This window comes from Bos grunniens, chromosome X (genome assembly GCF_055505025.1).
Source record: "Bos grunniens cultivar Pamir isolate PY7600 chromosome X, Bosgru_T2T1.0, whole genome shotgun sequence".
NCBI classification, from domain to species: domain Eukaryota; kingdom Metazoa; phylum Chordata; class Mammalia; order Artiodactyla; family Bovidae; genus Bos; species Bos grunniens.
Window position 1 is genome coordinate 55,429,908 of NC_141194.1, and position 134,355 is coordinate 55,564,262.

The following is a 134,355-nucleotide window of genomic DNA, read 5'->3' on the forward strand; positions in this document are numbered from 1 at the left end:
GAAGTAGAAACACAGAGAGGTCAGGCAATGTGCCTAAGACCACAGAGCTCCTAAAGGGAAGCACAGAGAGGTAATGTAACTTGTCTAAGATCACACAGTTTATATGTGGAAGCACAGAGAGAATGGAAGCGTGCCTTAAATGACAGCTCAGAAGTGGAAGCACAGAGAGGTTAGGGAAGTTGCCTAAGATCTTCCAGCTCCTAGGTGGAAAAACAGAGAGGTTCTTCAAGTTGGCTATGATCACACAGAGCAGAAGTGGAAGCATATGGAGGTCAAGCAAATGTCCTAAGATTACCCAGCTCAAAATTGGAAGCACAGCAAGGTCAGGCAACTTGTCTAAGATCACACAACTCACATATGGAAGCACAGAGGTTGGGCACCCTGTCTAAGATCAGACAGTGCAGATGTGGAAACGTATAGAGCTCAGGCAAGTTGAATAAGATTGGAAGCAGAGACAGCTTAGGCAACTTGCCTAAGATCACTCAGCTCAGAAGCAGAAGCACAAAAAGTTAAACAGCTTGCCTAAGATTGCACAACTCAGACGTGTAAGCACAGAGAAGTCAGGCAACTTGCCTAAGATCATACAGCTCAGAAATGGAAGCGCAGAGAGCTTAGGCGAATTGCCTAATGTCACACAGGTAAGAAGTGAAGCAAGGAGAGGTCAGGCAATTTCCCTAATATCACAGAGCTCAGAAGTGGCAGCAGAGAGGGTTTAGGCAACTTGCCTAAGCTCACACAGCTCAGCAGTGGCAGCAGAGAGAGATCCGGATACTTGCCTAAGATCACACAGCTCAAATGTGGAACTCTGAGAGGTTTGACAACTTGCCTATGATGACAGAGCTCAGAAGTGAAAGGACAGAGAGGGTAGGCAAATTGCCTAAGATTCCACAGCTCAAATGTAGAACAAGAGAGAGGTCCTACCAATTGCCTATGATCACACAGATCAGAAGTGGAAGCACAGAGAGGTCAGGCAACATGCCCAAGATCACACAGCTGCCAAATAGAAGCACAGAGAGGTCAGGTAGGTTGCCTAACACACAACTCCCAGGTGGGAGCACAGAGAGGACAGGCAACTTGTCTAATATCACACATCTCAAAGTGGAAGCAAAAAGAGGTCAGGAAACTTGCCTAAGTTCACACAGCTTAAATATGGAAGCACAGAGTGCTATCAGTTGCCTAAGATGACCTCAGAAGTGGAAGCACAGAGAGGTCAGGCAACTTGCCTAATATAACACAAGTGAGAAGTGGAAGCACAGAGAGGTCAGGCAACTTGCCTAAGATCACACAGCTCAAAAGTGGAAGCATAGGGAGGTTAGGCAATTTGCCTAAGATCACACAGGTCAGAAGTGGAAGCACAGAAGTCAGGAACTTACCTAAGAACACACAGCATAGATATGGAAAAACTGAGTGGTCAGCATCTTGTCTAAGATGAAACAGATCAGGTTGAAAACTTGCCTCAGATGACAGAGCTCAGAAGTGGAAGCACAGAGAGGTTAAGCAAGTTGCCTAAGTTCACACAGCTCCTAAGTGGAAAAACAGGTTCTTCAAGTTGTCTATGATCACGCAGATCAGAAGTGGAAGCACAGAGAGGTCAGGCAACTTGTGTAAGATCACACAGTTCATAAATGGAAGCACAGACAGGTCAGGTAACATGCCTAAGATCACACAACTCAGAGGTGGAAGTATGGAGAGATTAGGCATCTTGCATAGTATCAAACAGCTAAGACTTGGAAGCACAGGGTGTTTAGTCATCTTGGCTAATACCACACTGCTCAGAAGTGGAAGCACAGAGAGGTTAGGCAACTTGCCTAAGATCACACAGCTCTCAAGTAGAGGCACAGATAGGTCAGACAACTTGCTGATGATCACACAGATTATAAGTGGAAGCATCTAGATGTCTGGGAACTTGCCAAAAATCACTCAGGTCAGATGTGGAAGCACAGAGATGTTCAGCAACTTGCCTAAGATGACAGAGCTCAGAAGTGGAAGCACAGAGAGGTTAGGCAAGTTCCCTAAGATTGCACAGCTCAAATGTGGAAAAAGGGAGAGGTCCTACAAATTACCTATGATCACACAGATCAGAAGTGGAAGAATAGAGAGGTCTGGCAACTTGCCTATGATCACATCACTCAGAAGTGAAAGCACAGAGAGTTCAGGCAACTTTCCTAAGTTCACACAGGTCAGAGGTGGTAGCCCAGAGAAGTTAGGCAACTTGCATAAGATCACACAGCTCAGATATGGAACCACAGAGAGGTTAGGCAACTGCCTAAGATGACAGAGCTCAGAAGTAGAAGCATAGGTTAGGCAACTTTCCTAAGATGACAGAGCTCAGAAGTGGAAGCACAGAGAGGTAAGGCAAGTTGCCTAAGATCACACAGCTCACATATGGAACACAGAGATGTTATGCAATTTGCCTATGTTGACAGAGCTGAGAAGTGGAAGCACAGAGAGGTTAAGCAAGTTGCCTAAGAACACACAGCTCCTAGGTGGAAAAACAGACAGTTCTGCAACTTGGCTATGATCACAGAGAGCAGAAGTGGAAGCACAGAGATCAGGCAAACGTCCTAAGATCACCCAGCTCAAAAGTGGAAGCACAGCAAGGTCAGGCAACTTGTCTAAGGTCACACAGCTCATGTATGGAAGCGCAGAGACATTGGGCAACTTGTCTAACATCACACAATACAGATGTGGAAGCACACAGAGCTCAGGCAAGTTGAATAAGATCACACAGTTCAGAATTAGAAGCAGTGACAGCTTAGGCCACTTGCCTAAGGTCACTCAGCTCAGAGGTGGAAGCACAGAGAGGTTAGACAACTTGCCTAATGTCACACAGGTAAGAAGTGAAGCAAGGAGAGATCAGGCAGCTTGCCTAAGATCACAAAGCTCAGAAGTGGAAGCAAAGAGGGTTTAGGCAACTTGCCTGAACTCACACAGCTCAGAAGTGGCAGCAGAGAGAGGTCTGGAGTCTTGCCTAAGATCACACAGCCCAAATGTGGAAGCTCAGTGAGGTTTTTTCCACTTGCTTAAGATGACAGAGCTCTTAAGGACGTGAGAGAGAAGGTTCCATTTGTGTCCATGAATGGAAGGACAGAGAGGTTAGGCAAGGTGCCTAAGATCGCATAGCTCAAATGTGCAAGAAGAAAGAGTTCCTGCAAATTGCCTATGATCACACAGATCAGAAGTGGAAGCATAGCGAGGTCAGGCAACATGCCTAAGATCACACAACTCCTAGGTAGAAGCACAGAGAGATCAGACAACTTCCACAGGATCACACAGCTCAGAAGTGGAAGAGCATGGAGGTCAGGCAACTTGGCTAATATCATCCACTCAGAAGTGGAAGCACATAGAAGTAGGCAAGTGTACTAAGATCAAAAAGCTCAAAAGGAGGCACAGAGAGATCAGGCAAGTTGGGTATGATCACACAGGTCAGAAGTGGAAACACAGAGAGGACAGGCAACTTGTCTAATATCACACAGCTCAAAATGGAAGCAAAAAGAGGTCAGAAAACTTGCCTAAAACCACACAGCTTTTAAGTGGAAGCACAGAGAACTTAGGCAACTTGCCTAAGATTACACAGCTCAGATGTGGAAAAACAGAGAGATCAGCAAACTTGCTTAAGATCACACAGCTCACATGTGGAAGTACAGAGAGTCAGACAATTTGTATCAGATAACACAGCTCACATATGGAAGCACAGAGAGGACATGCAACTTGCTTAAAATCACACAGCTCAGCAGTGGCAGCACAGAAAGGTCAGGCAACTTGCTAAGGTCACAGAACTCAGAAGTGGAAGCACAGAGAGTTAAGCTATTGCCTTAACACTCACAGCTCACAAGTGGAAGAAAGGACTGGTTAGGCAACTTGCCTGATGTCACACAGCTCAGATGTGGAAGAACAGACAGGTTATGCAACCAGCCTAAGATCACATAGCTCAAAAGTGGAAGCACAGAGAGATTGGCAACTTGCCTAACATCACACAGATCTAGTGAAAGGACATAGATTTCAAGAAACTTGCCTGAGATTACACAGCTCAGAATGGAAACAGTGAGCTCAGGCAAGTTGCCTAAGATCACACAACTCTGAAGTGGAAGCACCCAGAGGTCAGCCAACTTGCCTAAGATCACACAGCTCAAATATAGAAACACAGAGAAGTCAGTCAACTTGTAAGATCACACAGCTCAGAGTGGAAGCACAGAGAAGTCAGGGAAGTTGCCTTGCATCACACAGCTCAAAAATGGAAGCACAGAGAGGTCAGAAGGCCTGCCTAAGATCACACAGCTCTTAAGTGGAAGAAGAGAAGGGTCAGACAAATTGCCTAAGATGACACAGTTCAGAAGTGGAAGCACAGAGAGGTCAGTTAACTTACCTAAGATCACACAGCTCAAATGTAGAAGCACAGAGAGGTCAGGCCACTTGCCTGACATCACACAGCTCAGAAGTGGAAGCACAGAGAGGTTAGGCAACTTGCTTAAGTTCGTACAGCTCATATACGGAAGCACAGAGGGGTTAGAGAACTTGCCTAATTTCATACAGCTCATATATGGAAGCACAGAGAGATTAGAAAAGTTGCCCTACATGGATGCAGTCTCAGAAATGAGAGTGTGATCTTTGTTCATTTTCAAGGCAAACCATTCAATATGACAGTAATCCACATCTATGCCCCAACCGCTAATGCCGAAGAAGCTGAAGTTGAATGATATGATGACCTACAAGACCCTCTAGAACTAACACCAAAAAAGATGTCCTTTTCATCATAGTGGACTGGAATGCAAAACCAGGAAGTCAAGAGATACCTGAGTAACAGGCAAGGCTGGCCTTGGAGTACAAAATGAAGCAGGGCAAAGGCTAATAGAGTTTTGCCAAGAGAATGCACTGGTCATAGCAAACATCATCTTCCAACAACACAAGAGATGACTCTACATATGGACATTACCAGATGGTCAATGCTGAAATCAGATTGATTATATTCTTTGCAGCCAAAGATGGAGATGCTCTATACGGTCAGCAGAAATAAGACCAGAAGCTGACTGTGGCTTAGATCATGAAGTCCTTATTGCCAAATTCAGACATAAATTGAAGAACATAGGGAAAACCACTAGATTATTCAGGTATGACCTAAATCAAATCCCTTATGATTATACAGTGGAAGTGACAAATAGATTCAAGGGATTATTCTGATAGACAGAGTGCCTGGAGAACTATGGACGGAGGTTCATGACATTGTATAGGAGGCAGTGATCAAGACCATCCCCAAGAAAAAGAAATTCAAAAAGGCAAAATGGTTTTCTGAGAAGGCCTTATGAATAACTGGGAAAAGAAGAGAAGTGAAAGGCAAAGGAGAAAAGGAAAGATATACCCATTTGAATGCAGAGTTCCAAAGAATAGCAAGAAGAGATAAGAAAGCCTTCCTCACTGATCAATGCAAAGAAATAGAGGGAAACAACGGAATGGGAAAGACTAGAGATCTCAAGAAAACTAGAGATACCAAGGGAACATTTCATGCAAAGATGGGCACAATAAAGGACAGAAATTGTATGGACCTAACAGAAGCAGAGGATATTAAGAAGAGTTGGCAAGAATACACAGAAGAACTGTACAAAAAAGATCCTCATGATCCAGATAAACACGATGGTGTGATCACTCACCTAGAGCCAGACATTGTCAAATGTGAAGTCAAGTGGATCCTAGGTAGCATCACTACAAAAAGTTAGTGGAGGAGACAGAATTTCAGTTGAGCTATTTCAAATCCTAAAAGATGATACTGTGAAAGTGCTGCACTCAATATTTTAGCAAATTTGCAAAACTCAGCAGTGGCCACAGGATTGGAAAAGGTCAGTTTTCACTTCAATATTGCCCAAAGAAAGGCAATGTCAAATGATATTCAAACTACCACACAGTTGCACTCATCTCACACACTAGTAAAGTAATGTTCGAAATTCTCCAAGCCACGCTTCAACAATACGTGAACCGTGAACTTCCAGATGTTCAAGCTGGTTTTAGAAAAGGCAGAGGAACCAGAGATCAAATTGCCGACATCCGCTGGATCATTGAAAAAGTAAGAGAGTTCTAGAAAAACATGGAAGAAAGAGCAATCAGGCAATGTGACTAAAATAACAAAGCTCCTAAGTGGATCACAGAAAGGTTAGGCAACTTGTCAAAGATCACCAACTCATAAGCAGAAGAACAGAGAAGTCAGGCAACTTGAATAACATCACACAGCTCCTAAGTGGAAGCACAGAGAGGTCAGAAAACTTGTCTAAGATCATACAGCTCTGATACTAAATCACAGAGGTGTTACTCAACTTGACTAAGATCAGAGAGCTCAGAAGCAGAGACACAGAGAGGTTAGCCCACTTGCCCACAATCACACAGCTCAGACGTGGAAGCACAGGAAGGTCAAGCAACATGCCTAAGATCAGATAGCTCAGACATGGAAGCACAGAGAGATCAGGTCACTTGCCTAAGATGACACAACTCAGAGGTGGAAGCACAGAGAGAATAGGCAACTTCTGTAATATCACAGAGCTTAAAAGTGGAAGCACGGAAACGTCAGGAAACTTGGGTCTGATCACACAGCTCTTAATTGGAAGCACAGAGATGACAGGCAACTTGCTTAAGATCACAGACCTCAAGAATGGAAGCACAGAGAGGTTAAGCAACTTGCCTAAGATGACAGAGCTCAGAAATGGAAGCACAGAGAGGTTAGGCAACTTGCCTTAGATCACTCAGCTCTTATGTGGAAAAACAGAGAGGTCCTGCAACTTGCCTATGATCACACGGATCATTAGTGGAAGCTCAGAGTGGTCAGGCAACTTGTCTAAAATCATATAGCTCAGTAGTGGAAGCACAGACAGCATATGTAACTTCACTAGATCACAGAGCTCAGAGGTGGAAGTCCAGAGAGGTTAGGAAACTTGCCTAAAATGATACAGATTAAGTAGAAGGATAGAGAGCTTAAACAACTTGCCTAAGATCACACAGCTCAGAAGTGGAAGCACAGTGAGCTTTGACAAGATGCCTAAGATCACACAGCTCAGATGTAGAAAAAAAGACACATGCTGAAAGTTGCCTGTGATCAAAGAGATCAGAAGTGGAAGCACAGAGAGCTCAGGCAACATGCCTAAGATCACACAGCTCAGAGGGGAAGCACAGAGAGGTTAGGCAACTTGCTTAAGATCACATAGCTCATAAGTGGAAGAAAGAGAAGTCAGGCAACTTGACTAAAATAACAAAGTTCAGAAGTGGAAGCAAAGAGAGGTCACACAACTTGCCTATGAGCACACAGCTCAATGTGGAAGCATAGGGAAGTCAGGCAATGTGCCTAAGAGCATACAGTTCAGAAGTCGAAGCACAGAGAGGTCAGGCAACTGGCCTAAGATCACACAGCTTAGACGTGAAAAAACTGAGAGGTCTGGCAACTTGCCTAAGTTAGAACAGATCAGAATTGGAAGCGCAGAGATATCAGGCAATGTGCCTAAGACCACACAGCTCCTACATGGGAGCACAGAGAGGTCAGGCAACTAGTCTATAATCACACTGCTCAAATGTTGAATCCCAGAGAAGTTGGAAACTTGCCTAAGATGACTGAGCTCAGAAGTGGAAGCACAGAGAGGTTAGGCAAGTTTGCCTATTCACACACAGCTCTTAGGTGGAAAAACAGAGTTTCTGCAACTTACCTATGATCACATAGATTGGAATTGGAAGCACAGAGAAGTCAGGCAACTTGCATATGATCACACCAAGCTAAGATATGAAAGCACAGAGATGTTACTCCACTTGACTAAGATCACAGAGCTCAGAAGTGGAAACACAGAGAGGTTAGACAACTTGCCTAAGATAACACAGCTCCTAAGTGGAAGCACAGAGAGGTCAGGCAAGTTGCCTTAAATCAGATAGCTCAGACGTGGAAGCACAGAGAGACAGGTCACGTGCCTAAGCTGATACAGCTCAGAGGGGAAGCACAGAGAGGTTAGGTAAGTTGCCTAAGATCACACACCTCAGATACGGAAGCTCAGGGAGGTTAGCTAATTAGCCTAGGATCACAGAGCTCCTTAGTGGAAGCACAGAGAGGTCAGGCAACTTGTCTACAATCACAGAGCTCTCATATAGAAGCCCAGAGAACTTGAAAACTTGCCTAAGATTACTGAGCTCAGAAGTGGAGGCACAGGGAGATTAGGCAAGTTTGCCAATGATCACACAGCTCCTAGGTGGAAAAACAGAGTTTCTGCAACTTACCTATGATCACATAGATCAAAAGTAGAAGCACAGAGAATTCATGCAACTTGCATACAATCACAACAAGCTAAGATATGAAAGCACAGAGATGTTACTCCTCTTGACTAAGATCACAGAGCTCAGAAGTTTAAAGACAGAGAGCTTAGACAACTTGCGTACGATCACATAACTCCTAAGTGGAAGCACAGAGAGGTCAGGCAACTTGCCTGAGATCACACAGCGCAAATGTGGAAGCATAGGGAAGTCAGGCAATGTGCCTAAAAGCACACAATTCAGAAGTGGAAGCACAGAGAGGTCAGGCACCTGGCCTAAGATGACACAGCATAGAGGTGGAAAAACTGAGAGGTCTGGCAACTTGCCTACGATTGAACTGATCAGAGTTTGAAGCACAGAGATATCAGGCAATGTGCCTAAGACCACACAGCTCCTAAATGGGAGCACAGAGAGGTCAGGCAACTAGTCTACAATCACACAGCTCTCATGCTGATGCCCAGAGAAGGTGTAAATTTGCCTAAGATTACTGAGCTCAGAAGTGGAAGCACAGGGAGGTTAGGCAAGTTTGCCTATGATCACACAGCTCCTACATGGAAAAATAGAGTTTCTACAACTTACCTATGATCACATAGATTGGAATTGGAATCACAGAGTAGGTAGGCTACTTGCATAAGATCACACTAAGCTAAGATATGGAAGTACAGAGATGTTATTCCACTTGACTAAGATCACAGAGCTCAGCAGTGGAAACACACAGTGGTGAGACTACTTCCCTAAGATCACACAGCTTAAACATGAAAGCACAGAGTTGTCAGTTCAGTTCAGTTCAGTCGCTCAGTCGTTTCTGAATCTTTGAGACTCCGTGAATCGCAGCACGCCAGGCCTCCCTGTCCATCACCAACTCCCAGTGTTCACTCAGACTCACGTCCATTGAATCAGTGATGCCATCCAGCCATCTCATCCTCTGTCGTCCCCTTTTCCTCCTGCCCCCAATCCCTCCCAGCATGAGAGTCTTTTCCAATGAGTCAACTCTTTGTATGAGGTGGCCAAAGTACTGGAGTTTCAGCTTTAGCATCATTCCTTCCAAAGAAATCCCAGGGCTGATCGCCTTCAGAATGGACTGGTTGCATCTCCTTGCAGTCCAAGGGACTCTCAAGAGTCTTCTCAACATCACAGTTCAAAAGCATCAATTCTTTTTCACTCAGCTTTCTTCACAGTCCAACTCTCACACCATACATGACCACTGGAAAAACCACAGCCTTCACTAGATGGATCTTTGTTGGCTAAGTAATGTCTCTGCTTTTGAATATTCTATCTAGGTTGGTCATAACTTTTCTTCCAAGAAGTAAGCGTCTCTTAATTTCATGGCTGCAGTCACCATCTGCAGCGATTTTGGAGCCCCCAAAATAAAGTCTTACACTGTTTCCACTGTTTCTCCATCTATTTCCCATGAAGTGATGGGACCAGATGCCATGATCTTCGTTTTCTGAATACTGAGCTTTAAGCCAACTTTTTCACTCTCCACTTTCACTTTCACCAAGAGGCTTTTTAGTTCCTTTTCACTTTCTTCCATAAGGGTGGTGTCATCTGCATATCTGAGGTTATTGATATTTCTCCCGGAAATCTTGATTCCAGCTTGTGCTTCATCCAGCCCAGCGTTTCTCATGATATACTCTGCATATAAGTTAAATAAGCAGGGTGACAATATACAGCCTTGACATACTCCTTTTCCTATTTGGAACCAGTCTGTTGTTCCATGTCCAGTTCTAACTGCTGCTTCCTGACCTGCATACAAATTTCTCAAGAGGCAGGTCAGGTAGTTTGGTATTCCCATCTCTTTCAGAATTCCCCACAGTTTATTGTGATGCACACAGTCAAAGGCTTTGGCATAGTCAATAAAGCAGAAATAGATGTTTTTCTGGAACTCTCTTGCTTTTTTCATGATCCATCAGATGTTGGCAATTTGATCTCTAGTTCCTCTGCCTTTTCTAAAACCAGCTTCAACATCTGGAAGTTTATGGTTCACGTATTGCTGAAGCATGGCTTGGAGAATTTTGAGCATTACTTTACTAGCGTGTGAGATGAGTGCAATTATGTGGTAGTTTGAGCATTCTTTGGCATTGCCTTTCTTTGGGATTGGAATGAAAACACCTTTTCCAGTCCCGTGGCCACTGCTGAGTTTTCCAAATTTGCTGGCATATTGAGTGCAGCACTTTCACAGCATCATCTTCAGGATTTGAAATAGCTCAACTGGAATTCCATCACCTCCATTAGCTTTGTTCATAGTGATGCTTTCTAAGACCCACTTGACTTCACATTCCAGGATGTCTGGCTCTAGGTCAGTGTTCACACCATCGTGATTATCTTGGTCATGAAGATGTTTTTTGTACAGTTCTTCTGTGTATTCTTGCCACCTTTCTTAATATCTTCTGCTTCTGTTAGGTCCATACCATTTCTGTCCTTTATCGAGCCCATCTTTGCATGAAATGTTCCCTTGGTATCTCTAATTTTCTTGAAGAGATCTCTAGTCTTTCCTATTCTGTTGTTTACCTCTATTTCTTTGCATTGATCACTCAGGAAGGCTTTCTTATCTCTTCTTGCTATTCTTTGGAACTCTGCATTCAGATGCTTATATCTTTCCTTTTCTCCTTTGCTTTTGGCTTCTCTTCTTTTCACAGCTATTTGTAAGGCCTCCTCAGACAGCCATTTTGCTTTTTTGCATTTCTTTTCCAACGGGATGGTCTTGATCCCTGTCTCCTGTACAGTGTCATGAACCTCCGTCCATAGTTCATTAAGCACTCTATCTCTCAGATCTAGTCCCTTAAATCTATTTCTCACTTCCACTGTATAATTATAGGGGATTTTACTTAGGTCATACCTGAATGGTCTTGTGGTTTTCCCTACTGTCTTCAATTTACATCTGAATTTGGCAGTAAGGAGTTCATGATCTGAGCCACAGTCAGCTCCTAGTCTTGTTTTTGCTAACTGTATAGAGCTTCTCCATCTTTGGCTGCAAAGAATATAATCAATCTGATTTCGGTGTTGACCATCTGGTGATGTCCATGTGTAGAGTCTTCTCTTGTGTTGTTGGAAGTGGGTATTTGCTATGACCACTGCATTTTCTTGGCAAAACTATTAGCCTTTGCCCTGCTTCATTCCGTATTCCAAGGCCAAATTTGCCTGTTATTCCAGGTGTTTCTTGACTTGCTACTTTTGCATTCCAGTCCCCTATAATGAAAAGGACGTCTTTTTTGGGTGTTAGTTGTAAAAGGTCTTGTAGGTCTTCATAGAACCGTTCAACTTCAGCTTCTTCAGCGTTACTGGTTGGGGCATAGACTTGGATTACTGTGATATTGAATGGTTTGCCTTGGAAACGAACAGAGATCATTCTGTCATTTTTGAGATTGCATCCAAGTACTGCATTTCGGACTCTTTTGTTGACCATGATGGCTACCCCATTTCTTCTAAGGGATTCCTGCCTGCAGTAGTAGATATAATGGTCATCTGAGTTAAATTCACCCATTCCAGTCCATTTTAGTTCACTGATTCCTAGAATGTCGACGTTCACTCTTGCCATCTCCTGTTTGACCACTTCCAATTTGCCTTGATTCATGGACTTGACATTCCAGGTTCCTATGCAATATTGCTCTTTACAGCATTGGCCCTTGCTTCTATCACCAGTCACATCCACAACTGGGTATTGATTTTGCTTTGGCTCCATCCCTTCATTCTTTCTGGAGTTATTTCTCCACTGATCTCCAGTAGCATATTAGCCACCTACTGACCTGGGGAGTTCCTCTTTCAGTATCCTATCGTTTTTCCTTTTCCTACTGTTCATGGGGTTCTCAACGCAAGAATACTGAAGTGGTTTGCCATTCCCTTCTCCAGTGGACCACTTTCTGTCAGATCTCTCCATCATGACCTGCCCATCTTGGGTCCCACAGGCATGGCTTAGTTTCATTGAGTTAGACAAGGCTGTGGTCCTAGTGTGATTAGATTGACTAGTTTTATGTTATTATGGTTTCAGTGTGTCTGCCCTCTGATGCCCTCTTGCAACACCTACCGTCTTACTTGGGTTTCTCTTACCTTGGACGTGGGGTATCTCTTCACAGCTGCTCCAGCAAAGCGCAGAAGCTGATCCTTACCTTGGACGAGGGGTGTCTCCTCACCACCGCCCCTCCTGACGTTGAATGTGGAATAGCTCCTCTAGGCTCTCCTGCGCCTGCACAGCGACCACTCCTTGGATGTGGGGTTGCTCCTTCTGGTGGCCGACCCCGGCCTCCGGAGTTGGGTAGCTCCTCCCGGCTGCCACCCTGGCCTCCAACAGAGGGTGGCTCCTTTCGGCTGTGCTACATGCACCATCGCAGCTGCCTGTGCTACGTGTGCCATCCCATCCCCCAAACTGAGATATGGAAGCACAGAGAGGTTAGGGAATCAGCCTAAGATCACACAGCTCCTAAGTGGAAGCACAGAGAGGTTAGGCAACTTGCTTAAGATCACACAGCTCATAAGTGGAAGAAAGCAAAGTCAGGCAAATTGACTAAAATAACAAAGCTCAGAAGTGGAAGCAAAGAGAAGTCAGACAACTTGCCTAAGATCACACAGCTCAAATGTGGAAGCATAGGGAAGTCAGGCAATGTGCTTAAGAGCATACAGTATAGAAGTGGAAGCACAGAGAGGTCAGGCAGCTGGCCTAAGATGACACAGCATAGAGGTGGAAAAACTGAGAGGTCTGGCAACTTGCCTAAGATTGAACTGATCAGAAGTGGAAGCACAGAGATATCAGGCAATGTGCCTAAGACCAGACAACTCCAAAATGGGAGCACAGAGAGGTCACTTGTTTACAATCACACAGCTCTCATGTGGAAGCCCAGAGAGTTGTAAACTTGCCTAAGATGACTGAAGTGGAAGTGGAAGCACAGAGAGGTTAGGCAAGTTTGCCTATGATCACAAAACTCCTAGGTGGAAAAACAGAATTTCTGCAAATTACCTATGATCACATAGATCAGAAGTGGAAGCACAGAGAGGTCAGGCAACTTGCATAAGATCACACCAAGCTAAGATATGAAAGCACAGACATGTTACTCTACTTGACTAAGATCACAGAGCTCACAAGTGGAAACAGAGAGTCCAGACAACTTGCCTAAGATCACACAGCTCCTAAGTGGATTCACAGAGAGGTCAGGCAACATGCCTAAGGTCAAATAGGTCAGACATGGAAGCACACAGAGAGCAGGTCACTTGCCTAAGATGACACAGCTCAGAGGGGAAGCACAGAGAGGTTAGCAAGTTGCCTAAGATCACATGCTTCAGACATGGAAACTCAGGGAGGTTAGCTAATTAGCCTAGGATCACAGAGCTCCTTAGTGGAAGCACAGAGAGGTTAGGCAACTTGCTTAAGATCACACAGCATGTAAGTGGAAGAAGGAGAGGTCAGGCAACTTGATTATACAACTTACCTATGATCACATAGATCGGAAATGGAAGCACAGAGAAGTCACGCAACTTGCATAATATCACACTAACCTAAGATATGAAAGTACACGCATGTTAGCCCACTTGACTAAGATCACAGAGCTCAGCTGTGGAAACACACAGAGCTTAGACAACTTGCCTAAGATCACACAGCTTAAACATGAAAGCACAGAGTTGTCAGGCCACTTGCCTAATCACCAAGGTGAGATATGGAAGCACAGAGAGGTTAGGGAATCAGCCTAAAATCACACAGCTCCTAAGTGGAAGCACAGAGAGGTTAGGCAACTTGCTTAAGATCACACAGCTCATAAGTGAAAGAAGGAGAGGTCAGGCAACTTGATTAAAATAACAAAGCTCAGAAGTCAAAGCAAAGAGAGGTCAGACAACTTGCCTAAGATCACACAGCTCAAATGTGGAAGCATAGGGAAGTCAGGCAATGTGCCTTAGAGCATACAGTTTAGAAGTGGAAGCACAGAGAGGTCAGGCAGATGGCCTAAGATATCACAGCATAGAGGTGGTAAAACTAGAGGTGTGGCAACTTGCCTAAGATGGAACAGATCAGAATTGGAAGCACAGAGATATCAGGCAATGTGCCTAAGACCACACAGCTCCTAAATGGCAGCACAGAGAGGTCAGGCAGCTTGTCCACAATCACACAGCTCTTATGTTGAACCCTAGAGAAGTTGGAAACCTGCCTAAGATGACTGAGCTCAGAAGTGGAGTACAGAGAGGTCAGGCAAGTTTGCCTACGATCACACAACTCATAGGTGGAAAAACAGAGTTTCTGCAACTTAACTATGATCACATAGATCCGAAGTGTAAGCACAGAGAAATCAGGCAACTTGCAGAAGATCATGCTAAGCTAATATATGAAAGTACAGAGATGTTCTCCCACTTGACTAATATCACAGAGCACAGAAGTGGAAATACACAGAGCTTAGACTACTTGACTAAGATCACACAGCTTAAACAATAAAGCACAGAGCTGTCAGGCCACTTGCCTAATCACCAAGCTGAGATATGGGAGAACAGAGAGGTTAGGGAATCAGCCTAAGATCACACAGCTCCTAAGTGGAAGCACAGAGAGGTTAGGCAACTTGCTTAAAATCACGCAGCTCCTAAGTGGAAGAAGGAGAGGTCAGGCAACTTGACTAAAATAACAAAGCTCAGAAGTGGAAGCAAAGAGAGGTCAGACAACTTGCCTAAGATCACACAGCTCAAATGTGGAAGCATAGGGAAGTCAGGCAATGTGCCTAAGAGAACACAGTTCAGAAGTGGAAGCACAGAGAGGTCAGGCATCTGGCCTAAGATGACACAGCATAGAGGTGGAAAAACTGAGAGGTCTGAGAACTTGCATACAATTGAACAGATCAGAATTGGAAGCACAGAGATATCAGGAAATGTACCTAAGACCACACAGCTCCTAAACGGGAGCACAGAGAGGTCAGCCAACTTGTCTACAGTCACACAGCTCTCATGTGGAAGCACAGAGAAGTTGGAAACTTGCCTAAATTGACTGAGCTGAGAAGTAGAAACACAGAGAGGTTAGGCAAGTTTGCCTATGTTCACACAATTCCTAGGCAGAAAAACAGAGTTTGTGCAACTTATCTATGATCACATATATCGGAAGTGGAAGCAAATAGAAGTCAGGCAACTTGCACAAGATCACACTAAGCTAAGATTGAAAGTACAGAGATGTTAGTCCACTTGACTAAGATCACAGAGCTCAGCTGTGGAAACACACAGAGCTTAGACAACTTGCTTAAGATCACACAGCTCATAAGTGGAAGAAGGAGAGGTCAGGCAACTTGATTAAAATAACAAAGCACAGAAGTGGAATCAAGGAGAAGTCAGACAACTTGCCTAAAATCACACAGCTCAAATGTGGAAGCATAGGGAAGTCAGGCAATGTGCCTAAGACCACACAGTTTAGAAGTGGAAGCACACACACAAAAAAAAAAAGAAGTGGAAGCACAGCGAGGTCAGGCAGCTGGCCTAAGATCACACATCATAGAGGTGGTAAAACTAGAGGTGTGGCAACTTGCCTAAGATGGAACAGATCAGAATTGGAATCACAGAGATATCAGGCAATGTGCCTAAGACCACACAGCTCCTGAATGGGAGCACAGAGAGGTCAGGCAGCTTGTCTACAATAACACAGCTCTCATGTTGAACCCCAGGGAGTTGGAAACTTGCCTAAGATGACTGAGCTCAGAAGTGGAGCACAGAGAGGTCAGGCAAGTTTGCCTACGATCACACAACTCCTAGGTGGAAAAACAGAGTTTCTACAACTTACCTATGATCACATAGATCGGAAGTGGAAGCACAGAGAAGTCAGGCAACTTACATAATATCACACTAACCTAAGAAATGAAAGTACACACATGTTAGCCCACTTGACTAAGATCACAGAGCTCAGCTGTGGAAACACACAGAGCTTAGACAACTTGCCTAAGATCACACAGCTTAAACATGAAAGCACAGAGTTGTCAGGCAACTTGCCTAATCACCAAGGTGAGATATGGAAGCTCAGAGAGGTTAAGGAATCAGCCTAAGATCACACAGCTCCTAAGTGGAAGCACAGAGAGGTTAGGCCACTTGCTTAAGATTACACAGCTCATAGTGGAGGAAAGAGAAGCAAGGCAACTTGACTAAAATAACTAAGCTCAGAAGTGAAAGCAAAAAGAGGTCAGAAAATTTGCCGAAGATCACACAGCTCAAATGTGGAAGCATAGGGAAGTCAGGCAACGTGCCTAAGACAACACAGCTCCTAAATGGGAGTACAGAGAGCACAGGCAACTTGTCCACAATCACACAGCTCTCATGTTGAACCCCAGAGAAGTTGGAAACTTGCCTAAGATCACACAGCTTAAACATGAAAGCACAGAGTTGTCAGGCCACTTGCCTAATCACCAAGCTGAGATATGGAAGCACAGAGAGGTTAGGGAATCAGCCTAAAATTACACAGCTCCTAAGTGGAAGCACAGAGAGGTTAGGCAACTTGCTTAAGATCACACAGCTCATAAGTGGAAGCATAGGAAAGTCAGGCAATGTGCCTAAGACCACACAGTTTAGAAGTGGAAGCACAGCGAGGTCAGGCAGCTGGTCTAAGATTACACATCATAGAGGTGGTAAAACTAGAGGTGTGGCAACTTGCCTAAGATGGAACAGATCAGAATTGGAAGCACAGAGATATCAGGCAATGTGCCTAAGACCACACAGCTCCTAAATGGCAGCACAGAGAGGTCAGGCAGCTTGTCCACAATCACACAGCTCTCATGTTGAACCCTAGAGGAGCTGGAAACCTTCCTAAGATGACTGAGCTCAGAAGTGGAGCACAGAGAGGTCAGGGTTGTTTGCCTATGATCACACAACTCCTAGGTGGAAAATCAGAGTTTCTGCAACTTACCTATGATCACATAGATCGGAAGTGGAAGCAGAGGGAAGTCAGGCAACTTACATAATATCACACTAACCTAAGAAATGAAAGTACACACATGTTAGCCCACTTAACTAAGATCACAGAGCTTAGCTGTGGAAACACACAGAGCTTAGACAACTTGCCTAAGATCACACAGCTTAAACAGGAAAGCACAGAGTTTTCAGGCAACTTGTCTAATCACCAAGCTGAGATAAGGAAGCACAGAGAGGTTAGGGAATCAGCCTAAGATCACACAGCTCTTGGTGGAAGCACAGAGAGGTTAGGCCACTTGCCAAAGATCACCAACTCATAAGCAGAAGAACAGAGAGGTCAGGCAACTTGAATAACATCACACAGCTCCTAAGTGGAAGCACAGAGAGGTCAGACAAGTTGCCTAAGATCATACAGCTCTAATATGAAAGCACAGAGGTGTTACTCAACTTGAGTAAGATCAGAGAGCTCAGAAGCAGAGCCACAGAGAGGTTAGCCAACTGGCCTACGATCACACAGCTCAGACGTGGAAGCACAGGGAGGTCAAGCAAAATGCCTAAAATCAGATAGCTCAGACATGAAGCACAGAGAGATCAGGTCACTTGCCTAAGATGACACAACTCAGAGGTGGAAGCACAGAGAGAATAGGCAACTTCTGTAATATCACAGAGCTTAAAAGTGGAAGCACAGAAACATCAGGGAACTTGGGTCTGATCATACAGCTCTTAATTGGAAGCATAGAGACAACAGGCAACTTGCTTAAGATCACAGACCTCAAGAATGGAAGCACAGAGAGGTTAAGCAACTTGCCTAAGATGACAGAGCTCAGAAATGGAAGCACAGAGAGGTTAGGCAACTTGCCTTAGATCACTCAGCTCTTATGTGGAAAAACAGAGAGGTCCTGCAACTTGCCTATGATCACACGGATCATTAGTGGAAGCTCAGAGTGGTCAGGCAACTTGTCTAAAATCATATAGCTCAGTAGTGGAAGCATAGAGACATGAGACAACAGCTCATAAGTGGAAGCACAGAGTACTTAGCAAGTTGCCTAAGATCACACAGCTCAGAAGTGAAAGCACAGAGAGGTCAGGCAACTTTCATAAGATCACACAGCATAGATGTGGAAACACCGAGGCATCAGGTAACTTGCCTAAGATCACAGACCTCAGAAGTGGAAGCACAGAGTGTTTTAACAACTTGCCTAAGATCACTCATCTCTTCAGTGGAAGCGCAGAAAGGTCAGGCAACTTGCCTAAGATCAAACAGCTCATAAGTGGAAGCCCAGAGAGGTCAGGCACTTTGCTTAAGATCACACAAGCAGATGTGGAAGCACAGAGAGGTTAGAATGCTTTTCTACGATGGGTGCAATCAAACAAATGACAGAATGATCTCTGTTGTTTTCTAGGCAAACCATTCAATATGACAGTAATCCGCATCTATGCCCCAACAATAAGGCCAAAGAATCTGAAGTTGAACAGTTCTGTGATGACCCACAAGACCTTCTAGAACTAACACCAAAAAAGATGTCCTTTTCATCATAGGGAACTGGAGTACAAAATTAGGAAGTCAAGAAATACCTTGAGTAACAGGCAAGTTTGGCCTTGGAGTACAAAATGAAGCAGGGCAAAGGCTAACAGAGTTTTGCCAAGAGAACGCACTGGTCATAGCAAACACCCTCTTCCAACAACACAAGAGATGACTCTACAGATGGACATCACCAGATGGTCAATAGAGAAATCAGATTGATTATATTCTTTGCATCCGAAGATGGAGAAGCTCTATACAGGCAGCAGAAACAAGACTGGGAGCTGACTATGGCTCAGGTCATGAACTCCATGCTTCCAAATTTAGACATAAATTGAAGAAAGTAGGGAAAACCACTAGACCATTCAGGTATGACCTAAATCAAATCCCATATGATTATACAGTGGAAGTGAGAAATAGATTCAAGGGATTAGATCTGATAGACAGAGTGCCTGAAAAACTATGGATGGAAGTTCGTGACATTGTACAAGAGGCAATGATCAAGACAATCCCCAAGAAAAAGAAGTGCAAAAAGGCAAAATGATTGTCTGAGGAGGGCTTACAAATAGCTTAGGAAAGAAGAGAAGTGAAAGGCAAAAGAGAAAAGGAAAGAAATACCCATCTGAATGCAGAGTTCTAAAGAATAGCAAGGAGAGATAAGAAAGCCTTCCTCACTGATCAATGCAAAGAAAAAGAGGAAAACAATTGCATGGGAAAGACTAGACATCTCTTCAAGAAAATTAGAGATACGAAGGGAACATTTCATGGAAAGATGGGCTCAATAAAGGACAGAAACGGTATGGACCTAACAGAAGCAGAGGATGTTAAGAAGAGGTGGAAAGAATACACAGAAGAACTATACAAAAAAAGATCTCAATCACCCAGATAACTCACCTCTGAGCCAGATCCCTGTGATCTCTGTGATCACTCACCGAGAGCCAGACATCATGGAATGTGAAGTCAAGTGGGACTTAGGACACATCACTATGAACAAAGCTAGTGGAAGTGATGAAATTCCAGTTGAGCTATTTCAAATCCTGAAAGATGATGCTGTGAAAGTGCTGCACTCAATATGCCAGCAAATTTAGAAAACTCAGCAGTGGCCACAGGACTGGAAAACGTCAGTTTTCATTTCAATCCCGAAGAAAGGCAATGCCAAAGAAAGTTCAAACTACTGAACAATTGCACTCATCTCACATGCTAGCAAAGTAATGCTCAAAATTTTTCAAGCTAGGCTTCAAAAGTGCATGAACCAAGGACTTCCAGATGTTCAAGCTGGATTTACAAAAGGCAGAGGAACCAGACATAGCTGTGACTCCTGCATGTGGGCTAAGTGTCTTCAGTCGTGTCAGACTCTTTGCGACCCTATGGACTGTAGCCTGCCTGGCTCCTTTGTCCATGGGGATTCTCCAGGCAACAATACTGGAGTGCCATTTACTTCTCCAGGGGATCTTCCTGATCCAGGGATCGAAACCCTGTCTCTTAAGTCTCCTGCAATGGCAGGCGGGTTCTTTACCACTAGCACCACCTGGGAAGCCCCAGAAGTGAAAGGGATAATCCACCAGGCTCCTCTGTCCATGGAATCCTACAGACAAGAATACTGGAGTGGGTTACCATTCACTTCTCCAGAGGATCTTATGATCCAGGGATCAAACCTGGGTCTACCTGGGTCACAGGCTTATTCTTTACCTTCTGAGCTACCAGGGATGTCCCTTCCAAATGGACTCTGCCCTTTCAGGCCTTTTAGCCCTGCAGGTTCCCAGCCCTCAGTAGCCTCTAGACCCCCCATCTTCAGACCCTGCCCTCCCCTGCTATTTAAGTTCTCACCCCTTTGAATGCCTCAATTGCCCGGACATCCCACCCTCCTCTCCCAACCTAAGGACCTATCTCATGGTCTCCGTGTCTGGAAGGCTGTTGGAGCCATGTGGCCATGGGATGGTTCATGGTGAAGTCCAGGGCCTTGTGCTCTGGCTCCTAGGGCTGCTGGCTGGGCCAGGCGGGACCAGTACTGGATTTGGTAGCAGAGGACTGAGCTTAGAACTGAGGCTCGGGGCTTCGGCTGAGTTGTAGAAAGGTACTGCGTGGTGGTGCGGGCCTCGTGGAAACCGAGCATCTGCTCTGTCACCTGGCTCCTAGTTGGGGCTGGAGCTTCCGGTGTCGTTCAGGTCTCCGGAGCTGGAGGGGGTTGAGGCCTGGGCAAGTCCTCAGATCCCGCCCCCTGACCTGACCGTCTGCTTCTCTTCGCAAAATAAGGGAATGTGGAATCGGACCGCGGGTGGTTTCTACCAAGAGGGACTGCAGAAATCCAGAGAAGGCAAGGGTGAAACAGATGGAGTGAGAGAAACAGGAATTGAGGGACATACACCTAGCGACACAGAGACATTAATGAAGACATAGAGATGGAGGCAGAAAGAGATATACAAGAAGGTGTGTGAGGGTCAGAAATGCAGTGGGAAGACCCTTAGGATCAAATGGAGTCCAAGGTGGCAGAGAAACCGAGGTGGGAGTGTAGAGTTCTGAGCTGGGTTGAGGGGCTGAACCAACAGAGGGCTGTCAGGCCAGGCCTCCCCAGGCCACCTGCCCACTTACACTGTAGCTAAGCAGCCTCGGAGAGGCAGAGAGGTGCCCTAACTGCATCCTCTTTCTTCCTCTCTCTCATTTCTAATTTAATCCCATCTGTTTCCAATGGGGATCACAGTGGCTCGCCCACAGGTTCTTCCTTCCTATCTTCCTCCCTGCCTGAGACCCATTTCTGCCTCTATCTGTCTTGATCCGTCTCTCAGCCCTCATTTCTCTGCTTTGATTTCTGTGGTTGGTGGCTCTCACCCTCCCTGAGTCCTGGGGTTTGCCATCCCTCTGTCTGCTTGTGGTGGGAAAGGGAAAGCTTTGATGGATGGAGTTAGAGATGTGGACATAATCAGGGAAGAACCATGGGGTTCAGCCCTGACAGTGGAGTAGGGGAATCCCTCTGTCCACTTCCTCAGGCAGAGACCCTGAGAGGCTAGGGAAAGAGAGATGGGCAAATCAAAGACAGACAGCAAAGAAAAGATAGGGAGAGGCGCATAGATACCAAGCGAAAGAGAAGCCCAGTTTACAGAGCCATTGAAGGAGAGATGGAGATGCAGAGAAGGAGAGTCCAAGAAAGAGAAGAAACAAAAGTAGTACATGTTAAAAAAAAGAAGGAAAAGAGGAAGTGAAAGTGAGGAGATAGAGATTGGTAGAGACAGCTGCTGCTGCTGCTAAGTCGCTTCAGTCGTGTCTGACTCTGTGCGACCCCATAGATGGCAGCCCACCAGACTCCCCCATCCCTGGGATTCTCCAGGCAAGGACACTGGAGTGGGTTGCCATTTCCTTCTCCAATGCATGAAAGTGAAAAGTGAAAGTGAAGTCACTCAGTCGTGTCCGACCCTCAGCGACCCCATGGACTGCAGCCTACCAGGCTCCTCTGTCCATGGGATTTTCCAGGCAAGAGTACTGGAGTGGGGTGCCATTGCCTTCTCTGGGGAGAGACAGAGACAGCAGGAAAAAAAAAAGAGAGAAACTGAGGGGCAGAGAAAGTCAGAACAAGACAGAGAAGTGGAATAAGAACCTAGAGAGTGAGAGAAAAGGAAGACGGGAGAATTGGGTGCACCCTTACCCAGAGTCTGGGAGTTGCTTGGTCTGAGTATTCTCATTTCCTCTGTTCTTTTAGTGGCCATTGGAAAATGTGGCCTGGATGGGCAGGACAGCCCTACAAGCTCTACCCACACTGGTCCCAGGGCCCAGAGGTGGGTGGGAGAGCTGCTTTCCCCAGGGATACACCTTCCGAGATCTGTGCTCCGATGTTGGAACCTGGGGACCATCTCAAGAAGCCCATTTAGGGCCAATTTAGGGAGCTGACTAATGGGCTCCATTTCCAGGTGAACTGCAGTGTCATCGGATTACCTACAAGTCTGTAGAGGAGGAAGGATGTGCCAGTGATCACTTCAGTGGTGACAATGGAGCCTTCCTTTCCTTACCCCCATTATGCATATGAGGAAACTGAAAGTACAGAAAAAGTAAAGCAACTTGCCGAGCTTATACAGCCTGAAAGTGGCAAAAAGAAAGTGAAAGTGAAAGTCACTCAGTCGTGTCCAACTCTTTGTGACCCTATGGACTATACAGTCCATGGAGTTTTCCAGGCAGAATACTAGAGTGGGTAGCCTTTCCCTTCTCCAGGGGATCTTCCCACCGCTGGGATTTATAGTCTTCTTTAGAAGGTGTAGAGTTTCAGAGAGGTCATTTGCAACACAATTTCCAGGACAACTCCTTATCTGGCATAATTACTGGTGTCATTTGAAGGTTTTCACAGGCCATAGCAACAATTTCTGAACACCCTCTGTTATAATAATAATTTCAAGGACAGCCTTATCTCAATGGAGATTAAGTTGTCAACAATCCTGGGCATTCTCAAAGGGCTGTGCTTTGGTACGGGGATTCAAGACAAAGTTTCCCAACTGAGCACCTCACCATATCACATGTTGCGAACTGTTTCTATGATGCAGAATGGAAGCTCTTCCTTCACAGCCAAAGGACAGGAGAGCATCTCCATTCCTTCTTAGATTCCTTTAGTTAATTATAAAGGTAATTCTCAGGCTGGTCTCTGGGAGTTTGCTCAGTGAGCATTAGAAAGAAAAAACAAGACTTCCCTGGCAGGCCAGTGCTTAAGACCGTGCTTCCCTGGCAGAGAGCGCGGGTTCGATATTCCTGGTTGGGGAACTAAGATCCCTCATGCAGTGAGGTGTGGCAAAACAAAACAAAACAAAACAAAACGAAGAAAGGATAAACAAGACCATGAAGCTGAATTTTTATTGCAAAATACAAAGGATAGGGCCAAAGAGGAGTTTTTAAATTTTTCAGTGAAATAATAAACAAAAGGAAACTTTGTGTTTCCTAATACAAAAGGAAATTTCCATTCTGATGTGCCACACCAAACCCTATTAGTAATTTCAGCCCACACCCCTCATTTCCCACAGGTTGTAGTCTGAATCTCTGGGTGCTTAGAGAGTACATGGGGAGAGTGGGCTGTCCTTGGAGGGAAAGTCTTCACACAGGCATCTTCTGAGATGTGCCAGATCCTGAGGTCCTCAGCTGTTGATCCATGCCTGATGCTCTTGCCTTATCCCTCAAATTGGCTCTCAGGCTCCTCCAGATCTAAATCTCCTGAATAAATCTGTGTCCCCCTCCCAGGCAATAGGAAATATTAATTGCTCTTTCCAGCCTTAATGGGAGCTTGATGACTTTGTGAGCCCCACCTGCTAGAATAACATACAGACATGTCTACCCCAAAAGGTAGCTTCAAAACACAGTAATTGACAAAAGATTAACAAACAATCCAATAGAAATAGAAAAGCAAGCAAGCAAAGGATGTAGAAAAACATTTTACAAAAGAGGAAACCCAAGTAGCCAATAACATATGAACATATGCTCATGGTAAATCAGAGAGCTGTGTCTTAAAATAGCAAAATATTATTTCATCACTCAAACAGGCAAAAAAAAAAAAAAAAAAAAAAAACACCCTTAAAATCCAAGAGTACTATGTGTTCCTAAAGATTTCTGGAAACAATGGGTCTCATTCATAGTTCATAGGAATGTAATGGGTACACCAATCATTTTGGAAAGCTATTTGACAGTATCTACTAGAGCTGCATATATCTACTTGTGCTGTATCTACTTGTGCTGCCATTTCTAGGTGTACACCTAAAAGAAATGTGCACAAATGTTAGCCAAAGACATGTACAAGAATATAGCAGCTTTGGATTTGTCTGGTGGTACAATGGTGACTGCAGCCATGAAATTAAAAGACGCTTGCTTACTCCTTGGAAGGAAAGTTATGACCAACCTAGATAGCATATTCAAAAGCAGAGACATTACTTTGCCAACAATGGTCTGTCTAGTCAAGGCTATGGTTTTTCCTGTGGTCATGTATGGATGTGAGAGTTGGACTGTGAAGAAGGCTGAGCACCGAAGAATTGATGCTTTTGAACTGTGGTGTTGGAGAAGACTCTTGAGATTCCCTTGGACTGCAAGGAGATCCAACCAGTCCATTCTGAAGGCTATCAGCCCTGGGATTTCTTTGGAAGGAATGATGTTAAAGCTGAAACTCCAGTACTTTGGCCACCTCATGCGAAGAGTTGACTCATTGGAAAAGACTCTGATGCTGGGAGGGATTGGGGGCAGGAGGAGAAGGGGACGACAGAGGATGAGATGGCTGCATGGCATCACTGACTCGATGGACGTGAATCTGAGTGAACTCCGGGAGTTGGTGATGGACAGGGAGGCCTGGCGTGCTGCGATTCATGGGGTCGCAAAGAATCGGACACGACTGAGCGACTGAACTGAACTGAACTGACAATGGATAAGAATCCACCTGCCAATGGAGGAGACACAATTTGGATCCCTGGTCCAGGAGGATTCCACATGCCTCAGAACAACTAAACCCATGCACTGCAACTACCGAGCCCGTGCTCTAGAGCTCGTGAGCCTGAACTACTGAGCCTGCAAGCTCCAACTACTGAAGCCTGTGCACCTATAGCCTGTGCTCCACAAGGAGAGAAGCCACCACACTGAGAAGCTGGTGCACTGCAGTAAAGAATAGCCCCACTTGCTGCAACTAGAGAAAGCCTGAGCACAGCCAAAAATGAATAAAATAAATTTTAAAAATTATTTTAAGTGTCTGTCAAGGAAGGCTATTTAATTTCATAGTAGGTCTTGCTTCTGGTCAACTAGCTCACTTCTCCTATTAGGTGTAAAGCTTTTTAGGTGATTCTCTTGAATTTTCTAATAACATCAGTGGGCTTCAACCAAAGACCATCAGAACTTACCAATAGTTAAAGTTGGGTTTATTAGCTCATCACACTGAGGGAGACTACACATCACAGAGAACCATGGGGCATTTCAGTTAAGGGAGTTAGAAAAGTCATTACAAGATTTGAGTGTGTGTTAGATATGTTTGTGTTGACTTTTGTGATGTGACAAGGGCTGCTTAGTGGCATTTAAGACTGGACAGGCTCCGTCGGCCAAAAGTGCCACAGGCAGTTACCAAAAACAAGATGATGATCATTCGTCCTTGTAATAGACCCTGGACATAGTATCCTAGATGACCCAACCTGGGCCATGGAAAAATGTCTTATGGCCCAGCTGGTCTCTTGTAGACAGCCCAGTGCCTTTTTTCTTTTACCCTCATCAGAAATTGTTCTATTGACCTATAGTATTTATATAAAGTGCAGCAGAAGCTGTCCACCTCTGCAATCGTCAGTTTCCAAAGAATTCCTAAAAATCCTCCGTTTGAAGCCTATTAATAAGGTCTTTTCCACTGCGACTCAAGGGAAGTTTCCCTTTGATCATGCAGACTTTGTTGAGGTGGATATTTTGAAAATGCAGCTTGAACCTTTCATGGAGACATCTAGAGGTATCACATGAGTCTTTAGTAGTATGGAGTCACACTGGCCTGTAAGAGGATAGGATTTGAGGCGAAATGACAAAACAGAGTGGGGCAGTCTGTTATTAACACAGAAGTAGCTAACTAGAGGTGGTCCCCAGAGGGGTTAGAGCTCATTGCCATTAAGACTAATGGTAATACTTTAGTCCTCGGAAGTTTGAGGGTTAGGGTTAGAAGTTTGTTGATTTTACTTTCCAAATTCCATTAGGTCTCTCCACTTTTTCTGAAGATTATATGTGATAATGGCTATAGAGTTTCCAGGGAAGTTAAAACTTCCTGCAGGAGACCTGGGTTCAATACCTGGGTTGGGAATATCCCCTGGAAAAGGAAAAGGTTACCCACTCCAGTATTCTGGCCTAGAGAATTCCACGGACTGCATAGTCCATGGGGTTGCAAAGAGTCAGACATGACTGAGTGACTTTCACTTTCACTACTTTTATGTTGTGTGTTTTTTTCTCCGGTTGACACCTGAGATCACCATAAGAGTGGAGGTTAGCAAAAATGCTTCATAATAGCCTTGACACTGGACCAACATTGATGGGGTAAACTTCAGGGTTTTTCTAACACAACATTGTAAAGCAACTAAACTGCAATTAAGTTATATTTTAAAAAACTTTATGGAGTTTTAAAATACGTTATTTAGGTGTAATGCCTGTCCCTGCTACTGAAGAGATAAGTTGAGCTGGAATTACAAAGGCAATCTATTTCCCTATCCTTACAGCAAAAAGTCTCTGGCCAGTAGGGAAAGTGCAGTTTACCTGGAAAATAAACTACAACCAGATCTTGCTCATAGCCCTTTGTATGTGTGCTAAGTCAGTTAAGTCATGTCTGTCTCTTTGCGACCCTATGGACTGTAGCCCACCAGGCTCCTCTGTCGATGGGATTCTCAAGGCAAGAAAACTGGAGTGGGTTGCCATGCCCTCCTGCAGGGGATCTTCCTGATCCAGTGTCTCTTACATCTCCTGCATTGGCAGGTGGGTCCTTTACCACTAGTGCCACCAAAAGGGCCTCGGGCTGTTGGTTCCTATCCACACCTTACATTTTCGGTCTTTAAGAGCTTAATGCTTGTTAAGAGCTGTGACGTTCAAGGGAAACATCTCAGCAAGACCCTCAAGTTTACCCCATCAATGTTGGTCCAGTGTCAAGGCTATTATGAAGCATTTTTGCTAACCTCCACTCTTATGGTGATCTCAGGTGTCAACCGGAGAAAAAAACACACAACATAAAAGTAGTGAAAGTGAAAGTCACTCAGTCATGTCCGACTCTTTGCAACCCCATGGACTATGCAGTCCGTGGAATTCTCTAGGCCAGAATACTGGAGTGGGTAACCTTTTCCTTTTCCAGGGGATATTCCCAACCCAGGTATTGAACCCAGGTCTCCTGCAGTGAGTTGAGTTTTATTCAGTGACTTAGAGAACTGGGAACTGTTTCAAAGAGGCAGGTGGTGGGGAGCCAGTAAATGTATAAATTTTTTGGCTGGAAAATACATGTAGTCACACACGCACCTTGGTAAAAGATTGCTGCTAATCACACACACACACAACCCCACCATATCTTAGTTAAGTGTTTTAGTGCTTATCTATGGGAAGATGCAAGAATCTGGTGTCATTGAAATTCTTCCCTAGATATGCATCTTAGTTATCTAGGGGCCCATATATATACAAAACAAAGAATGTTTTCCCCCTGAACCCCTTTCAGGGTGTACTTGTAAGTCAGTGACTGCTGCTGCTGCTGCTGCTAAGTGGCTTCAGTCACGTCCGACTCTGTGACCCCATAGACGGCAGCCCACTAGGCTCCTCTGTCCCTGGGATTCTCCAGGCAAGAACACTGGAGTGGGTTGCTATTTCCTTCTCCAGTGCATGAAAGTGAAAAGTGAAAGTGAAGTCACTCAGTCGTGCCCAACTCTTAGCGACCCCATGGGCTGCAGCCTACCAGGCTCCTCCAGCCATGGGATTTTCCAGGCAAGAGTACTGGAGTGGAGTGCCATTGCCTTCTCCATCAGTGACTGCAGTGGCTAATTATTTGAGCCTTGTAAAATTTGAATTGTGGGCTACATTCTTTATTTACACAAGTAATGGAAAGCTATATAGAAATTCCTTCATTTGTTGTCCATTTTGAGAAGGGTTGTGTAGTGTAAGGGTTGTGTAGTGAATATGAAATTATCACTGTGAAAGGCTAGTTACATTTCCCTATGAAAGGAGAGGGGAAGAATTTTGTCTGCAGGAAAATGCAGTTTGACATAATATGCTCCACAGCTGATTTAAACAATAACTCAGGCCCTTGAAAATTTTATCATAGCATGCTATTAAAAAGTCAGCACTTCTTGGGGGATTCCCTGGTGGTCCAGTGGTTAATACTCTGAGCTCCCAATGGAGGGAGCATGGGTTTGATCCCTGGTTGGGAAACTAAGATCCCACATGCTGTGTGTCCAATAAATAAAATAAAACACTTTTTTAAAAAGTCAGCACTTCTTAATCCTCAAATACAGAAATGAAGAGGGTGTTTCCTTTGTTAAATAAAATGATCTCTCTCCTTTAGGTAGATAAAACAAGCAAGCTCTTTATGTGATTTCTGGCCTTTTTTCCTAAGGAATCTCTCAAATTGATGATCTTGTGCATAACAAAATTTCTCAAGGTGGCTACTTCAATCTCAAAATTTTCCTGGTGAAACTATGCTACTTAGAGAGATAAACATATGTGTTGACATTACAGTGAGAAAACATGAAGGAAGCAAGTGCTTGGCCTGAAAGAGGCACAGTTTCAGACTGAGAACATTTCCTGAGAAATGCAGTGTTCCATAAAGGTGGTGGTTGTGTGACTTGATGTCTCCAGATTTTGGCCAAAACCCAATCATCACTGATCATGGACCAGGAATAAATACCCTCCTGATTCTGGGCGGATGAAACTAAACAAAGCAATTCCCAGGGACACAAAGACAAGACTGAGGAAAGTTCACATAAGGTAGTTTTTTTCCCCAATTTATTTTTAGTGGTAAATACACATTACATGAAATTTACCTCAACCATTTTTAAACGTACAGTTTGGTGGTATTAAATGCATTCATAGGAATGTCCCTGGTGGGTCAGTGGTTAAGAATCTGCCTTCTAATGCCAGGGATGTGGGTTCAATCCCTGATCATGGGACTAGGATCCCATAGGCCACAGGGCAACTAAGCCTACACACTACAACTACTGAGCCTGAGTGCCTAAACTAGAGAGCCTGCAAGCCACAACTAAGACCCAATACAGCCAAACATAAATAAATAATTTTAAAAAATACATTCAGGACTTGCCAGGTGGCCCAGTGGTTAAGAATCCACCTGCCAGGAACAAGACATGGGTGCCCACTCTCACCACTACTCTTCAATATAGTTTTGGAAGTTTTAGCCACAGCAATCAGAGAAGAAAAATAAAAGGAATCCAGATTGGAAAAGAAGTAAAATTCTCACTATTTGCAGATGACCTGATCCTCTACAGAGTAAAGCCTAAAGACTCCACCAGAAAATTACTAAAGCTAATCAATGAATATAGTAAAGTTGCAGGATATAAAATTAACACAGAGAAATCCCTTGCATTCCTATACACTTACAATGAGAAAACAGAAAGAGAAATTAAGGAAACAATTCCATTCACCATTACAACAAAAAGAATAAAATACTTAGGAATAAATCTATCTAAAGAAACAAAAGACCTATATATAGAAAACTATAAAACACTGGTGAAAGAAATCAAAGAGGACACAAATAGATGGAGAAAGATACCATGTTCATGGATTGGAAGAATCAATATAGTGAAAATGAATATACTACCCAAGGCAATCTATAGAGTCAATACAATCCCTATCAAGCTACCAACGGTATTTTTCACAGAACTAGAATAAATAATTTCACAATTTGTATGGAAATACAAAAAAACTCAAATAGCCAAAACAATCTTAAGAAAGAAGAATGGAACTGGAGGAATCAACCTGCCTGACTATACTACAAAGCTGCAGTCATCAAAACAGTATGGTACTGGTGCAAAGACAGAACTATAGATCAATGGAACAAAATAGAAAACCCAGAGATAAATCCACACACCTATGGACACCTTATCTTTGACAAAGGAGGCAAGAATATACAATGGAGAAAAGACAATCTCTTTAACAAGTGGTGCTGGGAAAACTGGTCAACCACTTGTAAAAGAATGAAATTAGAACACTTTCTAACACCACACACAAAAATAAACTCAAAATGGATTAAAGATCTAAACATAAGACCAGAAACTATAAAACTCCTAGAGGACAACATAGGCAAAACACTCCCCAACATAAATCACAGGAGGATCCTCTATGACCCACCTCCCACAGTAATGGAAATAAAAGCAAAAATAAACAAATGAGACCTAATTAAACTTAAAAGCTTTTGCACAACGAGGAAACCATAAGCAAGGTGAAAAGACAGCTTTCAGAATGGGAGGAAATAATAGCAAACGAAGCAACTGACAAATAATTAATCTCAAAAATATACAAACAACTCCTGCAGCTCAATTCCAGAAAAATAAATGACCCAATCAAAAAATGGGCCAAATAACTAAACAGACAATTCTCCAAAGAAGACATACAGATGGCTAACAAACACATGAAAAGATGCTCAACATCACCCATTATCAGAGAAATGCAAATCAAAACCACAATGAGGTACCATTTCACACCAGTCAGAATGGCTGCTACCCAAAAATCTACAAGCAATAAATGCTGGACAGGGTTGTAGAGAAAAGGGAACCCTCTTACCCTGTTGGTGGGAATGCAAACTAGTACAGCCACTACGGAGAACAGTGTGGAGATTCCTTAAAAAACTGGAAATAGAACTGCCATATGCCCCAGCAATCCCACTGCTGGGCATACACACCAAGGAAACCAGAATTGAAAGAGACACGTGTACCCCAATGTTCATCGCAACACTGTTTACAATAGCTAGGACATGGAAGCAACCTAGATGTCCATCGGCAGATGAATGGATAAGGAAGTTTTGGTACATATACACAATAGAATATTACTCAGCTATTAAAAAGGATACATTTGAATCAGTTCTAATGAAGTGGATGAAACTGGAGCCTATGATACAGAGTGAAGTAAGTCAGAAAGAAAAACACCAATACAGTATATTAACACATATATATGGAATTTAGAAAGATGTTAATGATGACCCTATATGCGAGACAACAAAAGAGACACAGATGTAAAGAACAGACTTTTGACTCTGTGGGAAAAGGCAAGGGTGGGATGATTTGAGAGAATAGCATTGAAACATGCATATTAACATATGTGGAATAGATCGCCAGTCCAGGTTTGATGCATGAGACGGGGTGCTCAGGGCTGGTGCACTGGGATGACCCTGAAGGGTGGGATGGGGAGGGACATGGGACAGGGGTTCAGGATGGGGAACACATGTACACCCATGGCTGATTCATGTCAATGTATGGCAAAAACCACTACAATATTGTAAATTAATTAGCCTCCAATTAAATAATTTATTTAAAAAATTGATTTCCCTGATGTTTCATGAGATTTGAGCCTTGGTTAATGTTACGTCCAGTTTCATTGAATGAATACTTTCTCACTCCAAAAATAAAAAAGAATCCACCTGCCAAGCAAAGCACACAGTTTCGATCCCTGATTCCACACGCTGAAGGGTAGCTAAACCTGAATACCCTTGGGACTATGCTCCACAACAAGAGAAGCCACCACAATGAGAAGCCCATGAACTGCAACTAGAGAGTAGACCCAGCTCACTACAACTAGAGGAAGTCCACGAGAAGTAACAAAGACCCAGCACAACCCAAAATAAAATAAATAAATAAAATACATTCACAATGTTGTTCAACTATCACCACCATCTATCTTCCTAACTCTTTTCCTCTTATGATACTGATATTCTGTACTCCTTAAACAGTAACTCCCCATTCCCCTCTCCCCACCAGTTCCTGGCACCCACCATTCTACTTTGTCTCTATGAATTTTACTACCTCATGTAAGTGGAATCATATAGTATTTGTTTGTAACTGGCTTATAGCAGTTTGTATAACAACCTCAAGGATCATCTATGTCTTAGCATGAATCAGAATTTTTAAAGCTGAGTAATATTCTATCTTATGTATGTACCACATTTTCTTATTCATTCATCCACTGTTGGATACTTAGTTATTGTGAATAACACTGCCATGAACAGAAGTGTATAAACAGTTCTTCAAGACAATGCTTTGACATGAGGTTTTCTCATGGTGATTGTATTGCTGATCCTGTTCACAGCACCAATTGTCTTGGTGTATCTCAGTGTGCACACTGTTTGCTGAACCCATTGTAGGCAAGGTGTGAGCTAAGAGGCTGAAAGCAAATGTGAGGAGCCTAGGAACTGCAGACACATTTATTCTCTCCTGGCTGGTGCAGCAGCCGTATAGCAGCAGACACAACACAACACAACATAAGTGCACACAGTCCTTCAGGGCTTTTCCAGGTGAGTCTTATACAGGCATACCACACAAAGTAGCCCATGACCAAGTGAGTACCTCATGGTGCATATGTGCAGTGCTGTACATGATCTCAGCAGTTACATAATCATTGTTTACAAACTTGGGGCGAGAGATCCTGACCATGCCATCTTGGCTAACTTGCTCTTTACCTGCAGGGAAAGCAGCTTTGTCCAAAAGACACTGGTCTGAGAAGACCTTTTGACTTCTTCAGCCCCTAGCATCAGCTCGAGAATAGAGTATCACAAATAAGCTCATTTTCTCCCTATAGACTTTTCCTTCTATTGCAAAATAACACTCAACTGTGTCACTAAATATAACACTCATACTAAACAAGTGGATGGACTATAGGAACAGGTGGTAGAAAGCTGAAAAACAACATTATTATCAAGTACTTATCTGATCAGAGAACCAAAGTCCTGGGGAAACTTCTCCCTCCCTAGGAAAACAAAGAAATCCAATGCAGAAAGGCCTAGTTGAAATGTCTTTCAATTCACTGTGAACTTACTCCCAGGTACTGGTAAGGAGGTATGACTCAATTAGAAGAAAGGCACAAATGGTTACAGATATACGCACTGCTATTGAGTTGAAGGTTACAGGCCTAGACGCTGAGGATCTCAGCTGAATTGCAAGGAAGCCTCCATTTGTGTAAATACCTATCAGTTAAAGACCATCAAGGAACACAGCAATAGTTATACCAAGTTGGTTTTATTGGCTAGTTGCAAATTGGCTACACATCATGCATAACCATAGACTACCTGAAAAAGGGGTATTAGAAATAGAATTTCCCTGGTGGTCCAGTGGTTAAGACTCCATGCCCCCACTGCAGGGGGCATGGGTTCGATCCTTGGTTGGGGAACTAATATGCCACATGCCCTGTGTCTGGCCAAAAAAAAAGAAAAAGAAAGTTATTGGATCTGAGATCATATGTGGTTTTATAGTTTTCTGTCTATAAATCTTGCACTTATTCTCAAGAGTTTTTATTCTTTTTGATGTTATGGCAGATGGATTTTTTTTTTTTCTTGGCCACACTGTACAGCGTGTGAGATTTTAGTTCCCTGACCCAAGATGGAACCTGTGTCCCCTGCAGTGAAAGCATAGAATCTTAACCACTGGCCTGCCAGGGAAGTCCTGGAATTATTTATTTAATTTCATTTTTGTATTGTTCATAGTATTGTACATTGTTCAATGTATGGAAATACAATTGAATTTTGTGATATTGACCTTGTATTCTGAAATCTTGCTGGTCTCATTTATTAGGTCTAATGGGTTTTTTTTAAGTCTAATGGTTTTCTTGTGAATTAAGATTATCCATGTACAAGATCATGTCATTTGAAAACAGAAATAATTTCACTTCTGCCTTTCCAATACGAATGCCTTTTATTTCTCTTTCTTGCCTAATTGCCCTGGCTAGCACCTTCAGCACAATGTTAAAAAGAAGTGGTAGAGGGAAAATCCTTGTCTTGTTCCTGATCCTTGGGGGAAAAGCTTTCAGTCCTTCACCATTAATTATGATGTTAGGTTCTTTGGAGCATTCTCTGCCAGGTGGATGGAGAAGGCAATGGCAGCTCATTCCAGTACTCTTGCCTGGAAAATCCCATGGACGGAGGAGCCTGATAGGCTGCCGTCTATGGGGTCGCACAGAGTTGGACACGACTGAAGCGACTCAGCAGCAGCAGCTGCCAGGTCGAGGGGTATGTGGATGGATTGGCTGTCTAATGGGGTTGGAAGCCCCTTTTCCATCCTGGATGGGTGGCATCAACCACCTTCAGGGAAGGGGAACCTGGTTCTAGTTGTCTTTCCTTCTTTCTTTTTTTTTTAAAAAATCTATTTAATTTTAAAGTTTATTTTTAGTTGATTTTTGCACAACAAAGTTTAAGCTTCTCAACCTCTTCCCCTGTCCAGGGCTGCAGACCCTGAATGGCCTGGATCTGCAGTCCTCATCTCATTCTCACATCCCTCCTTCCTTTTCCTCCAGGGTCTGTCCATTTGTTACTGTATTTTGCTGGGGATTGGCACCAAGGTGGCATGAGACGCCACTTGTGTAGAACTTTGCTGAATAAAGATCAGTTTCTTGTGACCAAAAAATGTGATGTTAGCTGTGGATAAATTTTTTATTCCTTTATCAAGTTGAGGAAGTTTCTTCTACTCCTAGGTTGTTAGTGATATGTTGACTTACGATGTGAAGGGGTGTTGAACTTTGTCAAATGCTTTTCCTGCTTCTGTTGAGATGATCATGTGGTTCTTGTACTTTATTTTATTGTTATGGTCTATTACATTAATTGATTTCACATGTCAAGCAACCTTATATTCCTGGGATAAATCCCACTTTGTCATAGTGTGTTTGTTGTTGTTCACTCACTAATTCATGTCTGACTCTTTGCGACCCCATGGACTGCAGCACACCAGGCTTCCCTGTCCTTCACTATCTCTCGGAATTTGCTCAAACTCATGTCCATTGAGTCGGTGATGCTATCCAACCATCTCATCCTCTATCGTTCCTTTCTCCTCCTGCACTCAATCTTTTCTAGCACCTGGGTCTTTTCCAGTGAGTCAGCTCTTTGCATCAGGTGGCCAAAGTATTGGAGCTTCAGCTTCAGCATCAATCCTTCCAATGAATATTCAGGACTGATTTCCTTTAGGATTGACTGGTTTGATCTCCTTGGTGTCCAAGGGATTCTCAAGAGTCTTTTCTAGTTGTATACTCCTTTTTATATGTGATTGGCTTTAGTCTGCTAGAATTTTGAAGAGGATTTTTGAGTCTACATTAATAAGAGATATTCATCTGTATTTGCATAGTGTCGACTTTATCTGGTTTTGCTTTTGGCCTCATTAGAATGAGTTGAAGAATGTTCTTTTCAATTTCGGGGAAGAGTTTGTGAAGAATTGTTAGTAATTTTCCTTTAAATGCTTGGTAGAATTCGCCAGTGAAGTCATCTTGATCTGGGCATCTCTGTGGGAAGTTTTCAAATTATTGATTAATAATTAACTTAAATTATTGTTCATTAATTTCAATAACATACAGAGACTTTGCTCTGGGCTTCCCTTATGGCTCAGCTGGTAAAGAATCTGCCTGCAATGTGGGAGACCTGGGTTCGATCCCTGGGTTGGGAAGATCACCTGGAGAAGGGAAAGGCTACCCACTCCAGTATTCTGGCCTGGAGAATTCCATGGATTGTACAGTCCATGGGGGTCTCAAAGAGTCAGACATGACTGAGCAACTTTCACTTCACTTCACTTTGCTCTAGTATAGCTCTGTTCCTTCTCTCCTCATTTGCCCTATTATCATTAAGCAAATTACATCTTTATATATTATAAGTCCATCAAGAGTTTTATAATTATTGCTCTATGTAGTTGTCTTCTAAATCAAATTAACAGAAGAAAAGAGTTACAAAATATATACTTTTACTGTCTTATATTCAGATCAGATCAGATCAGTCGCTCAGTCGTGATTAGGTCGGTGCAAAAGTAATTGCTGTTTTGTAATGTTGAAATTTCATGTTTGATATTGGAATACATTCTTAAATAAATGTGGTTACATCATACATCATTTTAATGTACATTTCTCACTTTATGTTTTTTGCTAATGACTTATTACTTGCTGCTTATTTTATATTTATTTTAGACTATAGAAGTGATGTTAGACAAAAAGCAAATTTGAGCAATTTTTTAATTTGAGTTCAAAATGGGTCATGAAGCAGTGGAGACAACTGACAACATCAATAATGCATTTGACTCAGGAACTGCTAATGAACATACAGTGCAGTGGTTCAAGAAGTTTTGCAAATTAGAGTCTTGAAGATGAGGAGTGTAGTGGCCGGCCATTGGTAGTTGACAATGACCAACTGAGAGCATTGATCCTCTTACAACTACATGAGAAGTTGCTGAAGAACTTGTCGACCATTCTATGGTTGTTCAGCCTTTGAAGCAAATTAGAAAAGTGAAAAAGCTTGATATGTGGGTGCCTCCCCACTGTGCATGTGTGCTCTGCCACTTTAGTTGTGTCTGACTCTTTGTGACCCTATGGACAGTAGCCCGCCAGGCTCCTCTGTCCATAGGTTTCTCCAGGCAAGAATACTGAAATGGGTTGCCATGCCTTCCTCCAGGGAATCTTCCTATTTTGGACCCGAGTCACCTGAGTCTCCTGCATTGAAAGCGATTCTTTATTCCCTGAGCCACCTGGGAAGCCTGCCTCATAGCTGACTGCAAATAAAAAAACATTGTTTTGAAGTGTCATCTTCTCTTATTCTGTGCAATGACAATGAACCATTTCTTGATCAGCTTGTGATGTGCGACAAATAGTGTATTTTATATGACCACTGGTGATGACCAGCTCAGTGGTTGCACAGAGAAGAAGCTCCAAAGCAATTCCCAAAGCCAAACTTGCACCAAAAAAAGGTCATGGTCACTGGTGATCTGCTGCTGGTCTGATTCATTACAGCTTTCTGAACCCCAGAAAAACCATTACATCTGAGAAATAATGCTCAGCAAATTAATGAGATGCACTGAAAACTGTGACACCTGCAACCGGCTTTGGTCAACAGAGAAGGCCCAATTCTTCTCCATGACAACGCCTGATGGCACGTTGCATAACCAACACTTCAAAAGTTGAACGAATTGGGCTATGGAGTTTTGCTTCATCCACTTCATTCACCTGACCTTTTGCCAACTGGCTACCACTTCCTCAAGCATCAGGACAACTTTTTGCAGGAAAAATGCTTTCTAAGAGTATGTCAAATCTTGAAACAAGGATTTTTATGCTACAAGAATGTGTGTGTTAGTAACTCAGTCATTGCTGACTCTTTTCGACCCCACGGACTGTAGCGTGCCAGGCTTTTATGTCCTTGGGATTCTCCAGGCAAGAATACTGGAGTGGATTGCCATTCCCTTCTCCAGAGGATCTTCCTGACCCAGGGATCAAACCCTGGTCTCCTGCATCCTAGGATATTCTTTACCATTTGAGCTACAGGGAAGTCTGCTACAAGAATAAGCAAACTTACTTCTCACTGGCAAAGATGTGTTGATTGTAATGGTTCCTATTTTGATTAATACAGATGTGATTGAGCCTAGTTATATGGTGGGCTGCAGTCCATGGGATCGCTAAGAGTCGGACACGACTGAGTGACTTCACTTTCACTTTTCACTTTCATGCATTGGAGAAGGAAATGGCAACCCACTCCAGTGTTCTTGCCTGGAGAATCCCAGGTACAGGGGAGCCTGGTGGTGAAAGTTTGTTGTTGAATGAAAAGACGCCAGGATTTTTGGCCTCTGGAGGAGAAGAATTCAATCCAGGGCCAGAGACGAGGCTTGATCACTCAGACCTTTTGTGTAGTAAAGTTTTATTAAAATATGAAGGAGATAGAGAAAGCTTCTGACATAGGCATCAGAAGGGGGCAGAAAGAGTACCCCTCTGTTAGTCTTCAGCTGGATGTTATATAGTCACTAACAGTCTGTTAATGAAAGAAAGGAATGTCTTAAAACTCAGAATGCCACCAGGCCCCTCACCCATAAGATGCATTTTGGGATAATCTTGGCACCAAAATGTTCATCCCGGGCCATAAAACGATTGACTTGAATCTTGTAGAAGGGCAGATTACCATACAAATAGTTTCATTTACATAGATTTGGGGAACAATGTCTGAGTATAACGTACTGGTTCTGAGCCAGTAGGTTCAGATAACAAGTAGGTTCTGAGCCATTAGGCAGAACCAACTTGAAGACAGAGTTTGGGGTGAATGCATAGTACATTAACATAGCTTAAGACAAACATTTCCATAAGAAAAATGCATTGGTTATCTCAAGGTTTGAGAATAGTTAACTTCAGGTGAAACCAGGTGTCATTATGGCAACACAGTATTTTAAGAGATACCTCCTTTTAAATTTGTAAAGAGAAGAAAAAAATATCACTAGTTTGTTTCCTCCTGCTGCTTAAGAGAGATAAATATGTCTGACACTTGCAGGCTATTGTCTCCGTTTGGAGACCCCTGGCCTTCCTGCCTGTTACCCTCTCATTCCCCCCTTTTCTTTTAGGAGAATTATGTTGTCTAGGGAAAAGGGGCATCGTTTTTGTTCCATAACTGCTTCAGAGCTGACAAAGGGCATTGTCCCTAAATTGGTGAGACAACATATTCTCTTAATCCTCATATTGAGGATATCTGATCCAGGGGCCCCAAATAGTAGTTGGAGGAAGCTGCAGCAGTAGCAGGAGTTTGAGCAACCATTTGTAACTTAAAAGCTTTCATGCGACTAGAAACAAATCCAGTTACACAGTTCCAGGTGCAAGGCAAAATAGTCATTAAAACAACTTAAAATCAAAATTAAAAGTCACGTTATGTCCATAAAGTGCAATGTGTTGCACCAGTCCATTTTACGGTTGTTAGATGTCATCAGGTGAAGAAGAGGCATCACATATGATTGTTGTAGAAGGTATTCACAGACTTGGAGAAAGTCTTTTCCTTGAAGTGGAGATGTCCACCACGGGAAGCCTTCTACTGATGAAGAGGGGAGCACTCTGCAGACCCAGCAGTTAGACCCATTGTGGAATGCAGCACAGGAGGGAGCCCAGGACAGGAAGGCACTGTCTTGAGGATCAAACGGCAGACTCAGGATTTTTAGAGTCAGCAGAAGTAAGCTCAGATAGATTATCAGGCCCATCTGAAAAGTACAAAGTCAGAGCATAGAAAGTAAAGACTTAAAATGAAGTCACTTGGTTCTGGTCAGGGTGCCACCTCTTAACTCGAGTATGATGTACCCACGGATCAATTCCTGGCACTTTGACAGATGTGGGAGAAGAAAGAATAACCTGGTAAGGGCCTTCCCAGAGGGGCTCGAGGGATGGGCCCCCAGATCCCAATGTTTTTATGAGGACCTCTGTTCCTGGCTCAAATAGAGGCTTGCTTGACTCAGAGGCTGGATCAGGAGTCGTCTCCCAGAGTTCTGTTAATGCCTGTTGAAAAGTGGGCTGCCATCTATGGGGTCGCACAGAGTCGGACACGACTGAAGTGACGCAGCAGCAGCAGCAGCAGCAGCAGCATAATGACTTAAAATTCACGATCTGAAACCACAATTACTTTTGTACCAACCTAATATTTACCTCTGAAGTTACCTTTAGCAAGTTTCTTTGTTTCTTCATGTGAATTTGAGTTATTAATTTGGTGTCCTTTTTTGCCATGTGTCATGCAGGATCTTGGGCTTCCCTTGTGGCTCAGCTGGTAAAGAATCTGCCTGCAATGTGGGAAACCTGGGTTCGATCGCTGGGTTGGGAAGATCCCCTGGAAAAGGGAAAAGGCTATCCACTCCAGTATTCTGGCCTGGAGAATTCTGGCCTCTCGCACTCAGACATGACTCAGCAACTGTCACTTTCACTTTCACATGCAGGATCTTAGTTCCCCTACAAGGGATCAAACCCAAACCCCACTGCATTGAAAGTGTGAATCTTAACCACTGGACAGCTAGGGAAGTCCTAGACCTGTTCTTATTTTTGAGTGTAGTATTAGCAATATATAAGAAGTTTCCATATTCCTTTGATTACTTTTGTTTCCTCTCATTTTTCCCCCTATTCCATTTGTTCTTACTCTTTCTGTTTTGTCCCATTGGTTATTCTTAAATTAATTAACTCAATGCTTTATACATACTTATCGAACTCCTATTATACTATAGGTTTGGGGATGCAGTGGTGAAGAGATTGAAGACTGTCCCCGTGAAACTTACACTGTAATTGGGGAGATAGTATATAAAGCATTATAGAGGAAATATGATGAAAGAAATTGATAAGTGCTACAGTGGAAAATAAAGCAGACCTAGACACAGAGAATGAGGTAGAAAGATCAAGGAAGGCCTCTGTGAAGGGGTGATACCCAAAGAGACCAGGATGAAACAAAGGAACAAGCCACATGCAAAATGAATAGCAAATGCAGAGACACTGAGGTTGGGAACATGCTCGGCATGTATGAAGAACAGAAAGGAGACCAGTGCAGGTACAGAGAAAATGAGGGGGACAGTGGTAGGATGGGAGGTCAGAGAGGTAACATGGGCAAGATCTCACAGGACCTCATGGACCATAGGCTTTATGTGGGTACATGGACTTCAGCTTTTATTCTGATGGGAGCTGGGAAGGAATGCTGAGTACATAGGAACATTAATTAGAATAGGGTCCCTCTGGCTGCTATGAGGAAAAGAAACTATCAGGGGGCAAGGAAAGAAGCAGGGAGACTGGTGAGGTGGCTACTGCAAGGGTCCAAATGACACATGGTAGTGCTGGCAGTGGAGGCGAAGAGAAGGGGTTGGATTATGGATCTATTTTAAAGGATTTGCTCATAGACTGGATGTGGAGGTGAGAAAAAGAGAGGTATCAAGGGTGTTTTATGGTTTTTAAAAGAATGAAATAATGCCATTTGCCACAACATGGATTTACCTAGAGATTATCATACTAAGTAAAGTAAGTCAGAGAAAGACAAATATCATATAACATCGTTTATATGTGGAATCTTATAGAAAATGATACAAATGAATTTTTTACAAAACAGAAACAAGCTCAGATCTCAAAATCAAACTTATAATTACCAAAGGGGATATATGGGGGAAGGTGGTAAATTAGGAGATTGGGATTAACATACACAAATTGTGTGTGTGTGTTTTCAGTCGCTCGTTGTATCCAGCTCTTTGGGACCGTATGGACTGTAATCCACCAGGCTCCTCTGTCCATGGCATTCTCCAGGCAAGAATATTGGAGTGGCTTGCTCCTCCAGAGGATCTTCCTGATCCAAGGATCGAACCTGTGTCTCCTGCGTCTCCTGCATTGGCAGATGGGTTATTTTTTGCTGAACCACTGGGGAAGCTCTACATGCACGTGTTACTATATATAAAATAGACAACTAACAAGGACCTTCTGCATAGCACAGGGAACTCTATTCAATATTTCTGAAAGAAAATAGACATATACATTCACTTTGTTGTACACCTGAAACTAATAAAACATTGTAAATCAATTATACTACAATAATTTTTTTTTAAAGGATGCTTTATGGTTTTTGATCTGAGAAGCTGGGTGAATGATGGACCACTTATGGAGATGGGGGAGACTGAGAGAAGAATAGAGTTTTTGTTTTGTTTTTGTCTTTATAGTGGAAGAGCAGGCCTTGGAAGACAGTAAATCAACAGTTGGAGTTTGGGGAAGTTAACATTGAAATGCTTCTTTCTACCCAAGTAGAAATGTTGAGGAGGCTTTTGGAGTTTGAATCCCAAGAAGCCCGGGCTAGAGATATGAATTTGGGAGTAACAGTAAATACAGGCTATTTTTGAAGAATCAGACTGGGACTTCCCTGGTGGTCCAGTGGTTGAGAGTCCACCTTGCAGTGCTGGGGACATGGGTTCCATCCCCTGGTCAGGGAACTAGGATTCCACATGCTTTGAGGCAACTAAGCCCCTACACCACAACTAGAGAGCCCGTGTGCCAACAGCTGAGACCAGATGCAGCCAAATAAATTTTTTAAAATAAAACAAAATAAAAAGAATTAGAGTGACAGAGCTCTGGAGGAGCTCATACTGGCAATCAAGTGCTCCAGCCTGAGGCCACACTGGCTGTTTCCACTCAGTCATGAGGAAGTACAATCATCCCACCTTCCATGGTCCTGAAAGGGAGAAAAAATGAAAATCCTAGCAAACAGCAGGAATGACAACCACAGAGAGCCAATGGACTTGTTTTTATGTTTTTACTTCTGCAAAAGTCTATCCCCATCCGTTGTAATTGGGGGTTGATTCTTAGCTCTCCCCGCCCCCCGCCGCCCACCCCATCACCCTGCATGGCTTGACTCCATCTGCAATCTGTCTCCTAAAGAATGCCTCAGAATAATTGGTCCCCTGATGACTCCCTTGAAAAGCACCACTCAAGGTATTTTGGGGGATTGCTTTGGGGGAATTTGGGGGAAGGAAGGGAGGTAGATGTGTCTGCTCATTAGACCATTTTGCCACACTCTCTCAGAAGGCTTCAAAATACAGCGAATTAAAACATGTCCCGCTGTGCTTCAGGCTCACCAGCCTTACTTCACTTCCTTGAACATGCCATGCTGCTTCTCAGCTTAGATCCTTTTCTTGTGCAATTCCCTCACCTGAAATGCTTTCCCCCTATACCCATCTCCCTGGGTAACTCCTCCTGGATCTTTAGATCTCAGCATAGATACCCTTTCTCAGGGGGAATTTTCCCAGCCCCCTCCCCCACTATGGGTGGTAGACCCTCTTATACTGGGTACTTGACAACTCTGGTGTACAGGCTAAATTTGGTTGAGTACTGCCAGACAATTGCCCAAAATGACTGCTTAAGCCCAGACTCTCACCAACAGTACATGAAGGTCCCTGTATCTCCATAAGACTGCCAAATCATGTGATTCAGTTTTCTAATTTTTTCCAGTGTGATGGATATAAAATAATATTTCATTTTATTGGCTTTTGAGCAGTGAGCAGCTCAAGCAGGAACAAGTCTACAGTGTAGAAGTCATATTGCCTAACATTTTTTCTATTAAAAATGGAAAAATTTGTTCAATTAAAAAAATTGCACTTCTCTAATGATTAGTAAAATTGAGTATGTCTTCACATGCTTGATAACCTCATGGGTTTCCTCTTGTGTGAGCTTTCTATTCCTATCCTTTGCCCATTTTTCTTTGAGGCTCTTGTTTTTTTCTTGCTGTTTCTCAAAGTCACTTTTATATTCTGGATGTTTAATCTCTGGTGATTTCAGCTACAGCAAATAGATATTTGCTGTTTCATCTGTTAACTTTGTGTATAGGGTCTTTTATTAAACAGAAACTGTAAATTTTGATATGTACATCGTCATTAACATTCTTCCTTGTGGTTTGTGCTTTTGAAGTTTTGTTCAGGAAGTCCGTCCCCATCCCTAGGTCACATGGCATATTTTTCTATTAACGTATAGTGTTTTCTTTTACATGAAAATCTTTAACCTGTCCAGAGCTATTGTTTGTATATGGTGTGAGGTAGGACTCCAGCTTATTTTCTTTCAGTTTTCCATACACCATCTTACCTTTCTGGCCTTAGAACACATCCTAATACCTGATAAGTCAAGTCTACTTTTTTATCTTTTTCAGAAATGATTTAGCACTTCACAAATCTTTATTCTTTTTTATAGATATTTATTTATTGAGATATAATCCACATACACGAGATTCATCATTTTAAAGTGTACAATTCAATGGTTTTTAGTATATTCACTAAGTTGGTCACCCATCACCGTTATCTAACACCAGAACATTTTCATCACCTCAAAAAGAAACCCTGTACTTATTTGCAGCCACCCCTGTTCCCTTCTCTTCTCCCCTCAGCCCCTGGCAACTACTAATCAACTATCTCTATGAATTTGCTTATTCTGAGCATTTCACATAAATGGAATCACAAATTATGTGACTTTTTGTGTCTGGCTCCTTTTCACTCTGCATATTTTCAGGTTTCATCCATATTGCAACATGTATCAGTACTTTGTTTCTTTTTATGGATGAGTAATATTCCATTTTATGGATATACCTCATTTTGTCTATCCAGTCATCAGTTGACAGATATTTGAGTTGTTTCTATTTGGGGGCTATTATGAAAAATGCTGCTTTGAACATGCATGTAAAAGTTTTGTGTGGACTCTTTATATACTTTATTGAATAAGATTTATTGATTTTCCTTAAAATGTTCAGCTGGGATTTAAATTAAGGTTATATAGAAATTATATAGTAATTTGGATGTAACTGAAATAGTTATAATATGAAATAGTCTCATCCAAGAGAATGAAACATGTCTTCTTTTATTCAGATTATCTTTTGTGTAACAATATTACCATAAACTTCTCAGCTTAAAACATTAACTAACAGTATCTGTGGGTCAGGAGTCAGGGTATGGTTTAATTGGGTTCTTTGCTTAGGGTCTCACAAAGTTGAAATGAAGGTGTTGACCAGGGCTATAGTCTCATCTGATGCTCGTCTGGGGAAGGATCTGTTTTCAAGCTCACTCAGGTTGTTGGCAGAATTCAGTTCCTTGCAGTCATAGGACAGAAGGCTTCGATTTCTTGCTGGCTGTCAGCTGGGGTCACTCTTAGCTCCTAAAGGCCACCCTCTATTTCTTGCCATGTGAGGTTCTCCAAAGTGGTCAATTGTTTCATGAAAGGGAATGGGAGTTGCCTCACAAGTTGATCATTTCCACCTCATTTTTAACATGATTATCTACATGTAATCACATACATCTGATCACCTTTGGACACACACATACTCAAAGGGAGGGGATTACCCAAGGATGAGAATACAAGGAGACAAGGATCATGGGGGCCATCTTAATTGTGTGTCCATTACATCATCCCTGAGCATATAATCTTCAGGTTCATAAGTGGATGTGTATAAGGATTTTGGGGCTTCCCAGGTGGCTCAAGTGGTAAAGAATCCACCTGCCAATGCAGGAGCCACAGGAGATCCCTGGGTCGGGAAGATCCCCTGGCAACCCACTCCAGTATTCTCCTTTTTCCTCCAACCAGGTTTATTAAACTTAACAAAATTCTATATACAAGGTGACCTAAATATGTTGCTTCAAAACATGATACTTTCCTTAACTAGTATTTTGATAAGTCGATCCACAGAGTGTCAAAATGCAGCCTACTCTAAAATTAATAGAAAAGTGCTCAATACATATTACATGAATGGTCTAATAGTTCTATAAGATAATTAACATAAGGTATGAATGAGTCCCTGTGACAGGCTGCTGGAGAACTGATACGAGTTGTCAGGAGGCCATTTTGTGAACTGCCACTGTGATGCCATCGTGTTTCTGGATCATAATGTTCCCATTATTTGATTCTAGATACACCACAAGAATATCAGTGGGGTCCGAGGTTAGCTTAGCTGCTTGCTGGGCTAGAACAGATATCACCCCAGCATGCTCATCTGACAGGGTTCCGCAGCAACCTAGATTGAGTCCCTGTGAATCTGTGCACAGGATTCCGAAAATGGATGGATTCTTCATTGTGTCCTCCAAGTGCTGCTCTAAGGTAGCCTCCATCCCGCCGCATGTCGCCTCCTTCTTTGCCACGGGTGTGAGGTGCTCCTTGGTCCCCACTCCAGTATTCTCACCGAGCAAGAGTTGGACACGACTGAGCACGCACAGTAGAAGCAGTTAGAATGGATTAGATATACTCACAGCAACACAAATGGATCTTTCTTTTATTCACTTTTGATTTGTGTCACGTTACCACACTTTTTAAATTCCAACCAAAATGAAAATACCTTTTAAAAATCTGGTTATAATAATAATACATATTCATTGAAACTTTTTTTCAGATAACAGAGAAAAATGTAAAGGAGAATGTGACAAAGCATCTGTCATCTCCCCCTGCACCCACAATAACCACTGATATGCCCTTCCTGTTATTTTTCCCCCTATAGATACAGAAATTTTATCAAAGTTTTGTTTTGTTTGCTGTATCATTTTACATGGCTTAAAATCCTTTTGGAACAATTTATGAGTGAAATCGATCTACGTATCTATGGAAGACAAGTAGATAGAGACAACAAAATAAAGACAGAGACAGGAGGAAGGTTGCAGAGATGAAGGGAGAGAAAGAATCAGAGGCAGGAAGAGATAGATGGGAGGGGAAGACAGAGAGACCTATGGGCATATAAGGTCAGAAAGAGAAACAGAGCAATGGAGAGATGAAGATACTGGGAAAGAGACAAGGAAAGGATAGAAAGGAACTTTTATTGAGCTCCTACTAAATGCCATTTTTTAAAAGTTTTTTTTTTTTTAATTGAATATGTTATGACATTACTTTGTTTTATGTTTTGGTTTTCTGCTAGGAGGCATGTAGGATCTTAGCTTCCTGATGAGGGATTGAATCCATTGCTCCCTGCATTGGAAGGTGAAGTCTCAACCACAGGACCACCAGGGAAGTCCTCTAAATACCATTCTTATTAAACCTTCAAAGCCACTCTGGGAGACAGTTACTAGTAACCGCTTTATGCAGGTAAGGGACAGCACCTTAGAATGGTGAACTAATTGAACTCATCACTCTATAAAGGCCATGGTCCATAGGCCATCCGTAACTGTTTATCCAATGAACAAAATCGTATATCTCCTCCCCAAGAAGTGGGGCGGCAGAGGGGACCAGACCCCCATTCCACTCCACTGAGTCATTTTTCCTGCCTGTCTGCTGAGGCGACAGCCAAGTCTGTTGCTCTGGCTACTGGCCTCCGACTGCCATGGCAACCGCCATCAAAGGCTCCAGCTCATCACCTTGCCCCTCGGGCATCTCCTTGGAAACGGGCAGGATGCAGAGGCTGCGGGAGCTAAAGGCTGCGCCTGCGTAGACAGGATGGGATGGGCAGGGAAGGGCAAGATTCCTCAGCGTGCGCAGCCGCAAAGCACCGCAGCGGTGCAGGGTAGCTCAGGCGCTGCGCACTTGCCAGTCAGTCCGCCCGTCCGGAGCCCGGCTCGCTGGGGCAGCATGGCGGGGTCGCCACTGCTCCACGGGCCGCGGGCCGGGGGCGTCGGCCTTTTGGTGCTGCTGCTCTTGGGCTTACTTGGGCCACCCCGCACTCTCTGCGCAAGGCCGGTAAAGGTGCGACCCGGGTCGGGCGCTGGGTGGGGGTGGGGGGAGGATGCTACAGGCGAGGGTCGGTGCCTGGCCACTGGCCCCTTATCCTCGCTGGCCCCAGTTCTCGGGACCTGTGGAGAGATCGGCCGTGGGGGCCTGGGGTCCAGCCTCCAGTCTGCGCCCAGGCCATGCCAGCCTCCGTCTCTTGGGTGTGTGGGTGGCAGTGTCTGGGGGTCGTCTGGCCGCCGCGCCCTGCGCATCCCTCCGCACTAGGCGCTGGGCCTGGCCTCGCCCCGCCCGCCTCCTGTGGCGCTGTCCACGGGCGTAGCACACTGTAAGACGGGGGATGCGGGCCTCGGTCTGTGTCCACAAGATGTGATGACAGGGATATGAGTGTGTGCTGTCTCTGTGTGTTTCTTTTGATGTAAGTGCTTACGAGCATCCATACAAAGGTGCCTTTGTGGGTCCGGGTGTGCATTGTGTGTGAAGCTTCTGTGTGTGAGTTTTCTCAGTGTGACATCGGTGTGTTTGTGATTCCTGTGGTGATGGTGTGACTTATGGGTGTGTCTGTGTTTGGGTGTGTGTCTGTGTGATTGTCTTTTTGTTTGGGAGGGAGTGGTCTTTGCATCCCCTAGGTGCACACCCCATTTCGGTTCTGTTGAACTGAGAGACTAGGATTTTGTATATGTGTTGATGAGACTGTTTCTTTGTGGAGCTGTGTCATTGTGGAGAGAGGAGCCATGATGTTGCTCTCTGTGCGGCATTATGTCTTTAAGGGTGGTGCGTGTTCTTGCATCTAGATGGCTTGGCGATTGTAACTGCATAGCATTGGTTAGTGTGAATGTGTGCAGCCCCCCGAGTGTGGATGTGGCAGTGTTGGGTTGCATATTTGACATCTCAAGGCTTGTCAGTCCAAGTAGTGTGTGTAAGGGCACGATTGACGTGTGTGATTCCCTGGGGGGTCTCAGGGGTGGTGGCCATCAAGGGCATTTGGAGCACATCCTTCTATAATGTAGAGTTAAAGGCTGTCTGCATCAAGGATGGTTTTTTAAAAGTATTCTTTATATATGAGAATATATCTAAAGATATGTATATATACAGTGTAAGAAATAATGATAAAATAATCCCTTTGTGTGCCCATTACTCAGCTTAAATCAAACATGACCAATAGTTAGAAGCCCTTGGGTGCCTCTCACCACAGCAGTCTCTCTCTTCCATAATCATTATCCTGTATTTTCTGTTAACCCTTACTTTTGTTTGTAGCTTATCATCTATGTCTGTATCTCTAAACAATATCTTGTTTAGTTTTTCCTCACAGAGATGGAATCATACTGGGTGTCTGGCTCCTGGTAGTCACTAGGGGTCACTAGGAAGTCATCAGGGTGTCTGGTTGTAACAGGCAGTCTGCAGTGGAATTCTGGAACTTGATTTTTTTTACACATTGTGAGATTCATCCACATTGAAGTATGTGGCTATAATTAATTTATTTTTATTACTGCATAATATTTTACACTATGAGTATATCATGAGTGTATGTGTATATCATGATTTATAGATGCATTTTCAATATGCTAGCAACAACATTTGGGTTGTTTCTAGGTGTTTCTTTTTTCCTTCCTTCACTTTTATGCTGTTATGAATAGTGCTGCTGTAATTTTTCATGAACCCTTGTCCAGTAGTATATGCACAAAAGCTACTCTGGAGTGTAACACCCCGGGAGTGGGGCATATGATATGTGCATCTTTCAAGACGTTGCCAAATTGTTCCTCAGCGCTATTTTGACAGTTGAGTTCCCAGCAGCAATGTATAAAAGCCTCCATTTTTTCTACGTCGACATCAACATTTGACATAGTCAGACTTTAATTTTGGCAGTCTTTTGCACTCCCCCTGCATAGTGTATCTCACTGGTGTTTTAATTTGCATTTTCCTGATTACTAATGAGGTTCACTAGTTTTCATTTGCTTAGTAACTGTTTTTGGTTCCTTTTTTGTGAAATACTTGATCATCAGTTTTGCCCATTTTTATATTAATTTGCTTTTCTCTTACTGCTTTTTAGGAATTTTTGGTATATTGGACATTGTTCCTTTATTGATTATTTGTGTTACAAGCATATTCTCCTACTCTGATTTTACTTTTCATTCTTTTTATGGTGTCTTGGGATAAAAAGAAATTCTTAGCTTGAATGTAGTCAAATTAATTTTTTCCCTTTCCATTGTTCCCAAATTTGGATCACTTATTTTTCCTGCACAATTTACTGAAGTTGTTCCTGTCCCTCATAGCTCTGCAGTGTCCCCTCTGTCATAGCAAGTGTCAGTGTGTGTGCATCTGTTTCCAAGTTCTGTTCAATCCTATTTCTTCCACTGCACTGAATCTGTGGTTTAACTTGCCCATTCAATTTTTAATGTCATTTATTTTTCTAAATGTTCTGTATGTCTCTTTTTCAAACCTTTATGGCCATTTAATGGTCTTTTGTTCCTTTCTCATACTTTTGATATCTTTTATTTCTTTAAACTTACTGAAATTGCTTAAAAACTGCCTGAACTGAACATTAGTCATTGGGTAATTTATTTTACAGATAGACTTGTAATATATGTATACAAAAGATATATAAATGATATATGAACACAGTTTTTCATTCCGACATTATTTATAAGAATAGAAAAAGATTGGAAACATTCCCAATGTTCATCAGTTGGATTGGTTAAATAAACTATTGTACATCCATAGGAGAGGGATTCAAAGCAGAAGAAAGGAAGGATCGAAGAGAGAAAGGATGCTTTTAGGGTAGGATCTAGACATAGATTCCAAAAAACAAGGCATAGAACAGTCTGCTACCTTTTGGGTAAAACAAATGGACAGTAGGAATCTGTAAAATGCAAATATAAGTTCCTATTGTCCACAACATTAATATAGAGAAATACATTGCTGTCATATCTACCATCTCTATTCCTATAAAGAAACCTGGTCTTCAGCAGCCCCGGGCGGGGCAAGGTCTGAGTCACTAGGAAATCGTTCGCGATGGGGGGGGGGGGGGGCGGCGGGGAGTTGAATCTAGGGGTCTTTGGTGGCCTTAAGTGTGACCAGAGATATTTGTGGGTCTCCATTGGCCTTAGGGGTGTCTACTCATATTCGAGGGCCCATGGCACCTTTGGTGGCATCTAGGGATATTTGAGGTCCGCGGAGTCCTGCGGGTTGGGAGTCCCTGGCCGGGCGAATGCTGAAGACCTCCCCGCTCCAACCTGTCTTCCCGCAGGAGCCCCGCAGCCTGGGCGCAGCCTCGCCGCCCTTGGCTGAGGCCAGCGGTCACCGCCGCTTCCGGCGGGCGGCGCCGAGGGGAGAGGCTGCGGGGGCTGTGCAGGAGCTGGCGCGGGCGCTGGCGCACCTGCTGGAGGCCGAACGGCAGGAGCGGGCGCGGGCTGAGGCGCAGGAAGCCGAGGATCAGCAGGCGCGCGTCCTGGCGCAGCTCCGGCGCATCTGGGGCGCACCCCGCACCAGTGACCCAGCCCTGGGCCTGGAGAACGACCCCGACGCGCCCGCCGCGCAGCTCGCCCGCGCCCTGCTCCGCGCCCGCCTGGACCCGGCGGCCCTGGCAGCCCAGCTTGTCCCCGCCCCTGCCCCCGCCGCGGCGCTCAGACTCCGGCCCCCAGTCTACGACGATGGCCCCACGGGCCCCGATGGCGAGGACGCCGGCGACGAGACGCCAGACCTGGACCCCGAGCTGCTGAGGTACCTCCACGAAGGGTGGTCGGGGGGCGGGCGCCATCATCCTGGGAGGAAGGGGGCGAGGAGCGGCGGAGGGCCTTCTTTACAGGGTGGAGGTGCGAACACCTAGGTCCTGGGACCCTAGGTCGGGGCAGAGGTGCCTGGCTGGCTCCCTTCGTCCGAATGGCTGGAGTGGAAGGCAGGGACACCTGTCTCCAGAAAGCGGTTGGACGCCTGAGTAGGAGGAGGCTGCCGGGTCCCGGAGAGGTTAGAGGTACCGGCGGCCTCCAGGTCCTAGGGCCGAGGCGTTGACTCACGGACACCTCCTCACTGCAGGTATTTGTTGGGGCGGATCCTAACGGGAATCGCCGACACCGAAGCCGTCGCTGCCCCGCGTCGCCTCCGCCGCGCCGCCGACCAGGATACTGGCCCTGAGCTACCCCCTGAGGGTGTGCTGGGGGCCCTGCTGCGTGTGAAGCGTCTGGAGACCCCCGCACCCCAAGCGCCGGCGCGCCGCCTCCTGCCCTGAGCACCGCCTGGATCCCGTGTACCCTCCTGTCCAGGACACCCTGCCAGCTCCCGCCAGCCACAGTTGCTGCCCTGGAACCCCAGGATCCCCACCCAACCCCACAATAAATATAATCTGAAGCAGCTGTGTACTTGTTTGTGTGAGTGACAGTGTCTAAGGGGCCTGTGGACTAAGTGGTGATGGCCCTTCTTAGACAAAGGAAGAGGAGCCCCAGCCCTCGGCCCAGCACTTTTAAGACAACCCCCTCCCTGCAGTCTCTGCCTCCTCCCTGGGGAGACCTCCATGTGGGCAATGGCAGTGCCTACCAGATTTTGTGCCCCATTTCTAGGCCTCAGTTGGGAATGGGGAGCCCAGAAATTTTTGAGGGCCACTTTCAGCAGCACCTTCTCAGAGTCCATCCCAAGGACCAAGCTGTTTGTGAGGCAGGTGAATAGAGCTTGGATGGTGCTGGGATGTCCACTTGCACACATGAACTCCCTGACATGGGGAGGGGCTACCTGAGGGAAGAGAAAGGGAATGGGCTGCTGGCCAGGGGTCAGCCCTCCCAATGCTGTCACCTTCTGGCATGGAACTTTCTGGGCTTTCAGATCATTGAGAAAATGTATTCATCAAATTAGGAGGATAGGATGAATTGTTAGCTTGATATGTAATGTTTAAATATCTAATTAGATATTAATAGTATAGAGGCCACTCTTACTGTACTGTTACCCCAGCCCTAAAGATATTGGGAGTCAGTGTGGTGGTAACTGGTGCGCACTGGCTATTCCCTCTGCCCCTAGTTTTCCACAAGATTTTGCTCAAATATCACCTACTAAGGCTTTCCTTGACCTCCATGTCACTCTATTCCTCCACCTGCCTTTACTACATAGCCTCATGTCCTATCTACAAGGGCAGGGGTTTTCAGTGTTTTGCCTCTACATCTTCTGTACCCAAAGCAGGGCCTGGCATATAGGGGTTTTCCCCACGTCTTGAATGGAAGAATTCTCACAACTCAGTAACATTCTCCCCACCCAGTCTCATTCCCACCCACATAACACTTGGCATGGAGGCAGTTTTAAAACCTAAGAACACAATTTATTTAATTTTGCACAGAATCTCTCAACTTGACATAACACAACCAACACTATGTCCCACACTGCCAAAAAGCCCATCACCAAAAGAAAACCTCCCCAGGAGAGAGACACCAACAGTGTTCCACACAGCTACTTGCTGGTAGGCGGGGGCTCATGTGAAGGAACCATCACCCTGGTCTGGGGGAGGGTCCACTTTTCTAGACTTAAGACCTTCAGGCCACAGAGCAGCCACAGTGGCACATGGCTTTCTGGTGCCGGCCTTTATCCCCACCTGGCCCTGTCGTGGCCTCCTTTGCCATGGCTTCCCGGACCCTTTGGATCTCCTGGATGAGTAGGGAAAAGGCCTCTACCACACCCTGGCGTGTCTTGGCTGAGGTCTCTACGAAAGGGGCCCCCCAGCTTTTTGCGAGGGCTGCAGCAGCGGCACGAGCATCTCCAGTAGTGGTCACAAGGTCACATTTGTTGCCCACAAGGACAAGGGGCTGGGTGTGGTGTGGGCCCCAGGTGGCCCGCATCTGCTGCAGCTGGGCTAGAGATGAGGGGTCATCGAGGGCGAAGACACCCAGCACACCATCGCCAATCGCCACACACTGGTCACGCAGGGCCTGATGAGTGGCCTGTCCCGCTGTGTCCAGCACGTTCAGAATGCAGCCTCCGTGGTCTAGGGCCATCTCCTTCCAGTAGGAATCCTGGATGGTGGGGTCGTGGTCTTCCACAAAGCACTGGTTGTTCAGCTGGATGGTCAGTGCACTCTTTCCCACACCACTTGCGCCCACCACCACTGCCTTGTACTCAGGCAGCTTCTTGCCTACACCCTTGGAGGGTGACCCCCAAGCCCTGTGGCTCTGCTCCCGGGATCTAGGGCTCCAGGTGCCCAGGCCCAAATCAAACATGTCAGGCTTTGTTGGCTGTGCCATGGCTCCAAGCGGGCAGCTCAGGGAAGAGATGTGGACAGCAGGCCCTGCAGATGGGAAGAGAAGAAAGACAATAGGGGGGTAGGGGGTTCGGGGATTAGGTGAGACCATTTAGGGACAGGGGGACAGCCAGGTGTCATTGAATCAACATTTATTAAGTGCCTAGTGTGTACCAATCACCTAATATAGTATATACATTATTCATGTTGTCTATTCTCTCTTATTCCCCTTTACAACATAAACTCTGTGAAGGCAGGGTTTTTTAAAACACCTTGATTAACTTATATACCGTAAAGTTAACCTAAAGTGTATAATTGTTTTTTAAATTCATTCACGGAGTTGTGTGACCATCACCGTAATCTAATTTTAGAACATTTCCAGTCACCTGGAAAAGATAGCCCCTGCCCAGTAGCAGTTCCTCTCCATTCTGGAGGGACGGCAGGAATTTCATCAGTTTCGATTTCAGATCATGTCCCTGTTAGACCCCAGCCCAGCACACTGCCAGACACAGTTTGTGGTGAGCAACATTCCTGCCCCCAGGAGTTTATGTTCTAAAAGAAGGAAACACCAAGAGGGAGGGAATATATGAATACCTATGGCTCATCCATGTTGATGTATTGAAGAAACCAACACAATATAGTAATTATCCTCCAATTAAAAATAAATTTTAAAAAGATGATAACAATAAACCAAAGAATTAAGCTAATTATGAAGTCTGTTAATTATAATCATTGGAATTTAGTCTTTATTACTTATTCAACATATAGCTATTGAGAACCTACTGTGTGGCAAGGACAAAGAGGTGGGGGAAAAAAGAGATTAATAAACCCTGGCCCTCCTGAATGTGACTTTCTAGTCAGGAAAACAGACAACAAAGATAAATCAGTAAGAATGCTTCAATAATAGGTGATAAGCAGGGAGAAGGTGCTTAGTTAATGTTAGGCATTTCTATTATAATTTAATTTTCATTCACTAATTCGGGGACCTTCCTGCATGCCAGGCATTGTGATGGGTGTGGAGATGGGAGGTAGGGTTGGGGGCAGGAGGTGTGGGGGTGGTGAAGTGGCTGAGAACAAAATAAAGTCCCAGCCCTTGGGAGGATTCTGGAAGTGAAAAAGAGACAATAAACAAGATAAGCAAGTAAATTACCATGCAGTTAGAAGACACAGCAGGTGCTCAATTAGCGTCCACTATTAATAGAATGTCACCATTAACCCTTTCAATACACATCCCCGATCATGGTTTGGTGTGTGGCCTCAGGATATGCATCATAATGGTTGAGGCCCCAAGTCTCCCCAGAAGCCCCAGGGCAGTGGCAGCTAGGCGGGATGGAGGAATTCTGTGGCATTTGGGATCCCTGCGTCAGAGTTGGGGTAGGGGGGAAGGTCCCAGGAGGAGATCCAGCTGTGGGGCCTCAGCCCTGAGAGGATCCCTGAAAAGAGCTGTGGAATGTGCTCTCCCACCAGGAAGGGGGACCTGATAGAAGACGGAGCTCTGGTGGTCCCCCCACCCCGATTGGGGGCAGAAACAGAGAGATCAGATCATGAGGATGGGCTGAGGAGAGGGGGCCAGCCAGGAGCCAGGGCAGCAATGCAGGCCGTAGGGGACCTGTATGAGAGCAGAGCGGGATTTGGGATGTTCCGAAGGCCTGCCTGACAGGGTTTTTGCTGAGGGTTTGGAGGCAGGGGACGGGGTGCAGGCGGCCGGAGAGGTGGCCGCTGTCACCTGAGACAGGGCCGGGTGCGAGGGGCCTTCGCTCTGGGCGGGGGTCACCGGGGCTGAGGCTGCCATGCAATGAGGAACTGGAACAGCGAGGCTTGGGAGTGAGTGGCGATGACTGACCCGAGGTCACACAGACCATTGCAGGGTGGCGGGGGAATGGGGAAGCAACGGTGCCAACTGCCAGTGTAAGGTGGTCGGGGACCCCTCCCCCAGGCATGAACCGCTGTCGTCTCCCTGACCCAAGGAGGGAGGGGCATGTCCACCCAACGACAGTCCCCTCCATCTCCTTCCAAGGTGGCCTAGGCTCCGCACCACCTGTCAGGCATCCCCTGACTAAAGCCCAGGAGGCTGGCCCGGTGTGGGGCTGGGAGGGGGGGCACACCCGGTTTCACCCCAAAGCCGCGCTCGGCCTGCACCTTCCCGCCCAACTCCCGACTCCCCGCTCCCCGCTTGGGGCCTACGCCCTCACCCAAGTCCATACTCACGGCCTCACAAAGGCGGCTGCAGGTTGCTGGTCTCTGAGGAGAGGAGGCAAACAGGGGAAACTGCCCTCACACCTGACCTCGGCCACACCCCCACAGCCTTAAGTAGAAGGACCGCCCAGATCGGTGTGGGGGCGGGGCGCAGGGGGAGGCCTGGCGCCCCAGCTCACCTCAGTTCCAGGAAGGCCGGTGGCGACCCCAACCGCCGCTCTGACAGAGGAGACGCTCCCTCAGGTCCCAGTGACGGGATGGGGAAGGGGAAGATGGGAGTGCACATGCGCATCAGGCTGCCCTCAGGCCCCTCTGCTGGCGCACCCCTGTCAGCGCTCCTAGGTGAGTGCGCCCTGAGGTATTCTTGAGGTGTGCTGTAAGCGCTGACTACCCTGTGTACCGCTGACTACCCTGTGTACCTCGTGCATCCTGCTGTACCTCTTTACCTTGCCCCCACCTGGGACGTGATTTTGTGTGTTTAGTGTATGGGGCGGTTGTCACATTTTTGACCTGAGTGTCCCGTCTTTGCGAAATGTTTTGTGAGGGCCTCTCTGAGGCCTGGGAGCTTGCGCTGCCTCAAGCAGGCGTTTTGGTAGCATGGGAGAGAGTTGCATCCGGTCCTGAAGGGAGGAGAAAGTTGCAAAGCAGGTGTTATTCTGTAAAGGTCTAAAGAACCTGATTTGAGATAGATATGTGCCAAGCTACATTTCCCAGACTCCCTTGCAGCTATGGCTGTCATGTGACACAATTCTGACCAATGAAGTGTAAGCAAGAGTTGTGGAGGTGGGGCAACCAGAATGCTCCTTTAAAGGGGATGACTGAGCTGACCAGCAGCCCCTTTCCCTATTATCTTTTCTTGATTGGGTGAGGCTCTGATACTCATTCTGGGAGCACGAGGGTGGCCATGAAAACAAGTCCAGGAAACATCAGCCTGGACTCCTTTGAGTAGCCAAAGCAATTCTCATTATGTAGGGGAAATAACCCCCCCGCCCCCAATTATCCTCCAATTCCCCACCCTTGGTCAGTAGTAGATACTCCTTCCCCCAAGAAAGCTACCCATGACCACCACATCTAAGCATGGTAAACCTGGACATTGTTCCCCTCTCCCCACCCCCACAACCAAGACAAAAAGACATATGGGAAGGCTGAGGCCTAATGAGGACACTTTATGATCATTTTTCTCACCTTCCCAGCCCAGGGTGTAGCTGGGACTGGCTGTGAGCCTTCTATTTCTAAGGCAGGTGCTCCTTGTCTCACAGAGTTCACCATTTAATCTCTTATGGAGCCAGTTAAGCTGCTTGCTCTATTGTCAGTTAATTTTGGGGGGGGCACTGGTTGAACAGGGGGTTGACCTGATAGAGACCCATAAAGACCCACACCTTCACTCCTTCATCACTCATCAGTTCTGTTGGCCAGAAGGGTGGGCTTCTTTACCCACTCAAGGTTAAAAGCTTTCTCCAGGTGGTGGTAACAGTTTGTACTTTATTGCATATGCAACCCTGCCATACTTCAGTTGATTCTTCTGCCCTCCAAAGTAGGTTTATATCAGGCCCCTTTGGGGTCACTGAGATGTGCTCCCCTTTCCTTTTGGGGCAGAGTAGATAGAGTCCCTTGAGCAGGCAGTGGGCAGGGAGAGATATACAATCGATGACCACAGTCTTCATATAAGTACGTACACTTAAATCAGCACCCTGTGGGAGTTGGAAAGGGTCTTCAGGATGGGATGAACTAAAGCTGGTCTATCTTGGGACTCTGAAGGTAAAGGAGCACATCCTGGGATTTAGTCTGAATGGGGTATGTCTTCCCCAAACTTGTTCTGGTGGGCGATGTTCTTCACTGCTAGGAGATCCTGAGGAGGAGGCAAGAGAGGGGAGGTAAAGTGAGCACCCCTCTACCTCAGCTAGGAGGCTGCCCCAACTCCAGCCCTCAACCACACTGTCTCTTGGCCTATCACACATGCAGAAGGGTTTCCATTTGTCCCTTACCCAATCACAAAAGGTGTGTGTGTAGGGGAGGGAGTGAGTGAGTATGCACACATTAGAGGGTCTGCCCAGGGCCCACCTTGTGGTGGACATAGGCCTGACAGTGGTAACACCAGGCAGACAGGTCGGCATAGCTGAGTACTAGTGGGTGTCCTGAACCTTCATGGTGCTGGAGCATATGAGCGTTGATGTAACGACCGCAGTAGACCTGAGGTTGGGGAACGAGTGTTGGGTGGAGATTAGACCCATATAGGGTTTGCTCCTGGGTCAACCTCCACCCCACACTCTTCTTCAGCAGCATACCTGATAGCAAGACAGACACACCCAGTTCTCCTGGAGTGTTCCACAGTCCTGACAAGGTTGGGTCACATTCAGCCCTGTCTCAGGTATGGGGCATATTGCCGCCAAATGAGGACACCAAAGCAGTGGTCTCACGGCATAAAACATGACCTGGGGTGGGTAAAACTGAGTAAGCTAGGGACTCTATCTCCCCATTATATGTTCTTATAGCACATACTCCTCGGTTGAGGCACAAATGGGTGTGAGAAGGAAGCCACCGTTCTAGCCTCTCCCTGAGCTCACCTCGTCAGTGTCAGCATGATCTCCAAAGACCTGCACTGGCACTGACTCATTTGTGTCCTGACCTCCAGCTGCCTCTCCTAGTAGTCCTTCCTCTTCTGAGGGCTCCTGTACACATGGAGAGGAAAGATTTATCTAGGAGGCCTGATCCTCATCCCCTTTTCCCCTTACCTGGGTGTGGTGGGCCTTACCTGAGTCGTGCTATCTAGGTCCAGTATTCTGAGGTTTGCCATCAGCTTACTAGGGGATGTCTGGGCTGTGGCTCCTTGCACGGGTAAGGCAGGAGGAATCCTGTTGTTGATGCATGAGGCTGGAGGGTTTTGGATCAGTTCAGCTCCCCCTGTGGCCCCCTCTGAGATGGTCTGGTCCAGTGCAGCTCCTTGTGTGGCTGTGTCTGAGGACTGGCCCTGAGTAAGTTCTACTGGAGCTGTCGCTGACTCAGTCTGATCTGGAGTGGACTCTTTCACAGATGCTTCTGAGGCGGCCTGTCCCATGCCTGCCTCCAGGATGTTCCCTTCCACTGTGGTCGTCACATTGGCTAACCCAGGACTGGCTGGTTGGGATGGCTTCTTGGTGATCAACTTAGAACTGGAGAGTTCCTCTTTGTTTTTGCGCTCTGGAACCATGGGAGGGAGATCCTTGAATGTGGGTGCTATCCTTTCTCTCGCCTCTGATCCCTGCCCTCCCCTGAGCCCCCATTGCCCCCAGTGCCCTGTGCCCACTCACTCATGACCCGCAAACTGCGCCAGTATCTTCGATGGACTTGGATGGTTTTAGTGATAGAAGCCTGGGCTCCAGATAGTGGGGGCCGCAGCCGGGTGAGCAGGGGCAGTGGATCCCCAAGAAGGGAGCGAGTGCAGGCAGCCATGGACTCTGAGATGGACGTCAGGTTATAACCACCCTTTGTTAAGGAAAAGAGGAGGGAAAGGTATGATGGGGTAGTCCTCAGGGAATTCAGGAGACACAATGTCTTGCCTCCCAATCTCCCCTTGGGGCCCTGAAAGTCTGGAGGGTGGGTACTGGGAACAAGTAAGTAGGACCCACATGTGTCAGATGAGCAGTACCTACTGTGTGAGACAGTTGTGAGGGTGATAAACTTGTGATGTAATGTGCAAGATAATATTAACCACAACAACAACAGCACTGATGGCAACAATAGTAAGAACTAATGTTCATCAAGTGCTTGCTATGTGCTAGACCCTACGTTTTTTTGGCCAAGCCTTGCAGCATGTGGGATCTTAGTTCCCTAACCAGGGATTGAACCCCTTCCCTGCAGTGGAAGCACAGAGTCTTAACCGCTGGACCACCAGGGAAGTCCTAGACCCTATTCTAAGCACTGAATCCTCACAGCCACATAGACCGAACTGGTACAGGAACCTGCCTCCACAGTAATGGGAACCCCTGGCCCCACCCACCCAGAAGCCCCTGCCCTGCCCTGGTATAGGAACAACTGATCTTTCTCTCTACATGAACCTCTGTCCTGATCTGGTAAGGGATACCCTGTTTCTCACACTCTATAGGAACCCCAGTCTCTGCTCTTTTTCCAGATAAAGAAACTTTGGCTCCGAGTGATTAGATGACTTGTCTGAGATCCTAACAGATGGTAAGAAGTAGCATTGAGGTTGAAACCCGGGCTACCTGAGGAAAGAGTCCACCACTCTGCCCTGCCACAAGCAGGCCTGGGCACATGGTGGGACATCTTGCTAGTCAATTAATCTTTCTGTGACTTTTTGTCCTCATCTGTAAAGGAGCAATAATAACAGCACAGAAGGTTGCTGAGAGGGTAAAACTAACATATGAACAATGCATAACAATAAGCTACAGCTCTTGTACAAGGCTTATGATGTTCCAGGCACCCCTCCATGATTAGCCAGCCACACCTTACAGACGAGGATACTGAGGTACAAGGGGCAGGGGCACTGAGTAATTTACAAAAGGTCAGTGAACTTCCTTTGTCCTGGGATTTTGTTGGATGCAGCTCAAGCAGAGGTAAAAAGCACCAGGCTTTGGTGCCAGGCTGCTTGGGTCCAAGCCTGGCTCTGCCATTATTAAATGTGTGATCTCTGGCTAGTCACTACAGCTCTCTGTGTTTCGGCTTCCCTGATCTTGAGAGAGGAAAATGATAAGGTCAGCAGACCTTACCTCACAAGACTGCTTTAAGTAAACACATTAGTTACGCATGTTAAGTGCTGAGAGAAGTGTCCTGCACATAGTGAGTACTCAATTAAAGCTGCTCATGCTGGTGTTATTAATGCCCAGTGTATGCTCACAACCCCAGGTGGGGACACCCAAGTCTTCCCGACCATCCTCCGACCATGGGAAGAGGGACTGAGAGAGTTACCTCTAGGATTAGGATGATATGGCCATTGGCCAAGCCCATCAGCTGGTGGGTGAGGTGGGCATAGCCCTCAGGCGACACCTGGCAGCCGCCCAGAGGATCCCCCCGAGCAGCGTCGAAGCCAGCTGAGACCAGCACGAGTTCTGGGTTAAACTGAGGCAGAGAGAGAAGAAACACACTGAGCGTGAAGGAGGGGGCATGGGGACTTAGTAGCTCAGGGAGACCCAGAGACATGGAGACAAGGACAAATGAAAACAGGGTGATGCAAGTCAGAGGGATGGAGACATGGGACCCGGAGCCCAGGAGACACAAGCCCAGAGCCCTGAAAATAGGGAGGGCAGGACATGGAGACATAAGAGAGACTTGGAGACATGGATACATCAGACACAGATTTTGAGACACAAGATACAGAGAGATGCAGATGTGAGAAATGGATGGATGGGAACATGAAGCAGAATTGTAAGCTGTGGAGACTCATGTCAAGAGACAGTGACATGAAACAGAGAGATTATGTTCTCACATACACCCCCAAGGCTGAGACCAAGAGGCAAACGCTCCCCTCCCTGGATCAAACATGGGACACATGTGCACAACACAGGGTTTATACACAGTGCTAAAAAGAGGTACACACATGCTTCCATCATAGAAGATGACAACAAAAGTACCACACACAGAAGATGGTCACATACAGCCACACACAATCAAACAGTCTCATACAGACTGGACTATTCATGGTATTAGTCACACATACACACACATACATAATTTCTCAGAGGGAACAGTAATCCTCAGCTACTCCTGCACCAACACAATTATACACGTCACCACCAAAGGCAAAATAGTCATACATGCTGTTGCACCCACAGGAGATGGACACTTGCACACAGTCACACACATACTATTTCAGAGTTACACAAACATAGATGGTAGTCACAGCCACTGTGCACAGACATACATACACATCTGAACATGCATGTCTGCACAGAGGTCACAAAAATGGCACTCACATTCATCAACCCTCAGAGTAAGTCATGCATACATGATTTGCCACAGACATTCATGGTTTACACATGGAGAAGAGAGTTACCTACAGCCACTCAGTGTCAGGCAAATATATATTAATATATAGACCATAGCAGACACTTGGAGAGATGACTGTCAGAGAGAGAGCAATGTGCAGTGATGCACAATATCATAGCCATCACACAGAGCAATGGTAGTGACAAATAGCTACCCGTAGAGTCTCACACATACTCAAACCCCTCAACACCATGCAGTTCCATAGAGATGGCAGTCACATGGGGCCACCATCACACACAGACCAGCACTAGTGATGGTGTACACATGGGACATGTTCACAACCAGGCACACTTCCAGGCAAGATTACTCTCACACACCCAGAAGTCCTCACAGTTACACACAGAGGGCAGTCACAGACAGATACTGCACAGACATACCCAAAAGCCATCACACAGTCACATCCCTTCACCCAAAGCCATCACTACTGTCACCCACAGGCCCTCTCACAGGATCAGTCACCTGTAAGTTGGACACACGCACACTCACTACCACATACAGAGTCTCATCACGTGCACCCCGAATCATACCTCGTAAGCAACAGGAAGCACCAGACGGTGCCAGGCAGCCAGGTAGTCAGCATCACCCATGCGGGGTCCATTCCAGGCCACATTGACAGTGAATCCTGTGCCTGTAGCTTTACCTATCCGGGTACAGGCACCCTCGTTCCCCATGGGAAAGAAGGTACCATGATCATAGCGGTGCAGGGAAATGTACAGCACACTGTGGGGACAGGGTAGGAAGGGGCGGGGGGACACAGCTGGTTAGCAAGGTGCCCCTGAGGCATGGCCTGCCCATCTCCCTGACCACACTCCAGCCCCTGCCCCAGCCCCTCACCTGGGGTCCTCCTCAAATATGTGCTGAGTTCCATTACCATGATGGATGTCCCAGTCCACGATCAGGATCCTGAGGAGGGGACAGCACCTTAGTTACCTGGCAACACTGGTTCCCTGGGGGAGGGCAGGGGCTATACCCCTGGAGTCTGTGTGCCGGGACATTTACTGCGGGTGGCAGGACCCTGAGTCCCTGGGGAAAGCACTGGCTGGCAGGCTGGTGGGTCCTATCAGAGTCCTAAGGGCTTCACTGTGGGCCAGAGCAAGTGCTCAGGGCCAGATCCTGGGCCCCATGTGGATAAGTGCCATGGGCCTTTTGAAGTAAGCACCAGAGACTGGCCTCTTGGGTTCTGTTAGGATAGTCATCAAGGGCCAGAAATTCTGGGGCAGGGGACCCTGGATTCTGTTTGATAAGCACCTGCATGCCACAATCTGGGGATCCCATTTGGGTCAGGCCCCAAAAGCTAAATCCTCCTTGGTCCTTTTCTCGAAGTGCTGGGCAACTGGACCCTGGAGTGGTTCTGGGTAACTTTGGGGGCTGCATTACAGGGCCTGCTGAGTAAGCACTGGGCAATGGGGGCAGGGAGACTTACCGCAGAGCATGCCCACTGATGGCCTGGGCATGGCGAGCAGCCACAGCCACAGAATTAAAAAAACAGAAACCACAAGCTGCATCCGGCTCTGCATGGTGGCCAGGAGGTCGCACTACAGCAACACCATTTAAAACCTGGGGGAGGGGCAGGAAGCAAAGATTAGACCACCCACCCTCACTGCTTTCCCTCCCCTTTTCTCTCTTCTTCCCTGTCTCTAGTCCCCCTACTACTCCACCAGCTGCTAAGGCCTCCTCCCCACCGCCCTGTAGGCCCCATCCCCCTGGGTGCACTTCCCTGTGAGTAAGGCCTCTGGCAAGCTGGGGCTGTAGTCCCCTTCCACTGCGGACTGCTCCCCAAGTCCCCTTTCCTCAGGCCTGGCCCAACTCTCAGAGCCGCCTCTTTCCTGCCCCCCCCTTGCCCCCAGGACTTCCTTGCCAAGAGCCCAAGGTCCCCTCCCCAAAGCGCAGGCACCTCTCCTGCCAGTACTGCCTCCACCAGGCGACAGGCGGCGCCTGCAGCCAGCTGTGCGCAGGCAAAAGTGCTGGAGCAGATGTAGATGGAGTCATAGTTGGCACCCTCGCGGCGCAGCTCCCGGGTCTTCATCTTCTCCGTGGCCCGTAGACGTTCCAAGTGCTCAGCACTGGAGGTACAGAGGGGGCACTTGAGAAGACAGCCAGGTACTTCTGTTCCCTCCACATCCCTCCCCACCCCGTGTCTTGTAACAGCTCCATGTATCAGAGAGGCAAGCCCAGGCTCCACCCTCTGAGGCCCATCCTACCCTGGCCATGTGGGTCTGACCTGTGGCAGGTGAGCAGCTCAGCATCTGTAGCGGGCCTTGCGGGTAGGGAGTGGCAGCGCTTGGCAAGGCCCAGTTCATCCAGGTGATGCATGATAAAGTGGATCCGCTGGGGCATCTCAGGGTGGTAGCTAGGAGTGGGGCAACAGAGGCAGGGCTTACTACTGAAAGTGGGGGTCCTTCCCCACCTCCCACTTAGCCTGGCTCTCTGACTGCTTACTTATCCCACAAGTTGTGATGGTCCATCATCTGCTGGTCATAGACCAACCCCGTGCGAGCCTGCAGCACTGGCCATATCGGAACGGAGAGCTCAGGGGACTGTGGCAGTCTCTCTTCCTCCTTCTCTTCCACATCATCCTTCTCCACAGTGTCCTTTTCTTCCAGGCTCTCAACTGTAAGGGGAGGCCACATTCACCCTACTCCCTTACGCCACCCCCAACCTAGATCCCTGTAATACTCTGGAACGAGGTTTACCCAAACCTAAAAAGGGGTGGGAGGCCTGAAATCAGGGCCCAGTGAGAGAGGGCCTGACTCCCCCCTCCCCCCAGCAAGGTGGCTTCCGGAAGGTCAGAGTGTGGTCTGAAGAGAAACTTCTCCCACAGCTCATTCCTTACCCAACCCCTGACCCAACACACTCCCTGCCACCTACCTGATCTCACAAGGCTCTCCCAGAAGGGTTCCAGGGCTTCCAGAGTACAGGAGAGTGATGCCTGGGCACTGGTCAAGTGAGGGTGAAATGTGACCAGCAGGCTCCTGAAAGAGCAGTGAGGGGCCTGCTTCTCCCCTCTTCCACCTGGGCTTACCTTGGGCAGGGGGCACCAGGAGACTCTAACACAGGACAAGGGTCACCCAGAAGGGTGTGGAGGGTGGCGCTGACACCTTCAGCCAGAGAGTGGAGATTATAGCCACCCTGGGAGAGGGAGAGCAGGAAAGAGCCAGATTTTTACCAGAGAAGAGTATGAATGACACTGGGGTGGTACTGGCTGCATGTCAAGGCATTTGAAGGGTGATTTCATTTGCTGAGCAAATAGTCTGAGGTGGTTACCACTATTATGATGCACCTCTGACATAAGGGAAGCAGAGGCATAGGGAGGTTGAGGGACTTAGGTGAGGTTGTCCAGCTAGTAAGTGGAAATGCTGGGACAGGAACTTCTGCCAGATTTTAATGTTGTTCTTCTGTCTTCCAGGATCCATGGGCTGAAGTGGAAGTGAGGTACTCACCTCCAGTGAGAGGATCAGCTTGCCTTCTGCCAGACCCATGAGCAGATGGGTGAGCTGGGCGAACCCTGCTGGAGTGGCGGCCATCTCACCCTGGGTGAGGACACGGAGGGTCAGCCTGGCTCCACAGGGCCTCCTTCTGCCCTCCCGCCATCCCTGAGTACCTGCCTTACCTTGGGGTCCCCTTGGAGGGCATCAAATCCAGCAGCTACCAGGACCAGCTGGGGCTGGAACTGAAGGAGGGAGGAATCACATGAGGCCACCTGCTATCATGGTCCATCCCTCAACATCACCTCTGCCCCAGCACACCCCAGAGCCCCAGGACCTCAAATGCGACTGGCAGGAGGACGTGAAGGAAAGCGGCGATGTAGTCAGCATCTTGCATCCCCACCTGCAGACAGGGAGGTATGATGGGGACATGCTGCCATCTGCTCTGAAGGGCAGGAGTGGGTCTCACTTTGGGGGGTGAAGGGTGGGCAGACACTGACCTGGTTCCAAGGCACATTGATGGTGTATCCCTGGCCTTGGCCTAAACCTGTGGTGGACCAATTAGAGGCCTTAAGATGGGGCCAGAACCGACCCTGCTCATAGCGGTGGATGGAGAAATAGAGGACACTGGAGGCAGAGAAAAAAAAAGAGGTGGGGGGTTCAGTCAGTATTCCCCAGAAACCTCCAACCCACAGCTACCACAGTTGACTTAACCACTCATTCATTCTCTCATTAATTTCCCCATGAATTTTTAAATTCATATATTCATTCTTCCATTCAGTTGCCAAATTATTCATCCTCCCATCCATTAATTCTTCCATTTATTTACCCATTACCTCACTCACTCATTCATTTGGTCTCTTACTGTAATTCCTCCCACAGCAAACACTGCTGCCCCTTTCAGTGCCCATACAGTTCTACCTCTGAGACCCCAAGAGCTATTAGGTCTATTCCACCCCCAAGGGCTCCTGACCCCATGGGGGATTCCAGATCATGCCTGCTTACCCACCTGCCTCTGTTACCATGGTAGTGACCACAGAACACTGTGACAATGGAGGCCCATAGGGGCATGTGGCTCTTAGTTAGTGGGCACCAGGTAAGGCTGAAAAGAATGCCAGGCAAGGCTAGGGAGCTTAGTATTTTCACTGAAGGAAGTGGGGAGACTCAGGAGCTATGTGGGGCTGTAGTGGGGCTGGCTGGGGTTCCATGAGGCCAGTGAGGGGGCAATTCCTTCTCTCCAATACCTTACAGGCCACATCTATCACTTCTGTTTTCTAGAGAAACTGAGCACTCAGAGCAGTGAGGAAGACTGACACAGAACAGATACTGAAGTCACAATGGTATATGTTCTGATAGTAAGCCCAGTAGGAGGGCTTGATTCTGACTGAGGCGATCAAAATGAATATCTCTCATCCATCCTTCTATCCATTTGTTCATTCACTTCCTGCCTTGTTCCAAAAATGATTTAAGGCAGCATTTTTTTTTTCTATTTTAGGAAAAGGCAAGAAATAGTGGTAAGCAATGAATCTAGGCAAACTTAACAGTCACATTTTAATAAATGTTGATATTGTAGTTGTGAAATTAAATGCAAACTGGTATAAAAGAATTTCTGAAATCTAAGAAAACTATCTTGGAATTGGGGGATGAAGTCCATGTGAAAACTCTGGTCTTGAGCAGATGAGGGGGTGATTGTTTCACTTTTGACTCTGATAGATAAATATATAGTAGAACATAAAGATTATGATCAGGGAAAGAAAGGAATAAAGAAAAGATATAAAGAAAGTCCAAGTTTATAAAACAAACAGAAGGAGATAAAATAAGTTCAGCTGGGAATTCCCTAATGGTCCAGTGGTTAGGACTCTGTGCTTTCATTGCCAAGGGTCTGGGTTCCATCCCTGGTCAGGGAACTAAGATCCCACAAGCTGATGCATGGCTAAAAATAAGTAAATAAATAAGTTCAATCAACTTCCAGTAAAAGAATGGTAGATTAATAGCACAAGTTTACCTCCTCACTCCCCTACAATCCTTTCAAAAGATAGTAAAGATATTTTAAACAAGAATCAACGCAAGAAAACAGTGGGAGAAAGGATGTCAGACAATTAGAGACTTCAACAAATCCCTGGAAAGTTGTCTGAGGGTCCAGGGCCCCAGTGAGCCCTCTCTCATACTGAACATGTTGGGAGGATACCCAAGACAGTTTGAAGTTTCCCTTCTGGAGAAGTCAAGCACAGATGTAGGTCAATGCACTCAAAATCATTTCTGTCACTGAATGACAAACTCACTAAATTTATTTTTTCCTTTTAACTACTAAGTTTTAGTTTATTAAAGGAATTCTTGTTAATTTTCTCAGGCATTATAATAAGATTTCCTTAATATGATTCGTCATTCTCTGTAATAAATGCCTTGGAGGCAACAGCTGTATTCTTCTGTGGATATATGACTGACTATATGTATAGGTATGAAGAACTATGAATATATTCAGTACATTCTTCCTTATGAATAAGAATGTATAAGCGAAAAATAAATCTATCCGTGACCTTCAATCATCCAGCTTCCTTATCTCTCAACTCCATCAGGAGGATAGTTCTTAAAACATTTTTATGAAGACAAAGAAAATAAGTAAACTAAAGCTTAGTAGAGCATAGACACAGAGAGCAAGAAAGTGTCCTTGGAGATTAAAAGAATTCATAAACACAATTCAACAGAAGGACTGTTGAATTAGAAAGTAAAGTTGAGTAAATCTCCCAGGACACAGAGCAAAAGGAAAAAGAGACAGAAGATATGAGATAAAAAATAAGAGATACAGAGGATCAACCCAGGAAGTCTAACATCTGACTAACAAGAGAGACCAGAGAGGACACAGTAGAAGAAATCATCAACAATCTAACAGAAAACTTCTGAGGATTTAAGAAAGGTGTGAATATTCTGATGTAAAATGTCTACCACTGGTAAGTAGAATCACTGGCGAAGTGAAAATTTAGGGCACCAGGAAGAACCTAAAACCATCCAGAAAGGAAAATATATTGGAAAGGAATGAAATCAGACTGATATCTGAACATGTGCCAGCAGCACTGAATGGTGGAAAATAAACAAAGCAATGTCTGGAGAACCACCACTAGATTAGATAAAGTGCTCCAGGAGCGTAAGAGCCCTTTTACAAGGGAGAAAGTACAATTTATGCAGTCAATTCAATAAAAGCCCAGATAAAACATCCTACAGATATGCTCAGAGAAGTATAAAATTATTTACCAGACTTCACTGTAGAATTGTTCGTAATAGCAAAGACTGGGAAACATTATAAATGTCCTAAGATTAAATGACCAAAGTTACAGCCATACCATGGAACATGGTAGAGCCTTACAAAGAATTGAGATGCTTTTCAGAGGTTCTAACGGAAAGGTGCCCACACCATACTGTTAAAAGCAAGTTGCTGAAGAAAATGTAGTAGTTAGTGGTAGTATGTTAATAATAGTAGTGATAATGATGAATATTTGTACATCTACAGGAAAGATTCAGTTACTTTTGAGGTGATGGGAATTATAGTAGAGTCACTGCTTTAGACATTTTGATATTATTTACTTTCTTTTTGGCTGTGCCATACAGCTTATGGGATCTCAGTTCCCTGACCAGGGACTGAACCCCAGCTGTGGCAGTGAAAGCCCAGAATCCTAACCACTAGGTGACCAGGGAACTAACTCCCTTCAATTTTTTAACAAATAACTGGAAAATAAAGTAATATTTTGAGGTTCACTTCAGCTCCTGGGTAACTTGGTGAATGAGCTCTCCGAGATTTGTGGGCTCAAATCTTGTCTCTTCAACTTCTCTGTATGACCTCTTAACCTGTAAGCCTCAGTTCCCTGATCTGTAAAATGGGGACCCCAATAGCCCCTGCCTCAGAGTGAAATTCTGAGAGAGACAGCAGACACGCGGAGGGCAGCACTGAGCCTGTTCCCAGGACAGGTCCAACCAACAAATATGAATGCCTTCCCTTCCCTCTGGGGCCCCTTCTGGCTGCCTGTAAAGGTAGGGGGTGTTTGGGAGTCTAGCATTTGGGGTAGTACACTAGTATCGCGGCATACCTAGGATCTTGGTCAAAGGCGAACTGTATTCCCTGACCATGGTGCACATCCCAATCCACAATAAGGACCCTGTGAGTGGGAGAGAAGGGGGGCCACTATGTAAGAAGATCAAGGAACACTGGGAAGAAGTGCCCAGACCAGGACACCCCACCTCATATCACCCTCATTACACCCGCCCTGCTGCTTGCTGCTGACCTCTGAATATCATGCTTCTGTTGAGCGTAACGGGCAGCCACGGCCACGTGGTTGAACATGCAATATCCATCCATGAGACTGTGCTGGGCGTGGTGTCCAGGAGGCCTGGGCAGGGCAGGGAAGGCCACAAATTGCTGGTGGTGGGGTTCTCCTCGGCAGAGATGGACTCTTCCTGCTCTCTACTCCTGGACCACCAACTCCCTCAGTGCTGATGCCTGCACAGCTGCCAGGAACTGAGTACTTGGAGCCCTCAGACCCTCACCCCTAGTCTACTCTTCTCTCTTTGAAGGAAATTTGAAAATGCTTATTAAAATGATCAATGCATACACCCTCATACCCAGTCCTGTTCCTGGGGACTTAGTCCACAACCTATATAACAAAAAGGGTGAAATAACATGTTTATAATTGGATGATATTTGCTGCAGCATTTTTTGGAAATAGCAATTGATTGGAGAGAACTAAAACGCCCAGTGGTAGGGGCTGGTTAACTTACTGCATGTTTGTATAATGGTGTTCTACATAGGTCTAGCCTATACACCGTTAAAGAGAAAAGCTTTCCAAGATATAAAAGTGAAAAACGCATGGTACAGGGAATGTGTTGAATGCTACCATAATTTGTGGCTAATAAAGGGGAGGGGGGCTTCCCTCGTAGCTCAGTAGGTAAAGAATCCGCCTGCAATGCAGGAGACTGGGTTTAATTCCTGGATCGGGAAGATCCCCTGGAGAAGGGAATGGCAACCCACTCTAGTATTCTTGCCTAGAGAATCCCATGGACAGAGGAGTCTGGCGGGCTACAGGGCATGGGGTCGTAAGAGTTGGGCACAACCGAGCAACTAAAACCAAAGGGGAGGGAGGAAAAAAGCTACATCTTCTGCATTTCATCACTTCTGGGGTGCCAAGGATGATAAGATGGACTGTCATTTTTTTCACATGCCAACAACAAAGCAGGAAATGATGCCAAAGGAATTCTGAGGCATTACCGTTTCTAAGATGCATCTGAATTTCAAGATGTTACAAATATGAAATAATATACATCTTAGAATCAACAAAATATGGCATTTATCCCACAAATAGGCACAGACTGTTTCCAGGAGGACACATGAGTCATTGGTTACAGTGATTACCTCCAGGAGAGGAAGCAGGGGTCTAGAGATGGGGTGAGGGGTAGGGAGGACTTTCACTTGTACCTGACTGCCAACTTTTTTAACATTTGATTTTGAACCATGTAAATATACTATCCATATCACTACCTTTCACATTTGAGAAAGGAATTTTTTTTAAAATGTAAAAAGCCAAATGCCAGTGGACCCTACCTGATGATGGCCATGCCATTCCGGATCTCAGCCTCCAGGACTGCATCTACCAGCCTGAGGACAGAGCCTGAGGCCAGGCAGGCACAGGTGTATGAGTTCTGGAGAAGACAGTGGGGAGTCAGAGAGGGGAATGAGGGAGAGAGGGATGAGAGTGGCCATGTCCACTCAGCTACTCCCTCCAGAGTGGTATGGATGTGGGAATGGGGAATCCCAGGATGGCCACCACCCTCTGCCCACAGTTCCCATCCATACCGGATGCAGATAAACTGAGTCATAGGTATCTGCTAGGACGTGGAGCTCCTCCTCGTTCATGTACTGGGTCGTTTCCATCAGATCAATATATTCTAGGCTGGGTACGTAGATGGAGGATGGGATGCAGGGGTCCGCCTCCCTCCCTGGCCCTGAACCGGGGCCCCATACCCTCCCCAACTGAGTCCTCCATGCATCAAACCCCTGGACAAATCAGGCCTCCTCACCTGTCAACGTGGGGGATAGCTGGGGTAGAGGACACCTTCCGTGCTCCTTCCCCAGTCTGCCTCATTTCTAGTAATATCCTTTGTCTTCTGCTCTGGCCATAGCAGATCCTACCTCCAGGTCTTTGGCCAGACTGTCCCAGCTGTCTGGACCTTCCTCTCCTCAGCCTTCTTCATTGGACTCATTCTTTTTCTCTTTTCAGCTCTGATACTCCCTCTGACAAGCTAACTTTCCTTGAGACATACCACAACAGGCCTCTTATTCTGGGTTCCTTCAGCCCCGCTGGGGGAACCCTCTGATCATTCCATCCATATATCCATTGTCTGTTTATACATCAGATTATAGTAAGAAAAAGAGCTCACCAGGGACTGATGATATGCCAGGCACCATTCTAAGTACATATCACATCCTCCTTATGTTTACTAGCTCTCAGGTTACAGGCATGACACTGAGATTCAGAGAGGCTCAGTGACTTGCCCAAGTGACATTCCTTCTCAAAGCATTGGCCCAGGGGCAGCCTCCTCCCCATCCCCTACAAGGCTCCTAAACCTTCACCTGTGAACCAACATCAGCTCCTCCTTTTCAGCGAATCGGGCCTGGTGAGACAAGAGAGAGACAAAGGGCTAAGGCTCTGCTCTGGCTGTGCCTGGGTCTCTCCCTCAGCCACTGCCTTCTGCTCAGGATGTTGGCTGGGGGACTCACCTGAAAGGATACGCAGCGGTCCAGGAGGCCCTCCTGGATCAGTTGTTCCTTGATGGCATGGAGCCGCTCTGGGCGTTCCGGGAAGCTGGGTTAACAGAGATACAGACATATGACACTGGTGAGCACCACATCTGCCCCATCTGCCCTTCCATGGCTGCTGATGCGTGAAACTTGGGAGTCACCTCCGGCACCTGGTGGCTCTGTTCTCACAACATATTCAGAGCCTGACCCTCTCCTATCACCTCCACTGCTGCTACCACAACCTCTGGCCTGGGTTATTGAACTCAGCTGGCCTCCTGGCTTCTGCCTTTGCTCCCCCAGCAGTCCTTTCTCTGCACAGCAGCCTGCTGCTGCTAAGTCACTTCAGTCATGTCCGACTCTGTGCGACCCCATAGACGGCAGCCCACCAGGCTCTTCCATCCCTGGGATTCTCCAGGCAAGAACACTGGAGTGGGTTGCCATTTCCTTCTTCAATGCATGAAAGTGAAAACTGAAAGTGAAGTCGCTCAGTCGTATCCGACTCCCAGCGACCCCGTGGACTGCAGCCTACCAGGCTCCCCCGTTCATAGGATTTTCCAGGTGAGAGTACTGGAGTGGGGTGCCATTGCCTTCTCTGGCACAGCAGCCTAGACATTGGTTAAAACTCAAATCAGGTCACGTCCTTCCTCTACTCAAAACCTTCTCCTGGCTCCCATTTCATTCAGGGTAAAAGCCAAAGTCCTCCCCACGCCCCAGAAGTCCTGTGACCACCTGCTTCCATCACCTCTCTGACCCCCATCTCCTACTGCTTGCTTCTACACTGGGCTCCTCCCTATTCCTTAATCAAACCAAGTACGTTTCCACTTGCTTTCCTTCCTGCCCAGGACAACCTTCTCCCAGATGTCTTTCTAGTTCACTCCCTGACCTCCTTCAGATCTCCGCTCAGATAGTGAGGCCTTACCTGATCATCATATTTAAAACTGAAGAGTCCCCGCCACTGCACTTTCTGCTACTCTTCCTCCTGCTTTAGCATTTCTCCATAGCACTTCTCCTTCTAACACACTTTATCCCTTGTTTTTTGTTTGTTTACTGTTTCTCCCTCCCTGGTGGCTCAGACGGTAAAGCATCTGCCTACAATGCGAGAGACCCGAGTTCAATCCCTGGGTCGGGAAGATCTCCTGGAGAAGGAAATGGCAACCCACTCCAGTATTCTTGCCTGGAAAATCCCATGAACAGAGAAGCCTGGTAGGCTACAGTCCATGGGGTCGCAAAGAGTCGGTCACGACTGAGCGACTTCACTTTCTCCTCTACAATGTAATCTCCACAAAGGCAGGAGTTTTGTTTGTTTTGTCTACTGCCTGTCCCTAGTGCCTCAGGAGATAGATATGTATTCCGTAATGAAGCCTTTTGCCATCTTTGTCTTCCACTGGAAGAGGGGCAATAGAAATTAAACTGGTAAACACTTAAGCGTGTTGTTTTTAGTCGCTAAGTCATGTCCGACTCTGCGACTCCATAGACTGTAGCCCACCAGGCTCCTCTGTCCATGGGATTTCCCAGGCAAGAATACTGGAGTGGGTTGCCATTTCATTCTCCACATAAGAATAATAATGGACAAAACAATGACATATCTCAGGTGTGGGGAAAGGGGAGTGGCCAGGCCAGACCTCTCCAAGGGTTTCCTTGAGATCTGAATGTTAACTGGGAGAGGAGGCTGAGATGAGAGAATGCCAGGCATGTTGGAAGAACAGCAAGGGGATCAGTGTGCATGAAGTGAAGCGAAGCAAATGAGGGGTAGGACTGGCTGACGAGGTCATGGAGGCGATATGGAACCAGGTCACATGGAACGCTGAAGGCCAGGATGAAGAATTTAAACTTTACCTTCAGGGAAACAGTCTGTCCTTGAAGGACTTTAAGAGAGAGAACATCATTGTATGTATTCTTTTAGGCTGTTGTATGGAGAACAGGCAGTAGGAGTAAGGGTGGAAGCAAGGAGGCCTCTGCAAGTCTAGGTGAGTCATAATGGTGGTGGCAGTGGAGGCAGCAAGGAGAGGTCAGATTCTGAATACATTTCAAACAGAGCCAGAAGAATTTGCTGATGGATTGCAACATGTGACTGAATGGGAAGTGTTATTCTTCCATTTCAGCACAAAGGTCCCTTCTTCAAGGAAGCCTCCTGAGAACCCTGGTTACTAGTCTAAGATCCTCTAGTAAACACTATTGAAAGCCCTGGTCTTAGGTCCTCCTTCATTAAACACCTCACGTTGCTGATGGCTATTTAGCGACCTGTTCTTCTACTTACCTGTCAGCTCCCTGTCTGTCTTGTCTGACTCATTTGTATCATTTCTGGCACACAGTAGGCACTCAATAAATGTTCGTTGGCTAAATGAAAAGAATCCATTCGAGCCTGATCCCCATCTCCCTAAATCATTTGCTTCCAGTCTCTAGTCTAGAGTAAGAAAGGGTTCATTCTTGCTAATGGGCTCTAAGTGCATATATTTGTATGGTTTGGGTATGGCCTGGAGAAGCCAGCCTCACCTGTCATCCCAGAGGCAGTGGAATTCATTTAGCTGTTCATCGAACACCAAGCCAGTGCCAGACAGTGTCCTGGACTCCAGGTTCAGATTCTGCGAGGAAAAAAATGGGAGACACTAATGGATTGAGGGCCTGAATCAGAAGGAACATTCCACACTGTCCAGGATGGAGAACCTTAGGGTTTTGATTGTCCCAGGAGCCTCTCACCAGCCCTTGTAGCCCCATGATTAGGTCTTGCTCGGCTGTTTGGCTAAGCTTCTTCATTCTGCCTTTCTTCTTTACCTCCGCTAGACTGGGGCTGGAGCGGAGTATGGCACTCTTTTTAACACCTCGCTTCTGCCAAACAGAGAGAAGGGTCAGAGTCCAATGCACAGCCCGCTGCTCCCCCTCCCCCTCATCGCCGGTTGGGGGGCCTCACCGAGGTGATGCTGGAGTCGTGGGTGGGAGAGTGGGGATTGTGCCTACTCCTTCGCTCCTTGGGTGTGGTGGAATCCTGACCGGTGGAGGTCATGGCTGGGGAGACTTCACCCCTGACGCGGTCCTGGGGGGTGGGGTGGAGGTGACGGTGAAGGGGCCCGAACGCCCTGAAGACCCCACATACCAGCCCCTTCCAGACCCCGCCCCCTAGGGTAGTCTCCTTCCCTTATGCTGGCTCTTGCCCACCGCCTTTTAAACTCCGCCTCTCAAGGCGCTCTCCCTCCAACCGGGTGTCCATCCTACCTGGTCCCGCCCATTCCACTAGGCTCCATCCCTTTAATACTATTATTTCTCCTTTCAAAGTCTTGCCCTTTAACAGAGCAGTTAACCCCCAAGCTCAATCCGTTCTCACCGCCCCTTCCGCTCTATCAACCCTTTCATTCCTCAAAGCCTCGCGCAGACCCCACCCCTTCGCAAACCTGCCCCTTCCAGCCAATCTCCCAAGATAATCAGCCACCCTTTCACTCAGCCAGACCCAGCCCCGGCCCCGGCCCCGACTCCACCCTTAACGATCCACTTAACTCCACCCCTTATCGGGCCAGCCCAGCACCTTCCACTTGGCTAGATCCTGACCCTAACGTTTCGACAAGCCCGGCTCCTCAGGGGACTGCCTCTTTCCCTCCAACAGGCCCCACCCCCTACCCAAGTCCAACCCCTAGCGCTTCACCAAGCCCCTTCAGCCAGTTCGAGCCGCCTTCGGCTGGCCCCTCCTCCTTCTCACCCCGCCATTGGCACGGACCAATCCCTTCCGCGCCACTCACCGGGTGCAGCCCCTTTCTCAAACTCCGCCCTTGTCTGGAGCCTCCAAATTCCTGACGACCGCAGGTGCGTGATCCCCCCTTTTACATTGGGCCGAGTCTCTCTATAGACCGCCCCGATTCCGCCCACACAGGGGACCGTGCCGCGCCGCCGCGCCCGTAGTGCGGGCCACACCCGTAGTGCGGGCCACACCTCCCGTGGATTCTCTAACGGCTACTCCTCTTCTCTGCGCGCGACGCTGGCCGTACTGCGCCTGCGTGAGGCGCGTGCCGGAGGCGCGACCAAGCGCCCGGGCTCAAGCCCGACCCTCTCCCAACCACCACAGCTGTCGTCCTATCGGCCATGGCCGCCGTCCCTTATTCCCTGTCCATTTACCTTAGGGCCCCTCCAGACCCGCGCCACCTTACCGTGCGATGACTCAAGAGTGGAAGCAAGCAAACAAGGGCGTTAGGAAGGGGCCCTTTCTCACCTCCCCGTGGCTTCCCGCGCGACGCGCCGTAATGACGTAGCCCAGGCGGGCTGGTGGTTGTGCCTGGAGAGCGTTGGAACCTGGACAAGGCTGGTGGCGGCCAAAATGGGAGTGGTGATGATGATAAATGTGGGGATTTTCTGAGTTCATGTTCACTAAGGTAGTACACAAGAAACATTCACCAAATGTTAGATATTAATATTCTGCCACGAAAATGGTGGAGCGGAATGAGTCTTGGTAGGGGCAAATAATGGTGATAATAGCAAGTATTGTGTGACAGGCATTGTCGTAAGACAAAATACTATGAGGTAGTTCCTTGAGGCTGCTTTGCAGATGAGGAAACTAAGGTTACGTGACTTAAGCATGTGACCTTGGGCAAGTTCCTGAACATCTCTGTGCTTCAGTTTCCTCATCTGGAAAATTGTGATAACGATAATGCCCAGAGACAGAATGGACCTCAGGAGGGGAGTTTTTATTTGGGCGGTGGCCCTCCACAGGGTCACTTCTGCTCCCATGCTGTAATACAAAGTGTGTGCCTAGCAGGTAGGGGAAGTTGCCCCTGTGCACCCCATCCCCAGCTACCTCACATCACGTGTCTAAATGTCAGCCCCACAGTAAGCCGGTTTGTCCTAATCTCCCTGTCTCATTCTTCACCATTTCCTACTGGGCTGTAGGCTGGGGTGGGAGAGATAAGCGGTCTGGGGTTCAACATCACTTACTAACAAACAGATTGACAGCCCCATTGCCCAGTAGCTGGGTCCTCTGACCTTGCAAACCCCGGTTCAAGCCTTCTTGTCCCTTACAGTCTTTTCCTACCTGACCATGTCTTTTGTCCCAGTGGAAGAGGGTTACAGCTTTAAGACCTTTAAACCTCTGCATAGACCAAAGAAAGCATGAAGACAGTGATACACCCTGAGGAACATTTTGAGACTGTTATGCAGGGTAAAAGAGTAGGGAGTCTTGTAAAGGCCAAGGCCCATATTTTTCTGAATAGTAAAAAGAGAGATTTCTCTAGAGCTGACGTTGGCAAACTTTCTCTATAAAGGGCCTGATAACAAATATTTTAGGCTTTGCAGGTCACATATGGCCACTGTGGCATTGTCTTCCTTCCTGTTCTCCTTCCCTCTCTTCCTTCCTTTTCCTTTCTTTTGGTTCCCTTTCTTTCTTTTCCTTCTTCTCTTCGTCCCTTCCCCTCCTTTTCTCTCCTTTATGTTCTTTTTGTCTCTTTAAAAGTGTAAAAACAGGTTGCAGTCTGGCTTTGGCCTGACGGTCACGGTTTGTGGATCCCTGCTGTACAGTGTCAGTCTTCGGTTTCCTTTATCTGGCTGGGATTCTTTTACAGGATGAGTTCCATGTTTACAGGAGGTTCCATGTTTCCTGAAGAGTGGTATTCCTTTTGTGTGAGGTGTGAGGATAGGGATTCATAGAAAAGGTCAGGTTATTTCTGGTGTTCTTGTATTGGGTCAAGCAAATGTTCCTGGACAGAATGGGGATAGGGATTCCTATAGTTTCTGTAGTGGTGTTCTTCTACGGAACTAGGCAGGGGTTTCTATACAGGAAATAACCAGTTGTTTCTAGGGAACTCCAGGCTATGCATTCCCATACAAATTCAGGATGAGGCTCCATAGACTGCATTATGACAGGTTCCTATAAAGAGGTGGTTGTGGTTGTTTAGTTGCAAAGTTGTGTCCAACTCTTGCAGCCCCATGGACTATAGCCCACCAGGCTCCTCTGTCCATGGGATTTCCCAGAAAAGAATACTGGAGTGGCTTGCCATTTCATTCTCCAGGGGATCTTCCCCTGCTGCTGCTGCTGCTTAGTTGCTTCACTCGTGTCTGACTCTGTGTGACCATATGGACTGTAGCCCACCAGGCAACTCTGTCCATGGAATTCTCCAGGCAAGAATACTGAAGTGGGTTGCCATGTCCTCCTCCAGGGGATCTTCCCAACCCAGGGATCGAACCCTGGTTTCCTGCATTCCAGGTGGATTCTTTACTGCTGAGCCACCAGGGAACCCCAGAAAGAGATTGCTGCTGCTGCTAAGTCGCCCCAATCATGTCCGACTCTGTGTGACCCCATAGACGGCAACCCACCAGGTCTCCCATCCCTGGGATTCTCCAGGCAAGAACACTGGAGTGGGTTGTCATTTCCTTTTCCAATGCATGAAAGTGAAAAGTGAAAGTGAAGTTGCTAGTTGTGTCTGACCCTTAGCGACGCCATGGACTACAGCCCACCAGGCTCCTCCATCCATGGGATTTTCCAGGCAAGAGTACTGGAGTGGGGGTGCCACTGCCTTCTCCTCAAAAAGAGATTATGTAGCCCAATTTAGGGTCAGCACAGGTGTTTCTGTAAAGGTTCAGAGCCGTGTTCATACAAATTTAGGATTAGGTGTTCATGTCCAGATTCAGTCTAGATTATTATTAATTGTGCTAAATTATGTTAGCTGCTGTAAAACCCAGAATCTCAGAGGCTTCACAGATGCATGTTTATTTCTTACTCATATAAAATCCATTGCCAATATTTATTACTGGTCATTCATGGACCGAGGCAACTTCCATTTTGCAGCTCTGCTCTCCTCTGAGCCCTTGGAGTCCTCACTATTCAGCTAGTAGATGGGGAAAGAGAGAGTCGAAGATTCTATGAGAGAATTTTATGGAAGAGGTCTGAAAGTGTAGTATGTCAATCTGCCCACATTCCATTGGTCAGAGCTCTGTCACATGCCCATATCTAATTATAAGGGAGGTGGGAAAAGTGGGTGAGCCTAGGAAGAAAAGGAACAGATTTCAGAACCTACACACAGGATTCTATAGACTCCACAGGGCTATGCTGTCCAATGTGGTAGTTCCTAGCCTCACACTGAGCCCATGAAATGTGACTAGTCCAACTTGAGACGTACTGTAAGTGTAGAATACACACTGAGTTTTTGTTTTTTTTTGTTTTTGAATTGGTATAAATAAATATATCAATAATATTTTTGGGGGAGTGAGCTGTGTCATGGGGGATATTAGTTCCCTGCTGCTACTGCTAAGTCACTTTAGTCGTGTCCGACTCTGTGTGATCCCATAGACGGCAGCCCACAGGCTCCCCTGTCCCTGGGATTCTCCAGGCAAGAACACTGGAGTGGGTTGCCATTTCCTTCTCCAATGCATGAAAGTGAAAAGTGAAAGTGAAGTCGCTCAGTTGTGTCCGACCCTCAGTGACCCCCTTGGACTGCAGCCTTCCAGGCTCCTCCGTCCATGGGATTTTCCAGGTGAGAGTACTGGAGTGGGGCGTCATTGCCTTCTCCGATTAATTCCCTGATCAGGGATCAAACCTGAGACCCATAATGTGGAGAAAGAGTTAGTCACTCAGTCGTGCCCGATTCTTTGCCATCCAATGTACTGCAGCCCACCAGGCTCCTCTGTCCGTGGGATATTTCAGGAAAGGATACTGGAGTGGGTTACCATTTCCTTTGCCAGGGGATCATCCTGACCCAGGGATCGAACCTGGGTTTCCTGCGGTGCAGGCACATACTTTACCGACAAAACTATGGGGGAAGGCCCCCTATAGTGGAAGTGTGGAGTTCTAACCACTGGACCGCCAGGGAAGTCCCAGCAGTAACTTTTAAATTGATTAAAATAATTTTATTTATTCCTGACTGTGCTCAGTCTTCATTGCTGTGTGGGCATTCCTCTTATTGTGGAGAGCAGGAGTAACTCTAGTTGTGGTGCTTGGGCTTCTCATTGCAGTGGCTTCTCTTGTTGCAAAGCACAGGCTCTAGGGTGCATGGGCCCAGTAGTTATGGTTCCTGGGCTCTAGAGCACAGGCTTAATGGTTGTGGTGCTCGGGTTCAGTTGCTCCGCAGCATGTGGGATCGTCCTGGATCAGAGATTGAACCCATGTCTCCTGCATTGTCAGGTGGGTTCTTTACCACTGGGCCACCAGGGAAGCCACCATATCGATTACATATTGAAATGAAATACTGTTGGTCCTTGAACAAAATGGATTTCAATTTGTGGGTTCACTTGTATGCAACTTTTTTTTCAATACATATTACTGCTACATGATCTGAGGTTGGTCGAATCTGTGCTTAGTCACTCAGTCTTGTGTGACTCTTTGCGAGTCTACAGATGTGAAACTGCTGATGTGGAGAAACCAAATATAGAGGACTGACTAATAAAGTTATACATGATTTTCACTGCTCGGAGGTGTCAGTGCCTCTCCCCCCTTGTTGTTAAAGTGTCAACTGTACTCAATTATAGTGGGTAAAGTATAAAATCTATCATTTAAATTAACATCACCTGTTTTTCTCTCTTTTTAATGCAGCTGCATGAAAATTTAAAATTACACATGTGACTAGAATTGTATTTCTTTTGGACAGCACTGCTATTAAGAATTCTCTTTAATGTATCAGGACAAGGGTGGAGGTGGAGGTTTCTCCACCTGTAGAGGTTTCTCTCGGAGAAGGCAATGGCACCCCACTCCAGTACTCTTGCCTGGAAAATCCCATGGATGGAGGAGCCTGGTAGGCTGCAGTCCATGGGGTCGCTAAGAGTCAGACACGACTCAGTGACTTCACTTTCACTTTTCACTTTCATGCATTGGAGAAGGAAATGGCAACCCACTCCAGTGTTCTTGCCTGGAGAATCAGAGACGCAGATCGAGACTCTTTTAGGGGTTAGGCCAGGGTTTGTTTGTTTGCTTGCTTGTTTTTCATTTTGTTGGGGGTATAGCCAATTAACAGACAATATTATGATAGTTTCAGGTGAACAGCAAAGGGACTCACCCATACATATACACGTATCCATTCTCCTCCCAACACCCCTCCCATCCAAGTTGCCATATGACACTGAACAGAATTCTCCGTGCTACAGTACGTCCTTGATGGTCATCCATTTTAAATGTAGCAGTGTGCATGGTAAGTCACTTCAGTGTTGTCCGACTGTTTGTGACCAAGTGGACTGTTGCCCACCAGGCTCCACTGTCCATTGGATTTTGCAGGCAAGAATACTGGAGTGACTTGCCATTTTCTACTCCAGGAGGCCAGGGTTCTTGTACAGACTCAGGACAGGTGATCATGGTGATTCAGATTCTGGATTGTTTAACAAGGTCAGAGCAGAAGTTCCTGTGCAGGATAGATGTTTTTATACTGGTTCATTTCTTGGATGTCTCTCAAGTCAGAGGTTCCCTTTGAGTATGAGAGCAGGGTTTTCTGTACCAGCTCAGGACACAAGTTCCTGAAGGACTCAGGGTGGTCCCACACAGCATTAGGACAGGGATCCTGTGCAGAGGTAGGACATAGTCACCTTCACAGATTCAGGTGAGGGTTTCTTCTGTTGGGTCAGGACAGTGGCTCCTGTAAAGGGCAAAAGTGGGGCTTCTGGGACAAGGCCGGGGAAGGGGCTGTTGTAGAGTGTCACAGGGCTTCCTGTGCAGGGTCACGGGGGTGTTTCCATGGGGGAAGGTTAGGAGTTCCTGTAAAGGATCAGGTCAGAGTTTCCTATAAATGAGTCAAGTTAAGGATTTCTGTGGAGAGTCAGGATAAAGGTTTTCTGCTTAAAGTCTGGTTAGAAGTTCCAGGACAGTTATAGTCAAGGCCTCCTGTAAGAGAGTCGTGGCCCTGGTGCAAACATGGGGTGAGGAGGGGAAGCCCTGTACAGTGTCTGGGAGGGGGATCCTGTGCCAAGTGAGACCATAGGTGGCTGCATAGGATGAGATATGGGCTTAAAGTTGAGGGTTAGGACAGGTGTCCCTAACGCAGGGCTTCCTGTGTAAGCTCAAGAATGAAGTTCTTGTTGAGAGTTAGAGCATGAGTTCCTGCATGCTCTGCGTGGTGGGTTGTGAAATCAGGCTTGTTGTGCAGAGTGACGTCAGGAGTTGTTGTCCATCATGGAGGCAAGGGCTTCTAAACTCAGTCTGGATTTTCTGAACTCACTAGATTTTCTAGTGAGTGAGGTATTTTGAAAATGCTACCTGAAGGGCAGGGCTCCAGTACATTGTGAGGACAGAGGTGTCCTGTCCAAGGGCAAGATAGGATTCCTATAAAGAGAGTGAGGCTTGGGAAGAGGGTCAGGACAGGCATTTCTGTTAGGGGTGGTACAGGGACTTTCTTTCAGTGGGAGTTCCAGATTGCCAGCAGGAGTAAGGCAGAGGTTCTTGTGCCATGGGAGGCCAGGGGTTCCTCCAGTGCAAGGTGAGGGCTCGTGTTCCTGTCCAGAGTCAGGCTGGTTTTCCTGTTGATAATTAGAAAAAGGGATTCCCTTAGAGTCCCAGAACTAGGTTTCTGTACTGGGCTTGGGCAGCCATTCTTATACCAGGTGTAGACCCAGATTCCTGAGCAATGTGGGGCCAGGCACATTTCCACACAGGTTCTGAGAGGGGTTTCTGTTCAAGATGAAGACTAGGCCTCCTCTAGGCTGAGAGGGCTGGGGTCCTGTGGGGACAACCAGGCTTTTACAGGGCCAGGGCCCTTGTGGACAGTTCCTGTAAGGAGTGTGTGGACCACCATGATTCTCACATGGGCTAGTGTGGTGACTGCTCTGAAGGGATGCTGCTCTGTTCAGAACAGCTACTCACCCCTGCTGTGTTCAAGATATGTGGGCCCACAGTCCTCACCTTGGGGCTCCAGGGGAGAAGCTGTACAGAGAACCAGACCAATTAAGTGTGAGGTTTTTGGGCTCCAAAATCACTGCAGATGGTGATTGCAGCCATGAAATTAAAAGACGCTTACTTCTTGGAAGGAAAGTTATGACCAACCTAGATAGCATATTCAAAAGCAGAGACATTACTTTGCCAACAAAGGTCCATGTAGTCAAGGCTATGGTTTTTCCAGTAGTCATGTATGGATGTGAGAGTTGGACTGTGAAGAAAGCTAAGCGCCGAAGAATTGATGCTTTTGAACTGTGGTGTTGGAGAAGACTCTTGAGAGTCCCTTGGACTGCAAGGAGGTCCAACCAGTTCATTCTAAAAGAGATCAGTCCTGGGTGTTCTTTGAAAGGACTGATGCTGAAGCTGAAACTCCAGTACTTTGGCCACCTCATGCGAAGAGTTGACTCATTGGAAAAGACTCTGATGCTGGGAGGGATTGGGGGCAGGAGGAGAAGGGGACGACAGAGGATGAGATGGCTGGATGGCATCACCGACTCGATGGACATGAGTTTGAGTGAACTCTGGGAGTTGGTGATGGACAGGGAGGCCTGGCGTGCTGCGATTCATGGGGTGGCAGAGTCGGACATGACTGAGTGAGTGAACTGAACTGAAGACTCACTATGGTGAGGGGTCACCCATCTAAAATCCACTCCTTAAACTCAGTGTGGTCAGGGCGAGTTCTGACCCTAGCTTTTCATTAGTCAAATGAGCATGAATACAGTTTCCTCAGGTTTTTTTTTTTTTCAGGTGTTCATGAACTAAGGCAGCTGAAGTCTCTCAGCTGTTGCTGACCCACAGTGAGCACTCAGTTAAAGGTGCTGCTTGCTGTTAAGAGCTGCTGGAAAGCCTCGGCCAGCTGTGGCGAGCCACTTAACCTGTCTGGTTTAGGATGTCACCTGACTGCTCCTGTGTAAGGGTTTGTTAAATGGAAGTACAGGTTCCACGTTCGGGGAAGCAGTTCACCCTGTTGAGTAGGTAGGTGTGTTGGGGCGGGAGCTAGTACTGTGGGGAGCTCCCCGACCTTCAGGGTCTAAATATCACTCCCAGAGGGCACTTTGTCTTCCTAATCTCCCCCGCTCATTCTCTACCATTTCCCACAGGGCTGCAGGCCTATCTGGGTTGAGAGAGGTAAGAGATAAGTGACAGAAAGGCCCATAGACAGCCTCACAGTCCTCCACTGGCCTTTTGACCTACTTGATGGCTACTATTCCCCCCCCTTCCTCCCTTTCCTGTCCTCAGATGTCTGATGTCCCTTAGAATAGGGTTCCTAGCTTACACCAACTGAAACTGGTGGCTCAGACGGTAAAGAATCTGCCTGCAATGCAGGACAGCCGGGTTCAACCCCTGGGTTGGGAAGATCCCCTGGAGAAAGAAATGGCAACCCACTCCAGTATTCTTTCCTGGAGAATTCCATGGACAGAGGAGCCTGGCGGGCTACAGTCCATGGGGCCGCAAAGAGTCAGACACAGCTGAACAACTAACAAACATTGTCAACCACTCGGAGACACTGGGACATGGGCCACACCACATGATATGCTCACACACATACAGACTTGCACAGAAATACTGTTGTCACCAGACCCTTAAAGACATTCTAAGACTCAGACCCTCACGGTCCCACTGCTGTGCCTCACACACCATCATATAACAGTTCTTGTTCAATGTTCCAAAATGTGTCTGGATCCACTTCTGTGCCCAGTGCACGTGCCGTCGTGCTGTCTCAAAGATCACCCCACTGGTGCACAACCCCACACATTTACTCAGCACATGCTGCCGCTGACACACTTCCACATACTTCACACATTCACCCCTGCCCAGCCTTTCAGGGGAACCTGGAGTCACGCACGTCATGTCACACAGCCTCATCCCTATTGCCTGTTGCACACTGGCTCCCACCATGATGTGTCAGTGCACATGCTATCTCATTCCACCTGGACGCTGTCACACTTGGTTTCACATGTACCATTACAATTGTGAAACCCCATGTGCTATCTCCCATGGTCACACATGGCAGCTCACAGTGTCATGAAATAATCATGGACACAGATACATACACACACCCCAGTCCCACATAGACTCACACCTCCATTTTCAGGACTCTGGTGGTTTTATTTTACGGAAGCTTTGAAGGTCCAGCCCAAGGTTTTTCTGGGTCCCAGGAGGTTGGGTGGGACACACTGCTGGCTAGAAATGGGGAGGGAACACCAGACCCTGCCCTGAGGCCGTGCTCGGTACCCTCATGAGCTGAGTGGGGCCACCACAGTGGTGGTGGTGGTGGGAGGCACAGGGCCTGTGGGGAAGGAGCCTGTGGGTGAGCCCAACAGGGGTCCTGGAAATGGCATGATATGGCTAACAGGCCCTGACAGCACTACGGGCCCCAGGCCTTGGTAGACATGGGCAGTACCAGGTGGGCCCAATGTCAAGCCTGAGGTCACCTCCCCGCAATTCCCGCTACTGCTGCCCCCAGCCACCACCATGAAGCCGCCAGATGGTCCTTCTGCTGCTCCTGTAGCTCCTAGGCTGGATCCCCGTTTCTTTTTCCCTTTCCCAGATGCCTTGCGGTTTCGAGTCTGGATACCATCCTTCCTCATGGTCAGTGGTCGGTTCACCTGCCAAGAGGGAGGCCATGGCTGTTTCCCAGCTCCACATCTTGCTCTATGACTCCTCCAGGGATGACCAATTCACGCCACTTTTAAGAATAGAGAACTTATTCAAGGATTAGGGAATGTGCCCCTGATATGACAAGAATCCTGAAGTTTTCAGGCTGTGCGTTTGGGAAAGCCTCTCAGGTTGATGGGAGCTGCCCCTGGTCTAGGGCAGGGCAGGGGAGTGGAAATTAGCTGATGGCCTAGGGAGGAGGTGACAGGTGGGAATCAGGAGAGAGGGTGGAGGGGTGAGAGGGAATGGGGGGGTGGAGGAAGGGTGAAGGAGAAGGAAGGAAGAAAATAGCTAGTGGATAAAGGAAGGGGGAAGGGTGGAGGGGAAGGAAGGGAAATGGGAGGAAGGAGAGGAGGGAGGCTCCACGAGCCCCGGGTCACCTGGTGTAGTTTGTAGTAGAGGCCGCAGGCGTTGCACACAGGGTCCCCGCTGGCGTTTCTCCGCCACAGTGTCGTGGTGGTTGTCTGGCAGTTGGTACACTGGGTCCCTGCCCTTTTGCTGACAATCTAGGGGAGAGAGCAAGTAAGTATGGACACGCTGCTGGGTGGAGGACCAAAGAGGTGAGGGTCAGGTTGAGGGCAGGGTTTGCTTCAGGACGAGGGCTAGGGTTTCTGTGTGGGTGAGGACAGGGCCTCCCTGCCAGGATAGGCATTTGGGGTGTTTTATAGGGCACTACACAATTTGCATGTAACTTTGGCCATCCACTGAAATCATTATGGGAATTAGAAGTAATCATGATTCCCCCACATTCCAGCCAGTTCAACCAACACATCTGAGGAGGGTCTCAATCAATCCCTAGTGCTTCAAAGTGCCCCAAGGTGATCCCAGTGTGACACAAAGGAAGAAAAGTGCAGGGAGAGAATAGAATTCCTGCTGGCACCTATGTTGTTTGGTCAAGGATAAGAGATACTGTACACAGCTGGTTTCCTGGGTGGATGGGGAAGGAGCGGAACGTGTGGGTTCTTATAGATCATCAGGACTGGGATTTCTGTGAAGGTTGAGAACAGCAGGGATGGGAGGGCTTGGTGTTACCAGGCGCTTCTTGGGCCGGATGAGGGGCCTGTTCTGCCCATTCATCTTGTGATAGAGGCCACAGGCATTGCACAGGTAGTGGCCTGTCCTGTCCCGCCGCCACAATGGTGTCGCCGTTGCTCCACAGTTCACGCATTCTCTGGCCTCTGGTGGAGTAGACAGAGGGGAAGAAGGAGTTAGTCTCAGACCAGCTCTCCCTTGGTCACCCCCACCAACCTCAACCTCCCAGTCCCTTTTTGAGAACCTCACCGCAGGGGGTTAGGGGCAGAGTTCCACGAAGCTTTGGGGAGGAATAAGGTGCTGGATTGAGGGGGCTCCCAGTGGGAGAAAAGTAGGTACTAGAAAAGTCAGGACCCCCGTAGGCACTGCTAGGGACTGGAATTGATGAAGGTGGTGCAGTCCCCAGTGTCAAGAGGTCTGGACTCATCCGCTCCGTCTTTAAGGTCTCCAGGAAGCTGCTTCCCCCTTTCCCATCCAGATCTTCTGAGGCCTGGGGAGAGGAGTCCTCACGGGTGGGGCACACAGTTGAGGCAGGGTAGAGCCCGGTCTTGCCATAGGCCCAGCTAGCATATGGTGAGCCCCCGGGGATCCCCTCCATACAGTTGATCAGTGGGTACACCTGAAAGACTATGGGGGTATGGTAAAGAAAGAGGAAAGAAGAGAAACAATCAGTCTAAATTCATCTTACTTTCAGGGTCTAATGATGCCCAAGAGCCCCAGTATGGTGACCAAGTTTCCGTGCTTTGAACTGGTGACCAGAAGAACTGCTGGCATTTGAGTGACTCCAGTGTTCTGAGCCCTAGTGGTTGCTCTGTCCCCTGACCTCCAACATTTCCAAATGAGCTTTGAGGATGACTTGTTGGGATTTGGAGCCCCATATATTACCTGGCAACTCCAGCCACTGTCTACTTCCATCATTGCTTCCCAGTATGGCTACCCCAAGAGGACAGGTTGGGGAGCAATGGCATTCCCAGTTCTGGACTTGACTAGGAGTCAGCACAGAGATGTGAAGCCTTATCCCATTTTCCAGAATTGACTCTTTGAAGGATTCTGGGTCTCCATGGCAACCTTGACAGCACAGAGCCAGTGCCAAGATAGCCACCCAAAGAAGTTACCTGGGGAGTGTCTGTAGGCCTCCGCATCCCTGTAGTAGGCCAGTGCGGCAGCTGCAGCCGTGGCGGTGCTGGCTGCAGTGGAGGAGGCTGCTGTATCCAAGCCCTCAGACCCGGGGGGAAAGAAGACCCCCGATTCTGGTGGTGAAGATACCAAGGCAGGGTCCATAAACTGGGGTAGGGGCTCAGAGGTCCCCAAGGCCCCGAGGCCAGGGAACTCCATGGGGCCTCTGGGGTTTGACCTGTGAGGACAGGAGGGGTCCTCAGACACAGAACCCCCCCTCCCCTCTCTTCCTCCCTTCTCCCTCCTCCCACTCCATTCCCTCAATCCTCTTACCCCGCTTTTCCACCTCCCTAGTACCCTCCTCTTGCCTCCTCTGTCCACCCTCATCTTCCCTTATCTTCCATTCAGTTCTCTTACTCCCTATCCTGCCCCTTTTCCCTTCTTCCTCTTATCTTTCCTCTCCTCCTTTTCTCTCCTCCACACCCCCCTTTTACTCCTCTTCTGTTTTGTCTCCTCTTCATTTTCTCTCCCCATCTCTTCTTTCTCTTCCTCTCCCCCTCTTCCTTCACTTTCTACTCTTCCTCCGCCTTCCTTCCTCCCTGCTCTCTTTTTCCCTTCTTCCTCTTCCTCTCCCTGTCTGTCTTTTCTCCCTGGTCCCCTATCTCTTTTCTCCTTCTGTCTCTTCCTCCTCTCCCTCCCCTTTTCTTAGCTTTCCCCCCTTCCCCATTCAACAACTGCTTCACTCCTCTTTCCTTCTCCTCCTTTGTCCTCCCCTCCCTTCTTTTGTCTTCATCATTCTCCTTTGCCCCCCTTTCTGCTCATCTCTTTCTCCTTCTCATTTTCTCCTCTCCTCCTCCTCCACTTTCTCTTCTCCCTCTACCTCCACCCCCTCACCCTCCTAGGAGTTTGTAGGTGGGGTGGGCTGAGCTGCAGAACCAGAGTCCCTTGAACTCCTTGGTCATTCCCCAGACCTTGGGGTTCAGCCTCCTGTCTCCCCAACTTCATCCCTATCTGTTGCATCTTGCCTTCTGACTTTCTCAGAAACCCCATGGTTTCCGGCTTGACTCTCCCCTCCTCCACCTCCGTTGGGTGTGCAGACAGAGGGCCCCCTCAGTTCCTCCCTGTTTCATGGGGGGGTCAGTACCCCCACTGCTTATCTCTGCCATCCCCGCCCAACTTTTGAAATCACCCCAAGGCCTGTGGCTTCCTCTGAGGAGGGGGACAGGTGGGAGGTGTTCCCTCAGCCTGTACCGTGCCCTCTGGAGAGGTCTGCCATAGTTCTGCTTTCCAGCTCCTTCAGTCCCCACCATCCTCAGGCCTTAGTTTCCCCGTCTGCTGGATAGAAGGTGGTGACAGGGGTCCTTGCCCCTTTGCTTCTATTCTTCTCTGTGCGTATCTCTTGTCTTCTTGTGTCTCTTTTCCCCTACCCTGCTTCTTGTCAAGTCTGGCTCTCTGTATTTCCCTCCCATTTTCTATGCTCTCTCTGTGCTTTTATAAATGTCTGTTTTTCCTCCTTCCCTTGTCTGTCTTCCCATGTCTCTGATTCTCTTTCCATCTTTATCTCTCTTTTATCTTTCTTTGCTCTCTCTATATTTTTCTGTTTCTCTTTTTCCCTCTCCACTCATCTCTTTGAATGTCTGTATATCTCTCCCGCTCTGTCACTTTCTGCTTGTTTGTCTCTTCCTTCGTGTTTCTCTCTGGGTCCTCTGGCCTAATGTCTTTCTCAGTGTTCCCACACCCCTGATCATACCCTTCTGCACACAACCCCAGTTGAGGAGTCAGGAAACCTACCCCCTTACTTGACTTGCCCTGTGAATCTGAAGGCCTTGGTCTCCCTGTCTGTAGGGTGAAGTGACAGAGATAAAGAAGACCACCTTCCCCTGCCTAAGCGACCCATTGTATTGCCTACGTAGACAGGCTCACAGCTAGGCCCTGGGTTGGGGTTGTGCTGGGAAAGAGACGGGCCTGTCAGTGTACCCACCATCAACCTTCTCTAGGCCCTGGGGCACATTCTGTCTTCTCTGGGGACAGTGTCTTGCCTCCTCATCTCCAACTCCATCTCTTTCCTGTCTGTCTCGCCATGATTCTATCTGTGAGTCTCTCTGCATTTCTGTCTTACTCTCCTTTTCTGCTCCTGAGTCTCTCCCTCTTTCCTGTCTCTCCGTCTCTCTTACTCTTCCTTTGAGTCTCTCTTTTTCTTCTTTCTCTTCATGTCTCTGTATTTTGCTCCTTTTCTCCCTCTCCATCTCTCTTTGTTTTTTTTTTCCTCCTTTTTCTCTGTCTCGATTTGTTTCTTACTCTTTTTGTCTCTGTTAACCACTGTTCTTTTATCCCCTCATTCTGTCCTCACAAGCACCCCCCCAGTCTCCTTCCAACCCCACTGCCCCGTCCCTACACCTTGTACCTTGGCAGGTCCAAGACTGTCCACCCCTCTGTGGCAGGGGCCCAACTCCCCCCCCCCCCCCAGTTATCACTCTCTGGACAGAGATAAAGTTTATCTCGAGGCTGGGGGATATGAAAACTCCTTATCAGCTGCCCCACTAGAGTAAGTGCTGCCCCAACGGGTGGCAGGCAGCTGGCTGGCCCTCAGCTTTCCCTCAGTCCAGCCCCTCACCCCAGGTAACATCCCCACCCCAGCCCTCAAGGGAGGGTCCCTTGGGACTGAAGGGAGTACAGATGGGATCTGGGGGCAGATGAATCTTGGGAGAGTCTGAGATGGAGTTTGAGGATTAGATATGGGGTTAAGGAGTCAGGGGTTTGGGGAACAACTGTGGAGTTTGGGGTAAACAAATGCGAGTTTAAGAAGCAGTGAAAGGTTTGCTTGAAAAGTCACATTTTGGGATCAGAAATAAGTTGGGAAGGCAGAAACAGGGTTGGGGATCAGAAGCAAAGTTTGAGAGAGAGAGAGAAAGTTGAGAAGTTGGAGCTATAGTTTAGGGCTCGGGGTGGATTCTGAGAGTCATGGAAAAGTGTGAGGGTCCAACGGTTTTGCTGGAGCAGAGATGGAGTTATGATAGGCAGGCAGAGGTGTGTCTGATGACTAGAGATGGCTTATGGGAGCACAGGAAGAGTTTGAGAATAGAGATACAATTGGAGTGAATAAAGATTGGGGGCCAGAGAGGGCACCTAGAGGGACAGAGAAATATTGGGAAGCTAAGATGGGGTTTAGAGAAGGCAGACAGGAGGATTCATGTGACAGAACAGATTGAAGGGGTGGACTTGGTGTTTGGAATGATGAAGACATTTTTGAGCATAGGCAAGGAGTTGAGAGAGAGAAATGGTTTTAGGGCATCAGAGAGAAGTTACAGGGAACAAGTATGGGATTTGAGAGGCAGCGATGGGTCAAGAGCATGGAGCTAGGGTTTGGCAATCCAGAGACAGGTTTGGGAGGTTAGAGAGAGAATTGGGGGCAGAGACAGGGGTGTTGTGGAGTAGGCAGGGGCTTCAGAGCAGAAATAGGTGTGTGTGGTGGGGGGCACAAAAGTGAGCCTTTGTGGTGAATTCAGGGACAAGTTTGGGTTAGTGAAAGTCATATTTGGGGCAGAGGTTAGGATTTGGTGGGATGAAAGCATATTTCGGGTCAGAGATGGGAGTATGGTGGGCAGAGTTAAGGGAGCAGGAGAGCATAAATATCTTGGAAGCAGTGGATGGGAGTCAGGGCAGAGAGAATTGGGTTTAGGGGGCAGATTTGGGGTACAGATGGGGGTTAGAAAGATAGAGGTGGTCTGGAAGAGCTGTCAGGGGATTCAGGGGTGGTAGACACTTTGGGGACCAGTGGTGGGTTGGGGAGCCTAGAGCAGGCTTGGGGAGTAGCCTTGAAGTAAGGGGCAGCAGGCCCAGGGTCTGCCTTGCTGGGGGGCTCTTAGGGGGCTGAGACTGACCTGGGCTGGTTGGTGCGGAGGGTTCAGCTGCTTTGGGGATGTGACGAGCTCAATGTGATCCCGGGGGGTGTCCTGGCTGGCCTTGGCCTTTGAGGCTCCCTTCCTCCTTCCCTCCCTCCCTCCCCTCTCCCTCCTCCCTCCTCTCCAGGGAGTGGCTGATGCCCCAGTGGGTGGGGCAGGCCAGGGGAGGGGGCCGGCCCCCTACTGGTGGGGCACCTCTTGGGCAGTGGGGCCTTCTTCCACCCCACCTGCCCACCCTGTAGATTCTTGGACCCTGTTTGACTTGGGCTTCTGTGGGCTTCAGTGTCCAGTCAAACAAAAATGGGCTGAAAGCAATATAAAATGAAAATAGCAGATATGGTGTTATGACCCAGCTGGGCTTTTCAGTGAGTTTTACAAACGTAAAGCCCCTACTGTGTGCTTAGCCAGGTGAGGGCTGGCCCCTTATGTATGTGTCTTCCTGGCCAAAGGGAGAGAAGGGCTGTGACTGTACCCATTTTGCAGGTGACAAGAATGAGGCTCAAAGAGGTTTGGTGGGAATTTGAATCAAGATGTTGGTGGGACATCTTCAGGACCCAGGCCCACCCCGGGGACCAGGCCAAGACTGGCGGGAAGCAGAGGCACATTCACTCAGCGCCCCGCTGGGGCTTACGCCAGCTCTGGCCTGCCCTGGGGCAGCAGATAAGTCTTATCAGATGGAGGCCAGCGTGGCTGTTGGCTCCGCGGTGGTAACAGGCTGTCTTGGGCTGGGGGGGCGCAGAGCTGGGGGGGGCACCCAGGGACGGTGGCCTCAACTTCTTGCCCGCCATGCGGCTTTGGAGGCGGGAAACAGGTGGGACTAGGGGTTGGTTCCTCTGCAGGTCCTTGAGTAGGATAAGGTGGGGGAAAGGAAGGAGGGAGGGATAGAGAAGGGAGAGAGGTAGAGAGATGGGAATGACGAGATGCAGATAAATAGAGAAAGAGACAGAAAGAGACGTAGAGCTGGAAGGAGACAGAGAGGGCACAGAAAGGAAGGAGAGACAGAGGGTGAGGGATGCACAGAGAGGGCCAGAGACAGTGAAGGGCAGACAGAGGCTAAGAGAAAGGGAGACAGGCAGAGACGGACAGAAGGTGCAAGATAAAACCTGAAAGCGACAGAGGCCGAGGACACAGGTGGAGAAGCTGAGAAGGGAGACAAAGATGATACAGAGAAGGGGAGGACAGAGACACAGATTCAGCGACAGAGAGTTTGAGAGGAAGTCATGAGACCCCAGGTAGCAGCCTGGCATATGCCCTGGGTAGGTGGTGCCAGGGTGGGTGGGAGGGGAGGGGGTGTGGACTGATGTGAACCCATGTGGCCTGTGGCCTGAGAGGGACCTCCAGAGAGCCACTGGGCCCCTGTGCCACCTTCTTGTCCTGTTCTCCTTTCCCCAGATAGTAACAACGGTGACAACAACTACTGTCTTGTTGCTGACACAGACCAGTGTCCTATTCTGAGTGCCCCATGTAAAATCACTGAATAAACTTGTAAACAAAGTTGTCCAACTTGGGTCCCTATAGGGGAGGGGTTAAGACTAACCAGCCATGGCCCTGGGACTCCACGGGCCAGGGAGTTCCCTGGTCCACCCATTCTATGGATGAGGTAACCGAGACACACCAAGGGCAGAGGGCAAGGATGAGTAGGCTCTGCTCAGTCACTGGCCTACCCCAGAGGGATTTTATCATCCTCATCTTACCTGTCTGGGCCTCACTGTCCTCATATGCAAAATGGAAGATTTGAGGAGGAAAGGAGGCTATTTATTGAGCTCCTGCTCTGTGCCCGTCTGTGCCAAGCCCTTGTCAGTATCAGAGAGGACAAAGACCACTATCACTCAAGTGATGATTTCAGGACATCCACTCTGGAGCTGGCCCACCCTCATTTATGGGCCACTGACTGGCATGTGGCCTTGGGCAGTTACTGTCGCCTCTAGACTTCAGTTCCTCATCTGAAAAGATGGGGTACTAGTGGCCACTCCACAGGGTGATTAGAGTGACTCAATGAGACTTTATCCATTAAGTGATTTCAACTCATTTGATTCTGAAATCTCAATAAATGTTAAAGTGAAGTCGCTCAGTCGTGTCCGACTCTTTGCAACCCCATGGACTATAGCCTATCAGGCTCCTCAGTCCATGGGATTTTCCAGGCAAGAGTGCTGGAGTGGATTGGCATTTCCTTCTCCAGGGTATCTTCCTGACCCAGGAATCGAACCTGCATCTCCTGCATTGCAGGCAGACGCTTTACCATCTGAGCCACCAGGGAAGATTCTTATTTATTCATTGAGTGCCTACTGTGTGTGAAGGATGGTATTTGGCCCTATTTTATCAGCACTACTTCTAATTCTAGTACTAATGCTAGTAATATGCTGATATCAATACCAGTACTAATTCTAATTACTAACATTCTAATATTGATACTAGCACTAATGCTAATTTTAACAGTAATACTAATAATGCTTATTATTAGCAGTAAGCATTAATAGTAATGGGCTTCCTGGTGGCTCAAATGGTAAAGAATCTGCCTGCAATGCAGGAGACCCAAGTTCGATCCCTGGGTTGGGCAGATCCCCTGGACAAGGAAGTGGCAACCCACTTCAGTATTCTTGCCTGAAGAAGTCCATGGACAGGGGAGCCTACTAGGCTACAGTCCATGGGGTCGCAAAGAATTGGACACGACTGAGCGACTAACATAACATAACATAAATAATAATGTTAATTCTAATCTATATGAGTACTTTATTAATATTCATATGAATTCTAGAACTAATAATTATTATTTATTTTAATTCTATCAGTGACTCCGGTGGCTAATAATAATACTAATTCTGATACTAATATTTTTCCTAGCACTAATATAATAACCACAGTAGCATTATTTGCCAAGCCACCCCAGGCACTGTGCTCAATGCTCTCCATGCATCATATTTATCCTGCTCTCACCAATCCTTGTGGTGTAAGTGCATATAATTGCCCCCATCTTCTGGACTGGGAATAGGTGCAGAGAAATGAAAATGTTCATCCAAGGCTTTGGGTTCTTTCTTGTCTCAGCTCTGACTAATTTGCTGCCGATTCCTGGACAGGCCAACCTCTGAGCCTCAGTTTCTTTGCTTGGAAAATGGGTATAATCATAGAAACCACCTCAAATGTTGTTGAGAGTCCACTCAACACAGGGCCTGCCTGCACATTATAAATGGTAAGCTCTGTAGTAGTAACTCTCCTCACTGTTACTAGAAATAGCAGGTGCAGTGTTGGGGTAAGGTGAGGAAGTCTGCCCTCTTCAGAGGCATGTCTCAGACAAGGGTTTGGCTGCTGGACTCACAGCCCATTTCTTCATAACTGGAGTGGAGAAAGGGTTGAGAACGGAAGTAAAGCATGGGGAGTGGGGGCCTCAGGGCTCTGCCTCCATCAAGAACCAAAACCCTGAGGCTCTGAGGCCAGGCCTCACCCCATTCCCTCCCCCATCCCTGTGGAGGGGGCACAGGCCCAGAAGTCTGTGGTGACAGTTCAGCCAGCAGGGAGGCAGCTGGGAGTGGGCAGATAAGGGAATCGCCAGGGCCAGGCCAGGCTTTGGGGGAGCCCAATGAGGGCGGGGGTGGGGGCAGGGGTGGGTGTCTGGGCCAAGCATCCTTTCCCTCGGGCCTCCATTTGAGACTCAGCCCCAACGGCCTCTCTTCCTCTCTCTTCCCCTCTCTTCCCAGAAGCCTTCCCTGACTGGTTCCCTCCCTCCTGGCATCTTCTGGGGCTCCAGAGCTTGGTCCAAGCCCATGGCATTTGGACTATTCTTGTCTCTTCCAGACTGTGGAGTCTACTAGGGCTGGGACGAGCTTGGCTCCCCTCCGTGTCAGTAGCACCTGGAGAAGCATCAACCAAAGTCGACTAAGGAATCAGATGTTTGCCTTAAAACCACACTATTTTGTTTTTTAAGAGAAAAGTATAAAAGATACTATAATAAGCACTCACATTTGTCAAATGTTAATATTTTGTCCTATTTACTTCAGATCCTTTTTAAAAGAAATATATTACAGATACAGTTGACACCCTTGCACCAATTTAATTTCATCTCCCCCTCTCCTTCCACTACCTTGAATTTGGTGTTTATCTTTTTCATGAATGTTTTGATGTTTTACATTACATTACTGCATATGTATGTATCCATAAACAACAAATGATACTTGGGGGTTTTGGCCTGTTTTTGACCTTCATATAAATGAAATCGTATAGTATGTACTTATTTTGCTCAGCATAATATCTGTGAGATTCATCCAAGTTATTGTGTAGCTCATTCTTTTTTTTTATTGAGATGTAATTTGCATACCACAAAATTAACCCTTTAAAGTATACATTTCAGTGGTAAGTTAATTCACAAGGTTGTACAACTGTTAGCACCTTCTGATTCCAGAACATTTTCATCATCCCATAAAGAAACCCTGTGCCCATTAGTAGCCATTTCCCTTTCCATTTACCCCTCCCCACAGCCCCTGGCAACCACTAATCTACTTTATATCTCTATGGATTTGCCTGTTATGGGCATTTCATATAAGTGGAATCATACAACATATGAGCTTTTGTGACTGGCTTCTTTTACTTCACATAAAGTTTTCAAGGTAGCGGAGAAAGCAATGGCAACCCACTCCAGTACTCTTGCTTGGAGAATCCTGTGGGCAGAGGAGCCTGGTGGGCTGCCATCTATGGGGTCGTACAGAGTCAGACACGACTGAAGTGACTTAGCGGCAGCAGCAACATGTTGTAGCATGGATCGGTACTTCATTCCTTTTTAAGGCTGAATAATTTTCTATCACATGAAAACTTCATTCTGCTATCCATTCATCCTATCAGTAAACAGTTTTGGCTGTCGTGAATAATGCTACTATGAACATTCATGTGAAAATTTTTATGTGTATATATATTTTCAGTTCTCTTGGGTGTATATCTAGGAATGGAATTGCAAGGTCCTGTGGTAATTCTTTTTTCAGCTTTTTGAGGAACCTCAAAGGTATTCTACAGAGTAACTATATGAAGGTTATACATCCTCTCCAGTTACTGTGCTCATTTCTGATCCTAGTAAATGAGATATGTTATCTCATTGTGCTTTTGACTTGTATTTCCCTGATGGCTAATGATATTGAGCATCTTTTCATGTGTTTGTTGGCCTTTTTTTTTTTAACCATACCATGAAGCCTGCAGTATCTTAGTTCACTGACCAGGGATTGAACCCAGGCCTCAGCAGTGAAAGCACTGAATTCTAACCACTGGACCACCAGGGAATTTCCGGTTGGCCATTTGTATATATTCTTTATAGAAATGTCTGTTCAAATCCTTTGCCCATTTTAATTGGATTGTCTTTTTATTTTTGAGTATTAAGAATTCTTTGTTCTGTATGCTAGACCCTTATCAGATATGTGATTGCACATATTTTTCTCTTATTTGTCAGTTATCTTTTCACTTTCTTGAGAGTGTCCTTTGAAGCACAAAAGCTTTTAGCCTTTTTTTTCTTGGATGCATCATGCAGCTTGTGGAATCTTGGTTCTCTGACCAGAGGTTGAACCCAGGACCTTGGCAGTGAGCACACGGAGTCCTAACCACTGGGTAACCAGGGAATTCCCAAAAGTTTTTAGCTTTGAGCAAGTCCAGTTTATTTATTTTTTTCTTTGGTTGCTATGCTTTAGGTGTCATATCTAGGAAATCGTTGCCTAATCCAAGGTTGTGAAGATTTATGCCTAGGTTTTCTTCTAAAAGTTTTATAGTTTTAGTGCTTAATATTTAAGTCTTTGATCCATTTTGAATTACTTTAATGCAAAGTAGAGGTCCAGTTTAATTCTTTCCATGTGTATATCCAGCTGTCCCAGCACCATTTGTTGAAAAGACTATTCCTTCCCCCATTGAAATGTCTTGGCACACTTGATAAAATCAATTGCCCATGGTGCATAAATTTATTTCTGGACTCTCAATTCTATTCCATTGATCTGTATATTTATCTTTATGGAAATACCACACAGTCTTGATTGCCATATTATGTAGTAAGTTTTTAAATTGGGACGTGCAAGTATTCCAACTCTGTGTTTCTTTTTCAATAGTTTTGTAGCTATTCTGGATCCCCAACATTTCCACTTGAATTTTAGGGTCAGCCTGTCAATTTCTGCAAAGAAGTAAGCTGGGAGTCTGATAGTAATTGCACTAAATTTGTAGATCAATTTGGGGAGTATTGCTATCTTAATGCTATGAAGTTGGTAATTCATAAACATGTGATGTATTTTTATTTAGGTATTCTTAATATCTTTCAACAATGTTTTATAGTTTTCAATGTATAAATCTTGCCCATCTTTTGTTAAGTTTATTACTAAGTATTTTATTTTTCTGATGCTGCTGTAAATGAAATTGTTTTCTTAATTTCACTTGTGGGTTTTTCCTTGCTAGTGTGTAGAAATACAATCAAGTTTTCTATGATCTTGTGTCTTACAACCTTGCAGAGCTTTGTTGTAGTGGCTTTGTTGTGGATTGCTTAAGATTTTCTGTGTACAAGATTATGTTATCTGCAAATAGAGATTGTATAATTCTTTCTTTCCAATATGGATGTCTTTTCTTTTTCTTGCCTAATTACCCCGACTAGAACCTTCAGTACAATATTGAAGTGCTGAGAGGGGATATCCTTGTTTTGTTCTTCATCTTCAGGTAAAAGTATTCAGTCTTTTACCATTAAATATGATGTTAGCTGTAGATTTTTTGTAGATGCCCTTTATCAGGTTGAGGAAGTTCTCTTCTATTCCTAGTTTTTTGAGTGTTTTGTGTTTTTTTTTAATTTATTTGTAATTGGAGGATAATCGCTTTAAATGTTGTGTTGGTTTCTGCTGTACATCATTGTGAATCAGCCATTGTTGAGTGTTTTATCATGAAAGGGTGTTGAATTTTGTCAAATGCTTTTTTCTGTGTCTTTTAAGATCCTGTGGATTTTGTCTTTTATTCTATTAATATGGTGTATTACATTAATTGATTTTCACATGTTGAATTAATCTTACATTCCAGGGATAAATCCTACTTGGTTGTGGTGTATAATCCTTTTATATGTTACTGCATTCTATTTACTAGTATTTTGTTGAAGATTTTTGCATCTATATTCATAAGTGATATTGGTCTATAGTTGTTTTTTCTTACTACGTCTTTGTCTGGTTTTGGTATCAAGTAATGATGACCTCATAAGTTCATTCCCTTTTATTGCCAAGTAGTATTCCATGGAATGGATATACCATATTTTGGTTAACCATTCATCTGCTGATGGACATCTGGGTTGTTTACAGTCTTTTCTTTATTACAGCAAACCTGCAACTTACAAGCTCATATGTCTCTGTGCACACACATGTGAAAGAGTTTTTTCCTGGGGCAGGGGATATCAGTCTATCCATCCTTCCACCTCCCCACCCATCTATCCATCCATCTGTCTACCTACCCCTTTATTCATCTATCCATGCCCTTCCTTCTTTCTTTCTTCCCTTCCATATTCCTTTCCTTCCATCCTTCCTTTGTTCTGTCCTTCCTTCCATAAATCATCTATCTCTTGGCACATAGCATCTGGGTCCAAGGCAAGTTATTTTTTTAAAAAATAGGCAGGAAACCTGCTACAGCTTTTGGCAAAGCCTTTTATGTGCTTAAAACTCACATCCTTAACCATCCTGTATCCCCAGCATTTTGGGGGCTCCCTGGGAATTTACTCATAGGGCATGGCTAAACTACCACCTGGAGACTGTTTAAGAGACCAGAGTCCACAAGACTAGGGGCTCCCTCACCTTAAAGAGAGTCTCACATGTACTCCTTCATCCATCTCTTATTTGCCTAGGGATCTGTGCTCTCTCCTTTCCTCTTTGCCTGCATCATTCACTGGTTCCTCCTCTTGTTTCAGAACTCTAAATGTCCTTGGGCCTCTTCTCTAGTTGACATTTTCTCTCTTGGTGAACTCACGCAGTCTCTGTCTTCAGAGTATCTCCAGAATCTAACCACTTTTTACCACTTCTCCCACCAGCACCAGTGTTACTCATCTGAACCACTGCAGTAACCTCCTCCTCAGGGTCCCCCGGCTTCCACCCTCAACCTTGTAGTCTATTTTCCTCAAAGCATCCAAAGGGAGCTTGTTAAATCCTAAGTCAGATCACAGTTCTCCTCTGCTCATGACCCTCCTGTGGCTCCCCTGTCACTCAGAGTAAAAGCCAGAGTCCTCTCCATGGCCCATGAGGCCCCGCACCATCTGTCCCCCCAACCTCCCCCACCTCACCTCCTGCTGCTCCCCCCACTCACTCTGCTCCTCTGTACTAGCCTCCTCGCTGCTCCTCACAGACACCAGGCCCCTGCATGTATCAGGGCCTTTGCACTGGCTATCCTCTCTGCCTGCTATGGTCTTCCTGTAGCTATTGGCACAGCTCCCTCCCTCATCTTTTCTTGTCTGGGCTAAAATGTCTCTTTCTCAGTGACGTTTCCCTGACCATCCTATTACATATTGGAAAATGCTTCAGTTTTTTTTTTAATCTGTTGCCACTTTCCCAAAGCACCTATCATCCTCTAGCACACTTGATATTTTCCTTACTTAATTTTATTTCTTTTCTGTCTCTCCCACCAGAATGGCAGCTCCACAAACATAGATAAGCTTATCTCTTCTGTTCAACCCTGTCTTTCCAATGCCTGGAACAGGCCCAAGCACACAATAGGTGCTCAATGTATGTTTATTGATTGACTGAATCAGTAAATGGTGGGGGAAGAGGACAGAAACAGAGAAAATTTGTTCTTGTCCCATCTGTCTCCTCTTTTCAGGAGCAGAGCCTCAGTTGAGATGAGTCTGAACCTACCAGATCCAAATGTAGAAAGTGCCACATTCTGCAGGGCTGAAACCAGCTAAGGTGCTCTAGGAGGAGGTAGTGTTATCTGGGCTGGCCCTTGAAGGCCCCATGGGAATCGCAGAGATCTTGGAGTTCAGTCAAACCAGTTGGGTGGAATAAATATCAGGCAGCACTTGGCAGGAGTGAGCTGAATCAAAAAGGATGAAAAGGATAAGCTCACTGACAAGGAGAAATCTATCAGGGGCCTTGAATCCCAAGGTGATGACCCTGAATTTTGTCCTCAGAGATGTCCTACCCCCTGGTCACTGACCCCCAAATAGCTCAGAGACCTTATGTTCTAGAAAAACAGCCATGTATAATGCTGAGACAGTAATAGTAAAGAGCTCATGTTAATTGAAAGTGATTTATTGGGGCAGCTTGGATAGGGGACTCTCAGACATGTTGGTCCCAAACCCACCTCAGATCGCCCAGCAAGATGCATAAAGTGCCCGAGTCCTCAGTCCTTAGAAGTTTCTGGGCCTGGATAAGGGTTTGCAGGAAGGAAAAGAGGGGGTGACGTGGCAGGGGATAGAATGGCAGAGAACTAACCTCCATCATGAGGAAATATAGTTGGGACCCCTCAATCAGGTTTCCGTCAGGGTCTCGGAGGTAGATGGACATAATGGGCTCTTTTGCCCCTGTTCTGGGGACTGGACCCTCCTCAATGATATCACAAGCCTGAAGTGGGAGGAGAGAACAAAAATCATTCATTCACAGACCATGTTTGAGACCAAAATTTCATTCTTTACGGTGGCCTAGAAGACCCCTGTATCTTTCACACTTCATCTCCTACCATTCTCCTCTCCCTCACTCTGTTCCAGCTATTTAAGAGCTGTATGACCTCAAGCAGAGTACCTAACTGCTCAGCACCTCAGTTTCCTCATCCATCAAATGGGGATGATAATGTGCCTAGTACGTGGCAGAGTCAGAATTCAAACCCAGGCAAGCCAAAATCCATACCCTTAACCCCTATGCTTTACCCACTTTACTTCCAAGCCAGACTTTTTCACTGATATTTTCCAAAAGAATCCAGGTCAATTTGCACAAAATAGATTTAATACCTCAATCTGTGTTCCCCAAAAGGAGAACCAATGTCCCCTTCACATGAAATCATCTTAAGTATTACAAGGATACTAAATTAAATTACAGTGAGTAAAAAAAAAATTAGTGAGTCAGAAATTATTCCCTGTTCAGTCCTCTTTCAATCCTTCTGATTATACCAAGAAGAAAGTGTCTGGTGGATGCGAAGTCCTTGATACCTCTCTAACCAACCTAACTTTGTCAAGCCCAGAGATTGGGGGAAGCAGAAGTGGCTAGAATCTAATGACTGTGATGCTTTTACAGCTGTTTGTTTTTATAATTGTCTCCTCTTTATGCCAAGATATGATGAATTTCCACTTACTTGGTTGAACATTTTCTTTTTACACAAATGTATTTATATAAATAGAGTTTAGGTATACTGTTTTCCACAAGGGTGATGTAAAGTTTTCTTTTAAAATACATTTGTTTATGGGGAAAATATGTCCATGATAATGAGTAAACAATGGTGTGCAAACCTTATCTGGATGTGATGAAATCTGTCATGTCTGAAGTTTGAGTCATACTTCTGTTTTCATTGCATCTGTAGCAGCTTTCTCAAAAGAAGATGGAAGTTGGACTCACCTTGAGGCACTGGACCATTTCCTCCAAATGCATCTTTGTGATCAGGCATATATCCAGGGAGCCGGGGACCAGGTGAGTGGCTTTGGGTTCATATTCCTTTCCCATCTCGTGGAGGTTAAATTTCTGGTCTCCAAAACACAGTGCTTTCTGGTCTCCCTATTTGGGGGGAGAAAACAACCTGGAACTAAACCTCCAAGGTGAGTGTGAGGCACAGCCCCCTATTGACACCAACAAGGTTAAAAAAGAAATAGAACAAGGCTTTGATGAAAAATAGCCACTTGGTGCCCCACTCTTATCTTGTTCCCTAGAGGCAAATGCTTTCAATTTGTGTATGTGTTTCTTCTGGAAATTATTTCCATACCTCCAAATAATATGTTGATACTATCCATGGCAGAGACTATAATCTGCCTGCTTAATATACATTTCTCCCCTTTTTCTTTTAAAGACAGCCCAAGTTTCAGTGGGATCTATTGTGCACCCAGCTTTAAAAACCTGCATTTCCCAGCATTCCTTGCTGGGCAGCCATGGAAGGCTGGACAGTGAAATGTTAGCAGAGGCTGTGAACCATGCTTCTGAAAACCTTCCCACCCCACTGAGCTGACGCTTTTTGCCTACTCATTTCCTCCTTTCAGCCACTGCCCACACCCTGCCTGCCTACCTCTAGACTGATTGTTGAATGAGAGCAAGAGAAAACTCTATTTTATGTAGCCCACTTAGCTTAACCCAGTTAAGTTTTCTCCCACGTGCCTCCAAACACAGTCCCTAACTGACATGCCACTATTTCTTGATTTGGCAACTTCAGACATTTTCTATCTTTTTCCTGCTATGATAAATGAGAATTTAGCTCATCCACAATACTACCCCTCCCAATAGAATTATGTCATCAGTTTTGGCTCCTCTTTTGATTCCTTTACAATTTAAAAATAACCCACTTGCACCTTAATGTTTTGATGGATGAACATAGTATCTCATTGACCCAACTATCCTCTTCATCTTGCCTCTTTCTCCTGTGCCTGTCAACTTCTGCCATTTTTATTTATTTATGTATTTAATGGCAAAATATTTTAATTTTTCATAAAGCTATTTCCCCCACTCCATAGACACCACACAGAAAAGAATCTGTATGCACATGTTCTGGTTGAGCAGGAGGATGAGACTTCTGCCGTTAAAAAAAAATCACTTTTATAGTCCCTTTATATCACCATGGCAGATACTACATTCATTCTATCAGAAAATGACTTTATTTCACTTGAATGATAGTTCAGCTGAGTATAGAACTTGAAGTTGTAGGTTATTTTCCCATAGCCTTTTATATGTGGCTTCATTGTCTTCCTGAATCTGGTATTGCTGATAAGACGTCTGATGTTAATCTGTTTTTCATTTCTTTTCTATATGATGCATCCACCCTCCACTCTTGCAGCTTTTAAGACTTTTCCTCGTCCTAGATGTACTGAATTTCACTCCATTGTGTCCAGATACCAAGGGCTGATGCTTCATATGCCTATTATTGTTGATGCATGCAAGGCCCTTCTCTAGTTTTATTTGTATACTTAATCTCTTTATCTCCAGTCTTCATTCCTGTCCCCAACATAGGCAATGGTTATAATGTGTTTGATGTTCATTCTTTGGTTTTCATAAGTTATTGTAAAAGGTGTATTATTGTTTTATGTGGTATGTTATAAGTGGTACTGTGCTATGGACATAATTTGACTTCACCGTTTTTCGTTCAGCATGATCTTTTTAAGACCCTTGCTGTGTATACATCCAGTCTGATACTGCATAATTCTATTTTTATGAATGACATTTGATGTTGGAGCTTCCCAGGTGGTGCTATTAGTAAAGAATCCATCTGGAAATTCAGGAGATCCAAGAGACTCGGGTCCAATCCCTGAGTTGGGAAGATCTCCTGGAGTAGGAAATGGCACCCTACTCCAATATTCTTGCCTGGAGAATTCTATGGGCAGAGGGGCCTGGCAGGCTACAGTCCATAGGGTTGTAGAGTTGGACACAACTGAGAGACCGAGCACACAGCACAGAGCACACATTCCATGTTAATTTTACATTTTTTTTTTAACTCTGTTTGCCATTCGTGGGCTCTTTCCATTGAAGGCAATCAGTGTCTCTGCATCTCCCACTTGGGAGTTGTTCCAAATTCTCAAGGATTGTATTCAATCTCTGGAAACCTTTTTACCTTGAATCCGTTTTTCTTGGGGACGTTTGTTTTCCTGACCCAAACTGGACTGATTGTGTTCTAGGTATCTTTCTGGATCTTCCTCTTAGGATCCACTGTTTCCTGACTTTGATGTCTTATTCCTGGATTAATCACTCATTTTGATAAGATATTCTCAAGTAATTTTGAAAGCAAGTAGGCCAAGTTTCTGAGTCTTTTTATTAATATGTCTAAGAATGTTTTATTCTACACCCACCTTGATTAATAATTTGTCTGGTCATAGAATTCTAGGTTGAAATGTTTTCCCTCAGAATCTTGAAGTTGTTCTTCTGTTGTCTTCTGGTCTCTGACTCTTGGGAAATCTGAAGTCTATATTGCCTTTTCCTTTGTAGTTGAACTACTTTTTAACCTCTCTGAAAACTTCTAGGAGCTTTGTATTTATTTTGATGTTCTATAATTTCTTAGGAACATATCTAGGTGTAAACATGCTGGATACTCAGTTAACTCTCCATATAAGGACTGGAAAGTTCTCTCACATTATTCTGTGGTTATTTCCTCCCTTTCTTCCCTCCCTTTATTCACTGAATAGTGAAGTCCCACTATTCAGAGTTTGGAATCTCCTCCACTGGTCATTTTTAAATTGTGTGTGTGTGTGTTTTGGAGTACTAGGCTACTTTTTAAAATAGTATAATCAAATTTTACCCCAGCTGCAGTTTGGCATTTGGGGAAGTTGTTACCTCAGAAGTCATGACCTCCATGCCCAGGATCTTGGAATAAAACATAGTGGTGTCTTTTAGTCTCTTTACTGTCATCACAATGTGGTCAAGTCTATGGATAAGACACAGGGAAGGGGTCCGACTGTTGTCCCTCCATGACTAAAAAAAGAAAAAAAAAGAGTCAAAAGAGACCACACTGCCACTGGTCACACCCATGTTTCCTGTGTTTCCTTCTCCCCACTTCCCCTCACCTCCCCAGTGACTATACTTCCTTCTACCACCATTCCAAGGGGAAAGTCCTGGGAGGAATCTTCAGTACTTATTGCTCATGTGTGGGTTCACAAGAGTCCATGTGTCTGCCGTGACCACCCTTCACTGTTTTCTTATTATTTTCCTCCTTCCAGGGGGATAGAGGTGAAGATAGGAGTGAAGTGAAAGTCACTCAGTTGTGTCCAACTCTTGCGACCCATTGGACTGTAGCCTGCAAGGTTCCTCTGTCTATGGGATTCTCCAGGCAAGAATACTGGAGTGGGTTGCCATTTCCTTCTCCAAAGGTGATCAGCTTAAGTCAGGTTTATATCCCTTAGGAGTTTACCGATGGCATTTTGTTGATGCTGATCACCACAGTTCTTTCTCTGAACTACCATACTACAATGCCCTGTAATTTATTTTTTTAAAGGAGGCAGGTGTTTAAAAATGGACTCATTTGTTGGTTTTTTTTTTAAGACAATTCCACATAATGTTACTAGTGAGCTAATGATGGAATTCAGCTTGCCACCCCCCGCCCCCCAGGCCGCTCTTCAAAGCAAGCTGCTTTATAGAACAAGGTAGAGTTTGGTTTTTGGAAGACAGGAGAGTTGAGACCAAAAACCAAACTCTCCCTTGTTTTCCCAGAGCTGGAATTCATCTCTTATAAGAAATAATAAGAACAGAGGAAGCCCACTTCCATGAGTACAAGCCCTTTATTGGCCAGTTTAAAACTCAGTCCCTTCCTTTATTACTCCACAGTTAATCACAGAGGACAGGACAAGAAGGGAGCAACTCAGATGCAGTGATGTTTCTGGGCATGTGTGCCTACAGATCAGCACTGACACCTAGGGGGAGGGCACACCACCCCACCACTCATTTCCTGCCCTCAGCACACCTCCCACCAGATCTTTCTCTTGATTCGAGTTCCTTAGTAATTTGTATATTTACATTACATCTGCTACAGGATTATAAGATGCCTATGCACCATAAATTGCAGAGTATAGTGGTTAAAAAAAATATTGTGGAGCCAGACTGATATTTACTTGCTCTCTGGGCTGAGAGAGTTTGGTTTCCATTTCTGGAAAATGGGTATGACTTTTTTATGTGTTTTATAGAACTGTTGTGAACAGCTTAAAAAAAAAGTTGGGAGGAGTTCCCTGGTGGTCCAGTGGTTAGGACTTGGTGCTCTTACTCCCAGGGGCCCGGGTTTGGTTCCTGGTTGGGGAACTAATATCCCACAAGCTGGGCAGTGTGGCCAAAAAAAAAAATCTTACAACAATGCCTAACAGCAAGTGCTGTAAGAGTTGATGACGATGATGTTGTGGTCATCTTGTTAAAATCCAGACTCTCTGTACTGTGACCCTCAATCTTTGCAACCTATTTATTTATTTATTTTCACTGCATCAGTTCTTAGTTGTGGCACTTGGGATCCTTCGTTGTGGCTCATGGGCTCCAGAGTACATGGGCTCTATAGTTGAGGCACCTGGGCATAGTTGCCTTGCTGGCATGTGGGATCTTAGTTCCCCCATCAAGAACTGAACCTGTGTCCCCGCATTGCAAGGCAGATCCTCAAGCACTGGGCCATCAGGGAAGTCCCCTCATTCATTGCTCTTGGATTCCAAGCCACATTGTCCTTTTGCCTGTTCCTCATAAGGGCCATCCTTGAACCTTATACCTTGGGGCCTTTTGCACATGCTAGTATCTGTCTCCCTGATTAGAATATAAGCTTCATAAGTGTAGAAATTTCTGTTTTGTTCCCCACTGTGTCCCAAACAGCTAGCAGATGTTCTATAATATTTGTTCAATTAATGAATATCTACTACAGTAATTGGACTTCCCTGGTGGCTCAGATGGTAAAGTGTCTGTCTACAATGCGGGAGACCCAGGTTTGATCCCTGGGTCGGGAAGATCCTCTGGAGAAGGAAATGGCAATCCACTCCAGTACTATTGCCTGGAAAATCCCATGGACAGAGGAACCTGGGGTCACAGAGTCAGACACAACTGAGGAACTTCACTTCACTTCACTATAATAATTAGACCCCGTGCCTGGCACAAAGTCTGGCCTCTGTTCTATTCCACTCGTTCTATTCTGCTGTGTTCAATTCCATTTGAAACCATTACATTTTTTTTTAAAAAAAAACCATTACATTTTAAACAATTGCTTTCACTTGAGCCCCAGCTTAAAAAAAAATACTGTGCTTTTCTATTTTCATGAGTGAAGGAGGCATTAGAAAAGTTCTTGAGTTCTGCTGTCCTCATGGATACAGAGTATCCATATGAACACAGAAGCCATAGAACTGGGGAAATGATTGACCATTTGAGCTTCATTGAAACTAATGTTCTATGTATTAAAAATCTTATTAACCTTTTAATGTCTGTAGGGTTGATAATAGCACTCCCCTTTCAGTCCTGATATTTGTATTTTATGTTTTTTCTCTTATTGAGAAAACAGAATTTACTAATAGTTTCTTAATCTGTTCAAAGAACCAATTTTTGACATTAATTTTCTCTGTTGTATGTTTCCTGTTTCCCCAGTTTCTGCTGTCTTTATAATTTCCTTCCTTCCACTTTCTCAGGGTTCAATTTGCTGTTCCTTTGCCAGACTCCTGATATGGAAGCTGAGGTACTTGATTTTCAAGTTTTTACATTTCTACACATTTAGAGCTATAGATTATTCCCTGAGCATTGCTTTAAACTGCTTTAGCCACATCCCCCAAATCTGATAAGTATTTGGAAATCAATTCAACTAATTCCTTCCATTATCCAATGCCCTACTAGCTCACATTCACTCCCCAATTCTGCTTTGCAGATATGGAGCTCCATCCTTGCAAATTCAAGAATAAGCAAAGCTGGCTCTCTTGAGGAACTGGAAGAAGGCCCATGTGGCTTGGAATCCGAGAGTGAGTGAGACAGAAAGAGGGGAAGCCCAGGCGAGATCATGCAGGGTTTTGAGATGAGGTTAGGGAGGCTGGTTTTAAAAAAGATGACTGAAGAAAAGTGTACAACCTAAAAGTTGTTGAGTTGTTATATTTCAGGACTTGACTGAGGACTGAGGACAATAGCCCAGGAGACAGCTGCTCAGATAGCTCTGAGGAGCTGCTCCAAATAGGTAAGGGAGGACTCTGGATATGCAGGAATTTTTGCTGAAAAAAAAAAAAAAAAAAACCCATGTAGTCAAACATCAAAATACTACTGCTAATCACAAAAAGCAGCCTTCTCAAGTTAATGATTTTAGCACTTTTCTATGTATGGGAGGATGCGAGAGTCTGGGCTCATTAAAATCTTTTCTCAGGTATGCATCTTAACTACCTAGGGCCAGTATGCTTAACTACCTAGGGTAGTACTCCTAAATGCCCCCAGGGCACATTGTTGGGCAGCAGCTGCAGTGGCTGCTGGCTTGAGGCTGGGCAACATTCGTTGTTTACTTGGAACAGCAGGCACCATTCCCTTTCTACAAGCAAGACACTTAAGCTTACTATGTGTCAAGCTCTGTTCTAAGCACTGCATAAAGCATAATCCACTTTATTTCTCATAACCAAATATATGTCTATATGTGTATTATATATGTAAATATATATAAACTAGAATGTCCAAAATACTATAGCCTCCCTCCGGCCTCCTCCACAGGGACGGCTTCTATCTTCCTACAAAGTCCTTTGCAAGGTCTCCTTCGGGGTGCCAGTGGCCCTTGGAATTCTTTTAGCAAACCTCAAGAGCAGCGTTCTTTCCTGGCCGCTCCCTGTCCCGCCCCACCCCAATGGCCCTGACTGAACCGGCTCCTGGAGCCGCCCCTAGGGAGCGGAGCTGAGCGGCTGCCCACTCCTGCAGACCTGCTGACAGTCTGCTGTGTGTTAGAGCAGGGGCTTTCTATGTCCCTCTGCTGCCCTCTGCTTGTCTTTGAAAGAGGAAAGAAGAAGGAAGAGGGTGGGGAAATGGATGAAAGCACACCGGGACGGCCACATAGAAGGGAAGCAGGTTGCCAGGCCCAGCTGGGAACTCTCAGCCTTGCTGCCAGTACCCGTGCCTCAAGACCCCTGGGGGCCACCCCGTTCACCTGCTTCTCCAAAGTCCAACTCCACATCCTGGCTGGCAGCCTGGAGTGCAGATGGCACAGTGTGGTAGGCTAAGTGTCTTTGCCCCCAGCCTTCAGATAGCCCTCTGGCTCAATGCCTGCAGATCAAGGGGCAGGAATGGGAGGGCCACTGACTAGGGACTGCTGGTGTTGACAGAAGTAGACGGTGCAAGTACAAGGACTCTGACATAAAACACAGGGCCTGGAAAGTGAAAGCCTAAGATGTCTTAGCCAGCTCAGGCCACCATAATATAGTACTATAGACAGGGTAGCTGAAACAGTAATTTATTTTCTTACCGTTCTGGAGGCCAGAAGTCCAAGATCAGAGTGCTAGTATGGTTGGGTTCTGATAACATCTCTCTTCCTGGCTTGCAGATGGCCACCTTCTTGCCAGGTCCTCACATGGCAGAGAGAAAGAACAAACTTTCTGGTGTCTTCTTTTTTAAAAAGCTCCCTGACCAGGTACTGAACCCATAGCCCTCGCAATGGAAGTGCAGAGTCTTAACTGCTGGACTGCCAGGGAAGTCCCTCTGGTTTCTTTTTATATGGGTACTAATGTCATCTTGAGGGTTTTACCCTCATGACTTCATCTAACCATAATACCTTCCTAAATGCCCCTAATATATCACATTGGGGGCCTCAACACATGGATTTGGGGAGGGAGATACAAACATTCAGTCCACAATTAAGGATTCCTTTGTAATAACATAGAAAAACTACCCATCCTGAAATTTGGGGGGAGGACCTTTATTCTAGGGTGTGAGATCTCTGATCTATTTAGAGTGTGTCTCCCAAGTGTGAGATCTTTGATCTCTTTGGGAGTCTGTGCCTGGCGTATGAAGTTAGGAACAGTCTGAGTTAGAGTATAACTACACTAATTTATAATGGATCTGTTTCCAAGGCAAGATCTCGAAGCTATTAAATGTTCTCTGTCCCAGGGTGTGAGTTTATGAATGCTTTTGGGGTGTGAGCTCTGAAGTCCTCCCCTTCCTACCCCTTTCTCAACCCCATCCTCACCCTCCACTGCTGAGAGGGAACATTCATCAGCCCCATTGCTGTTCACCTTACCCTGAGCTGAGTGCCCTTTCTCTTGTTAATGAGCTGTCCAGCCCCTGGGGCATGTGAGTTTCAGATTCTCGTACCTAGACACACCCTAGATACCCACTCAGACAGACACACAAATGCTTTGTGCTGTGCATATTGGTTTTGCTTAAGATTTTCCTTATGAAGAATTACACATGAATATAGGTTTGTATGGGCTTCTCAGGTAGCACTAGTGCTACAGATCCCACCTGCCAATGTAGGAGACATAAGAGATGCAGTTTCGATTTTTGGGTTGGGAAGATCTCCTGGAGGAGGAAATGGCAACCCATTCTAGTATTCTTGCCTGGAGAATCCCATGGACAGAGGAGCCTGATGGGCTATAGTTCATGGGGTTGCAAAGAGTCGGACACGACAGAAGAGACTTAGTACACAGCACACATAGGTTTGTATAAAAGGTTCCAAGAGTACATCCAGTATATGAACTACACTGGTGATCCCCAGCTCCATTCTCCAAAAATGACCACTGAAGTCAGTTTCTAGTGTTTCCTTATACACACACACACACACACAACACACACAGAGTCACCATAACCATCTCCCACCTACTTTTCCTGGTCAACAGCATGTCCCGTGGAAGGCATCCCCACCCGACAGGTACACACAGGTTCCATTCATTCTGTATCATGTTAGGTGGGTGCTCTGAGATACAGTATAAACCCCCACCATTTGTTTTACTCTGCAACTATCATTGGCTAGAAATGGACATTTACAAGGTTTTCCCAGCTGTTTGTTCCTGGCAGTCTTGAGCACACAGCTCTGTGCATGTGTGTGCATGTTGAGTTAGAAGTATGATTGCTGGGTCAAGGGTTTGTTCACTCAGTGGACACCTAATGAATGGGATCTGTGTACCAAGCACTGTTCTTAGCGCTGGAGAGACATCAGAGAATAAGACAAATGTCCCTGCCCACATGGAGCTGACAGTCTAGCTGGTGAGGAGGGTGTCCAATTTTTATTTAGATGTTTCACAAGGTCTTGGAAGGTTTCACTCTCATCAGTGGTGCCTTTACTCCACTGCTGTCTGTGGGGTGGGGTCTGCAGCAGGAGGCAAGCTGCCTTGACCTTTGCTCTCTACAAGACCTGCAGGGGCTGGGGCTGGGACTCTGTATTTGGGGGTGTGGGTGTGTGCACGTGCATGTGGCCAGGGATGGGGGATATGGAAACTGCATCGTCCACTGGAGAGAGTGAGAGGAAATAGGGATACAAGAGACCCTTTATAGTGTTGGAGGGAGCTGTGGAGCAGACCACCCCCCAGCTCACACCCACAGAGGGTGTGCTGGAATAGCAGTGATAAGGAATCTAGTACCGTCTCAGAACATACCATTGGGTAATTGGTGTCTGGACATCCTTGGGATCACAGAGACAGGGGTGTGATCATCCTGGAGTCACACAGAGTGGGGTGTGAACACTCCTGGGGCCACATAGACAGGAGCGTGATGCCCACATGAAGCAGCATACACTGTGAACAGCCTTAGTTACTCAGATGGTGGTCTGGGCTTTCCAGAAGTCACACACACTGGACACTGCACACTCTTGGAATCACAGAGTGGAGTATAGACACTTCTGGGGTCAGATTGGCTAGTGTGTGGATATGGTTGCAGTCAAACAAACTAGACTGTGGATGGTCCTGGGGTCAGACAGATTGGTATGTGGACACTGCTGAGCTCAAACACACTAGGGAGTGTATACTCCTGAGTCACCTGGACTGGTTAGTAGACATTCGTAAGCTTACACATACTGGGGTGTGGACACCTCTGAGGTCAGATAGCCTGAGGCATGGACACCCTTGGATTTGCACAGATTGTAGTGTGGAGCCTCTAGGGTCACTCAGACTGGGATGTGTGCTTCCAGGATCAGAAAACCTAAGGTGTGGGCAACTGTGAGGTCACACAGAGTAGGTGTGGAGAGATGAGGGGCCACAGTGATGGGGTTTGGACACTCCTGGAGTCACACAGGCTGAGGGCGCTCAGAGGCATGAACACTCCAAGGGTCACAGAGGGCTTGGGACACTCTGGAAGTTAAACACACTGGGGAGTGGACACCTGAAATCACACATGTTGTGGACTGGACTCTCCTCAGGTTGCACAGACTGGAGTGTGAGCATCCATGGTGTCCCACAGAGACGAAGACACTCCTGGGGTCATAGTGACTGAGGCTAGGACAGTCCTATGGTCACATAGGCTGTGTTGTAGACATCACTGCAGTCTCAGTGAAAGGGTACAGAGATTCTTGTGGTCAAAGAAGTGATGAGTTGGCACCCCTCGGGCTAGGGACTGAGGGTGTATACTCCTGTGGTCACACAGAGTGGTTAATGGATACTCCTCAGTATAGACTGGGGAGTGGACTCTGCTGAGGTCACAGGCTGTGGTGTGTGTGGCTCTGGGGTCACACATATGGGTATTTAGACCCTTATAGGGTCACACATATTGGGGAATGGACATTTGTGGAGTCACACACAGTGGGGAGTCAACACTTCTGGGGTCACTCATACAGCATTTGAACACTCAGAATCTCAGGGACTGGGATGTGAACACTGCTGGTGTGACACAGCTTTGGGGGTGGGCACTCCTGGGGTCACACATACTCTGTGCTGTGTGCTTTGTTGCTCAGCCTTCGCAACCCATTGGACTACAGCCTGCCAGGCTCCACTGTCAATGAGATTTTTCAGGCAAAAATATTGAAATGAATTGCCATTTCCTTCTCCAAGGGATCTTCTCAACCTAGGGACTGAACCCGTGTCTCCTGTGTCTCTTGCATTGCAGGTGGATTCTTTCCCCACTGAGCCACTGGGGAAGCCCAAATGCATATTAACTCATCGTGTGGATGGGATTCTCCAGGCAAGAATACTGGAGTGGGTTGCCATTTCCTTCTCCAGATCTGTGGGGATAACTTATTTCCCACTTCCTTTGCCAAAACACTTTGAGGATGAAGTGACATTCTCTAGTTAAAACTGCTTTGTAACATGAAGTACCAGGCTGAAGATTTTTCCTAAAATTCAAAGCACAGAACTGGTTGGTCCAATGGCGTGGCACGAGGAGCTGGGAAAGTGGACACTAAGTTTGTAATCATGGATCTAACTGTGTGACCTTGAACAATTCACTTGCTTGGCCCAGCCTGAGATTCCTGGGGACCATACCCATCTGACGGGGAGTCACGGATAGATGGCTGTCCTCAAAAGTCATGCTTCATCTTCCCTAGTGTTGAGCTACTGCAAAGCAGCTGCCCAGCCATAAACTACATTTCCCACACCTTTTGCACAGGGATGGGGTCATATGGCCAGTCCTGCTGAATGGAGCTTGCGCTAAAATGATGTGTATACTTAACAAACAGTAGTGTTTTCTTCATGTGCCTTTTGTTCATCTTTTGGAGGTTGAGAGGCCCAAGAGAGGGAAGTCAGTTTACAAGGAGCCTGGGGTCCTCTGCCACTACTTGGAAGTCCACCTATGAACCAGGAAGACAGGTTTTATTTTGTGATGTTTATTACTGTGTGACATCACTGGCATTGGGGTATTGGTTGGTTACTAAGGAGAATTCATTCCTGAACACACACACAGTGGTGTGTGGATTGAATCCTCTGTGGAAATGGGCTCTGCAAGCTGAGGAGACCATGGACAGGGCAGCCTTCTTCCCGGAGACCTCCTGGCTTCTAGGTGCTGCTTGTCCTTCTTTTATAGCCAACACAGCTCGGGCCAGCAGAAGTGGATAGGAGGGCATTTGCACCTCTAAGTTGGACACCAGCTCCACTGCTGGGGGTGGAGTGACTCTGGACATTTCTGGTGGCTGCTAGCATTTTTTGGCTTGTGGCCCCATCACTCCAATATCTTCCTCCATGGTCATAATGCCACCTCCTTTGTATGTGCATCTCCTCTTCTGTCTATCTCAAATCTCTCTCAGGCTCCCTCTTATAAGGACACTTGTGGTTACATTTAGAGCCCATCAGATAATCAAGATAATCTCCCTGTCTCTAGATCCTTCACTTAATCACATCTACAAAGTCTTTTTTTTTTTTTTTTTTTGCCATGTAAGTAACTGTCACAAGTTTCAAGAATTAGGAGGTAGATAATTTTCTAGGGCTATTAGTTAGACTGGGTTTTCCAGGTGGCACTAGTGGAAAAGAACCCACTTGCCAATGCAGGAAACCTAAGAGACATGGGTTGGATCCTTGGGTCACGAAGATTCCCTGGAGAAGGGCATGGCAACCCACTCCAGTCTAAATTGAATGCAATGGTTTTAAACACTGGCCAGAAAATGTTTGATTGCCATTTCAACACACAGAAATAGTTACACTGATGTGTAAATTGCCATTTACTGCAAAAAGCTGTGCAATGCTGATGTCAGAGACTAGGGAGTCACTGTTCATAACGGCTGTTGCAATTCCCTCATGAATAGATCAAGGAATGGCTTCCCAAGCCAATTGCTGCCTATGCGCTTTTAGCTCAGGTTGATAAGCAAAATTTTCAGCTTGCTCAGGTGTTCCTATCAGCTGTACAATTGCAAAGAATTGCTGGTGACCATCATAGTTTTCCTGTTTCTCCAAGACTAGCAAGAAGTCAAAGTCAAAACAGGACTGCACCATCACGCAGTCAACAGCACCAGGAAGATTAATGTCTATAGCAAGGAAAACTATATCCTATATCCTCTCCCTGTAGGGTTGTCATGGACTCATGGTGATGCATCAGATTTGGCACAACAGCATCCAAAGAGCCTTGCCATTTACAGGCAACACCAGGGAATGGACAGGAACAAGGCCTAAACTCACAGAGCTCTTCGTGGTCTGCTTTTTCTGTGTATGGCAGAGTTAGATCACATCCAGAAGAGGTATATGTACAAGGGAAAAGTACTGAATTGGCCACTTTCTCCATAGCCAAGTTGTGAGTGGACCCCAAGGGGCCCTGGCAAGTCAGACAATGTGTGAGCTTTGGGCAACAGTTGCAACAAATGAGACGGCCACTTTGACAGGGAAAAATGGGTGGTAACGCATAGTCAAAGCAGACCGGACACTCATAAAAGACTCGCCAGGTCATTGTTGGCCACAGCGGTGCCAGTCAGGGCAGGCATGCTCTGGGAGGACGGCGCACACATTGAGGTTCCAGTAGGTACCGCTGGTGCAGCCTCATGACTCATTTCTGTGGGCGGAGAGCGAACCTCGGATCTCGGTCCTGGCTTAAAGGTGCTCCGTCGCCAGTGCCCACAGCCACCACCTTTTGGCAGCACCAAAGCCTCTTACTCAGGCCAACACCGAGAGGACACACTGGGTCGCTGCTGTCACTTGACAGTGTGCCCCTCAATGTCTGCCCTAGCTCTCCCTGTTCGCCGCAGTTTTGCACATCATTGAACCTCCCACCACCAACGGTGCACTCCCACTAAATAATACACACGATGGCAGCAGTCGTCAGCAGGCACGACCCCACGTGTTCTGGGGGCCAGAAGGGGGCCAAGAACAAACATTATTTTTAAAAGTATGCATATTTATTTGGCTGCCCCGGGTCCTAGTTGCATTACAGGCGATCTCTGATCTTCACTGTGGCATGTGGGATCTGTTTAGTAGTATCCTGTGAAATCTAGTTCCCTGACCAGGAATTGAACCTAGGACCTCTGCTTTAGGAGCAGAGAATCTTAGCCACCCACCAGGGAAATCCTAAGAACAAACAATTTTAACCTGGGGAAACCAAGCCGTTTAAGGTAGCAGACCAGCCTGTCGAGCAATAGGCACATTGCCAAGGCCTAGATTAGCCCAGCCAGGCAGAGGGAAGAGAAGGAAATAGGTAACCTGGCAATATCCTGGTGCAGCTCCATCAGATCAGATCAGTCGCTCAGTCATGTCTGACTCTTTGCGACCCCATGAATTGCAGCATGCCAGGCCTCACTGTCCATCACCAACTCCCAGAGTCCACCCAGACTCACGTCCATCGAGTCAGTGATGCCATCCAGCCATCTTATCCTCTGTCGTCCCCTTCTCCTCCTGCCCCCAATCCCTCCCAGCATCAGAGTCTTTTCCAATAAGTCAACTCTTCTCATGAGGTGGCCAAAGTACTGGAGTTTCAGCTTTAGCATCATTCCTTCCAAAGAAATCCCAGGGCTGATCTCCTTCAGAATGGACTGGTTGGATCTCCTTGCAGTCCAAGGGACTCTCAAGAGTCTTCTCCAACACCACAGTTCAAAAGCATCAATTCTTTGGCACTGAGCCTTCTTCACAGTCCAACTCTCACATCCATACATGACCACAGGAAAAACCATAGCAGCTCCATAGTCGTGTGTAATGGACAGGCTGAGGGCTGGCCTGTGCCTCTCACCAGACCTGGAAACTTGGGCCGCCAGCCTCTACTCACGCACTCAGGAAGGCAGGTCTCTGGACCACAGTGTCCCCACCAGCACAGGTCAGTGAGGACTGACAGTGGTTAAGATACTGGCTTCTAGAGTTGGGTGACCTGGGACCCCTGGCAGGATGGCCTTGTGTGGTTTACTTATCCTCTCTGAAGCCCTCTCTTCTTTCTTGTACTCCAGGTAATAAGTGTTTGCAAATGTTAGTAATTATGAATACCAAGAGGTATTATGAGCCTTGGGATATTTCAGGGGAGAGAGGTAAGAAGAATGCGGGGCCACTAGGTCTGTATTCAGGGTGCCAGAGCTCACTTCCTCTTTTGTAAGCTGATTTAGTCTCTTATTGGTCAAGCTGGTTCAAGTTGGTTTCTGTTACTTGTAAACAAAAGCATTTTATCTGATAAAGGTTTTTCTTTTTTTTTAACTTAGAGAATTAAGAAAAATTTTAAAGTGGAGGGTGTTGTGATGAAAAATTTAGCTGAAGTTCAGCAGTTTTTGTTTTTGTTTTTTTACATTTTGCATTTGCAGCAAGCAGAAGGATGCCCTTACCCCCCAAAGATGTCCTGGTCCTAATTCCCAGAACCTGTGAATATATTAGGAATTCCCTGGTGGCACTAGTGCCACAGATCCCACCTGCCAGTGCAGGAGATGTAAGAGATGTGGGTTCGATCCCTGGTCGGGAAGATCTCCTGGAGGAGGCATGGCAACCCACTCCAGTATTTTTGCCTGGAGAATCCCATAGACAGAGGAGCTGGGCGGGCTACATTCCATAGGGTCGCACAGAGTCAGACACAACTGAAGGGACTGAGCATGCACGCACGTGAATATGTTACATTATGTGGCAAAAGAAAAATCAAGGTTTCAGATGGAATTAAGGTTGTAAATCAAGTGACGTTAAAATAGGGAGAGTATCATGGATTGTCTGGTGGACCCAGTGTAATCATAGGGGTCATTCAAAGTGAAGAGGGAGTCAGAATCGATAAGATGGGAGAACTCAGCTGAAGTTATTAGCTTTCAAGATGGAGGAAGTAGGTCAGGAACTGAGGAAGGCAGGGGCCTCTGAAAGCTGGAAAAGCTAAGAATACGCAATTTCCCTTAGAGCATCTAGAAAGGAACGCAGGCCTGCTAACACCTTGACTGGAGGCTGGTGAGACCCGTGTCAGGTTTCTGACCTCCAGAGCTGTAAGGTGTTAATCAGCGTTGCCTTGAGCCGCTAGGTTTGTGCTGATTTGTTACAGCAGCGATAGGAGACTCATACAGCATCCTTTTATTTTTTTCCTCCTAATGTCATTGAAGATAAACTCAACACCTTTGACTTCAACTAAGATATGTAGTATATGCCCATTTGTGTAAATTGCTTTTCTTTCTCTCTGTCTCTGCACCCACTAATCTTGCCTTCTAACTCTACATGTGTAGAAAAACATGGTGAGAGAAAATGGTTATTTCTTGGTGGTGAGACTTAGAATAATTTTTTTTATTTCTAGAAGGTTTTTGTTTGTTTTAATTAGAGGATAATTGCTTTACAATATTATGATGGTTTTTGCCATACATCAACATGAATCAGCATTAGCTATACATATGTCCCCTCCATCTTGAGCCCCCTAGAGTGATTTTTTAAAAAAATGTTTCATCTTTGTGCTTCTTGGCACTTTTGGGGGGCTTTTTTTTAATGAGCAGGCATTATTATTATTATTTTTAACCAAAATGATAAGGTCATGATTATTTATGTTCATTGCCGAAGTCGTAACCACCATTGAGCAATCTGTGCATCCCAGATGAGGGCTCCTCAGCCAAGCAGCACAGCCCAGATCTAGCCTACTCCTTCCTCCTCTCCCCACATTGTAGACGAATAGATAAAATTTGTGCCTGGCTGTTCTGGGCTGAGCTATTTTCTTCCCAAATTCAGATGTTGAAGCCCTAGTTCCCAGTAGCTCAGAAGGTGACCATAACTGGAGATATGGCCTTTAAAGGGGTGATTAAGTTAAAATGAGGTCAAGTGGGCTCTAATCCACTCTGATTGATATCCTTTTAAGAAGGGCAAGATTAGGACAGCAATAACACAGAAAGACCAGGTGAAGACACAATGAGTAAGTGGCCATTTGCAAGCCAAGGAGAGAGGCCTCAGGAGAAACTAACCAAGCCAGCACTTAGATTTGGGGCTTTTAGCTTCTGGAACTGTGAGAAAATACATTTCTGATGTGTCAGCCACTCATCAGTGATATTCTGTTATGGCAGTCTAAGAAGCCATCACTTCATGGGAAATAGATGGGGAAACAGTGGAAACAGTGTTAGACTTTATTTTGGGGGGCTCCAAAATCACTGCAGATGGTGATTGCAGCCATGAAATTAAAAGACACTTACTCCTTGGAAGGAAAGTTATAACCAACCTAGATAACATATTAAAAAGCAGAGATGTTACTTTGCCAACAAAGGTCCATCTAGTCAAGGCTATGGTTTTTACAGTGGTCATGTATGGATGTGAGAGTTGGACTGTGAAGAAAGCTGAGAGCCAAAGAATTGATGCTTTTGAACTGTGGTGTTGGAGAAGACTCTTGAGAGTCTCTTGGACTGCAAGGAGATCCAACCAGTCCATCTTAAAGGAGATCAGTCCTGGGTGTTCATTGGAAGGACTGATGCTGAAGCTGAAACTCCAATACTTTGGTCACCTCATGCAAAGAGTTAACTCATTGGAAAAGACCCTGATGCTCGGAGGGATTGGAGGCAGGAGGAGAAGGGGATGACAGAGGATGAGATGGCTGGATGGCATCACTGACTCGATGGACATGAGTTTGGGTAAACTCTGGGAGTTGGTGATGGACAGGGAAGCCTGGCATGCTGCGATTCATGGAGTTGCAAAGAGTTGGACACGACTGAGCGACTGAACTGAACTGAACTGAAGAAGACTAATACACTGACATTACCTACTACTTTGCTCCAAAGAAACAACTTCTGTGTGATAATAATTTCAAAATATGTTCTGAATCAGTTCAGTTCAATCTCTCAGTCGTGTCTGACTCTTTGCGACCCCATGGACTGCAGCACGCTCCGCCTCACTGTCCATCACCAACTCCTGGGGTTTACTCAAACTCATGTCCATTGAGTTGGTGATGCCATCCAACCATCTCATCCTCTGTCGTCCCCTTCTCCCCCCGCCTTCAATCTTTCCCAGCGTCAGGGTCTTTTCTAATGAGTCAGTTCTTTGCATCAGGTGGCCAAAGTATTGGAGCTTCAGCTTCAGATCAGCCCTTCCAATGAATATTCAGGACTGATCCCTTTAGGATGGACAGGTTGGATCTCCTTGCTGTCCAAGGGACTCTCAAGAGCCTTCTCCAACACCACAGTTTGAAAGCATCAATTCTTCGGCTCTCAGCTTTCATTATAGTCCTCTCACATCCATCCATGACTACTGGAAAAACCATAGCTTTGACTAGATGGATCTTTTTTGGCAAAGTAATGGCTCTGCTTTTTAATATGCTGCCTCGGTTGGTCATAACTTTTCTTCCCAGGAGCAACATCTTTTAATTTCATGTCTGAAGTCACCATCTGCAGTGATTTTGGAGCCTCACAAAATAAAATGTTCTGAGAGGGCTGATTTAATTCCTCAAAGATACTTCATTTTCGCTATTTATAATCTCTCAGCAAACCTGTCAACCTGTGGCAGATCAGAATGGTGCTTATGACTCCTCATTTGACAGAAAACAGAGGCCCCATTTGGGGACATGAGACTTGACCAAAGTCACATGTTTGCATACGTATCTCCAGACACCAGCCCTGAACATGGCATAGGAATGCCAAGATCAGGGGCCAAGAAATACATCATCCTATCTAGAACAGAGTCCATCACATCAACAGTTTTCTTCGGGAAGTATCACATTTGATTTTGGCCCTGAACTCTAAGATGTCCTCATCCTATTGTTCAGAGAGCCTTTTTAAAATTTATTTTATTTTAAAAATTACTTATTTATTTTTGTTTCTGCGGGGTGTTTGTTGCTGTGAGTAGGCTTTCTCTAGTTGTGGTGATAGAAGACTACTCTCTAGTTGCAGCGGGTGGGCTCCTGATTCCAGTGGCTTCTCTTGTTGAAGAGCACAGGTTCTAGAGCCTGTAGGCTTCAGTGGTTGTGGCACATGGGCTTAGTTGCCCAAGAGCATGGGGAATCTTCCCAGACCAAGGATGGAATCCGTGTCTTCTGCAATGCCAGGTGGACTCTCAACCACTCAGATCAGATCAGAACAGATCAGTCACTCAGTCGTGTCTGACTCTTTGCGACCCCATGAATCGCAGCACACCAGGCCTCCCTGTCCATCACCAACTCCCAGAGTTCACTGAGACTCACGTCCATCGAGTCAGCGATGCCATCCAGCCATCTCATCCTCTGTCATCCCCTTCTCCTCCTGCCCCCAATCCCTCCCAGCATCAGAGTCTTTTCCAGTGAGTCAACTCTTCTCATGAGGTGGCCAAAGTACTGGAGCTTCAGCTTTAGCATCATTCCTTCCAAAGAAATCCCAGGGCTGATCTCCTTCAGAATGGACTGGTTGGATCTCCTTGCAGTCCAAGGGACTCTCAAGAGTCTTTTCCAACACCACAGTTCAAAAGCATCAATTCTTTGGCGCTCAGCCTTCTTCACATTCCAACTCTCACATCCATACATGACCACTGGAAAAACCATAGCCTTGACTAGATGAACCTTTGTTGGCAAAGTAATGTCTCTACCTTTGAATATGCTATCTAGGTTGGTCATAACTTTCCTTCCAAGGAGTAAGCGTCTTTTAATTTCATGGTTGCAGTCACCATCTGTAGTGATTTTGGAGCCCAGAAAAATAAAGTCTGACACTGTTTCCACTGTTTCCCCATCTATTTCCCATGAAGTGGTGGGACCGGATGCCATGATCTTCGTTTTCTGAATGTTGAGCTTTAAGCCAACTTTTTCACTCTCCTCTTTCACTTTCATCAAGAGGCTTTTGAGTTCCTCTTCACTTTCTGCCATAAGGGTGGTGTCATCTGCATATCTGAGGTTATTGATATTTCTCCCGGCAATCTTGATTCCAGCTTGTGTTTCTTCCAGTCCAGCGTTTTTCATGATGTACTCTGCATATAAGTTAAATAAACAGGGTGACAATATACAGTCTTGACGAACTCCTTTTCCTATTTGGAACCAGTCTGTTGTTCCATGTCCAGTTCTCACTGTTGCTTCCTGACCTGCATACAAATTTCTCAAGAGGCAGATCAGGTGGTCTGGTATTCCCATCTCTTTCAGAATTGTCCACAGTTTATTGTGATCCACACAGTCAAAGGCTTTGGCATAGTCAATAAAGCAGAAATAGATGTTTTTCTGGAACTCTCTTGCTTTTTCTATGATCCAGCGGATGTTTGCAATTTGATCTCTGGTTCCTCTCCCTTTTCTAAAACCAGCTTGAACATCAGGAAGTTCACGGTTCACATATTGCTGAAGCCTGGCTTGGAGAATTTTGAGCATTACTTTACTAGCGTGTGAGATGTGTGCAATTGTGCGGTAGTTTGAGCATTCTTTGGCATTGCCTTTCTTTGGGATTGGAATGAAAACCGACCTTTTCCAGTCCTGTGACCACTGCTGAGTTTTCCAAATTTGCTGGCATATTGAGTGCAGCATTTTCACAGCATCATCTTTCAGGATTTGGAATAGTTCAACTGGAATTCCATCACATCCACTAGCTTTGTTTGTAGTGATGCTTTCTAAAGCCCACTTGACTTCACATTCCAGGATGTCTGGCTCTAGGTCAGTGATCACACCATCGTGATTATCTGGGTTGTAAAGATCTTTTTTGTACAGTTCTTCTGTGTATTCTTGCTATCTCTTCTTAATATCTTATGCTTCTGTTAGGTCCATACCATTTCTGTCCTTTATCGAGCTCATCTTTGCATGAAATGTTCCTTTGGTATCTCTGATTTTCTTGAAGAGATCCCTAGTCTTTCCTATTCTGTTGTTTTCCTCTATTTCTTTGCATTGATCGCTGAGGAAGGCTTTCTTATCTCTCCTTGCTATTCTTTGGAACTCTGCATTCAGATGTTTATCTTTCCTTTTCTCCTTTGCTTTTCGCTTCTCTTCTTTTCACAGCTATTTGTAAGGCCTCCCAAGACAGCCATTTTGCTTTTTTGCATTTCTTTTCTATAGGGAAATCCAAAAAAATGTAATTTTATATTGAGCTATAGTTGATTTATAATGCTGTGTTAGTTTCAGGTGTACAGCAAAGAAATTCAGTTATATATTTATATATATTGATTCTTCTTCCAATTCTTTTCTCATTTAGCTTATTAAAGGTTATTGAGCAGAATGAGACAACCTTTTATAAGTAAAAAAAAGCATTGAAAACCTTTTTTTAAAATTTGCTAATGGTAATTTGATGGACACAAAATCAAACTGAACCCTTCCTGGCTCTCCCTCATTAACTCAAGGTTATGAAATTTTCATGGATTTTTAAAACACATTCATATTAATTAGAATATAGCTCAATTTTAAGATGAGGATCCAGCTGCCAATATTGCTATTAGGTCTTTTTTTAAGTTGAGAAAATATTCACCAATCATACTTGGGCTTACAGCTGACTGTGCAATGGTGAGGTCAGTGGGCATGCAGGGCCCTCAGGCATCACCTTGCAAGCCAGGTGGAGAAAGGCTCCAGGACCTGCCTGAGAGCCATTGCTCCATATTGGGCGAGAAGAATGGGGGAGCTAGTTTCAGCCTTCGAGCTGGCATTTGGCAGACACTTGCCTACATTTCTCCATGACCCCTCATGTTTGCAGAGAACCTGGTTGGAAGATGGAGTAGAAGTGGTTGCCCCAGCATGTCCCAAACTCCAGTGCCTGCAGGGTTCAGCATTTTCATGAATGAAGCCAGATAGGCAGTGGTCTCCGGGGGCACTGGGGACCCCATGTCCCATCTTGAGGGGCAGCCACTACCCAGCTCTCATATATGGCTGCTGTACAGGTGGCCAGATCTTCTGATATCTCAACAAAAACCAGATACTGCAGTCTAGTAGAGCATCTTTTACTAGTTGGTCACTAGTTAAAATTTTCAAAATCCTTTGCATCCAGTAGACTAGTGGGCAAAAGATTTGAACTGGCCCACTACAGAAGAGCTGCCCAAATGTTCAATAACCATGTTGAAGAGGAAAAGTTAAAATTTTACATAACCTCCTGCTCCTTCTTGTCTCTGTAACTCAGCTTGCTCCTTGCAAAGTCTGGATCATGTAGGTCACATAGTCTCAGAAAGTAGGGACTTAGAATACTAGGAACTGGATCTTATCTCAGTCACCCTTGTCCTGCTCTTTGCAATTGCCCAGCCCCTGCAAACTTGCTTAATCATGCCCGTCCGTGTAAAAGTCAGGCATCCCCCTCCCCATCTTGACTGCTGTCCCTGCACGCGTGGAACCCCTTAGTTCAAACCAGCCTATTAACACCTAGTGTTGCCCACTATAGTCTGTCTATAAAAACTATGTAATCCCTTTGTTCAGTGCTCAGAGCTTGGAGAGTTAACTCCTCTGGGCCTGCCGGCATAATAAATCTGAGTTCTCCAACTCTTTGAGTGTGGTGCTTGGTTTCTTGAGTACTGGTTTCTGCGACAATGTGAAAGGTGTTCAACCTCATTATTCATTAGGGAAAAGAAAATTAAAACCAAAAGAAGAACTTCACTTCACATCAGACTGGCAAAAAAGAAAAAATAGTTTAATGTAATTCTTTCTACACTGTTGGTGGGAGGGCCAAATGAGGCAATCACTTTGGAAGCCATTTGGAATTCTTTAGGAAAGATTAAAGGGATACATCCTCTATGACCCAGAGATGACACTCTTTGCTGCATACTGAGTGGAGTGTGTACCCAATGGAATGCTAAAGTGTGATGAGGAGAAATATTACAGCTACACGCAACAACACATATGCATCTCATAGACATACAGTTGAGAAAAAGAAGCAAGACACTAAAAATACCTAATGTATTAGTTCATTTATATCCTATTCAAAACATGCAGAGCTAAACTCTGTCTTTATGTTCACACATGTGAATGGTAAGGAAAAAGAAATGCAAGGCAATCATGACCACAGAAGTCAGGGGAGTGGTTCTATCTGTAGAGAGGACCATACACTTGGGAAGTGTCCCACCAAGGGTCTCTGTGGTCCTGGCCATGCTCTATTTCAGCGGTCAGTGACTATAACCTGTGGGCAGAATCTTTTCTGCTGCCTGTATGTGTACAGCCATGAGCTAAAGTTTTTACCTTTTAAAATTATAAAAAATGAATTTAACAAATTTTGTGATACATGAAAAATACAGGAATTTCAAATTTCAGTTTGTGTGAATAAAGTTTTATTGCAACATAGCCACCATCCTTCATTGACCTATTGTCTATGGCTACTTTCATGATAATGACACAGTTGATTGGTATGACAGAGACCATATGGTGTCTTGCAAAGCCTCAAATATTTATTATATGGTCCTTTACAGAAGAATTTACTGACATCTTCTAGCTCTATTTCTTCACTTAACAGGCAGTTTCACGTGTGTTTATACTGCACAGTATAAATCTGATGAAACCCATTGTGTGTATGTGTGTATAAGTATGTGTGGTGTCTGGTGCCCAGGTATGGGGCAGGCTTATCAGGCATCCTGTATATACAGGGCCTGTCCTGTATTTATTTTGTCCTATGTCCCTACATTGCCTTTGTCAGGATACCTCAAATCCTGTATATAGTTTTTATTTCAATATTGAATTACAAAAACTGGACCTGCGTGTCTCTTGGCAAGAGTACTAGAGTGGGTTGCCATTTCCAACTCCAGGGGATCTTCCCATCCGTGGATCAAACTCCAATCTCTTGCATCTCCTGTACTGGCAGGCAGATTCTTTACCACTAGTGCCACCTGGGAAGCTGGCAAAAACTGCACATTTGGAGCCATTTTTCTGCCACAGTAATTGGTTCTTTGTCTTTTTCCTTGTGCCCCTCAGCATGTGGGATCTCAGTTTCCCTACCAGGGATCAAACTTGTGCTCCCTGCATTGGAAGCATGGAGTCTTAACCACTGGACCACCAGGAAAATTCCAGTATTTGCTTCTTAAATTGATAAAATGGCAACACTACTGAAAATCATACCTCCCCAAATAAAGATCTGGAAAACCTCTTACAGTTGCTCCTGCAGGTTTGAGGGAGGAAAGACCAAAAAGGGTGACTGAGAATGAAAAATACACACTGAAGAAAGGAAAAGGCTGTTTTGTGGGCAAAGTCTCAAGTTGTGACCAGGTAATCACCATTTAGATATAACTTCAGCTGTGTGCTGCTGCTAAGTCACTTCAGTCGTGTCTGACTCTGCACGACCCCATAGACGGCAGCCTACCAGGCTCCCCTGTCCCTGGGATTCTCCAGGCAAGAACACTGGAGTGGGTTGCCACTTCCTTCTCCAATACATAAAGGTGAAAAGTAAAAGTGAAGTCGCTCAGTCGTGTGTGACTCTTTGCGACCTCGTGGACCTCATGGAGCCTACGAGGTTCCTCCACCCATGGGATTTTCCAGGCAAGAGTACTGGAGTGGGTTGCTATTGCCTTCTCCTCAGCTGTGTGCAGGTGCTTGAAAAATCAGCCAGTCAGGAATAGCCTCACCCCACGGACTGTATTTGTGAGACTTGGCACATCAACTACAGGCCCAAGCTTCAAAGAGTGGGCAAACCAACTGAACAGGCAAATTACAGAAGACATTACAAATGTCCAATAAATGTGAAAAAAGTTCAACCTCATAAATTGCAGAAAAATGCAAATTAAAACCACAATAAGGAAGGTCACATAATATCAGATAGTAAAAAAAAAAAAAAAGAAAAAGAATTCAAGGTAATTCTTTGTGCACTGCTGGTGGGAATGTAAAATGATTGAAGCACTTTGGAAAACCATTTGGAATTGAAAGGTTTCTGCTGAGCTGTGAAAGATGCTGGATTCTTGGCCTCTGGAGGAGAGAATTCAATCTGGGGCCAGTGATGAGGCTTTATTGCACAGAACTTTTGTGTAATAAAATTTTCAGTTCAGTTCAGTTGCATAGTTGTGTCTGACACTTTGTGACCCCATGGACTGCAGCATGCCAGGCTTCCCTGTCCATCACCAACTCCTGGAGCTTGCTCAAACTCATGTCCGTCGAGTCAATGATGCCATCCAGCCATCTCATACTCTGTCATCCCCTTGTCCTCCTGCCTTCAATCTTGCCCAGCTTCAGGGTCTTTTCTAATGAGTCAGTTCTTCACATCGGGTGGCCAAAGTATTGGAGTTTCAGCTTCAGTATCAATTTTATTAAAGTATAAAAGAGATAGACAAAGCTTCTGACATACACATCAGAAGGGGGCAGGAAGAGTGCCCCCTGCTAGACTTTAGAAGGAAGTTATATACCTACTAGCAGACTGCTAATTAGAGAAAGGAAATGCCTCAAAACACAGACAGTGGCACCAGGCCCCTCACCCACAACATGCATTTTGAGATAACATTGGCACAAGGTGAGTCATCCCAGGCCATAAAATGATTGACATGAATCTTGAATAAAGGCAGGTTTCCAAGCAAATACATAGTCTCATTAACACAGATTAGTAGAACAATTGTATGAGTAAAACATACTGGTTTGTTGAGCCATTATGGGTTCTGAACCAACTTGAAGAAAGACAGAGTCTAGGGTAAATACATAGTTCATTAACATAGCTTAAGAAAAACATTCCCATAGGAAAAATGCATTGGTAAACTCAACATTTGAGAAAAGTTAAGTTCAGCTGTTGGAACAAGCTGTTGTTATGGCAACACAGAATTTTAAAAGAAACTTTTTAATTTTGTATAGAGAAGGGAAAAAAAACTGACACTTATAGTTTGTTTCCTCCATTTGGGGGCCTCTACCCTTCCTGCCTGTTACCCTCTCAGAATTGTTTAAGAAAGTTTAAATATATGTGTTTTCTGTGATCCAGAAATTCCGCTTCTACAGGCACATTGGAGAAAGGATAAATAAACTGTGGAATAATACACCAAATAAATTATCCCTGGGTGACAAATGCCCAGTCCTGAGTCAGGCAGTCAAAAATCCTTCTGAATACTAGCCAATCAGAGACAACCCCACGCTTCTACCCAACAGCCAATCAGCAAGTGCTCACTCCCAGAGCCTGTTCTAAAGTGGACAGTTGAGAGCAACCTTACTCCAGCCATTGCAGGAACAGGCTACAAGTCCACTGATGCCTTTACATTCCTGCTTCTCATGTCTGCCATCCCTAGACGCCCAGCTCCTCTGAACCTTCTCAAAACTCTGGCTTCATTCTGGAAATCTGTGCCTTATAAAGCACAGCTTGCCCTCACAGGTAAATGTGAAGTTCACCTTATTTGAACAAAGCTAGTGTAGGTGATGGAATTCCAGCTGAGCTATTTCAAATCCTAAAAGATGATGCTGTTAAAATGCTGCACTCAATATGCCTGCAAATTTGGAAAACTCAGCAGTGGCCACAGGACTGGAAAAGGTCAGTTTTCATTCTGATCCAAAATGACAATGCCAAAGGATGTTCAAATTACTGTACAATTGCACTCATTTCATATGCTAACAAGATTATGCTCAAAGTCCTTCAAGCTAGGCTTCAGTAGTACATGACCCAAAAAGTACCAGATGTATAAGCTGGATTTAGAAAAGGGAGAAGAAGCAGAGATCAAATTGCCAACATGTACTGGACCCTAGAAAAAGCATGGGAATTCCCCCAAAATCATCTATTTCTACTTCATTGACTACCCTAAAGCCTTTGACTGTGTGGATCACAACAAACTGGAAAATTCTGAAAGAGATGGGAATACCAGACCACCTTTCCTGTCTCCTGAGAAACCTGTATGCAGAACACGAAGCAACAGTTAGAACCAGATGTGCAAGAATGGATGGTTCAAAATCAGGAAAGGATTATGTCAAGTCTGCATGTTGTCACCCTGCTTATTTAACTTTATGCAGAATGAATCATATGAAATGCTGGGCTGGATGACTCACAAGTTGGAATCAAGATTGCTGGGAGAAATATCAATAACCTTGGATATGCAGATGACACCCCTTAATGGCAGAAATCAAAGAGAAATTAAAGAGCCTCTGATGAAATTGAAAGAGGACAGTGAAAGAGCTGGCTTAAAACTCCACATTCAAAAAGACTAAGATCATGGCATCTGGTCCCATCACTTCATTGCAAATAGATGGGCAAAAAATGGAAACAGTGACAGAATTTATTTTCTTGGGCTCCCAAATCACTATGGACAGTCACTGCAGCCATGAAATTAAAAGATGCTTGGTCCTCGAGGGAAAGCTGTGACAAAGCTAGACAGCATATTAGTAAGCTGAGACATCACTTGGCTGACAAAGGTCCGTATACTCAAAGAGATGGTTTTCCCAGTAGTCATGTACAGACGTGAGCATTCAACCATAAAGAAGGCTGAGCACCGAAGAATTGATGCTTTCAAACTGTGGTGCTGGAGAAGACTCTTGAGAGTCCCTTGGACTGCAAGGAGATCAAACCAGTCAATCTGAAAGGAAATCAATCCTGGATATCCATCATAAGGACTGATGCTGAAGCTGAAGCTCCAATACTTTGGGCACCTGATGGGAAAAGCCAGCTAACTCATTGGAAAAGACTCTGATGCTAGGAAAGATTGAGGGCAGGAAGAGAAGGGGATGACAGAGGTTGAGATGGTTGGTTGGCATCCTTGACTCAATGGACATGAAGTTGAGCAAAGTCCGGGAGACAGTGAAGGACAGGGAAGCCTGGTATGTTGCAGTCCATGGGGTCTCAAAAGAGTCGGACACCCTGAGTGACTGAAGAACAAAGTGGATTTTGGCTCTATCTGTTTGTAATAATTTTTAGTGGTTGCTCTGGAGAAGGCAATGGCACCTCAGTCCAGTACTCTTGCCTGGAAAATCCCATGGACGGAGGAGCCTGGTGGGCTGCAGTCCATGGGCTCGGTAAGAGTCAGACATGACTGAGCGACTTCACTTTCTAGGGATTACAATGAATATACCTAACTTTTCAGTCTTTTTGGAGTTGATATTTTAGCACTTCAGGTAAAATGTAGGAGTTTTGCAACCATGATCTGCCTTTACCCTATGCTGTTCTGTTACATTGTCATATGTGTTACATCTGTATATTCTGAAACATCAACAGATGATAACATTTTGCTTAGAAAAATCATTCATATTTTAAAGCATTTATGAGGGAAAAAACTGTGTTCTATGTTTACCCAGATATTTACCATTTCTTTTGCTCTTCCTTCATTCCTGAACTTCCAAGTTTCCCTCTGGTGTCATTTTTCTTGATCATTTCTTGTAGAGCAGGTCTGCTGTTTACAAGTTCTCTTAATTTTCTGTCATCTGAGAATGTATTTTGTTCTCAGTTCTGAATGTCATTTTTGCTGATTGGAAGTCTGAGTTGACTGTTACTTTCAAGACATTGTTCCAGTGTCTTTTGGCCACTGTACTTCTGATGAGAAATATGTTAAATTTGTGTCCCTTTCCTCCTCTGAGTAATGTGTTGTTTTTCTCTAATTGCTTTCAAGATACTTCATCTTTTGTTTTTGGCAATTTGATTATGATATTTTTGACATGATTTTCTTTGTGTGTATGCATCGTGGAGATCACTGCATTTCTCATGTCTGTTCGTTTATTTCTTTCACCCAAGTTGGGGACAATTGTCCTATTATTTCTTCAGTATTTTGTACTTACCAGTAGCATCCTGTGTTTCTTAGACTCCAATGACATGAATATTAGACCTTTTGATATGATCCTGTAGGTTCCTGAAGTTCTGGCCACATTTTTCAATATTTTTCTTTTTGTTCTTCAAATTGGATAATTTCTATTCAGTTCAGTTCAGTTCAGTCACTCAGTCATGTCCAACTCTTTGTGACCCCATGAATTGCAGCACGCCAGGCCTCCCTGTCCATCACCAACTCCCAGAGTTCACTCAAACTCATGTCCATCGAGTCAGTGATGCTATCCAACCATGTCAATCTCTGTCGTCCCCTTCTCCTACTGCCCCCAATCCCTCCCAGCATCAGAGTCTTTTCCAGTGAGTCAACTCTTCGCATGAGGTGGCCAAAGCACTGGAGTTTCACCTTTAGCATCATTCCTTCCAAAGAACACCCAGGACTGATCTCCTTTAGGATGGACTGATTGGATCTCCTTGCAGTCCAAGGGACTCTCAAGAGTCTTCTCCAACACCACAGTTCAAAAGCATCAGTTCTTTGGCACTCAGCTTTCTTCGCAGTCCAACTCTCACATCCATCCATGACCACTGGAAAAACCATAGCCTTGACTAGGTGGACCTTTGTTGGCAAAGTAATGTCTCTGCTTTTGAATATGCTATCTAGGTTGGTCATAACTTTCCTTCCAAGGAGTAAGCATCTTTTAATTTCATGGCTGCAATCACCATCTGCAGTGATTTTGGAGCCCCCCAAAATAAAGTCTGACACTGTTTCCACTGTTTCCCCATCTATTTCCCATGAAGTGATGAGACCAGACGCCATGATCTTCGTTTTCTGAATGTTGAGCTTTAAGCCAACTTTTTCACTCTCCACTTTGACTTTCATCAGGAGGCTTTTTGGTTCCTCTTCACTTTCTGCCATAAGGGTGTCACCATTGTTCAAGTTCACTGACTCCTCTGTCATACCCATTCTTCTATTGAGACTATCCAGATACTTTTAAAATTTCTAATGTTGTATTTTGGTTCTAAAATTTCCACATGGTTCTTTGTTATAGTTTCTCTACAGTTTTACATACTCTGTAAAGTACTAAAGAAACTTTATAGTCTTTAAAACATGTGCGTGCATGCGTGCTAAGTCACTTCAGTTGTATCTGACTCTTTGTGACCCTATGGATTGTAACCTGCCAGGCTCTTCTGTCCATGGGACTCTCCAAGCAAGAACACTGGACTGGGTTGCCATTTCCTACTCCAAGGGATCTTCCAACCCAGGAATTGAACCCGTGTCTCTTATGTCTCCTGCATTGGCAGGGGAGTTCTTTACCACTAGCACCACTTGGGAAGCCCCTTTAAAACATTTCTGTACTAAAAACTTCTAGCACACTGTTCATTTCAGATGTATTTACCTTTGCTTCATGAGACATAGTTGGCATAGCTTTTTTTACAGTCTTTTAAAAAGATTTTGAGAATTCTAACATCTGAGTCTTTGCATGTTGGTATCTGCTATCTAGTCTCTGAGAATTGGCTGCATTTTCTTGGTTCTTTGTATGTATAGGAAGTTTAGGTTATATCTGGGATATTTTAAAGATTGTGTTATTTAGACTCTAGGTCTTCTTAAGTTCCTGAAAATAATGATTTATTTTACCAAACAATCCACTTGTTTGGGTTCAAACCACAAGTTTTATCTCCCCTTTTGTGGACCATAATATTCAAAGCTTTGCTGTCCTTATGCACGTATAGCTCAGGAGCAAGCCTGAGACTTGTGTCAGTTTATACATGGAATTAGGGGATTCCTTTCTCTAGCTCTCTCTTCTGTGGGATTTCCCTCCCCATTCTGCAGCCTTCAGGAGCTTGTTTCCTTGGTCCTCTGGCCAGAATGGTGTCATTTCTCTTGGGTATTTAGCTGCCTACACTGCTGTCATATGGTTCTGGACTGGGGCCACCATTTGGGGCAAACCAAGAGAAAGAAAAAAGATCCTCAGAGATCCCCCCGACTACTCCCCCACACTCTTCGGATTATAGTTGGGTACTGTGGTTCTGGGTGCAAGATCCTTATACTGTTGGAAGTTCATTCTAAAGAATATGTCATCTCTCAGATCTCTGGGGACTTTATTTGAATTAGGAGTTACTTTAACTATTTGAGCACCTATAGCAAAGAATTTGAAAACTCTGAATTATGTGTGTTTGTGTGTCTGTTCAGTGGGTGAGGTGTCTTGGAACCTTTGATTTCTGTGTCCAATGACCTGAGTTCCCTAAGTTGTTTGGGGGTATATTTGTGAAGTCTCTGTTCTTTGGGGGTGGTGGTGGTCTTATCAGTTCCAGTGTGTGATGTTATCGATTTATTAAAGTACTGTTTCCACTGACTGAAGTCTCTAAGCCATTTATAGACCTGAATCCCAAGGAATGAGAGCTCTAAGGTGTTTGTAGTTCCTGTACTTGAGTGTGAGGTCTCTCAGTTGTTTTGGTGTCCAGATCTCAAAATGTAAATTCTTAGAACTCCTTTGGCATCTGTCTTGAATGGTACAAGATTCCTGAATCATTTGATACATGCTTTAAAGTACCATATTTCTGTTCTTTCTGGAAAATCTCAATTCCAAGGTTAATCCTCTGTGCCTTATGGTATGTTGTATCTGAGCTCTTTTGGAATGTGTGTCCAGGCTGTGAGAGATCTGAAAATATATGTATTTTTCTCAAGAATTTGAAGTCTTTGAAATATGTGAAGAATTTTTTTCCATGGTGTTAGGTCTCTGAACCATTGGGGTGGGGCCAGAGGTGGGGATGTGGGCTCTGTCCCAAGATATGATGTCTCTGAGCTGTTTTTTTTTTTTTTTTTTTTTTGAGCTGTTTGAATTATTGCATCCCTGGGCGTGTTCCTAGTGGCTCAGATGGTAAAGAATCTGCCAGCAATACAGGTTTGATCCCTGGGTCAAGAAGATCACCTGGAGAAGGAAATGGCCACCCACTCCAGTGTTCTTGCCTGGAGAACCCACATGGACAGAGGAGCCTGGTTGGTGACAGTCCATGAGGTCACAAAGAGTCAGACACGACTGAGTGACTAAAACTTTCACTTTCACATTGGGTGTGTTTCACAGTGTGATGTCTTGGAGGTGGTTCTATATCTGTGCCACAACGCTTGAGGTCTCTGAGTTTCTTTGAGATGTTTGATATTGGTACAAGGATTATGAATTGTTTTTTAGTCAGGGTCCAAGAAATGAGTTCTTTTAGTTGTTTGAGAATATGAGCTGTCTGAAGGGTATGAGGCATCTGAGTTCTTTTGGGTGTGTGTTCCATGCCATAAAACACCTGTCACTTAGGGTAATGTCACACATTTGGTGGTTTCTGTGTAAGGGTGTGATGCCTGTGACTAATAAGTGGTCTGTTAGAAATTGATCAGTTTTATGTCTCAAGTTGGAATTGTGTTTGCCAATTGGTTTCCATGAAGTTTGTGAAGTTTGTGAGTCTGTTCGATATCTGTTAGCAATTTAGGTTTCTGAACATTTCTTTTTGGTGTTCTGTGTCCAAGGTGTGAGATGTCTGAACTCTGTAGGTGAATTCAGACTCTCTGGTGACTATGTCTAGGCTGCAAGGACTCTCTGGAGACATGTACCCCATAGTGTGAAATCTCTGGGCTATTTTGGATCCTGGTCCCAACATAGGAGGTCTGTGAACTCATGGGTATTTGTGTTCATGGCCAGAGGTCTCCAAATTTTTTTCTGGTCTCTGTCCAAGGGTGTGAGTTCTCTGAGCTCTTTGGGATCTGGGTCCCTGGATGTGAACTTTATGCAATTTGGGGATCTATGTTCAGAGTATGAAGTCTGTGTGTTTTTTTGGGTGGGAGGTTCTGTGTCACATGATGGGACTTCTGAGCCATTTGGGATATGTTCCCAGGTGTGAAGAATCTGTTTCTATGGACGATCACTATTAAGGGTATGATGTCTCTGACCTCTGTTCTGTTTCTAAGTAGTGGGATCTGTTTAGCCATCTGTGTAACTGTATGGAATCATCTGTCCATGAATTGGGGTTCCACAGTGTGAGAACTCTGCGATGTTTGGGGATTTGTGTCATGTCTTCTGAACTGTTTTGGTGAGATGAATCTCAAGGAGATGAGATCACTGAAGTAGTTGCCACCCATGCCCCTGAGTGAATTGTTTGAGCCCTTAGAGGGTGATGTGTTCCTAGGATGGGAATAGTCAGAGCTATCTGAGGTATGTGTTCAGGTGAC

At 45.8% G+C, this 134,355-nt stretch overlaps 5 protein-coding genes and 2 pseudogenes across 28 annotated transcripts; 1 reads left to right on the forward strand and 6 right to left on the reverse strand.

Annotated features, from left to right (window-relative positions):
• Positions 1-45,353: 45,353 nt before the first annotated feature.
• LOC147340419 (ragulator complex protein LAMTOR5 pseudogene) lies at positions 45,354-45,737 on the reverse strand (annotated as a pseudogene).
• Positions 45,738-46,907: 1,170 nt separating this feature from the next.
• PCSK1N (proprotein convertase subtilisin/kexin type 1 inhibitor) lies at positions 46,908-51,526 on the forward strand. Its single transcript, XM_086388786.1, has 3 exons — positions 46,908-47,197; positions 50,427-50,899; positions 51,212-51,526. The coding sequence occupies exons 1-3, from the start codon at positions 46,952-46,954 to the stop codon at positions 51,402-51,404; spliced, it is 912 nt and encodes a 303-aa protein (XP_086244912.1). The 5' UTR covers positions 46,908-46,951; the 3' UTR covers positions 51,405-51,526.
• Positions 51,527-52,456: 930 nt separating this feature from the next.
• On the reverse strand, positions 52,457-57,401 carry ERAS (ES cell expressed Ras). Of its 4 annotated transcripts, XM_086389033.1 has the most exons (3): positions 55,766-55,870; positions 55,599-55,631; positions 52,457-53,438 (listed from the first exon to the last, which is right to left on the reverse strand). In XM_086389033.1, exon 3 carries the CDS (start codon positions 53,392-53,394, stop codon positions 52,690-52,692), a length of 705 nt encoding a protein of 234 aa, XP_086245159.1. In that variant the 5' UTR covers positions 53,395-53,438; positions 55,599-55,631; positions 55,766-55,870; the 3' UTR covers positions 52,457-52,689. The 4 variants fall into 4 exon arrangements, with proteins under 4 accessions (XP_086245159.1, XP_086245160.1, XP_086245162.1 ...); XM_086389034.1 differs by lacking the exons at positions 55,599-55,631; positions 55,766-55,870 and adding an exon at positions 57,263-57,401; XM_086389036.1 differs by lacking the exon at positions 55,599-55,631 and having other exon boundaries at positions 55,766-55,986.
• Positions 57,049-76,951, reverse strand: HDAC6 (histone deacetylase 6). Of its 20 annotated transcripts, none has more exons than XM_086389008.1 (29): positions 75,970-76,951; positions 74,683-74,805; positions 74,472-74,600; positions 74,268-74,356; positions 71,754-71,838; positions 71,607-71,647; positions 70,830-70,926; positions 70,578-70,675; positions 69,265-69,369; positions 69,070-69,138; positions 65,491-65,617; positions 65,328-65,393; positions 65,176-65,235; positions 65,006-65,095; positions 64,588-64,694; positions 64,434-64,501; positions 64,005-64,176; positions 63,787-63,915; positions 63,460-63,628; positions 62,989-63,122; positions 62,400-62,468; positions 62,093-62,285; positions 60,489-60,638; positions 58,874-59,048; positions 58,339-58,763; positions 58,151-58,255; positions 57,872-58,018; positions 57,648-57,776; positions 57,049-57,435 (listed from the first exon to the last, which is right to left on the reverse strand). In XM_086389008.1, exons 1-29 carry the CDS (start codon positions 76,117-76,119, stop codon positions 57,367-57,369), a joined length of 3,570 nt encoding a protein of 1,189 aa, XP_086245134.1. In that variant the 5' UTR covers positions 76,120-76,951; the 3' UTR covers positions 57,049-57,366. The 20 variants fall into 20 exon arrangements, with proteins under 20 accessions (XP_086245134.1, XP_086245133.1, XP_086245142.1 ...); XM_086389007.1 differs by having other exon boundaries at positions 75,908-76,951; XM_086389016.1 differs by having other exon boundaries at positions 75,876-76,002.
• A 7,733-nt stretch (positions 76,952-84,684) lies between these two features.
• On the reverse strand, positions 84,685-91,343 carry GATA1 (GATA binding protein 1). 2 transcript variants are annotated; one of them, XM_086389031.1, is made up of 6 exons: positions 91,284-91,343; positions 87,402-87,640; positions 86,536-86,913; positions 86,287-86,432; positions 85,635-85,760; positions 84,685-85,205 (listed from the first exon to the last, which is right to left on the reverse strand). In XM_086389031.1, the coding sequence occupies exons 2-6, from the start codon at positions 87,619-87,621 to the stop codon at positions 84,834-84,836; spliced, it is 1,242 nt and encodes a 413-aa protein (XP_086245157.1). In that variant the 5' UTR covers positions 87,622-87,640; positions 91,284-91,343; the 3' UTR covers positions 84,685-84,833. The 2 variants fall into 2 exon arrangements, with proteins under 2 accessions (XP_086245157.1, XP_086245156.1); XM_086389030.1 differs by lacking the exon at positions 91,284-91,343 and having other exon boundaries at positions 87,402-87,789.
• Positions 91,344-100,710: 9,367 nt separating this feature from the next.
• Positions 100,711-109,061, reverse strand: GLOD5 (glyoxalase domain containing 5). Its single transcript, XM_086389039.1, is given in 5 exon segments — positions 100,711-100,728; positions 100,730-100,834; positions 101,819-101,974; positions 104,726-104,863; positions 109,008-109,061. Coding segments are annotated over 5 exon segments (444 nt in total). The 5' UTR covers positions 109,035-109,061.
• A 5,329-nt stretch (positions 109,062-114,390) lies between these two features.
• Positions 114,391-115,250, reverse strand: LOC147340425 (E3 ubiquitin-protein ligase SIAH1-like; annotated as a pseudogene).
• Positions 115,251-134,355: the final 19,105 nt, after the last annotated feature.

Bases quoted from the DNA above. Each gene is read 5' to 3' on its own strand.
- PCSK1N (XM_086388786.1), top strand. From the start codon at position 46,952: ATGGGATGGGCAGGGAAGGGCAAGATTCCTCAGCGTGCGCAGCCGCAA. The intron at 47,198-50,426 runs GTGCGACCCGGG...GTCTTCCCGCAG, and splicing joins TCTGCGCAAGGCCGGTAAAG to GAGCCCCGCAGCCTGGGCGC. The intron at 50,900-51,211 runs GTACCTCCACGA...TCCTCACTGCAG, and splicing joins CTGGACCCCGAGCTGCTGAG to GTATTTGTTGGGGCGGATCC.
- ERAS (XM_086389037.1), bottom strand. From the start codon at position 55,396: ATGGAGGGGACTGTCGTTGGGTGGACATGCCCCTCCCTCCTTGGGTCA. The intron at 53,439-55,116 runs GTGACAGCGGCC...TCCCATCTGCAG, and splicing joins CGCACCCGGCCCTGTCTCAG to GGCCTGCTGTCCACATCTCT.
- HDAC6 (XM_086389007.1), bottom strand. From the start codon at position 76,147: ATGTTTCTTGTGTACTACCTTAGTGAACATGAACTCAGAAAATCCCCA. The intron at 74,357-74,471 runs GTGAGAGGCTCC...TTTTCCTCGCAG, and splicing joins TCATGGGGCTACAAGGGCTG to AATCTGAACCTGGAGTCCAG. The intron at 62,286-62,399 runs GTGAGGGGCTGG...CTGTCCCCACAG, and splicing joins ATATTTGAGGAGGACCCCAG to TGTGCTGTACATTTCCCTGC.
- GATA1 (XM_086389030.1), bottom strand. From the start codon at position 87,789: ATGAGGGTGGACAGAGGAGGCAAGAGGAGGGTACTAGGGAGGTGGAAA. The intron at 86,433-86,535 runs GTGAGGTTCTCA...CTACTCCACCAG, and splicing joins TCTGCCCCTAACCCCCTGCG to AGGCCAGAGAATGCGTGAAC. The intron at 85,206-85,634 runs GTGACCCGGGGC...CCCTCTTGGCAG, and splicing joins TCTACTACAAACTACACCAG to GTGAACCGACCACTGACCAT.